The sequence below is a fragment of the Trematomus bernacchii genome, unplaced genomic scaffold, assembly GCF_902827165.1.
Source record: "Trematomus bernacchii unplaced genomic scaffold, fTreBer1.1, whole genome shotgun sequence".
NCBI lineage: Eukaryota > Metazoa > Chordata > Actinopteri > Perciformes > Nototheniidae > Trematomus > Trematomus bernacchii.
Genome location: NW_022987686.1, coordinates 1588800 through 1732978, shown reverse-complemented (window position 1 = coordinate 1732978; position 144179 = coordinate 1588800). Strand labels below are relative to the sequence as shown.

The window sequence follows — 144179 nt, the reverse complement described above, 5'->3', positions numbered from 1 at the left end:
AAGCACGGTCATAAGCATCTTGGGGCTGGTTGATGGCTTCTGACAACAGAAGGTAGGGATCGCTTTTCCTACGATTAGTTCAATTTACGTTGCTTTTCTTCGCGTGGTAAATTGTTGGCGGGGATTGTGGACAGAAAGACGCCCGGTTGGCGGAAGCTAATTTTCCACTTGAGGAAACAGTCTGCAAAAAATAATAATCTACGGTTTGTTATGTGAAAATGATGATCCCCCTCAACCCTGCAGGGAACTGGGTAATGGCACAGCGCTGGGGAGGACTTCACGCCATAACTGCACTTTTCCACAACTGGCTTGTTAGCTGGTGAGCCAAAGCCTGTCAACATGCAGCAGGAAGAGACTGCAGCATCTGCCACGGGCTGGCAGGGGGAAGGTTTTAAGGGTGGCACTGCATGCAGAGCAACATATTTTATCAGTGGGAAAATGACGTGGTTTGTTTGTGTTTTCATTTGAGCTTGCACAACAATGAGTGGGACATCTTATATCTGATGTTATACTACTCCATCTGTTGACTGTAAATGAGTGCATTTACATTCATTTGGGAATACTTTTGCATCATACATGTCATTTTAGTGCTTGTTTTATCCTCCTACTCCTACTCTACATGTGGGAACAATACTGTCACTGTACTACACTTTGACAGCTAGTTACCTTAAAACATCCGAATGCAGCAAAAACGACTAAGCTCGCATTATTAACCAAAGTGAAACGTAATTGGTTTATCTGCCTGGTAATTCGGTTTGTTATGGGTTCTTCCTTGGCCTATGCTACACCATTTCACGTTCAAGTAATCTTGCTGATAACTTGGCAGATGTCATTAACTTGGCCAAATACAACAGTATAATGGTAGTTAAGCATAATGCATTGGTAATAATAACCAAATGACATATAGTAAAACACTCAAATGGGACCATTTCTCTGCATTTATTTTAAATAATTTGATAATGTTTTGAAAATAATACTCACTGTTCTTCGACAGTATGCATCTTTACATGTATGTAAACAGCATTTCCTTAAAATGTTTTTTCTATTTATCCTGAGGTAAATTCACTGTGTGTGACATGTTTGAGGAGTTTCTTTTGATCCCACCATCAATGTACAATATTTTTTATTTGACTACAATAAAAGGAGAATATATATATATTTAACGTGTCAAAACTAGACAGAATCATGGTTTACTATAAATAACTGTGAGCCATGAAACTTATTACACTCTTCAGTCTTTGGCTGGGACTCTGTGTCGTACCAGTAAGAACTAAAAGGTCATTCTCCACTGAAGAGTTATGCAAGTGGCCTTTAGAGGAGCTTCATTTGGTATGGGGTGTGTGTTCCTGTAGGGGAGGTCTCGTAAAAGCAACACACAGGCTGCCCGGCGTAACCAGGGCTTCTTGTATTCAAGCTCAAGTGTGGCGAGGGGCAACAATCGACTAATCCTCTTTCTTCCCCCTGAAGTTTGTCTGTTGATTTAAATCCGCTGGGCTGAACTTTAAGAGATAAGATGTGGAGATACCACGGTGTGAGATTCAAAGTCAAGGAAACAAGTTACAAGATTCTTTATATCGTTGTATATTTCAACTTTTATCCTTTGGTATAAAGGGTGTTTACCATTGAATCAATGTCGAGTTACGATCTAGTCATATTAAAACCTAACTGTCAATGCATCTCCCTTGATGCCTGTCTCCTGCTTTATATTCTCTCATGACTTCCGATTATAGTCAATAAAGCCACCAGCGTGCAGCACAGTGTGTTACAGGCACACAGATACCCAACCTTGAGACACAAGTCATGAAAAGGAGGAATGAATTACCACGCCATAAATTGTTTGATATGAGATATTTGTTTTCATCTTGACTGAGTTTATTCTTCCCCGGAAAAATACACCTTATTAGCCGGGTCATCTAGCTATTCATAAGGCGGCGTATTATCCGTCATATCATTTCTCCTCATTTGGTATTGAGTTCATGAGTGCCTCCTTTCTGCTGGAAATTAATTACTTGAGCTGACTTAATGTGGAGCATTTGAATAAGACAAAGAGCAGAGGTTTTCCCCCTCACTCCATTTTTGACACTTGATACGAGTCTATAAGCGAATTACAAGAAAAACAGAGAGGAGAAAAGAAACAGAAAACATTGTAATTAATGTGATTATTCAATTGAGGATTTAATTACATCATATCGGCGTAATTTGGGTTTTTCACAGTATTGATGACCCACTTAAGAATCCCATTGATTTCGCTCTGTGTTTGGCTTTTACCAGCTTGGTCTGTTTAGCTATTTAAAGGCAGGTTAAAGGGTTGTGGCTTTTAAACCTGCAGGCTATTATGGTTTTACCCCTATAAATACCCACATGCACTCTTGCACTCCCGCACACATAAACTCCAATTGCCCTACCTGTTTTTTTTACAGGAGCCGGGCCAACTTTATCATTTCCCTGTTCAATAATCCATCAACATTTGCATTCCATTAATCATCCCGCTGTCTGAGTTGGAGTAACGCTCCAGGAAGGGCCCCCTGGGCGGTGCACGGGCCCTCCCTCATTAGCCATAACACACACACACACGCCAATACACACAGGCAGTCACGTGACTTACAGCTCAGGAACATATTGACTTCACCAACCTGATCAATAGGCAAAAATGCACCAAATGACATGCAAACGTGTTTTTGTCAGCAACTGTGCCAACAAGCACATGTGCACCATTCAAGGTTTAAGCACAAAGTCACTGATTCATATACCACAGAAGAAGAGAGAGGTGGTGCTTACAGGCTTGGGTTGAAGGCTGTTTACATAGGACAAGCAGCTCAGCAACACACACCAAAGGGTGTCAGGTCGCACACACACACGTCTGAATAGCTGTGAAATCGGGATGTCACCAGGCTGCAGAGGTGTAGCAGTAGGGGGTGCTAGTGAGCTGGTGAGGCATAATACAACCCCTACTGGGCTCTGTGTGAGCTTTTACTAACACACACACGCACACAAAATAGACTGCATGCAGCAAACACACTCCCTTGTGTACTTTAAATTCCCTCCCCGTCCCTCTCCCCTCTCACACACATCACTGTTGCTAATCTCCTCTGTACAGTATTAGTCCTAAAATTTCTGAGAGATTAATTCCCTGCTGCCGATTATGCCAAACATAACTTGATGTTCAGAAAGTGCCGTACGTGACAGAAATGCATGTTCAGTAAAATAGATGACTGATCATAAATGCATGACTTTTGTTGTCACAACACACTCCCCTGTGAGGACTGAGTCGTTTCATGCAAAATATTCAGTAGCATAAGAAATAAATCAACTTGCGGATATCTGTTGTTCTCGGCATCTACATTCTGTTTCTTTGTGAATCTCCTGTTGACATGTTTGTATTGAAATGGGGAATTATATACAGGTCACTTACAATCAAAGCAATATAGTTACTGCTTTTTATTTTTGCTTGTGTTTTTTTATCCTGAATTTACTTTCAAAACAAGATATCTTTTAAAAACACATATTATTATAATATTTTCATCTCTTCAGCGAACCCAAAGCAACACTGAACTACTGGTTAGTGTAAGGAAATGACCTTGCGAAAGGGACACATTAAATAAATAATGTTTAAGTCAGTGTAAGACCACATAATGGGAAATGGCTATGTAAAGTAAAATAAAATGTGCGATGGTATTATGGAAGCAGAAAATCATGTTTTTTTCCCTCCATTCAGCTCACGTACTGTGTCCTTTAGATTCAGATTAAACGTATGCATATAATACATATTAAAAGGACCAGCACTTTCTTTAAGTGTCCAGAAGCCCTTTATAAGTGGGCAATCACTTTTAGTTAACGCATGCCCGCAAGTCATAGGCTAAAGTTTCTACCAATAATCAGTGAATGAAAGTTTCAGCAGGGTCACACTGGCTACAATGCCTGCAGAGAAATTCAGTAAAGCAGTCTATATATCAAATGTCCTGTCTACCAGATGACTAATGACAGACCTCTCAGTTGGCATATCTACACTTTGCACATTAAGGTAAAATATGCTAATGTCTGCATGAGAATATCACATTGTGGAGATTAAAGTCGTTATGGATTAATGGTCACTCTGCCTTGGAAAACTCTTCATATGTAGTTAAAACTTTGTTGAGGGGCAGTGATTCTCAAATATAGGATGGAAAGAAATTGAACTACAGATAAAGATGTGTTGTAATGTTGTAATTATTTAAGGGCTTCAATGTAATGATGTTAAAATGATGCGTAAAAGAGAGTTAATGTGTAAAGAAAGGTAAACAATTAGCAAAAATAAGTGAAAAACTGTTTTTAAAATAAATGTAATATAAAGTGTTGCCTAAACAATTCAACTACAATTGTCAAATGTTGATGTAATAAAGGGAAAATATCTCAAATATATATATATATATATGTTGACATAGTGTTGAATTAGCAAAAAGTAAATAAATGGGTAAAACATTGACATAAAGCTAAAATAAATGAAATAAATTGTTGAGATATTTAGCTCAAAGATAGCCATACATTGTTGAAAGACTTGGTTATTGCATTGGATACATAGAAAAAGGCAAATTGTTATATTTTAAATGGTTAGCTTAAAAAATGTATTCAAAGTTGAATTAGTAAGCTCAATATAATAGGATCAATGGTTAATGGTTAGCTAAAGTAATACATTATTGAAAGGGCAAATCATTAGAAAATTGGAAAAAGTGAAAAACGTATTGTACAGTAGCACTTATGTGATAAATAGTGTTAATTTCCACCCAGTGTGAAATAAGTTCAAACACTTTGAACATGATGGGTGGTATGATTAAAACGGTTCTCGAGTTCACCTCTCAGGGCTGTGTGATGTAAAATTGGACAAAAATGGTTGGGAACCACTGTATGACACAGGGGTCCTTCTTAATTAAAATCCAGCATGTTGCAGTTATTTTCATAGAACTGTTTTATATACATAGAATACTAGAATACTGGCTGTTATGTGACTCTTAACAGAGTCTACAGTAGTTGTGAATTGCATTATCATGTAAGCGTACATACAGTTTGACTGGTGAAAATAAGTAATTAAGCATCTAGTATGGTATTGGTTTGTGTGTTGGCTTTTATCACCGACTTTCACCATCATCAACAACGGAAGCCATATAGGCAAACATCACAGGACAACATCCTAATCACAGCAGACCGAGATGAACTATCAGAGGTGCAAACTCTCAGATGTACAGTATGCATGAGAGCATTTTGAACATGGTTTTATATCTCTGTCAGGTCAAATGCAAACTATACAATTTCCTGCCCTACTTGCCTCTGCAATTATCAAGGCATGGCATGAAATAGCTGCTTAAAATAGGATAGTCGCTGGTAGAAGATATAAAGACTGAAGGGAATATCAAAATGAGATAAACTTACTGGCAATCAGTATAGACCGCGACTCATAAATGGGTTTTCAGCCACCAGTTGTCTGCAATATGCGCTCTAATATTATATGTCACCAAATATTCAATAATAATCTGAGGCATTCGGCAATTGGCAAATCCAAAACCTTTGGACATGAGTGTATATATTAAATAATACACAAGTGGAAGAGACACAGGCTTTAAACATTGTTTGACACATCTGGGATATCCCTTTCCATATTTTATATATGTTATTATGTTTGATTAATACAGGAATTGCTTCCAAAATGCGTCATTCCCAGTATATCAGCAGAATAGTTCCTACATTTGCATTAAACAGAGAATACCTACCAAACCTGCAGACGTTTGCAACAATAGCCTTGGCAACGGGTCCCCAGACCTAATTAAATTATTTCCGTATTTGCACGCCACAATAGGGAAGAGTAATTAATTTTTTGCTCAAGTGCAATTCATTACCAAAGGCAATATCAAGTTCATTAAATGTGTCACAAATTAGTTTGATTAATTATATTTGCTGGAAGTTGGGAAATTGAAACTTCATTCACTTACAATTATACCTAATGGAGATATTTTCATAGAGAGAAAAAAAAAAAGGAGTAATAAAGGGTTGGTCATTTACATGAATTGAATTACTTTGCAAGCTAGAAACTGGACATCAAAAAAGGAAAGGAAAGCTCAGAAGGAGAGGGTAATAAGGCAAACGTGGACACCGTGAGATACAAGACTGACAGCATGAATTACGCACTTTTTACAATTGTTTTTTACTTCGTTTATACCCTGCCCTCACACCAGCTTAAAACCCATTCATTTACAGTAACAACACCTTTTCTATTCTCATCAATTCATCTCATGGATGTTATCCCCGCTTGTGATCCCCTACAGAGCACTGGCTTGTATTGCTTCTAACTTGCTCAATATAAAAGGCAGTGCCTAAAATGCTGCCTTTGCGATCTATGATAACTCGATATAATTAGTTATGACAATATACACAACAGTTGTAAGGTTTAAATGTCCCATAATTGGTCACAGTAGCATTAAAAGCAACAACTCACGGCCAAAACAAAGTCTCACCAAGGAAAATGACACTATAAGTGAAAGTGGCAAAGTATATTCACAAAATTGCAACATTGATCAACATTGACTGTCCTGTCAGTTTAAAATGAGAACCAGACAGGCCAAAGTGGGGAGCTTTGACACCATCACATTTTTAACCTCCTCTACTGTTGTAAAAACAGCTCAACAAAAGAGACAAGTATGAAACAGCTGTCAACAATACCTGTGATTGTTTTAATAAACTATGTGAACTTTCTTTCTAAAGCAGCCTAGCTAATTGACAGCTAATTCACTCTTGTTAGCTAGCTCCTGTATTGCTAACTGACAGCTAATTGACAGCTAATGAGCTCTTGTTAGCTAGCTCCTGTATTGCTAGCTGACAACTACCAAGAAGGTTTCAACCTTTTTCATATTCAACAAAACTCTTAAAGGTGGGGTAGGTAATTTTGGAGAAACCAGCTTGAGTGCGCTAGAATTTGAAAATACTGCCACTTCCTTACAGAGCCCCTCCTCCCACACACACGACCGCGCACATGACCAATGAAGGCACGAGATAAGTTTGTGCCATCCAATCATTTTAGCCGGGCCGGCTCAAATGATTGGTCGTGCTTTTTACAGTACTACGGCTTCCACAGATGACATTTTTCCACCTTTAAGACTAAAGCCATTAGCCGCTAAAATGCAACATAATTGATGTGCCTCACTTTTTTGTGTTTATGTTCCTTTGTTCCCCCACCTTTAACTGGTGTATCAAAAACCAATCTTGATGACAAAATGGGAGTCAAGGGTACAGTACCGAGAATATAGAAAAAAGTGAGTGAGCTATGAATGCATAAGCATGTTTTCCGACATGTCAGAGATTAGCTAGCCAGCTGGTTCTCCAGCTAGTCCTGCTAGCCACTATTTCACAAACCAACTATGGCAAAATATTTCACAACAATTAATTCTGCTCTGCTTCATTCTTGTGAGACCGGGCCTTAGTAATAAGTGATAGCTCATGGACATATTGTGAAATAAACAAGACAAACGTTTATAGTGTATTCTTGTTTTACCACGTTGGAATTGACAGCTTGAGTAGGGTAATGCATTACGTTGGCCTGCATTTCAGAATCAGCGTATCATTAATATAATCTAAACATTGTCTGCATTGACATCATCACCACATTATCAGGCATGGAAGCGAGCCATTATCGAATCACTTTCTTCCTTTCGCTTAAAAGGTGACTCAAAGAAGTGAGGATGAAGGGGGAAAAAAGCCTGTGTATCCATCTTCCCTATCTCCTATCTCTCAGAAGCTTTTTACTCTCTCCGGTAATCACGCAGCACACCTCTCATTTCAATACAGGGCTGAGTGCGCTGAGTGAACGCCGCAATCTGGTCCTTGTAATGAAAACGTATATTCCCGCTCCCCTTCCTGAAAGGAGGCCCCATTAGAGGACTCAGTCTCATTGATTGAAATGCTTTTAAACTTGCACATGTCCATTAATGCAGGAGGGGAGGCTTTTGAAAGGCACAAAACAATACCATACGTAAGCCATTCAATATGAAAGTAGAAGCAGCTCCCTAGTTGTTGTTTTTTTTTCAAGCCACACAGCCAATGAATATATTCAAGCTCCGAGTGAATTAACTCGACATTCTGATACTCAAAGGCCTGCTGATACCAATCAGTAATGTAAACATTTTACTTTCTAATGGAGGGATGTTTAATTAGAAAACCTGACTGCTCACACACCTTGAAACAAACTCCATTTGATAAACATCGAGTTACTCACTGATGCGTCCTGAAACAAGGACACCAGAGGAACAGCACTGACTTGAATTGGTAATGGGAGTTAGAAAGCTCACCAAAATCCAATTCAGTGGGTTTATAGAGAGCACAGGCTTATGAAGAGAATTCCACCCACCAGATGATCCGGAATGATATATATCCTGGTGACCCCCTGAACCTGTCTGCCATAATGGTCACTAAGTGAACGGTGAGGTCACATCCTGGACTTTAAAGAGATAAGATGAGTACGTAGGAATGTCTGGTAATAGGCTCAGTCGGCCTCTGCTTTAATGAAGGGAGAGAAATTGATTTGACACGCTTCGCCCCGGCAACACCATTAAGAATCCTGCTCCCCTCATCTAGCAGGGTTTTTTTCCTCCATTATGCATACTATCTATTGCATCTAACATAATCTTCTCCCCTTGAAAGCTAAATACAACCCAAACACGTACAGTAAATGGCCCCCACTCCAAACCTGCTAGATTTAATCTTTCCTGCTCCCGCCGGAGTTCGCCTCCGCATTCCACTCGCTGCTTTCTCAGGAGGTTACGGGAGCTGTCGAGGGGAAGAGCCAAGCGTTTGATCTGACCCCTCAAATTCAATTATGGACCAATCAGATCCCCGAGAGATTGACCCCCCCGGAGCCAGTCAAAGTGGTCTTGTCTCATTTGGAAAAAAGAGGCACAGATCCAGTTATGCGTTCAGAAAGAGAAGTCTAGGAGGTCTTGAAGGGGCTGTTCGAGATGATTATCTAATCTAAGGGTAAGGAGCGGAGATAAGCGGTAGAAAAGGCAGCGAAGGAGGCAGACAGACTGCGAGAAAGTGGAGAACCTCGAAAGACAACAATGACAATTCTCTTGATTCTATAAACTAAGACACATCCACTCTAGCTGCCATGTTGTTATTTTAAATACATTCCGTTTCATTCCTGATTCATGAACTGCTTATGTAGCCAGCAGGTTGCCTTAGATCAGAGCACTTTTGAAGATATTTTCTGAGATGTGTGGGAGCAGGTTGCTACAGTAGCACAGCCTCCTTTGGTTTAATTTCCCTGAGTGAACAAAAAAAGAATACAGTGTGCATTTACTCTGAAAGTGCTGCAGGATGCAGACGGATCAATTTTGTTATTGGTGTGGAGAATGCTGTCTGAGAAAAAAAGGGCTTCCTTATACTGTGCCCTGACATGATAGAAAGGATAGCCTTGAAATTGATTTTTCTGATGTTAGTTGGTTACCTTAAAAGTCCATAAAAAATAAAACATCTAAATTCCTGGTTTTTCAAATGTTTGTTTTGCTGGAGGAATTTAACATTTTGACAGTAAGCTGGTATGTGGACTCTCCACTTGACTGTCACCAGTCAGCCATGAATTATTCATAAAAACATTCAAAATATCACGCAATATCATTCTAGCAAACAGAGGAGAGATATTCATATTTCTCATTTGACTCCTGACCTTTTCACTGGCCTGTTTCTCATTCATTCCCTTTGCATCTGTATAAACCAATAAAATCTGACGGACAAAGCCCTGATCAAATAGCAGCACCGGGGAGAGGCAGTAGGAAAGGGAAAACTGGAGATGAGACTGTCTCGCAGTGGCAAGCACTTGGCAAGTAAAAATAGCTGTAATAGCCTCAGGTAAGTTAACTGCCTGAAACTCCCCAAACTGAATTTAGGTACAGCAGCAAGTGGGGGTGTGAAAATGGCCCCGAGAGTCGTTAAGCTGCTTTAAGAGAGGCAGCTGTGAGGATGCAGGGGGAAAAATATGAAACAGCATGATATCTTAACCAAACATTCTCACCTATTAGCGCAGTTTGTTTGATAATTAGGCTTTTATTGTTGCATCCAACAAGATTAAAACTTAGCTCTAATGGACTCTTATGTTGAATACAATAAGGGTGAATGGTACTTAAACTTAAAGTCATGATTGCATGAATTATAGATGAAGCTGTGAGGTGCTACAAAACATTTGAGAGTACAGTTTTTTATTATTATGTATTTCAAACATGTTTTCATGCCATAATGTGTAATAGCCAATGCCTCTTGAGTGCAGGATGGAATAGATGACACCTTTCTACTAATTAAGTGGTCCTGTTGTGCTAAACATCTTCAACCCCTCGTTGCAAGTATTTGTTTTGCAAAATAGAAATGATATTCAATAACAAAAAGCAACACTTCATATGCTAATGGCTTATTCCCCTTGTAAAGCAAATGCTATTATCAGGGTCTGTCATGCCGCAGAAAAGAAATACTTCCTCACATACATGACATTTTATACTTCAGTTTATTTTATTAAAAGCTTTTCTGCAATAGTGCAGTGCCTCCTAGATTTGCTGCTGTACCTGGGGAGAGGCAGAGTTTCAGACTGTGACGGTCCTCACGCAGTTTTGTCTGGCTGGAGGCGTGGGACACTGCCAGGCCTGAACTCCTCACGGGCGGTCAGGATGTTTGAGGGCTTGCATGATGAGATCAGCAGGGACTCAACATTTTTTCTCAACCTATCATAATCCTTTCACAATGCGACACAGCGTGGATTTGTGTGTGGGTGGGTGGGTGACTGGGTGAAAAGCTGTGTTGAGATGTTACCAAGTCAACCATAAAACACATTTTCTATCGCCCCCATAACCCAACATTAATCCCGAATGCCCCTGTTGGAAATGTGAGATTGCTGCAAAGTATTCATCAAATACTGTAGGATTGAGCCGGGCTATTAAGGCGTTTCCCATTTCCCATGATAAAAAACAAGAATAATTCTTATGAACAAGGACATAAATACTCACATTTAGACCTTATTGTTCCGTTTTTATTGCTCCCCCACCCCTTTAGGAGAGCCAGGGGATGCAGGATGAAAATAATTAGTCTGAAAATGATTTGGGGAACTTAAATGCAGTTAGGTGAAGAAAATACATGAAATGCCTCTGCTAAATCTCTTCTTACTTGAGCACTACTCTACCTGAATATGACTTCAGATTATCTATTAGAAAAATGTATAATACAAATTGATAGAAGATCATAAGTAAGACAGCTTATGATAAGAATGAGGGGCATTACTTTTACTTACATATGATATATTTTTACCGAAAATGCTTTTTTTATCCACTGGTCTTATGAACCCTGGCAGTGTTACGGCCACATTCTACCAGCTGTGATAAACATCAGTCTTACAGTCCAGACATGTCGATCCCACTGCGAAACACGTCACTAATAGCAGGCTGGGACTACTGTACTCTATTAGAGAGTCCAGACAGCTCCTGGTTTATGTATTATGGCAGCAGTGATTTTAAGTTTCACATTGGGCTAATATGCATGTACAAAAACATGCATTACTTTTCTTCAGGGAAGATGTTTAAGACATCCTTCATTGTAAATTTGGCATGAGTTTGATCTATAATTTAAATCTGTTAAAAAAGCTAATTCTCATTAAAAAAAAGATTTCGTGAAACAAGATGATATGAAAACTAAAACAGTTTCACCAATAAGAGCACAGCGTTTAAACCCGACCTTCCAAATGAAAAGGTTAAAGCAACAGATTGACATTTTTCGATATATACTTATTTGCTGTCTTGCCGAGGGTTATATGAGAAGATCAATATCTTACCACTCTGAATGTAATATAATCCACTAGTTGCCCGGCAACTTCAGTGGCAACAAGACTTGAGGAAGTCAACTGCGTTCAGCCAAGACATAAGACCATAACCACACATATAATAAGCACATATTGCTATATTTTAGGTTTTACTTATTGAGCTCTAGAGGAAACCAGATTGTTTTACGATTGGACAAGGTAAGTTCCAAGTCTTTATGCTTAGTTAAGCTTAACAGCTGCTGGCTTTCGTCACATATTTACAGCATGGATATGAGAATGGTATGCATATTTTCATACAGCTCTCGGCAATTGAAATGTCAAACTATTGCTGACTTCATCCAAAATCTGCCTAAATGTTGAGCCAATCAACCGAACTCTGTCATTAGACCCCTATCTGTTTGTAATTGAGCCACATGTGACATTATGACACAGCAGTGTTGTCTGATAACATTAGAACTGTGTTAAAAGATCTCATCTGTGAAATGTAACTGTGAGTCATACTACTTACAGGTAAAATTTCCCACTGCTTCCCCTATCTCGTAACAATATTCATTACTAACCTCGGGCCATTCCAGAATCAGCGGGTCAGCGCGGAGCTGCTTTATACCCTTCAGAGAAAAGGCCTCTATCTCGTAAAAGCTTTATGCGGTAGTACTGGCAGACATTTGGCATTTACATTTATCGTCGAGTTGGGTTAATTAAACTCAACCCATCCACCATCTTGATTAAACAATGGTAAATAAAGACAATATTTCTCTGTAGAAGAGAGGGTTGTCAGGGTGGAAGGCATGATAAAGACCACAGTCTGAACTATGAGCATGCAAATACGTTTCAGGGAAATTTCCAGCTAAGCAAACAGACGATAGAGACATCTACAACAGACATGCATACTAAAGAGGACAAACTATGAGCAAAGTCAATCATTTTGCAATTAGATGGATATAATTAAAATTAGATAAATGTTTGTCTCACTGGACTTTCTTTTCCTGTGCATGAAACAGCTTTCTTTTTTTTAATCTTTATTTGTTAGTCAATCGTCTTAACAGCCCATAAGCCAGTGAAGTGCAGGTAAACAACCCCCCCCCCTAACCCCTTATTCCTCACCCCACCTCTGTGCAAGTGCTCAGCCTTTAAAATTGATCCTAATGACTCATGGCTTGTGCTGGGGCTGTTTGTATGAATGTGGGAGTTACAGTAATTGCAGGGCCATTATAATGCTTTACATAGTTTGCTTTGATTTTCCTGTTTGCTAATTCAAGGGCTCTCAATGTCAGTGCAGCTTGGAATGAGCACATCATCTTAGTTTGATTTTAGTGGTTTGTGGTCAATTCTTACCTGTTGCCTTGCGTCCTTAAGGAAGTGTTAAGTCAATATATACAAGCTACACCAAAACAACAGTAGGAGCTGTAAAATCAACATTGATTGATAGCGATTGAGGAAATATTCCAATTTAAGAGTAATTATTTCAGTGGACCAACAGCATCATTCTTGTCTTGCCATTTTTTCTTATGCTATTTTTTAAAGGAGGTACTTGTGAGCTAGCAAGTTATGTAGCTAGTTCAATGTTGATATATCCAATTACATCTTGAAAGCTTTGATTGGACAGTGTCTCTCCAACTGGTTGATCATCTTCAAAAATCTGAGGACCATACAGCAGATTGATGGGAGATCATTAGTTGAAAGAGAAACAAAAGAAGACCCGGGAATGACCCTTGGGGAACACCTATCCGTGCAGTAACTGCTTTAGATTGTTATCATTAAATACACATTTAAATATACTGTAGGCCTTTATAAGCAATATGAGAGCATCACATGTGTAATCATCTTGTATAAATGACCAGGGAATGTCCAGATATTATTGAAATGATAGACACACTGTCCAATTACATTCGAAAATAGGACAAGTAGTGAAATCTCCACCATGACGGGCAAACAGTATATGCCATGGCGCGTGACATAACAACCTCTCAAGACTAGGCTCACCAACGAAGTAAAATCAACTCAGTGTTATTTGTGTTGCCTGCCACTTGTTGTTCTTTCACTCTCATTTACTCGCCCCCGCTGTTTTTTTTCCTGACAACAAGCGCAAAACAATGTCACTGGACCATCACTGGCGCGCTTCAAATGACTTCTGAAATTGCTTTGTTTCCTCTTCCTTGCACACTCATGTCACAGATGTTGTTTGGCTGAGTATGGCTGAATGCCAAAATCAAGCGTGACTTGTCATTAGCAATTGAGCTGACTGTGCGAGGTTTAGTCTTTCTTCCATTATTCATTTTTGTCTGAGGGGGCAAAGTAATGCAGACAGAGAAGTAAGTGTTTTGTTGACGCAGGGTGCATTTACCCTGTTATGAACCTGGACAGAGAGTGATCTAATACAAGGATGAGTCATCTTTAGCCTATACGTGTTGGTTTCAATGCAAACTAAAAGAACCCTATATGTCTAAAATAGATTCGTGTTATGGACTTTTTGTATAATACTATTAATATTAGTATTGCTATTATCATTTGAATAACCAATCTAAAGTGTCACATTGATTTGGCCCTTAAAATAATTTAGGTGAATGAGATGACATATCCATTTTCAGAAATAAATGTCTCTCTGTATTGTTTGCAGGAGGTTTGGCGAATTCAAGAGTCTCTCCTTCCTCAAGTTGCTCTGAGGTCAACTTCAGATTAACTAACGTGATGTATCCCCACTGTCATGATGCATTACCGGTCACATTGTTCTCAGGGTAGACTCACAAGGCTGGCATTGCTTTCAATTACACCCTCAACTTTTCTTTTTAATTAAATGTACAGGCAGATTAATTACAGGACAACTTAAATGATGACAAAATTAGTGGTGTCCTGAAACATTGTGTTTGGTGTGAATCTGCTGGCCCCCCTTCTGCCCCTTCTAGCTCTTAAGCTGTCACGCCCGCTGTTCAATAAGCAATCTGGTAGGGAGGTGTACAAACAAGGGGAGTCGTGCAGGGCAGTTTGTTTCTGTTTGCGAGACAGGTTCGATTCTGTGAGAGACACGGACCACAAAACCAGACACCTAGGGCTGGAGGCTGGGTAAAAACTCATTATCGTGGTGTTAAAAGGCGAGCTCAATGAGGCACGGAAAAGATTCTCAGCACCTCTTGACTTAAGCTCTGCAGGCCAACTGTGGGAGTTGGTTCGACTAAACAATGCTGTTTATGCCGTGGTTTGAGGCACCTTATGCCAAAAGGAAAACTGCGGCATTGTGTCTCTAATGAAAGAGTCATGTAATTTAAGAAAAGTAAAATAGGATTTTGGAATGAGGGCTGTCTCTATTGAGATCGCTTTAAACCCAAAATAAAAGCATCTCCTCCGGAGGGCCAAACCAGGAAAGTTAACAACTCCGGCTGTATTTTCGCTCAAATTAACCATTAGACTGATGCAACGAAATGTTAAAGTCCTGTGTCATCGCCTCATGTTTACCCCCTTCCTTACGACTGAATCAATCGGGTGGTAATACTTACCGTAGACGGATGCATAACTGAATTGTTTCTTCGTTCCTTTGAGCTAAACCCATAAAATGCTAAAACCCAACGTGAACAATTCGCGTTATCGCGTTGTGTTTCTGCTCCTTAAAGGTGGGGTAGGTCATTTTGGAGAAACCAGCTCGAGTGCGCTAGAATTTGAAAATACTAAACCGGAGAAAATCTGCCACTTCCTTACAGAGCCCCTCCTCCAACACACACGAACGCGCACATGACCAATGAGGGCACGAGATACGTTTGTGCACAGATGGAAGGCTGACAGGCAGGTAGGCCATCCAGTTATTTTAGCCGGGCCGGCTAAAATGATTGGTCGTGCTTTTTACAGTACTACGGATTCCACAGATGACATTTTGTATGGATTTTTTATCAAAGCACTTAAGATATTCATTGCTATCAGGATGTTAAGAGCATTCCATGGAATATAACAAAAAGTGTATCTCGAGCCGGTTTCTCAAACTTACCTACCCCACCTTTAATGCTAAAGCCATTAGCCGCTAAAATGCAACATAATTGATGTGCCTCACTTTTTTGTGTTTACGTTCCTTTGGGCTGAATCCATTGCCACAAAATGAAACATAAAACATGTGTGTCACTGCGTCATGTTTACATTCCTTATGGCTGAACCGATAGGATGGTGAAGTGCTATGTAATGCTTAAAGCTAGGCTTATTTATGTGTTTCAATACGAATAGTTTTGTTTTTTTAAATAAGAAGTCACACAGTGAGAAAAAATAAATCACATATGGAAATAAAACGTTTTAAATTGCATCACTGAGTCGGAATCGAATCAAATTGCATTGTGCCTTGAGATTCCCACCGCTACATGCTTCTTATAATCCATTTCAATTGATATTCATTCACAATAAAGATGAATGACAGTGCAGAAACATGGATCTTTTCATTTCAGACTCTCAAATGTCTGTGTGAGCCCAAAGCAGACAGATATCCATCACACCGTGCAGATGATCATTGTGATAGAGCTGGTCTATATCTGGAAGACACCAGAGGGCCTTTAAAAAGCGAGAACATTGGATATGTGGGTATCAAATGAAGGCATTGGAGAGAGAGACTGAGTGACACAAACATGTTATGAGAGATGAGCAACATCTGGTGCAATGGATCTGATCCTCTGGTCGCAGGTCATTACTTTGAGTTCTGACGCAGACTCACTATTTGCTCTTCTTGCTGTACTAATCTAGGCCCTAATTCCCACACATCCCATGGCTTAATGGGCTCTTTAGAGTATTAACATTTTTACTTCCCCTACTTGTTTCTAGTGCACTTTAATGTTAGACTTTCTCCTTTTCACATTTCAGAGCTGGAGCTTTCCAATTGTTTTCTTTGTTTAAGTAGCATTACAGGGGATTTCCAAGAACATCTTGTTGTGAATTGAGGTATTAATTCGCAATCATCAAGTTGAGAAAAACAAAGGAATTAAGTGGGATTCTGGCACCATTGCAACAGTTTTACTCCCATGCAAATAATGAATGTGTTGCTGCTGAGGACTGCTTGGTATTCTGCAGGATATCTCCAGGGATTTATATAGTGCATTATTTTGCTCCCCTTTCAAAACTGCTGGAATGGGAGGAAGAAAGGCAGAGAGCAATACAAGGGGTTAGAGAGGTGGTTGAGACTCCCTCTGACAAAATGAGCATGGCCCCTGAACTAAACCCAGGGGATTGAAAGTGGATTGAATGCATCACACCATATATAGACAACCAGTGGCGCAGCGGGGACAGCGATGGGGAGAGAGGGGACTTGGAGTGAGTCAACGAGTGGGACGAGGATGAAGAAAAGGAGCACCGGGGAGTGAGAAAAAGAGCAGTGGTGTGTTACCAGCTGACCATTGGAGCTTTACAAACCCCCCTCCTCTCCCATTATACCATTACTGAGACTGAGGGTCCTGCTTTCGCTCAGCCATGCGGCATTCTGGTACAGCGCCAAGCCTGCCGAGTGTCCCACCGCCTTGCCGCCCCATCAACACCAGGAAATGGACACAATTGGAAGAGCCAGACTGATTCCTGGATGGCAAGAGCAAGAGGGCATCGGGCTCCGACGGGGTTAAAATGCCTTAATCTTTTTATCCTGTGCGAGAGAGGACTATTCACAGATTTGATACACTCACTCTAAATCCCTAAGTGGCATGGGAGGGCAAGACCGAGGGGAATTCCACACAAACAGGAATCCTGGCAGCCGGCCGCCGACGGTGGAGCCATAAAACCTCACATTTAGGATTATCATGTACATCCTAACGATATCCACGTGCCAAAAATATTTTCTGGGATTTGAATCGTGGTGATGAAAGTACTGTCAGCTAAACAGATTCATCTGCTGTAATGAGTTTTTACATAGAGTCCTCTCCCCTGCATCTATATTCTCTTCTCTGCACTTTTCTTGGTACTCACATCCTCAGCATCCCCTGTTCCCTAATGAGGCGTGATCACTGTGTTAAACTGCTAATTAAAATCAGATATTAAAGCCCACTACCCATAATCCCTCTTGGCTTGCGCTACAAACACTAGGCTGGCTGTCGCTCGGTATTATGCTCCGACGGATCCCAGGCAGCGGGGCAACAAGTCACTCGCCTCACCTTCACATAGAGCATCAATCAGCGGCTAATCTTACTCTGTAATATGGGCCATCACGAGGCAACTTTGATTTCCCCTTCTTCTCTTGGTGTGACCCTTTTAAGGTCGCCTTTTAAGCCGTGAATGAGGATGTGTGCAAAAGCAAACGGATTACAGAAAACATGTTTAAGACATATGGTGTATGTCATCATTGTACATATTTGAACAGAGAAACTCTAATTTGAGCAAAATGAGGGCGACATGTCAGCCAATACACTGATTCTGTCTATGAGGGATCTGGCTTTCACGGAACAGCTGGCGGGCCATTATGGAGCATACACTAATGATCAGCTATGCAAAATTGATGAGTCATCGATCTCCGACATATATTGGATTTTAGTGTATGAAATCTGCTCTTAATACACAATATGTTAAGAAAGATTATGTTATAATACCCGACTTTGGTTGGAATACAAAAAGTCTTATGGTTTGGTGGTTTTATATGTTTGCGATGTGATTTCAGAGCATTTCCATCCCATGACACACCTCATTTTACCTCTCAAATCCTTCTCAGCTCAGAAAAAAAACACAATTTGTTTTCACCCCCACCAATTTCCAATGAATATTCTCTGCTGTAGTATGGTCAAGACCTTAGTGATCTTCTGTCTCCTCTGCTCAGGGCGATACGGAGCTGAGGGCACGGCTCCAAACAAACTCAGGTCTCCACGGTGGAGAATACGGGCGAACTCTGAACCTTTCTCTGCTACCTCATTACCCTGCACACACACCGGCATCTGTTCTATCATGAACCCTATCTGACCGCATTAATCTGGAAAATAAACTGCTCTCATTGGGCCGCGCGGGATTAGATCAGCGATGACCGGAGTTCAGCCACTGCAAGGCGCCATTCAGATTTCATTTGGTTGGAAAACACATGCTTATTCATGGCAGAGAATAACCTTTTTCATTGGTTGTAGTATAAAAGAGAGGAAAAGCGAGCGGCCAATAAAGCGGGACAGGAAATCGACCGTCAGAATGAGAGGGGTCATTGAGCACAACAGGGACGCGGGCCCCTGCTCAGCTGGAGGGACTCTGGCGAGGACGAAGCCACCGATCTTACGGTGACAAGCGGCAAATGGGGGGCCATTACCGCGCGGAATGCTAATGCCAAACTTTGGGCCCCGGGGACTGGCCACGTTGCCCAAACACAAGGAGAGGAGACCTGCCAGGGTGCATGCATGACAGCTTCCATTCACGCCCACAAGTGCGAGAGATAATAACCAAATAAATCACAAGGGACTCTTCTTCCTCACTCCTTCGCTACTCTCAATCTGTGTCTTGACTGCTTCTAACACTCGCTGTTCCTAATTGTCCCCTCGTCTATTTTTCCCTCCTTCCCCACCCACTCTCATTCTTTATTGTCTCTTAACAAATCCCTCCTCACTCACACACGCGCCGCGATTTCCTTTTCGACGTGCTCTCTTTCATTGTCATATTCCTTGAAATAAAGGGACAAGGACAGCTGGTGAAAACCATTCATATTGATTAGACAATCTATTCTCATCATATCCAAAAATAGTGCTGTTAACGTAGATTGAAATGCACATTATACATGTATGCATCCCGATCTTTTGTCGTAATCATCAGCAAAACATAATTGTTTAAACTGCATTTATTGGAGAAAATATATATGAATAAAAAGCCTATTTCTGGAATCCTTTTGATCAATACACTCCTTCTTTTGTATGTTTCTCGTGGCATGAAAGGAATAACATTTTTAGAATGACTGTGGATTCTTTCCTGTTGTATTCGCAAAAAGGGAAGTCAAGGGGAAAGAAGAAGAGGAGAGACTGCAGAAAGGCAGACTTGTCTCTATGTTCCCTCAGGCCTGTGGTGTGGGCACTGACTCTATTTGACATCAAGTTGCAGCGCTGAGAAAGACAGAGTGAGGCAGAGACAGAAACACAGAGAGGGAGACATCAGAGCTCTCATGCCTTCAGGGGTTGTGTAAATGTGAGTCATGCCATGATGGGGCGACTCGTTCAGGGTAACATCACCCTTATAACTTTCATTTCGTTCTGGGAGTTCAGACAGTTTCGACTACCTTGCTCCAACTCTTTTCTGAAGAACTGAGATAAAAATACAAAAGTGGTAAACCGAGTTTAGATATTAAAGGGGAACAAGGTGATGTCTCGCTGTGTCTGACCGTAAAGTTCATGTGCTTTGCAAAAACATAATATAACTGAGCTGAGGGAAGACACTGTGCAGTTCACTATATACTGTAAGGACACTGCAAATAGCACATAGCAGAAGAGTCGAAATGCTCACTTATTCATAAAGAAATAAATCAACACAATAATAGTAATCAAGTATTTATTTTGGCTATATATAACTAAGATATAGTATAAAATAATTAGAATATTTGGGTTTTGGAGTATTGTTTAGACAAAACAAGGTTATCCAAATCTTAATAAATCATAACTAAATCAAACAGCTATAATCGATTTTCTCTATTACCAATGGATCACAAGACTACTAGGTTTTTTAGTAATGTTAAGTTCATATTTTAGTTTAAAGGCCTGCAAAATTAGGATTTCGATTTGTTTTAAGTGAGAGTTTGCTGGCTAGCAATCTTCTCTTTTCCGACCTTTAATAGCAAGTTTATATATGTTTTGCCTGCTGCCACTAACTTAGGTCAGACACACCGTTTGATGAGATTTTGCTTCAGGCACGTCCATCTGAAAAGATTGTGGTTGTTACATATGACAAAAAACTACAGTTGAGAAGATAAATAGAGAAAGTAAAACTTAGATCAGCATGGTCCCTTTTTTATTTCCCATATGTGGCCCTTTTTGAGAACCATTGGTAATAGGCATAGCAAGTTAACATTGCTCACACATTTGACAGGGCTCTTTTGAATTTGACCTCTTCATGTGTATATAGTCATTTCAAAACAAAATAGGATTATTGTATTGGGCTCTTCTTCCACAATATCTTTCTTTGTGTGCATTTGTTTGATTCCACGACAAAGAGAAATGTATCTGTGCAAAGAAACTTCATATATAATTGTAGACTAATGTGACTGCTACCATGCAAGAAAATAGTACCCAACAGTTGCCCAGAGGGTATGAAATCCATCTAAAAGCATAGTTTGCTTTGACAAATTGTTTGCAAAATCGTAGCATGGATAATTAGTAGTTAATGGGCTAGGACATGCAAAAGCTTCAATATGCTTTTTTAATTAGTTTTTGGCCACATAATTTATTTCTGTTTAGTGCTATTAATCATTTGACAATACGAGGGAGAGGACTAAAGCACGACTTTTCTCCCGTAGTGTTTTGAAACACACGCTTTCAACATAAAGCCTTCTCTTATCCCCTAACACCATAAATGACTACAGCATTGAGACCAATATGAGACTAGCCAACAAACCACTAGGGAGAGATGGGAGTAAAACCTTTGGGTAATGCACTCCACACAATGACCCTATTCACTGAGGCACCTGAAAGAGGGCTGCACAACCACACTGTGTAGGAGGACTGTGTAGGATTTGGGGCCAATCACACGGTATCCTTCATGGGGCTGACAATAACACGCAGGAGGGAAAGTGGAAAGCGGCAATTCTACGGCATTTAGGTTTGTAGGGAATCTGTTTATATACTGTATATATATAGATAAAAGGTTGTGTGAGAATATACTAAACGTGTATTTGTGTATACCTACTGCATTTTCACATAGTGGTTATACAAACCAGACTAAATGTGCACAACAAATGTGGCCTGTTTGCTTCTCTATCTTGACATTTAAAATAAGAATATTAATGTGCAAATGTCATACATTTCCCTAAATGTGTAAATATCCCCTTTTCGCAACCGCACTATATTTTCACAATTCGGAAAACAAAAATACAGTGACATGAAACAGAAAGTTGAAGTGCATTTCAAAGCGAGCGGCCTTGCCCTCTGCATGTGTCCGTTTATTTGTCTGCATGCCTTTATACCTGCTTTTAGTTTGTTGTACCGTGGTCCATTTGGTCCCACACAGTAAGAAATGGAGTGGTTGGCGTTAGAAAATCCCGTCTGAATTCCTCAGTGAAAGGGATTGAGTGCCCACCTTCTGATTGTGCATTCCAAAAAGCAGCGGGGTGCCCTCTTTGATATCTGCCCGAAGAACAAAACACAGCTCCATTGCCTATACGGTGGCATTTTCTATCAAAGCAAAAGGCCATAATCCAGACTTATACTCTAAATCCTATGTACACTGACATAATGCCCCCTAAGCTGCCTAATTCTTTCTAGAGCCCTCAATGTTTTCTCCTCCGTCTCCTTTTCTGTCTGTCTTGCTGTTTTTCTCTCTTTCCTCGCACAGTGTATCTTTCCTTCATGTCTCTTTTCAATCCCCGTTCACATGCCTGTCAGTTCCCCCACTTCACAGTAATGTTTTTATTTAATTTATTTCCCTCTCTGGCCTTCTCTTTGTCTCCCAGAACTTATTTATACACTCTCGCTTATTCCAGTTTTTTTTTGTTCCATGTAGGCTCTCATCACAATAACAACAACAATGTTTCTGTACATGTACATCTGTACCAAACAAAACATCTTGAGAGCTGCCGGTTGCTAGGATACCCCGCAGCCATTGTCATTGCTTCTCATTATAGCTGGGATTTGCCGTTTAATCCAGGCAATGTAATTGGCCTGCTCTCCAGTGTTCAGGCAGGCTTAACTCCTCCGACGAGCACGCATTTAGCGATGATGCAGTGCTATCATCTATCAACAAATACAGTGAGCTAATAGAGAATACTCAATTTCAGCACTCTTGTTGCGCCGACGAAACAATGCATGCTTTGTTTTGCCCGCCAGCTCGACAACAGCCCTTGTCAGAACATGTCACATGACACGGAAAAGTCAAGTTATGGGTGACACGCGGTTGAAATTGTGCTCATGTGTCACTTTCAGCGTGTGGGTGTCATGAGTGGTCAGACACAACACACACACACACACACACACACACACACACACACACACACACACACACACACACACACACACACACACACACACACACACACACACACACACACACACACACACACACACACACACACACACACACACACACACACACACACACAGGTGACTTAGAGGCGGCGTTGACACATCGGAACGTGCTGCTGATTCCTGATGGAAGATGTGTCACATGTACAGTACGTTCACATGAGCAGGGGTGTCACATGTGAGATGACTGTCAGTGAGTGGCGATGAGACATTAAAATGCCACAGAATGAGGCTTTAAAGGAAGATTGTGACCAACTTGACAGAGATCAATCTGTTTTTTGGTATTTATAACTGACGCTTAGCATGAGTTCAGGTTATGCTTTCACACGGTTTCATGTGAAATGCCATGAAAGTTGAATAACACATGAATAATTTAAGGGTTAATTCAATCAAATCTCAAATGATTTTCCATCTTTTGTTGAATGTCTGCACCCTTGAGGTGAATGGAATGTCTTTTGAGCTCCTTAAATAATTAAAATGGCATTTGACAAACCTGGCAAGTAACTTCAATTGTTTGTAACTCAAAATAGTCCACATATATAGCAACGAACAGTTTTTTTTTAATGGACAGTTGGTGGACAGAGTGAAGTGCGTTGATAACAAGGAGAAATACAAAAATACAAATATGAAAGAAATAGGAAATTAAAAATCGAATCCAGTGTCACTGCAATGGAAATGCATGTTTCTTGCTACATGCTAAAAAAGTTTCAGAATGAAGGAAGTTTGGATGGTAACATGAATATATCCAAGCTGTATTCCCCAATGTTCGCCCAATTTATGAGCAATCCAACCAAATCACTATTGAACTGCCATTTACCTCCATTGTATTAGGGCTAAGGCTGCTAGATGACAGAGTTACATTTCAAAACCTTGAGATAGGGTAAAACAAAACCATACGTGGTCAGGTAGCATGTATCAGGACAAATATATAATTTTGTAATATGGGAGAAGTGCCCCTATAAAGTATCTGTTATAGTTTCTTATATAATGGTGTGTGGTTTTATACTATTGAAAATGTTTCACTGCTTTGGTCAGTGATCACACTTTCCCATACACTCAAACTTTAACTGCCATTGTTAATGGGCTACCAGTTTATTAGTGCACTTGAAGCCCATCCTCGTGTGTGTGTGTGTGTGTGTGTGTGTGTGTGTGAATTTAGCAGACTGTTTATGTTCTAATGGAGTTATTTCTCCCATATGGCAGCCATCGTGGTGTCGGCTATATCCCAGATACACACTCACACAAATATGGCAACCAACACATGCACACACACCCAAATACACACGCACACTGGCAGCTGCTGGCTATGACACACTCAAGTTCAAGAACCGCAATGGGCCCAGTTTGAAATGCAGGTGCATCCCAGGGACTTTTATTTCCAAATAATTAGTTGTAAATTATTGATTTAATAATACACTTGCTCAATCTTAGAAATCAAGAAGCAAACATATCAACTAACTGAAGATATTAGGGTCAATACTATGAATCAGACTTCAAAATTATATAAAGTTCAGGATTTTGCAAAAAAAGACCACAACGTTTTTGCACAGGCTTTGCCCACATCAATATTTAACCTTTTGAAGTCAAGTCAAATTCATAGAGATTATATTGCGAAAGGTCCAGCATGCATCTGAATATAAAACAGAGAAATATGAATGCATTTGTACATATAGTATATGGTTGTCATAATTCTGTGAGTTATATAAATTATAAAATAACAACACAAAATGCTAAATAAAGCCAAACAAGTATGATCTTTTTGGTACTTTGAATTCACCCTTATGCGAAGCGAACTGTTTTTCAGTAAACAAAAACCCAACCCGAGAAACAATAAATGTTGGAATGCATAAATATCTTTGTATGTACCCATTGTTATTCTGTTTGCATATCCAGTTGTGCATGTGAAAATGCATGTTTTGTATGCTAATGATGAGTACACAACACAGTATGTGTGCAAGTCCCGGCTTGTGTGTGATAAATGCTCCCCGAACAACCTTGATTAATAGCTCTGAGAGTGTGTGTGATGATGGTGGTGATGATGGTTCCTAAATAAGGATTAGCCCATGGCCGTATTATACCTGCTAGTCAGGCGGAGGAGCACTGGGTCATGGAGTTGTCTGTGCCTGCCATTTATCTTCATTCGGCTGCTTTCACTCCATCATTTCTGAAGGTCAAGCTGAGAGATACATGTGAATGAAACGCTCCTCTTTTTGCAGTCAATTATATGTTCATGTGTCAAGGACATGATGGAGTAGATGTGCGAAAGTTGGATTGTTGAGGGCTATGGTATTTTTCAATTTAAGGTGGGAGCATCACATTACTTGATATGTAGGTTTATCATGTGAGGTGTGCCAATGGGGAGATAGGAAAATGTATAGGCCCATAAAATGGCCTTATCTGTTTTCACGGTTTTTGCGAACAAGATAGTGAGATATAAGAGGAAACCGTTCTGTGTGTGTGAGAGTGTGAACACACCATTCTCCAAATTACTATGGTGTTTGGGAATCAAGCCGAGTTCACCTAATCATGATGGTTAATAAATAATGTCTCAAAGGGTCAGTTCAACAAAATTACATATGATTATATTCATTAATTTACCATTTAGTGGTATTTATTCATGCAAATAGTGGAAGTGGAAGGATTTTCATTTGTTTTGATGGAACCATTAAAACATTACACTTGAGACAACATGAAATAAAATCACAGCTATGCTAGATAATCCACAGGACACTCCATTAATATTAATACGGACTATTTCTCCACAATTAAGACCGTTTTTGGAAAAAGCTAATTACAGTGAGTTAGTCTGTGGCTTGTTTGTTATGGAAGAAAGAGCGCCACAAACCATATTCCATTCACCTCTCAAAGTGTCTCATCCACTGTGTAGAAGACGTCCCAGATGCATCCAATTTCAAACCACAGTTTGAAAACACTTTCAGTAAAGCATAGATCTTCTCCACGCATTGAACAAGACAGTGGTTACGCTAACTAGTTAGCTTGATAAGCAAGGTGCAACCACAATGCCATGGTAGCGGCTTGTCAATCACAAGCTAACCAAGCCCAAAAGCAAAGGTCTATTTTCAACCTGAAAATGTGTTCTGGTTTTCTTCTATGCAATTTGACTTGTTTTTGCAACAGGTGGAGTTACTCACTGGTGGCCATTGACTGTAAGACTGCACATTTAAAGCACTTCATCAATTACTGTCCAATCTCTAATGAAAAAGGCATAAAACTGCTCAAAAAAATTAAGTGAAGGAGTTCTCAACACCTGTGGAAGCAAACCCCAACCGATCTATATTACTATTTTACATATTTATTTTCATGGATGGTTCATTTAACAGTGATACTGCACATAAACAAAAGGCCAGTTTTAGCTAGAATGCTTTCCTTTTCTATTTGCAACATGGAAAAACTGGAAACATATATATTTTTTGTAATTTAGGTGAACTGACCCGTTACATATACTTGGGTGGTATATGGTAGAGGACATTGAATAAAGTTTTTCTGTTACTTTATCCAATTTTATGCAAGGCTCTTTAACAACAGCCTTTCCTCATGGGTACACTTACATTTCCGCACGTCATTTTCTGCAGCTCCCTGATTCTAACTCGTATTGCTAGGCGAGTGTAAAGCACAAGTTGGAGAAACAATTATAATTCACGTTCCCCGCTAACCTCCCCAGAAAATGTAAAGGTTACATCAACCAGTGCTGCTGTCCATCCAACTCCCAACCGCAGTCTCTTCTCACCACACAGTCTTTTTCATGTTTCTGACTTGTGCTGTTGTTGTTTTCTCTTGTGGGCTGAGTTTTACACAGTCTGTCAATCTCCTGAGCGTCACACATTAGAAGGACCAGTGGAGTGAGACACAGAGAGTGATCCCTCTGGGGAACAACTCTTCTTCCACCCCCACCCTCTCTGTTTGTCTCTCTTTATCTCCCTCTCCTTTTTCTCTCTCTCATTCCTCGTCCTCGTCTCTTCTTCCGATTCTTCCGATTCCATGAACAACTCCCCAGACTCCTGGCCAAGTTTGAGCGAGTCAGATCCCCTCTGTTTGGCGAGGCTACGCTACATCTGTTGGCGCGCTCAATGCTCGAGTGGTCGGCCAAGCCCAGCCAACATCCCCCAGCATGCATCACAGCGAGCGTGCAACTAATGAACACGACTGAAGGAATGTGCCAGTGCCCGTCCCAAGCCTATTTGTTTGATAAGTTTCACTCTCAATAGGGGCACTGTTTACAATGACTCAGTGCGGAACAAGGAGCGGAAACATCAAGTCAGATGACCGTGAAATGTTTGTGGAAACCTCTGAAGTGAAACGGGGAAAACACTTCTAACTTTTGAGGGAGAAAGTCAGTGAATCACATGAAGATCGTGAGTGAAGGAAGCAAGAGTTTGTAAAAGTTTGAAGCGGTGAGAGCATCCTGACCCTGTAACGGAAGAATGACTGCAGCCCAGACATCTGAAAAGTCAAATGAGAAACTCGATTTTCTTTGCTCTTACAAGTGACTTTGTTTGAAGGATTGTGTCTTTGAATATGGATATGGGGAAATGTGGGTAGGAGGGGGTCTGAATGTAGAAGAAATATAAAAATGCATGGCTTTTAACTCAAGCTTCCATGTGAATAGCCTCACATTCTTCTGGATTTAATGAAAGCTTCCAAAGTGAGTGAAAGCCTGAAATAGCATTAGCTGGCACACAATGGCAGCCTTAACTGTAGGTATTAAACCTTAACAGCCAAGACCTAATTGGCTGACCAGTGAATAGGCCAATGGGTGGCTAACTCTTAGGCTGCAATGTCAAAATGCCTCACCGTCTAATAGCTTGCCCTTGTCTCCTTCTTCCTCTCGCAAATGAGAGAAAGCTTGGACGTCCCTCTTGATTAAACATCCCTATCGACCCTCACATCTCCCCTCATGCCTGTTCTTTTGTTTGGGTTCTTTTTACCGAATCGCCTGTTAAATTCTTTATTTCCCGTGGAGGTTTTTCGCCCCTAGACATTAGCTCTATTCCGCCTCTCGGTTGCACATTGCTGCCTGCATTTAACTTGCCTCCATGTGACAAAACCAACACAAAAACACTCAGTCAAGTGTAGAAAGCATCAGACTCTTGGATCTGTTACCACATATGGTGGAAGAGGAGGGGGTCCGGGGTGCATCCAATCACTGACTCCAATGAAGTGAAGTACTCCCCGGCCAATAGAGGAACAAGACAGTGGAATGGCGGAGAACAATCATGCGGTGAAGCCCCCCGTTATCCAGCCAAGTGTGCTAATCAAAACCTTGTGTGCCTGATCAATACCAGTGGACAGCAGATTGCACTCCTGGGGAACGGGTGGAGGCTACAGGGGTGTAGCAAAGGCCAGGGGGAGAGGGGACGGATAAGAGAGCGTGTGAGGGCTAGGGGGGGAATGTGGTAACCAGGGGAGAGTTGAGTGATTTTAGTGGGTATAAAGTGAGACACTGCCTGGCCCAAGGATGGAAAAAGAAAACACGTCGCAGAGTCATTTAAGAGGGCATTGCCTGGTGCTCCCCAGCAGTAAATCCTTTATGTGCAAACAGTTTGACAAACGCCTCGTCCTCTGCACCATTTTAGCCTATTTCTGACCACTATATAAACACCATATATGGGTTAGGATAAAACAATTACAAACATGGCTGATGTACTTCAAGAATGTATTGCCCACATCTCTACAGGTGATCACACAATACATGTTGTGTCTGACATATGTATATCTATCATCATTTCCTATTCTGATAAACTTTTACATATTTAACAGTAAAAGAAGAATCAAAAAGCACCTTGCTGAGTATCACAATTCATGCTGTATTTTTTGTACATTGCTAAATTTAATCATGCAATGTTTTGATAAAAAAATATTTGAGAGATTCTTGCAAATGCACCATTATTAACTTTAAGTGTTAGTAAAATCAATATACTCATGTTTGTGCTTTTGCCTATCTAACTAGAACAGGAATCCACTGTAATACTGAAAGACACAATAAGAGATCAGATCGAAATTAAAAAACAAGCTTTACTCTAAAAAACAAGGGAAGAAAATGAACTACATACTACTCAATAACACATAAAGCATTAAAGTAACATGATTCCTTTGTTTTATTTACACATTTAGTCAGTCACTAGCAGCTTATGCACTGCAGCTGTGGGGAATGACTGATGCTAAGCTAGGTGCTAAACGGTGAGGGCTCTGCTTGATAAAACTCAGTTTGTTTTTGTTCTACATGGGTTAAATACAAGTGTGGGTATGGAGAATTGGAGTTGTTAAAGAAACTTATAGACTAACTATTTTGGGGTTGGCCAATTGGCATTTAACTCAAGGGAAAACAAGTTTCTTTAGATTCTGTAAATATGGCGCTATACTGTAGCGTAGGTGGCAAAGTTTTAGAGATTGATGTTTTGAAACAGAAAAGTCTCGACATGCTTGAGATGTGGCCAACATTCCCCACACTCCTCCACGAATAATAATGTTTACATCAAAGAATTGGCAAGGGAGATGTTTAAGTAAAATACCAAATTATTCGCAAGAGTAACAAACTTTTATACAAAATAATGACTCCTTACATAAGATGTTTTCCCAACTTACACTTTCAATTAATTGATTAAAATCCAGCTCATTGAATCAAACTGCAGTCCCCAGCTTCAAGCAACAATGACATAGATGCCAATTTCCATAAGTGCACACAGATCAGATTTTTAAATTCTGTCTGCCTAACAGTGAAGAGAGCAGCTTTGTCTGCAGAATACATTCTCTTCTGAATCTATTAATACTAAACGGTATAATAGTAGGCCTGTCTGTAATTGATGCACACAGATCTACAAAAATTAACAACGTCCTTTAATCCGTCTGTCATCTCTGCATGCTTTGAAACAAAAGAGATCATGGAGGGGATTTAAAGCATTATACTTTTCATTCTAATCACATCAGTAAAGCCGGAGCCTTTTATCCCTTAAAACATTCCTGTTGCTATTTTTCAAAGATGGCAACAGTGGGAGTCTCTTTCAGATGTGAACCAAGTGCTGTTTTCTGCTTGTTGGTAAACAGGAGGTGTGAAGGGTTGAGATTAATATAAAGTCGGAAAAGTTGATAATATTGCGATTGAAATGGGGGATTGAAGAAGCAGCTTTGGAATGAAACATTAATCTAAGATTATTTATTGATCAATCCTGATGATCACATTAATCCTGGCAAATCACTGTCATTGATACAGCTCCATAATGGATTACTACCCTCAGAGCTGAATATATGCCAATGTGAGCCTTACTGTAAGGCACAGGGGTTTAAAAGGAGGGTATAATGGTGCAGACACATCTTTACCATACCTGTGATCTATAGAAATCCAATTATATATATGAGTGGGAATATAGGGAGATAAATCATTACACTAAAATGAGCTGACTTCAAAAGCACATGTTGCCATTCTTCCTGTTTGAGCCAGCACAAACAGGGTGTTAACTAAGCAGACACTCAGAATATAAATGCCAAATAAATATTCAACCTTTCCAGAATTTAATTTCTCGCCCAGATCTCCCCACTTTGTTGTTGACAGCTGTGTCTCCGGCGAAAAAACACTAACAATAACAACAGCGAATATGAACACTGCAGCAATATATTATCTGAGCCTCTTGAACGCAACAAGGACTTATCTGCTAATTAGCTGTAACGACAATAAGCACTTAGGGTGTTTACTCGTATGCTCTATCACGCCCGGAGTGGAAGCACGGCATGTACTTCTTTGAGGTGGAGAGGGCATAGTATTTTTTTACTCCACCTGCAATCTTAGGCTGCATGCTGGTTTGCGGTGTTATTCATTGAAAATCAATATTTTCCATTTCTGAGGATGCAGAATGAATTATGACTGAGATGGGCATTGTGGGGAGATTGAAGGCTTAGTCTGAGGCATCACTCATCTGAAGACTTTCACAAGGACATTTACTCTGTCCCCCTCGGAGTTAACTCTGCGAACATGGATCTCACCACTGTCAGGGCACATATCACCCTCCATCCTGAAGACTATATCTCACAGCCGCAGATCCATATACGCAGATATCCAAATAAATACCGCTCGAATCGGTCAGGTTTTTCTGCATTAATATTCTCTCTGTGTTTCGTCCCAGAGGGTTAGGATTATCAGATTTTCCGAAAGTTCCCATGTGAGGGTGGTAGGGGCGAAAACTGCCATTTTTAATGAATGTGTCCAAAGAATGCCAACCGTGTAATTCGACAATGACCTCAAATCCTTTTCGGAAATGGTGAGCTAAGCACAGACACACTCTAATTAACGAGCCACTCACAATAGAGATGAACAAATTATGGAGCCGATTTGAAATGTCAAGATAACCAATTATCAAATAAAAATGGCCATTAGGTGGTTCCTTCTGGCCACAGGTGATGAAGCCAGCTGAAATAATGGGAAAAGTACAAGCAGAATGGGCTTTTTAGACATGGTCAAAGGGGAAGTATTAGATTAACCGTTAATGTAAGATGCCTTGGGGACCAAATTTCAGCAGATAGATTTCTCAAGTGTCCATACCATCAAAACGAATGATGATTGGCTTCTTAAGTGACAAATGTGCAACACGTATAATGACATTTTTAATGGTATTGTAGTGAAACGTTATTCTGTTCATGTTTTTCATGACACTACACTGATCACACGCATTCTTAAATCCCCTGGTTAACCCTTGGAAGGCAAATAATTGTTGATAATATTGTACATTGGTATGAAGTGTTGATAGTATGACGTAATGTATATTTCCATCCATCCAGCCATCCATCCAATGAATGAAGGTATACAACCAACATACAATCACAAGACAATCAGACGACTCATCGGAACCAATCGTGACAATAGTGGCCTATACCTAATATAGAATATGGCTAACATTAAGGCTGCACTTTTCTCAACGGCATAATTGAATTAAACGGTACACAGATATACACTACTGTATGTGGGAGATTTATTGCCAGAGATTTGACAGGATTCACTTGTTTTACTGTTCATTTCTTTGTAGTTCTTCCTTTGTCAGGACTCGTAACACTGTGTGTGCTCTGTCTTTATACGCCTGCCAATTGAAGGTTCATAAGATGCAACTTCTGAACCTTCATGAAGCTATTTTAGAAAACTGGTTGATCATTGGTTGATCTAATGTTTCAAACATTCACACAACTCCAGATTCGCCGGAGAGAAATCCATCAGTTCAAATATATAACAAATAAAAGTGCATAAGTTATGCTTGTATTCGTAGATATTTAAGGGGAAGGACTATTCAATAGGGAATAAGTATAATACATTTAATACAAAATGACACATAGCATATATTTCTACATTATCATTTGTAAGAATGTGTCAAAGTATTTGGAATTTGTCCAAAAGAACGTGAAATTGCTTTCTCTGAGCTGAGAAATGTACAAAAGCAGATAAGAAAAACAAATCTGTAACGATAACAGTTATGCTGATCATGGTATTGTTTATCCAAAAATGTTCACCATAAAGTCAAGTATATATTTTTTTTAAATCTGGTCAATCTTAAACATTCAAATCTCCCCGTTAATGGACCACAACTGATTTATTTGATTCACTTGAGTTTTATTTGCGATTCTGTCGTATCCGCAGATCATAATCGCCTCTGACAAAGACCTGCATTGTTCTACAGAGAGCACCCAGGAGATAGACATCATGTTTTAGTGAAGAATGGAGTTCTGACTGACTGGCAGATACCTCACCGAGACAGAGAGGAAGAGAGGGAGGAAGAGAGTCTTTTTTCTCAGAGCAAAGAGAGCTTCACTGAAAAGTATGAGATGCCCTTTTCTGTGTGCGATGAAGGATGGACAGAAGGGGTTAGGGGGAAAAAAAATGAGTGAACGAGAGAGAAAAAGAGAACGGGAGAAAAGGGAGGAAACTTTTCAGTTGGTATTTTCCATCCAAATACATTTTGACAGGGCAGAGCCCACTCTATGGTGGGGAGTGAAGCCATTTTGAAGTCTCCTACCGGCAGCTTGAGGGAAGCTGGGAGCCAGAATAGATATATCTCGGGGCTGCCTGTTTTTTTTCTTCTTCCTACAACCTCACTTTCTTCCTGTTTTTGACAGCCAGCTCCGAATCACCTGAGCAGGTGTCTTCTTATTCTCCTGCCGAAACAGTGGGACAGTGCCCATAAACAGATAAACACACCAGCAGACAGGGACACTCGCACATGCATATTATCATAGCAGTCAACAAGTAACTATGCATGGGAAATGACTGCCCTTCACTCGTAATGTTTTCCACGCGTCTGCTGAAGTTGAGAGAGAGGGACACATTGTGACTATCACAAAATGAGTGTCACAAAACAGAGCCGCTATTTGCGCTGTAATGTACTCATATAACTGGCAGCCATTGACACCGGGGCAAGATTTAGTATGCTCTGCGATTTTTAGGTCACAGGGAAGGGAGGGGTAATTCATCCTTATTATTCCCTCAACAGATCCTCATAATGTGGCCAGTGTTGCATGCTCAGGCTGGGTTCTTTTTTTGGGGGGGGTAGGGGGTGAGGAATTAGCAGGGTTATTGTGCCAAACTTCCCTTTTAAGTGTCAGATTTTCAAGGCTCTCTCAAGAGCCCGGCTCATTGAGGATCGGAGTGTTGACACTAGAATTATCACAATACAAGTCGCCTCAGACCACATTTGCTCCAAAATAATCCATTCATGGCAGACACAGCAACCCTCGTCGTGTTGAAAAAAGGGGCCTCTGAATGGATGCTTTGAGAGGGTCCCTTTTGATGTTGGAGGGGCTTTTGAAAAGCTGTGTGTCTCTTGTGTCACTGGAGTCAGTGATTAAGTTGTGACAGACTAGCTGGGTGGGGGGTGACTAATGCCTACAATGTATATGCCCCTTGTACTGATGGGAGGGATACGAGTCAGTATTTGTAAGTGCTCGGTTCTTTTGAAACCTCTCCATTAGAACAATGAAACAAAGTTAAATATAAGGTTGTTTTTTTTAAGACTTTAAAGAAATAAGCAGTACTATTAGGAATAAAACTACAACATTGATTAGATGAATGTAATTTTATAAAGTGTTTAATAATGCAAAACAAATCCAAACTGGCTCTCAACTGTTTTAGAAATACTAAATAGTAAGTCTATACGTACCAGAACAGGTCTCTACAGGAGTGTTTCTCTATCTTATTGTCTTATTCCCCCTTTGGAGTTTTCCCTGTAAAACCAAAAGTCTGTATTTTGACTGATACACGACTAATGTGACTAATGTCACGCAATGTCACATCCATAGAGCTTATGTAACACATGTACTTACAACCCTAATTGTGGTCTTTTTTCTGGCCCTGACCTCGTTGTTTTTGTTCATAAATATGACTTTTTTACACTTTAAACACATGTTACACCGTTAAGCGCAACTGTTTCCAACCATGTGATACAAAGTTAACTACAGTGCTTCTAGCTACTATTCAAACAGGTGTCACTTTAGGGATGCCGGGTAACAATAGGACATGTATACTGTTTGGTTGATGTCAAGTTGTTGTTTATATGGTATATTATATATGTATTTGAATACCCAATAAGAGAGTTGATTGTTCCATCACTACTTGGCCACATGTCAATGTGTCCTTAAGACATTAAACCTACCAATTAATATGCAAGGGCCTCACGTTCCACAAGAATAATGCTGACTGTACAGGTAAAGCAGAGGGAGAAACTAGACCAACTAAAAGTCTTCTTCTAGAAAATACCATTCTTTATATTTGGAGTTCTTCAGGTAGGGAATTCCACAGCTGCAGGGCCCAGTTTTCTTTTGTAATAAGACAGTCTTCAGTGCTAAGCGACTATCCGTATCACTCATGGCGTAAAATCAAGGTCAATATGACTCATGAACTCAGCAATAATCCCACTGGATTTCACTTTTCTCAACTGAACGAGAACAAGACACACTACTTCCTTTTCAAATTCAAAGCATGGCAGTATCCATTTTACCCCCTGTGACTACCTGAATGATCTGGGCGGTATTGAAACTTTGTGAACCAATTCTATTGTGTATTGTGATCTCTTCAACAGTACTTGCAAAGCCCAAGGGGGGGGGGAGAGAAGGCAGAACAAGGCGTCGGGAGTCCCAAAATAGCAATTCGCCAGAGGGAGTTGGAGAGAAAAAAGGCTTGCCGAGCTACTCCACAGCACTGGACGCTTCTTCTCTGCGCTGTTGAGTCACTTCTTGTTGATGTTTTCTCTCTTGCCGTTCAAAGTGGAGGAATGCCGTGACATATTACAGCGAGGGCAGCACTACAAAGAGTCGCCTGAGAGTGGCCTTGGCTGGCCGCCATTGGCTGACTTTTTACACATTGTTGACGGATGGTTGTATATCTCTCCTGAGGGCTTGCAGTCAGAGAATACACAGTGATGGGCTACACACAAGCTCAACTAGGGACAGTGACTGTCACATACACACAGAAAGACCTACACATATGCATCGGAAGTGTGAATCAATGACTGCACCCACACATGCAAAGATGCGTACGGAGGAAGGAAGATAAAGACATACACGTACATCGGTGCTATGTTAAGGGTTAGGCTGATTCCTCCTGCATCGGGAGTTGTTGGCAGAATGTTGATAAGAGTGTGTGTGGTTGCTTTACATTCACAGCTGTGATAAAGGAGACTGTAGTTCACCAAGAGGATTTGTCCAAAGCGTTTAGAAACACATCTGTCCGCCTCCAGTCCGTGCTCATGAACACAGGAATAGCTTCACCTGCAAATAGCTGCGAGGGTGAAGTGTTAATTATAGTCCAATTAGAAAATACTTGCAGATGAACTCGACAAAGCCCTGAATTGGTGTTAATGGGAATTAACAATATATTGTTATGTTCTATAAAGACACAAGTGTTACTTTTTCTTGATCTTCCATTTCTTTTTAAATCAAGCCTTACTAGTGGTACAGAGTGCAATGTTATATTGAATTGACTGAATACGCCCCTAGTTTCACATACCTTAGCAACAGTGAAAAAACCCACACCAATATATCCGTTTAGCAAAATCTACTTTGTTATCACCCTGCTTCAAACGCCTCCATTGGACTCCTTTGTTTACTTCCATAACATACTGACATCACTTTGTAACACGTGTGCATCTATTGGTTAGCGTTCCAACACATTGTATCTGATAGGCAAAGGGGTGGGACATATCTAAGCGTTTGACAATTCACAACAGAGCCGGCCAGCTAACCAATCAGAGCACACTGGGCCCTGGTTTCAGACAGAGGGTGAAAAGAGGTAGTGGATCACAGATAGTGTGAGAAAAATATCGGTTTTTATGGACATTTAAGCATGTAAACATGTCACAGTAAAGGCACAAAATACAAATATGAACCTGAAAATGATCTTAATTGGGCTCCTTTAAGGGATTAAATGACAGAATTATCCAGCATTAGACGACAATTCACGCACGTACAAAAGTTTCTTTCCAAACTGTTGTGCTGCAAATAAAAACTAAATTAAGGATGGAGAAAAAAAAATTGATTGAGATTGACGGCTTCCCACGGATGTGATATTACAGTTATACTTTTCGCACATTTCCAAAAACTAACTTTCACACTTTCAAAGCTGTAAACACATCAAACAAGACGGATTCTCGTTTTGCTTCATTGGAAAGTCTTCGCTGCATTTCCTTTCAGATGAGATTTCTATGGAAATCAACCCCATCTTGTGTTATATCAGCTGCTCCATGGCGTTAAACCATTGGCAGCCTCTTGACTCTGACACCTCCACCAATGCACGTGTATAGGTCGTATTTGTGCATGTGTGCATGTGTGTATTTCAGGCCTATCTGTATAATATAATGTACATGAACATTTAAATTTCCCCTCGGGATTTATGAAGTAGATAATAAAGGATGGGTATCATGTTCAGCTTTTATGAATCGATAATTTCTTGTTTGCTTCTAGACAATATGCAAAACATCTATTTTTATTGTGGAACTTCTTGAACGCGGTATTTCACTGTCAAACTCAATGTTCGTCGTCTGATCTGAAACCCCCTCAGAAAAAGAGATAAAAAAATACCTGAAGGAAAATTCCAACATTGCGGTACCGCCATCAAAGCTGAATGCCAATTAGCGGGATTTTCCTGTCTCAAAGAAACCCTTTGCAATCACACAGTTGGAATGTGATTTTTTTCAAAGCGACAGAAGACATGTAAGAGAGCTCAATGGTGGCCACATCACCTGCATTCACATTTCAAGAACAGCATCCTACAAAGAAGAAGAACAAAGCTATTTATCCTCTTGTCTCTTAACCATTAATTCTAAAGAGGCAACTACGTCCTGATTGGAACAAACCAATCAAGTTACGCTAATATTACTATCACTAATCACCATCCATATTAATCCACTTGGCTACACCTGCAGTTCAAAGCTCCTGATGTCACCATCCAACCACCACTCCTTCATCAGTGCCAGCATCGAGATGCCATGCAGAGTCGTAATGATGGTGGCCAAGCTATAGGAGGTAGATTGCTCACCACAGAGTTACACCTAGAATTACGCATTACAAGGCACTGTATTCAGAAATGGGTCTCTTTTGTAAATGTGACTAAGATGGTGGTTGCTTCGAAGAAAATATAAAGTGTTTTGCCTTTTTCAACAAAGTTCATCGACTGAATTCAGTCTTATTGACAGGTGAGTAAGGTGTATGCACTTTATTAAAGGTATCCTGGAGTGTTTAACCTCTAGCAGCGCTATACAGCAATGTTTTTATGAATGGGCCCACGTTTTGTTTTTGTGTCAGATTTCACGCTACTCTTGGATAGTAAACACCTTTATTTTGTTCACAAGAAAACTCCCCAGGCCACATTTAACTGCCATTACTCATTGTTTTGAAGCTTTTAGGAAAACAACTGTATTCTCCTTGTATGCGTGAATAACACATATGATGTTGTCAAAGTCTCCTTCTTCGGTGTGAAGAATGTTCTCTGCCAGGTAAACATGGTACACACTTCATAATCCATCTTTTTCTTAACGTCTCGTTCACACTTACGTTACATCTATATCCACAGGAGAGTCTTTGCTATGCTTTGAAATGTGCAACATGTATTTAATGTCGTTGTACAAATACAATGAGATTAAGTTTACAACTTACTAATCGATGCTATAATAATTAAGGTGAATATTAAAGAGTTAAAATAGTAATAGGATCACATCATAAACAGTATCCGACATAATTAAAATAGTGTAAAAACACGTGCATAATTAATATCAAATCAGTCTATTAGTCTATGAATACTGTTTTTGTATGAGAAAATGCACTTACTAAAAACATTGAATTGCAACAGTTTTCACCGTTGGAGAGTGTGTGATAATTGTAGACAATGTGTGATGCATTGCTGAAAGACTGGAGAACCGGAAATATTAACTATATAAGGATTGATAGACTGTCTATAAGAAAATATACAAAAATTACATTTTGGGGCAATACAAAAAGTGAATAATGCATCATCTCTTGTCAGGATTGTTTTAATTCCATGCTATCGGTCATTGCGTGGGTGTATGAGTCAGTGTTTTTGAACATCTCGTTCTCCAAAAACCTATTTTTTTTGCAGATGAGGTTATTTGGTAACAATGTCGAGTGCTTTCCCTAGCATCATTTTAGTGCACTCATCCACTCAAGAGCAAGATCAATGCCACACACAGCTATGATAATCATTTCCAGTGATGATTTTGTGCCCTTCATCTTCGTGGTTCTGATAGTAAACACCTTTTCAGAATACCCTAAGCTCAGCTCCACACTGTATGTGGCTATTCCAAAGGCCTTGGGACACAGAGTTTGTATTTCCTGTGATTCTTATTTGAATAAACACTGGCTGCTGCATTCCAGGCTGTCAAGAAAAGAATCATGTGTTGAATGTGAGTCTTTGGATGTTTTGAAGTGCCTTGAGGGTCGATTTAAATTCTCCAAAGAGGAAGACCATAAATGTCACTGTGTTAAATACATTTGTTGACAGCATGGACAATTACAGAGTCATAGTTGAGCACATTTCTGTTGATAATGGGTTTAAACATATATATACAAAAATGCTTTCAAGTATGTTATAGTGGGAAAGTGTTATATTGTACCAGCTCTTTACACTTGCTGTTTTTTATGGATTATTTCCATGTTATTGCTCATGAATCATAGTCCATTATAAGGTTGGTTGAATCAAATAACATGCATCACACATAATACTCATATTTATAATTCTGAGGGATGTTAGACAACTATATATAGACCACTATGTATATGTGTGTATATATATTCTATTCTACATTTCTCACAAAAACTGCCTCGCTACACTCACATACTTTGAGAAAAAAAGGATCCCTTTCATATGCAACCTTGGTTCTACTAACCCATAATTGTGTTGGCTATGTTTCTTTACTTTTCTTTATACTACAAAGAGCAAAACGAATCAACTAAAAGACGCAAACAACACTTCCACAATACAAGTACAGCACAAATGATTTTACAGGATTTCTTTTATAGCCTTTTGAGGGGTTTTGTTATAATGTGACGATAGAGGGCGCTAGTAAGCAAGGATAAAGCCACTGCTGGAATTCAGACAGCCGTCTGAGAGAGCTGCAGCTGCTGAGACCGGCCCCCTCCCCTTTCTCCCACTCTGCCCCTCACTCACTCATCCACTGTATAACATCACACAGCGACGCACTGCCTCTGTAATAAAAGAGGAGAGCATCCCCAAATCCAAGTTATAGGAGACCCTCACAGACGCGGATTAAAGCACAAGTTCCTTCCTTTTTTAAGCAGCAAATGCGTATACGTGCTGTGGATACATAAACAAATTCATCCCGAAATGTGTCCAGAGTGACCGGCAGCGTCACATGAGTGTTCGCTCAACACTGTACCCAAGACAAGTATTAAAATGCAGCTGAAGTAGGACACACACCGCGCACACTAATCTTACACATGGAGTTGCGCAGTGGCCGAGAAAGATCGTCTATAGTGCTAACGCGGGAGGGGATTTACTGACTTTATTCCTCTTTACGCAAATTAATTAATATCCACTGTCTCACTTTCCTGGAGTGGACTGAGCAGCATGAGGGTGAGAGACACGGAGCACGCTGAGCCGGGGAGCACAGCCACTGGCGACCACACGCATTCATATTACTAAACCACAGGGAAACCACAGCAGTGCACACACACACACACACTGCCCCGTCCCGTCTCGCATGTCCCGCAGCGTCTGTGTGTCCTCTGCGGGGCAGGGATTTGGAACTGAATCGTATAAAATCATGAAAATAAAAACTTGTTCTAACATACCAGTGCGTAAAAGTTGCATTTCTTGTCACGCAATAAATCTCTCTTGGCAGAAGCACACACTTCCCCACTACTCATGGTCGTTAAACATGCGATACATTCTTATAACTTTTATGTTTTGGTGGGATATCTTCCCATATTGCCCACATATACAGCGAAACTGTGCTCACAAAGTGCCGTGCCACGTTCCGAGGAAATACCGTAAAACGACCATTTATTATTATTATTTAGGCATTTCCTCTCTATGTCCAATTCCTGTCAAATATTGTCTGCCGGTGTCTGGACCCGGCGATCAAGACCAAGTCCGACCCTGTTTACGTGCGCACTTCTGGGGGGAGAAGCAACCGGAGGGAGGTGGAGAGTGAAAGAGAGAGAGATAGGTTGAGGGAGAGGGAGAGAGAGACTGCAATATCATTTGTGAATCCCTCTCACAGTGCTGCAGATAGGGGCTGCCAACACATGCGGCGCGTCTGCAGGTGAGGGAACAGGCTGGAACACACTGATGAATTCATCCTTTAAAAGACAAACAGCGACGGATATACACTGTTTTAATCCTTTAGATTTTTCTTCTGAGTGCAATCTTTGCATTGTGGAGTTCCAAAAAAAGAGAGAGAACTGTACTGCCTGCTGTCTGGCTGGAAGTGACTTGGAGGAAGAGAGCAGCAATCGGAGAAGTAATTTCATATTCACAATCCTCCAGATCGGAGAGTTGACAGGTCTCCAACACTCGCCGTGAGACGAGTTTGGAAACTGCGCGGGCATTTAAATGATCCTCTGACATATGTGGACATATCGGAATATTGCAGCCTCACCCAAAAAAAAAGCAGATTGAACGACAGACTGTGAGTAAAACGGCGGCGTATGGACTTTCTGGTGAAATGATGATCGGACTATAACATTTTTGCTTTTACGCGCAAGCAATTCAGATATCTGTGGGAGCACACGGAGGCTCTCTGTTGAGTTTTGCCTGTCTTTTTTTTTACTAAAATAAGGACAGAGCAACTAACATTCAGTGCTGGAGGAGGAAAAAGCAGACGTGCACTTGCTGCTTTGCACTGCAGCAGGAGCGATGTAAGAAGTCGTCCGGAGGATGAAGTCTCACGCATCCCGCAGCAGAGGGTTTTGCTCTTTATGAAAACGATTTTTTTTTCTTCAATATTCGGACTCTCCGCTCGTGATTAATTTTCCTGGACATTTATTTTTTCTCATCTAAGTGGACACTATTTCAAGGGGGAACAATGAGGACTACTGGTGCAGTGGACTATGTGTACTATTGCATGCTCATCCTGCAGTTTGTGCATCAGCCGGCTGCCAAGCAAGTGCTCCGGTACCGTTTGGCTGAGGAGGGACCTGCCGATGTCAGAGTAGGGAACGTGGCAGGCGACCTGGGCATTGTTGCCGGGTCCGGTGAGGTGACATTTACGCTAGAATCAGGCTCCGATTTTTTCAAAATAGACAACATTACAGGTGAGCTCACCACCAACGAGAGGCGCATAGACCGTGACAAATTACAGCAGTGCCAAATGATATTTGACGAAAATGAGTGTTTTATAGACTTCGAAGTGTCAGTGATTGGGCCAGCCCAGAGCTGGGTTGACCTCTTTGAGGGAAAAGTCATCATATTAGATATAAATGATAACACCCCCTCTTTCCCTTCCCCTGTCCTGACACTGTCTGTGGAGGAAAACAGACCCATTGGAACCCTTTATCTGCTGCCCACAGCTACAGACAGAGATTTTGGGAGAAATGGAATAGAGCGATATGAGCTTATACAGGACAATGGGGAAAACTCAAGGCGTTTGGGCTCTTCTGGGGATTCATTCAACGGGAAGAGGAGATTTGAAGAAGCCGCAAGCAGGAGCAGCGTCTTTGAACTGCAAGTTGCTGATACTAGTGATGGAGAGAAGCAGCCTCAACTTATCATTAAAGGGGCCCTTGATAGGGAACAGAGAGACTCCTATGAGCTTACGCTGCGAGTTAGGGATGGAGGAGACCCCCCTCGCTCCTCCCAAGCCATTCTTAGGGTGATGATCACTGATGTGAATGACAACAGCCCTCGCTTTGAGAAGAGTGTGTATGAAGCTGACTTACCAGAAAACAGCTCCCCTGGCGCCCCCATACTGCAGCTCAAAGCGGCTGATGCAGACGTGGGGGTTAATGGTCAAATAGAGTATGTGTTTGGGGCAGCCACAGAGTCAGTGAGGAGGCTGCTGAGGTTGGATGAGAGCACAGGGTGGCTGAGTGTGTTGCACCGCATTGACCGTGAAGAAGTGAGCCAACTGAGGTTCACAGTAATGGCCCGTGACCGAGGTCAGCCACCGAAAATGGACAAGGCCACTGTGGTGTTGAACATCAAGGATGAGAATGACAACGTTCCTGCTATAGAGATAAGGAAAATTGGACGCATATTCTTAAAAGATGGCATTGCTAACGTGGCGGAGGATGTGGTGGTGGACACACCCATTGCCTTAGTTCAGGTGTCAGACCGCGACCAGGGAGAAAATGGCATTGTCACCTGCACAGTGGTGGGGGATGTTCCCTTTCAGCTCAAACCAGCCAGCGAGATGGAGGGAGATCAGAATAAAAAGAAATATTTCCTCCACACTTCTGCAACGCTGGACTATGAGGCCACACAGGAATACAATGTGGTCATAGTGGCTGTGGACTCCGGAAGCCCCAGTCTTGCAAGTAATAACTCTGTTATCGTCAAAGTTGGCGACACTAACGACAACCCTCCTATCTTCAGCCAGAACGTAGTAGAGGTGTCCTTTCTGGAAAACAATGCCCCCGGAGAGAGGGTGACAACAGTGAAAGCCATTGACGCAGATAGTGGGAAGAATGCTGAAATAGCCTATTCCCTAGACTCATCTGTAAATGGGATTTTCTCCATCGATGCAGACAGTGGAGACATCCGAGTAAACACCATTCTGGATAGAGAGCAAACAGAGCGCTACGAATTCAAAGTGATAGCCAAAGATAAGGGCATAAACACTCTACAGGGCTCTGCAACAGTGGTCGTCCTTGTGGCAGACAAGAATGACAATGAGCCAAAGTTCATGCAGGATGTGTTCACCTTCTACGTCAAAGAAAACCTTGAGCCAAACAGCCCAGTTGGCATGGTCACAGTCATCGACGCAGATAAAGGCCAAAATGCAGAGATGCGTCTTTTCATTGAGGAAGAGGAGGAAAACTTTTCTATTGAAAATGACACTGGGACTATTTTCTCTACCTTGTCCTTTGACAGAGAGCAGAAAACTACATACACATTCCGAGTCAAAGCTGTAGATGGTGGAGACCCTCCCAGATCTGCCACCGCCACAGTTTCACTCTCTATCATGGATGAAAATGACAATGCACCAACAGTGACTTTCCCATTAAACAGCTCCTACACCCTTCTTCCTCCCTCCAGTAACATCAGAACAGTAGTCAGAACAGTCATAGCCACTGACACAGACACCGCCGTTAACGCAGACTTGAGCTACAGCATCATTGGGGGAAACCCCTTCAGGCTGTTTGAGATTGATGGGGGCACTGGTGTCATTTCACTGGTGGGGAAGTTGGAGCAGAAGCACTATGGCCTCCACAGACTTGTTGTCCAGGTGAACGACAAGGGCCAGCCTTCACAGAGCACCACCACGCTGGTCCATGTGTTTGTCAATGAGACTCTTTCGAATTCCACAGTTGTGGAGGCCCAGGTGGCTAGGAGCCTAAGCACATCTCTGAACACCAACATTGCCGGTGACCCCAACTATGATCTGAGCAAACAGCGGCTGAGCATTGTAATCGGAGTAGTTTCGGGCATCATGACGGTAATCCTCATTATTCTAGTCGTCGTCATGGCCCGTTACTGCCGCCCTAAGAATAAGAATGGCTACGAGGCTGGAAAAAAGGATCATGAAGACTTCTTTACGCCACAGCAGCACGATAAGGCTAAGAAGCCCAAGAAAGATAAGAAAAAACTGAAGTCCAAACAGCCACTTTACAGCAGTATTGTCACCGTAGAGGCCTCCAAACCCAACGGGCAGCGCTACGATGGCGTCAACGAGAAGCTGTCGGACAGCCCTGGCATGGGCCGCTACCGATCGGTCAACGGAGGGCCGGGGAGCCCAGATCTGGCCCGGCACTACAAGTCAAGTTCACCCCTCCCTACTGTCCAGCTTCACCCGCAGTCACCGACAGCTGGAAAAAAGCACCAGGCAGTTCAGGACCTGCCCCCTGCCAACACCTTTGTTGGCACTGGAGATAACATTTCCCTTGGATCTGACCACTGCTCTGAATACAGCAGTCAAACTATCAACAAGTACAACAAACAGGTAAGAAGACACATCTCCATGTTCTTTCCTCTCCTCCCCCCCCCCCCCCCCCCCCACCCACCCTCCAACACTCTTAAATGTCTTCTGTTTCTTCCTCTTAGTGTTCTTTCTACCATAATGCTTTCTGACAGGGCTAGTCTCAGTAGTCTTGTTGCCTTTATGGTGCTAATGTGTGTCAAGTTAGCGGTATTGATCTGTTTTGGTTTGGAGTGCCATTCACTTGTAATATTGAAAGGGAAGAGAAAGGTTTAGATTAGCTGATGTAGGGGGTATTGTTACCACTAGACCAGACATGTCCAACTTTTTCCCTTTCATCATGGCATTTGTTGAGGCAACCTCTTCCGCCCGCAGTGTCACATCTACTAACCTTAGCAACAATGTGCCGGAGTGTTGTAGACAGCTCACATAAGGGTTTGGTTTGCAGTTATTTTATCCCAGAGGGGATCATGCCAGGGGCCGACTGCACCCCCCCTTAGCCATGTCAAGCCCTGCCCTGCCCCTCTGTCTGTGACAAGGGGGCCTTGTCTTCTCAAGGAAGAGAGAACAAAAACTAAATAGGATAAGAGAGAACGGTAGATGAAGGGTGAATGCAGCACAAACATGGCTTTGTGAGGTTTTTTTTGTGAGTTTTATAGGCTCGGCTTGAGTAGGAACATCTGGCCAGGAGCTAATATGAACATTCCTCTGCATCAATTCATTGACCTAAGTGTGAAATTGGACGTTTTTATATCACCTCCCATATTTTGCCTCAGCTTTTTTCACTCCCTTTATCCTCATATATAAATGTCCATTATCTTATACCTGCCTGTCTTCCACTATCCTCCAGCTAGTGTTATCTCACTGCTGTTTTTGCTTTCCTTTCTCCCAGTAACTATTTTCTTACATTTGCATTGCTGGAAAAAAAAAGAAGGTGTAGGTGGGATGATGGGATATTCAAATGTGGGCTTTTTAAAATAGTTTTATTCTTTATTTATTTGGGGTCACATTATATTAAGAGTACATTTTGCAAATCATATATTTTTAGAGACCCGAATGTGGGCTTTTATCAATTGAATCTTTATAGAATTTGGCAGTTTTACCAACAGTAGAACATGAAGTTAATATGCAATGAAGTCAGCTGATTTGCATTTTCAGGAAAAAATAACCCTTTTGTTTAATGTATTGTCTATGGCAGTCTAATTATTGATAATTATTTTAATAATGTCAGCAATACTCCTTCTTGAGGGCTGTATTCTCTCAGAACACAGCTGGATTGTTACCTTTTTTACTCCATTTTCAGTTTTCCCCCTTTTTTTTATTTTTGATAAATCTCTTTGTTCATTTTTTTATAGTATATGCCATCTATCGCACCTCCAACTCTCCTCTGGCCTTGTGTAGTACATCCTTGCATGCCTTGCCTCCTCCCGTGCTTCCACGCTTCTCCCACTGTATTCCTTGTTTTCTCACTTTTTTCAGCCACCCTTTACATTAGTGCTCTCTGCCTTGCCTTTTTTCTTGCAGTGGTTTCTTTTTCAATCTCCACTCTCATCTCTCTATATCCCTCTCCCCTCTTCTAAAACCATTTCACTGCCCTTTTACTTCTCTCCCTTCTCTCCCCCTGCTCTGTCTCTAACAGCTTCTAATATGGTGTATTCACTGAGCTGTTTCCCAGAGTGTGAGGAGTGCTGTTGCTTTCCGATGTCTCCTGCATAATTAAAAGGGCACTCTATTTGCTGCTGCGGCAGCAGCATGTATTGTGTGTCACTATGCTCCACTTTTATAATTATTTATTTACTCCCTACATTAATGCTGCGGTAACTTTTATGGACTGTGCGTTTGTTAGAAGACAGCGTCAGGGGAAAACCAAAATGCACAAAGAGATTTTTCTTGTGATTTTAGTCCGTTCCGTTTGGATATTCAAATTGTAATACTGAAGAAAGTGTTTACTGGTCTACTGGGCAATATCCACGTTTATTGTGTTTTAGCCTGTTTGGTATTTAATTTACAATAGCTAGCAGGTAATCAAAAAGCCTTTTTATATCCCATGGGCTCAGTAAATACTCACTGTTGATACATTATGTTGGGGTGAATAGGGTGTAATTTAATGGCTGCACAAGAGAGCTAATTGAGGAGAAGGTGCGTATTGTGCGCTCCAATTATGGCATTAAACAGCCACCTCTGTATTAGATTAAGTAGCGGAGCGGTCATGCTCTCGATTTTAGGGACGCAGCCTCGAGAAATGTTCCGTTGTCATGAAAGTGGCACTACAGTTTAAAGATATAATAAAACACTTAAGGGCACTGGTGTTTCTCAGTTAATGGAACAATTTGGGCAATATCTGGATTTGTGGTAAAAACTTGTGGAAGGAAACAAGATAATATTTTGTATTTTTTCTTAGAAGAAAAAGGTTTGACTTAGCTGGAATGTATTCAAATCACAGAGGCTATATTTTAAATTTGACTCTTTTATCACATTTAGCCAAAAACAAGTTGAACTTGTGCATGGTTAAGATTAATGACAGGGGACGTTTTCCATTGTGTGTGTGCACATACACTCCCTCGCCCACAAACCCTTATCCTTTACCACTCCCTCTCTTTTTGTCTGCCTGTGGGAAGAGATAGAGACAGGCACAAGAAAGACGGCCCTGTTAGCGGTATAGAGAATGGCCCCTACTGTTTCACAGGGGACTCGGGGGGTCGGGTGGAAAGAGAGAGATGGGGAGGGCGAGGGAGGGAGAATAGTGGTGACCATTGACTGTAATCTCTGAGGTATCAGGTTCCGTCTTTCTCTCTCCTTGCCTACCTAATCTTACAATAACTGCAAAGGCAACCTGCTCGGGCAGGTAACCAGGCAACTGAGGGAGTTAATCGGTGAGGCGAGCCTTTCCTGTTAGCCCATCATACATTTAAAACAGTCATTAAGCTGATCTAACTGTGAGGAGAAGCCAGTGTGTCACCCAGCATCTGTTGAGGCTTGAACAGGACGAGCAACAGCCTTGACATTTATTTGTAACTGCATCGATTGGGACTTTTCATATTTCCTGGTTGTAGCTGGCTACATTACACTTGGTGTATCTGCTCCTTACACACCTGTGTCAGATTCTTACATCCAAAGGCGGATGAGTTGTGCACGCACTTTACAGAACACTTAACTGTATTACTTTTGGCAGTAGCCTCCGTTCCATCCAGTGCCAGAAAATAATGCCGTCCAACTGTAATGCAGTGAGGAATGAAATAATTTAGCCTTCGAATTAGCACGAGCCATCAGCTTTTGTTTTATCTCCCCAGTTCAAAGCGTTCACTCGTGCCCAGGTGGATCACTTTTAATCAGTGGTGAGCCACAGCAGCTTGTATTCTGTGCTCTCGCAGCGTAGCCCCTCAGGGCAGGAAACACTCTGGCCCCATACTTATACCAGGTTATCCTGCCTCGGGCTGATGCAGCAAGCAAAACTGGACATTGTCCTTAACCCAGCCCCCAGTGTTGGCCCCCCGCGCTCTGGCCAGCTGTTCCCCCTGTGCCTTTTGTAGCTGCAACCTCTGAAACACAAGCCGAGTACAGTGGATTTGCATAGAGCAAATCTTCACCCCGTCGAACAATGTCACTATGCAAATGGAGGTCACTTAGACGGTGTTTGTGGCCAAAACATAGGATATGATTGCCCTACAGGCTCCAGGCAGATCAGGAAACCAATATGGAAATGCAGTACTTTGCCTCAGGCCTCATTTGTGTTAACCTACAAAATGTTGCGCCTACCTACAGAAAGCCACACCTGAAAAAAGAAACTATAAGCCCAAGTTACTCAGCATATCAGGTTTCTTTATTTGAACACCTGTGCAGAAGATTCAAGTAATGCTTTACCTACAACATCACATTTGGTATATCAATTACTCATCCAGTGTTAACTCAAATTCTTAAAGAAAGCTTACCAAAACTGAGAAAAGTCATGTAAAGTAAATCGGACCTGCATTTAACAACAGCAGAACTAAATCAAAAACATATTGAGCAGTATAATCCAAGTCTCATGTCATCATCCAGGCATATGGTCAATTCATACCAAAGCCATGCATTTTTGTAGAAAACACTTGAAAAAGCTTAGAATAGCACAATTGAGTAAATACTAAGATTTAAGTTAAAACATGTGTTTGGAAAGCAGCCACACAAAGCATTTGTTTCCAGAGTATAAGGCAATGGATGAGTAATTACCCAAAAAAATCTATTTAGCAGGAAAAGTATTCCTTTAAGCAATCTTTTTCTTTACACCATTGTCCAAACCTCTGTGTATTCTTCCTTGGCAGTCATCACCACTTAACTCCCCTGATGGCATGATATAATCTGTAGAGCTGTTGTGGCAGTCAGTCCCTCATTGAGCTCAATAAGGTAATTACTTGATAAGAGGTTCCACAGGAGCTTTAACAATGTTTGTACATGCCCCCCCCCCCCCCCCCCCCCCCCCCCCACCCCCCCCCCCCCCCCCCCCCCCCCCCCCCCCCCCCCCCCCCCCCCCCCCCCCCCCCCCTCCATAGCTGCTGATACAGGTCAGCTTGTTTTCTCGAGTAAACTGAGAAAGTAGTAACTCTTTTTTAATTGTCATTGGATCTGACTTCCCTGTATGTTGCAAAGTCACTTAAGCAATCTGCTGATTATCCCGTAGAAGAGCAACATATGAAAACAGTTTTATAGCAACTTCACTGAATTCCCGGATAAGGCGGCAGAGGTGAACAAAACACAATCTGGAAGCCTTGCCTTCAGTAAGAAATGAGATTATGTGGAATGAGCTGGTTTGTTTATTGCCCCATTACTATTAACCTGCCCTTTTGTGTGGTGCTGCGTACCGCCGACTGTGGCTAATTTTATCAAAATTGTTTTTGGATCTATTACGGCTTAATTCAATAGATGGCTGCTCGGTCTTTTGTTGTTTACGTTCTGAAAGGAAAGGAAGGAGTAAGAGTGCACGGTAATACTCATGAAATTGCAGCGGGCAGCATTATGTGGTATAATTTGGTTTGGTGATTTGAATGCATTCGCTCTCAGGCAATTACTAATCTAAGGATTAGACTTACCTGATACGCCGGCAGAAATGGTGGGGACTGAGAGAGGAAGTCGGGGAGAGATTTCTATAGCTGGTTTCTGCTATATTACTCTGCATAATATGTAAATACTGAGGTTTTTGCTTCCTTTAACATGAAAATTGTTCTTCTTCCTAGTCTTCCCCTGTCTTTCTTGACATACAATAGATGAACCAATGAGCTCAGTTATCTTCATATTGCAATAAATGCTCGTTATTGGCCAACATTTGTCATTATTAGATGCCAAAATACAGAGAAACAGACTAGAAATGTAAGCCGCATGCCACCTTGATTGCTCTCCACGCCGCTGATTGTAAGTGGCAGTGTCAGGGATGCCACCTTCTTCTCGCCGCTTCTTTCAATTTGATGTCATCGAAAATGGAATTTCATTTCATACTCGGCAGCGATCGCATTAGATAGGGCTCACCAGGATAAAGCTGATTCATTTTTGCAGATTTGCCTTTCCTCTTGCACTATCAATCAGGGCATGCTCACCATATTGCAGACTTGTTTTCCACGCGGATTGTTAGGAGGAGTTTGTACAGTAAATTGACTTTTACGAGGCTCCCAAGGTCTATGATATGCAATGCTAGCCTTGTTGTGTCTCTACAGCTGTCCTTTGGTATCGACTGCACACGCTGGAACCCACTAAATGAGAACATCGCTCGGCTCTTCTGCGATACAGCCCAGGGGAATAGTCCTCTGTCGACAGAGCTGGATCACAACACGGATCAGATGTGAGGCTTGTTGTTTGCAAGACAAATAGGCAAAACAATAGTGTTTTGTTTACTGTGACACTGTACCTCATCAACATTGCAAAAACGTCTGTCAGAGTTAGCTCCGTAATGATGTTTTGTGTTCTTGTTGTTTTGCAAGAAAGGTCTCTGGCCGTTTGTTGTCTTGATGTTGATTCATATAGGTAGAAGAGGGGTCTTTGAATGAGTTTTTCTTCCAGATTTTCTGTCCACATCTTCTCTCTCCATCCCCCCTTCACTAGATGAAATATGACGATACATCAGATGAATCACTCCCTGTCAGTCTTGCTCACATGGGTCCAGGGTGTCAAGGGAACTGCCAGCGGGGTCCGTGGCCCACCCGTCAGGGGGCGGCGATTTAAACCCCATCCAGCATCCAGCCACGTTGTGACACGCGGCCTTCGTGAAAATGAGAATATGAGCCATGAAAGCCAGACACTGATTTTTGATTTACCATCAAGTGGCACCTTTTGCTCCAGCAGCCAACTGTAAAACTGCGCAAAAATAAACTTGTTTATTAAAGGGGAACTACGCCCTTTTTTAAATACAGGTTAAACCAATGAATTAAGACATGAAAAAGGAAAAATACTTTTCTCTAAATCCTAAAAATGGAGTGCTAAAATTGACATGTTTGATGTGAACAAGTAATAAGTGGTTTACCCTTTGTTTTTTTGACTTTGAGACAGAGTGTCTCATGCGCACACATATATATGTAACTCTCTTTAAGCCTTAGAAACAACATATTAAAATTCTTAATTCAAGTGGCGTTCCCCTTTAAAGTGCCCAAACAAACACTTGAATTACCATGTTGTCTTCCAAAGGAAAGGCTTAGTAAGAGGACGTGTTGACAGGCGAAAAGTTAACAAGTTCAACTGTGTAATCGAAGTGTACTTAATAGGTACAACCTTCACCCAAGGTTCAGGTTCACATTGATTTTTTTTTCCAAAGCTCTGACAGACATGCACCTGTTCTCCCTCTATTCCCCCATACTCCCCCCCCCCCCCCCCTCTTCACTCTGACCTTCCTCTTTTGTATTGCAAAAGTGCTGAAATATTAAGATACGCTGAGATCTCCTGGCTGCGTAAGACACATTAAGAATCGTCCGGGTTAAATAATACATGCAAAAGCTTTTTTATTCTACAAAGAGATATAGCCTTTTATCAACAGGCTGCAGTCAAACATATTTGCTAAGCAGCGGCGTATAATGGATATGACTTGACTTGGGGAAGGCGGAGGAAGAGGACAGCTTGACTGCTTCTATTAGCCCTGTTTTGGTGCGGCTCCCACCATGTGGCCCCCAAATGAGATTATGTGTGTATGAAACAGGAGGTAGAGCACTCACCGACCATCCATCAAAGCCTGGGGGGGACCTGTGTGAAAGTTTGTGCATGTGTACTCAGCAGGTACACTCGCTACGTGCGTGCATGTGTGAGGGTGTGATAAAGCGTGTGGGTGTACAGTAGGAAAGTGTGTGTTTGTGTATTCTGTGAGCAAACGGGGCCTCCACAGTTCAGCCTCTCCATCATCCTGCACACCAGGCACACGCGCCGCGACATGCCTGAGAGGGTTTCAATATCCTGTGTGTGTGTTTGTGTGCCGCTGTGTTTACCCAAGGAATGCAGTTCATTATATTTGTATGTGTGTCTGGTTATTACATATACTCTCTACACACAGATGGAGCCTGAAGGCTGGAGCAATGTGTTATCTCCAACTATTAAAAAACCCCACGACAAGCTTCAGAAGTGGATGACTCGAGCAAGGCACAGGGAGATACTTTGCCCCCCCCGGTTGAGCTATTTATTGGACACTGCTGGGACTAATAATGTGGATTTCAACCACCTGATTTAAACTCTGTAGGTGTGTGCAAAAGGGCTGAAATATTCATTAGCAAAGGCGCTCACAGGGGCAGGAGAAGCCCCTGTATCGATGAGGTCTTACCTGGCAGAGAGCAGGCTATTAGTCGGGCCCAATAACTCTTGTCTGCCTGCCTGCTGAAGAATGAAGGTCACGGGGCAGCTGGAGTTACGAGCGGCCTCGCTAGGTAGCTACTATCAAATCAAATGAAATATGAAGTCTAGCTAGTTTTTTTTTTAAAATGCTAATTCTTCCTTGTTGTTTACTTTTTCCAGCATGCTCTTTTAGCATGCAGCAATATGGGAATTGCATTGAAAATAAGTTTACAGCCTTGGTAGAGTTTGCATATCCTGCAGACAGTTTACAGACTTTGGACATGACATTGATATATTGAATTTCCACGAAACATCTTCAGTGTTTTTGTCAAGCTTACATCTGCTACTCAATAATGATTTAATGTTATATAAAAAGGGAGGACAGAGAATCCTCTAGACATCCTTAAAAGGACAATAAGGTGGTCCTGCCAGTAAAACGAGACAAATAAACCTTTTGTTTTCTGCTTGTGTGACTTTTTCTTGCTTATATTTGGACCTCAGGGATCACTCAATCAGTTTGAATGACTGGAAATGTATCATTGAGCCATTCACCAAGCAAAAATGGCAAACATTTGCTGCTTCCAGCTCCTTAGATGTGAACATTTGATGCTTATGCCGTCATGTTTGATGGTAAACTGAATATGTTTGGTTCTTTAGATTTAAAGGTTTGTTTCTTATAGCAGAGCTCTACATTGTTCTCCCATAAGAAACTGTATATAGATAAGATCAGTCCCTCATATGCTGTACATCCCCATTGGCCAGGCTTGAATGAAAATGAAAAATAAAGTGGAGATGACTGTAATGCTGGCTTTAGTCCGACAAATTCTACTGTGGATTGAGGAGCTCTAGACATTCAATATGGTTTCAGGTATTGATTTGCGGCCCCTTGCCCTATAGCCTGTTTATTATCTCGCTTTGCTTTCACCTTTTGAAGATTGAAGATTGAAGATTCAACTTATTGTCATTACGTATTACAGGTACGATGTAACGAAACTGTTTCTCTGCATTTGACCCATCCTAGTGTTAGGAGCAGTGGGCTGCCATTATGTACCGCGCCCGGGGAGCAGTGTAGGGAACGGTGCCTTGCTCAGGGACACCTCGGTAGCACTTGGTCTTTCCGGGACTTGAACTGGTGACCTTCCAGTTACCAAGCCAAGTCCCTATGGACTTCGCCACCACCGCCACTTTACTTCTTATCTTTGCAGAATCTCAGGAAATTGAGTTCTTATTTCTCCCTTTCTCCTCCCCAGCAACAATGTTCTTAGTAACAACTACAAATAGTCACTCAAACCGGCCACATGACAGAAGGCCGCCATTTTGGTTTGTGAATGAGTGGGTGAACTCAGGTGCTTTAATAATAGCTGTTGCTCAGTTGGCTGCAATCATAGAGGCAGAGAAACAGCAAGGTGTAATCAAGACTGAATGGCTGGTCTTTGACATGCTTCATTTACTCTGAGTTGGTCCAATGCAACACTTGGGACACAATAGCCAATTGTAAATTACAGAGTGGATCCAGTGGCGAGAAGTGCCTTGAGGGGGAGCTGGTCCACAGAGGCGGGGGGGGGAAACGGGGAATGTTGTTACATTTGTTGTTGTTTTTTTGAACAGCAACTGATGAGGTCTGGGATTGAGGGGAAAGGCAAGGACATCAATCAAATTGACATGTCCGGGGGCGGTAAAATGATTACAATAATAGTAAACAAAGCCGCTAAAACCCGAGCAGCTTTTTTCACATTTTACCTCAACTTTATTTCCAACCCAGCCTTTAGTTAATAAGCTTCACTTACTGTCAGATTCATCACGTCTAATCCGTCCATGATGATATATTAATAACAGACTTCGGCGCAAGGAGGCAAACTACTTGGAACGTAAGTGCATAAAGGAAGCCTATCACATAGTGAAGAGTTCTTATGAACCGGTGACGTGAGGGGAGCTCATAGCGACTTTGACAAGCAGCTAAGTGCCTACATGGGTAACATTTACCAGTGTGTCTTGGAGATCCCCCAGTCGGACTTATAAAGGGGAATACTTTCTATGTAACCACCATCAAAATTCTGCAGGCGCTGCATCAAATGTTTGAGCAGGGCAGATTATTTCCCCCAGTGAAGCCAATTGCGTTACTATCGTTTGATGTAAACGTAAATGTGCTTAACATGCAAACCGCTCTCCCCTTCCCTTCCCTTGCCTTCCTCTACACATTTGAAGATTTACGTCAGGGCGTGTACATGTGTGTCTGCTCTTTGATTCTTTTTGAATAAGCCTTTCTTTGCCAAGGCAGCCTCTTCTCACAGTGAATTGGGGACATGACATGACAATCGGAGACCTTGTAATTTATTATTAAAATGCCAGCGTTATCTGTGCCAGCATGATTTTGTTTGAACAACGAGGCACACTGGCGGAGGGTCCTCAGTCGCTGTTTAAACCATATGTTTGCTCAGGAATCCTTCGTGGGCTATCCATTGTTACTATGGCAATATACCTCCGCCGCGTTCGCCCCCACCTACTAGCAACTTCTCCCATGGCCATATGCCTGGAGTTTTATTTAAAAGGTTTGCACTGCTCTCTCATCGTGCTTGTACCCCGTAATTCAGACGAATCAATGCCAAAAGCGGAGCTCAGGGGCAACGTCCTCCTTGTATTCTAACAGCGTTGGCACAGAGTTGGATGAGGCGTGGGAACTTCATGTCCCACTAAACTCTTTGGATAAAACCACCTGGGCAAGCGGGGAGCTTTTCAAAGATGAAGGTCCTCGAACACTAAACTGGCATTAGTTGCTTCGTTACAATGGGCTCATCTCTTCCCTGTGTCACAGCTCCTTAGGGACTCGTAATTTACTGCCCTCCCCACTTGGGGTTCTTGATTCATGGGATCAAATTAGACATTGAGGGGTTGAACAATACTTTGCTCTTTAAAGAAGACATATCATGAAACACTTAGTGTTTGTGCACATACATTAGGTTGTCCAGAGTACCGACTAACTGTGAAATAAGACAACCCAGCAAATGTGGAATTCAACAAGTCAATCAGATTTAGCTAGCCTTCCTATGTCGCATTCATGCTACCAATAATAAAACCCATCGCTAAGATTTCCCCAAATAGTTTCAAAACGACCTTCTCTACGGTGCACCATCATTTTAAGTCAATCATAGCATTCATTTCTTTTTTTAAAGAGACAGGCGCCCAAACGGAGCGTTTAAGACAGAAGGTGTAATCAGGCATATTCAGACAGCCAGTATTAAAACAATGATGTGTTATTTTAACATTAAAGCATGTAAACATGGTCTAGAAGAAACCCCAAATACAAGTATGGAAATTTAAATGAGCATGATATGTCCCCTTTAACTCTTTTCCCTCAGCACCGCACGTCTTGTAGCTGGTTAACCATTCCCCACATGTTCCTGCCTGATTAAAGTGCTGAACATTGTGAATTGCAAATACAAGATGGCCAACTTATTATTTATTTTTTTTAGGCAGGAGACACGAATGAGCTTGATTTGGTTAAACAAAAGCATTTAAAGAGATCTGAGCCCCACATCCAACCCTTTTGAGGAATGACATGCCTTGCAAGGTCAAGTGTATTATTAATGTCATGCGCTACATAGGGAATCGAGTGTTTTCCAATGCTACGGAATATCAAATAAGCCATGAATCTTAAAGACAGATGAAACAAGTCTTCTATTTCATCCCATATCGGAGGAGCATGACAGCTGAATAGCAATGAATTCATTCAGACAGATTAAAGGAACTGGTGTCACAGATCAAAAAGGAGCAACGTTGTATAAATACTGTATGTATTCATAATAAGGAACAAACCAAATGACCAAGTGTATGTAGATTGGAAGGCGGTGCTTTAATTCAAAGGTATGCTGGCGACTGATCAGCCCGCAGCTTTACACAGAAGCTAGAAAGACAGGAATGAGCTCAGGGAAGTGTGTGAATCTAGCTGGAGTGTGTATCTCCGCTGTAATGACTCTTGGCACGCATGTGTCCTAATGAAGTGGGACTTCGCCTCAGTTGTGACAGGAACGTGTGGGATAGTAAGTCACCACAAAATCACCCCGGGGCTGCCTGCGGTGTTTTAACACGTCTTCCTCTGAGTATTTACACAGCTTACAGATAAACGCTTTTTAACCCTTTTATTTCACAATTTCAGGCACTAGCTCACGCCTTCATCCAGTATGAACAGGTATGATTTTTGGTCACACTTTCTCAACATATGCACATTTTAATCAAACATGGAATATTAACTTCAGGTATATGAACTTCTTAAGGCCTCAGTAGGAGATTTAAATATAGTACTCTCCCACCTTAAAGCAGGGTTGCCAGGAACATTGTGGCTCCATTTTGATTATAGCCTCAGCGTCTCTGTAGAGTTTCTGTCAAAGCTCATAATGAACACTGTGGGCAGTGACGGTGTGCACCTATGTGTGTGAAGGAGAACAAAGGTGTCATGTGTGCCCTTGCATGTGGGAGACATGTTCCTCAGGCGTGAAGCGCACCAGTTGCCTGGTCTGGTTTCTCACTGCTTTTTGTGAAAGACAGCGTCTGGGGCTCAGCTGTTTTTATTAACAGCCAGGAGGTGTAAAAAAGGTTGAGACTGAGGAAGAGTAAGGTACTAAAAAAGAAAACACTTCAAACTGCCACTGATGAACTGACACTATGTAATCCCATCATCCTCTCATTTCTCAAGCCATCGCCGATTATTTACACCATTCGTATTTCCAGTGTGATTTTTCAACACCTACTAAAATATGCTGCTCGGATATTGTGTGCTGTCAAAATGCAAGTGCAAGGAAATAAAAAACATGTCCCTCCCACAGTAGTGTTACGGTGTCATCTGAGAGTGATTGTGTAGGGGTGGAATGGACAACGCTGCCTCACGTGTTTACCTCGAATCGGCACAATGACAACAACAGTACTAGTCTTTGTGCGGATGATACACCGAGAGGGAGTGACAGGTTTGAAAAATTGGCAAACAGTGTTTGCTGGAAGGCATCCTTGGGGCTTGGGTACCTTTGGAATCATGTGTGAATGCAGAGGAGTGTGAATGAAAAATAGCTGTGTGATCCTGCCATGTTGCTTCTGTCAGGAACGCGTGATTTTTCTCTCTCTCTCTCCCTCCCCTCCCACTACTTGCTGTCACCCTCATCATCTGCCCCTTTAAAGCTGGCTTCTTCTCTCTCATCATCTCTGTTTTTAACACTCCATTCTCTCACCAACATAGCCTCCTCCGTGTGTTTTTCTCTCTCTCTCATTCTCACACTGCCATCCTCCCCCTCTTCTATTCCTTACAGCTTAGCGGACGTGCTTATTTGAGGCTTAGAATCCATAAAACCCGCCTTAGGTGTGTTTGCTTTTGTTACTTTCCCAAAATGGTGCTGAGACTGCCACATTGTTACCTGTTGATCCTCGATCAGCCACTGTCCGTCAGAGGCCAGTTTCATGTGGTTTAGTGGCTGCTTAATCCTAGGTGGAGCCCTGCGATCCCATCAGCAGGTTTTAAGTGGTGCAGCTGCCACTTAGTGGGGAAGTTGGGAAGACATTCTCAAGATACCTGTCCCCCCCCAAGGAAAACTGTTGAGGCCTCACCCTGAAGGGATGTGGACATAAGCTCTTAACAGCACGAGCAAGAGACATTTCCTAACATTGTTCTCTATGCAATAAGCGTTGGAATTTTTTATTTTGGCTTTTGTGTTCTGTCCATTCTGTTTGCATGGGTGCAGCTGTCCAACATATTCATCAGAAGCTCCTTAATACAACAAGACCATGCTTGCAACTATGTGTGCGTGTGTACAAGCTTCTGTAAAACAATTACCTTTTTCTTGTTGGGTAAGTACTCCGATCCTTTTCTTCAGTAAAAGTAGAAGTAGTATGACCTTAACATACTCAATTACAATTAAAGAGTCCTGAATTTGTTGATTTTACTTAAGTGTTTCCATGTAACATTTTGAAATCAGTACTTTTAATGGCAATTAAGTTTATTCAAATCAGAGTATTTTTACTTATACTTAAGTAACAGATCTGAATACTTCTCAATCCACTGTATATAAGCATGCCATGTGTTGGATGGGTAAAAAGTTACTAGTAACTAGTGCTAAATAAATGTAGGAGAGTCAAGTATACGATATTTGCCTCTGAAATGTAGTGGAATAGAAGTATAAAGTAGCATAACATGGATATTCAAGTAAAGTATGTCAAATGTGTATTCTACTTGAGTAAATGTACTTTAGTTACTATCCACCACTTATTTTTGTCTTTCTGGAGCAGCGAGAATGTTTTTCTACCGCTGCGACACAAACCAAAAAACAGTCACAGTGTGATCCTTCCTGCACAACATCTGTCCCAGATTGCTCTCCCCTTCCTAATTAAACCCTGTTTACCTCAACATTCTTAAAGCAGTCTACTGACTAATTATAAGGCGTAAGCTCCTCAAAGCCCTGTTTAAATCTCGCACGCTGATGAGGTTGCCAGTGTCGTACATGTAGCTGGTGAGCTACGAGAAATAGTGTTCCCCCTCAAGCACCCCCCCCTCTCTGTGTCCGTGGCTGGCCCTGATGATGCCAAGACTCCACCAGAACATATTGGGCTTCCACCGGAAAAAAAATCTTTAATTAATACCGGGGAAGGCTCTGAACAGTGCTTAAATAATGTTTTCGCATATTCAACGGAAGATGGTATAAAAGGGAAGAAAATAATCTAGAACTTGCGGCAATTTCCAATCATACATTTTTAATGTTTATTTCGCTGTTTCTTAATTAAATCCATGCATCTGAATATAGTAAAAAGCCTAGTATCAGGATCCGGGTTGGGGAGCAGACACATTTATAATGCATACATTCCCAGGGAATGTCCATGAGGGATTTGAATAGATATGTTCTGAAAGAGATTCTCATGACTTTGTAGTGGAGTTATATTTTTGCCCTCTGGGTCTCGGTAGAAATGGGCGTACAGCCTGGTGTGTTGCTAGTGCACACACACACACATGATATCCCCATTCCATTCACGTCGAAATATATTGGACGGTTATCTGAAGCGAGGGTCAGACACATTTTAACGATTTTATACGCGGTTAAACGGACTCCTTGCAAACACACACACACACACACACACACACACACACACACACACACACACACACACACACACACACACACACCACACACACACACACACACACACACACACACACACACACACACACACACACACACACACACACACACACACACACACACACACACACACACACACACACACACACACACACACACACACACACACACACACACACAATCCTGGGCAGCAGCCTGATTCAATTAATAGGAGGTGAGGAGCAGAGAGATGAGGGTCACACTTGCCATTCCAGTCCAAATGGAGATGCGTCCTGGGAGACCCGGCTCTTCTCTAAATGTGGAAGCTCCCGGGTCATTGTTTGATCACGGCTCCCAGTACTCGCATTGACTCTATAAGTCTACCTATCTTGATATCTTTAATGTACATTTAAATTTTAAACTCCTGGTCCCTTGGTGATGTTGTTTTGCTCCGCAGCGCTGCAGTCACAAGCCCCCCTGCAGCTACTGAAAAACGTTGGTTTCTTAGTTATAGGCTTGCATCTTACATCATAGATTTAGTTTGCATCCCAACATTCTGACTAAAGGAGGTGTTTTTAAAAGATGCAGAAGGAAAATAACATTAACAAAGTCTATACAATCCTTTATCCTCTCCTACCCCTGATGGAATAATGACCACTCTGCGGCTGTGTTATCGAAGTTTTGGAATGAGCATTCATAATAAGAAAGGTATTAGGTATAGATTTCCTGTAATGGTAGTTCGTGACAACCGCCGGTCCTCCCATCGAGGTGTAATGGACAGCAGGGATCAATGGTGGATAAACACCAGGCCTCTCGCATTTGAGGGTTATTCAAACACGCGCCAGTTCCAATCTCTAATGGTCGTGTTTATAAAGAGCACCTGGCACTGAAAGCCCCCGCCTCTCCGGCTCTGTCTAGACGGCCTTGCCTGTAGCTCGTGGTTTAGAAACCATAGGACAGAAAGAAAAACTTCAAATGTACATGTTTCAAGTGTCCACTCTATCTAAGATGCAGCTAGAGGTACAATGAATAGTCGAAATATCCATTAGGCAATTGGCAAAAAAAATAATCTGATAATCCATGGTTCATGTTCTGTATATTTCGACTATTCATTGATACACAACAGAAAAAAAGCTAAATATTTTCTGTCTGAGAAAAAATTACAAAAATTGCAGACAATGCTGATTTTAGCCTCTCAGACAGAACATATTTAGCTTTTTTTCTGTTTTGTATCATATGAAGCACAATGTATTTGGGTTTTAATAATGAATAGTTATTTGGTAAAGCCCTATCCACAGTTTTTCTTCCAACAAGGCCCCTTGCTGTTTCTGTCCAGAGGATGTTACTGCTGCTTTAGGCCTCTCCTCTTCTTGGTTTATCACTTCTTTGCCTTATTTGGTTGGAAGCCAAACATTCTTGACCTTTCCGAGTACAAGCAGTCCAAAGCTTTTCCGTAGCACTGTTGTCTTTATGTCTTCGAAGAGGACCATGATTTAATAAACAACAACTCAGGCCAGAAACTGGTCCTGGAGGGGCGAGCTGTCAGAGGAGCAGTCGTTGAGCTTAACTTTTACAAGAGCGGGCTAAAAACAGCAAAGACACACAGAAAGAAAGACCATAACCAGATGGCTGAACATATTCAAACCAGCTAAGGTAAATAACATTTTGGGGAATATTTCACCTGTTGTTTCATTAAATATTGAGTAACTAATAAAATGAAAAGATACAGCTCTATGCCCTGAAGCTTTTGATCGTGTCTATTCTGTAGAGTTATATGTATCAAAGCACAGAGACAAAGGTCTTTTTGAAGCCGCCCTTTAATGTGTGCAGATACATTTTTTTAAAAGGAAGACATCAATGTCAACTGCAGGGTTACGTTTCTCCTCCTTACCACGGACGCGTCTTCTCTTATTAACAGGTTGTAAATACACGGGGCGCGACTCTCCAAGAGTTAACATTGTCTGAAGTCAAGTGAGTTTGGATTCGGCTCTCGGCTCTGAATCAAATTACGTGTGAGGTGTCTTCCCCTCGGGGGGAGAAAGGGAAGACGGAGAGAAGCGGGAGCTCAACAAAAACAAGTTCGTCTTGTTTTTTGTATTCCTCTCAGTGATCACTAATTACATACTGACAATGCGCTTCTATAAAAAAAGAAAATACAAAAGGAAAAAAATAACCATGAAAAAACATTAAATACCCAGTGTAATTACATTTATTGTGATAAGTTGGAACAAACACACGCCTCTCATCCTCCGGGGGATTTGTGTGTGTGTGAAAATGAATCTCTTTTATTTGATTAAACAAACACTGATATGTGAGAAATACGCTTTGAAGTAATGAATTATGTCAAAGTTAAGAGTGTTGCTGGGAGTTTGCAAACCCCGCTTGAAGACGCATTAGCATGCAATTTGGGGAAACGTGAAGGGAATAAACAAGGATGCTTTCATGTTGACGGAAGGTGCCCTAACTAGGCCATCTCACTGCCAGGTTGGAGCGTGGCACTCCACCTTCCTCCACCACAAATACTAACCCATTCACAAGCTTCACTCCCAATACACACGCATCAGCATAGCTACCGGAAAGGAAGCACAATGTCTTAAAGGCTTTGTCTGCGTTTCCTCTTTGGCTAAACAGAGATTATCTACATTGTGGTATAGTGCAATCTGAATTTTGATCCATTGGATTTTGCTGTGAAAGGGTTGGAAATGGTTGGATGTCAAGGTAAACATGCAACGTCTTTTTCATAAGATCAATTGTTAAGAAGATAAAGAGAAAAGCTGGAAAGACAGCATTCACTGCTGATGTTATTTTTGTATTTGAAAGGGTGCGTCCATCCTTCTGTGTGTGACAGCACTGATAGAGATGTGGTGTCAACATGGAATTTAAAAGCTTTCATGTGGTTTGAAGGTATGTACCTGTAGTTATTCATCCTCCCATGAAGTGGAAGACTCATTCAGATCATTTACTAAAATAATATGAACATTCAAGTAAAAGTCCTGCAGTCAAATCTAAACTGAACAAGATCTACCACATTACATACTGCTGGGTGGCTTAATCAATATCATTTATTAAGTTGATTGCACTTCAATACGGTACTTCATTAAATGTACTTTGTTACATTCCACCATTGTTCAAGGACTACAACTAGGTGCGTATCTCTTGGCATGCTCCCTGTAAATACAGTACAACCAAGTCCAAGCATTATGCCAAGTTATTCAAATTCATAGCAACAGTAGAGTAACTAGCATCAGTGAGTAGTTGAAAGACATATTTCCCATTAATTCCTTAGATACTACTTTATTATATTCTTTATTCAAATGGCTACATTCAGAGTATTGGTGGCCTTGTATTTGCTGCTAGCGTGCCACATGAAGGCTTTCCCTGAATAATGGCCGTTCATATTGACTCCAGAGAAACTGGAAATGGTTTCAATGAACTCATGCTCGGCAGTCTTCTTTTTCATCTCATATCCTCACATCTGTGAGGCCACCGAGACTCCTTGCTACCTGTTTTTCTTTTTTCCCCTGCCTGGATTTATGCGATGCTACAAGGAGATTTTGGCTTCTGTACACAGTAATAATTCAGTTCATGTCTGAGGCTCAGAGGAGCCCCGTCTGCTGCTCACGTTTCTCGACCCCTGGATCATTAAAATGCCTCTGGCAATGCACTCCTCATGTAAGCTGTTTCTTGTCTTACACTTAGCTCCAACATCTCATTTTGGCAGAGCACGCTCGGATCAGCTCAGAAAAGTCCAAATAAGGTGTTTTCTACACAAACACCTTTTTCCCCTCTCTCCTCTCTTGCTCATGCCGACGCTCATTTCTCCAAATCAGCATGCTCTATTAAAACACAGCCAAACAAGGAGCTGTAAGCATGGAAACAAACTGAGGAAATTCATTAGTCAGGGCGTTCTTATCACAAATTAAACTTTTTTCTTTCTGTTTTCTTCCCCACGACACGGTTGCCCGGGTGTTGTTTGCAGCGGTTTCATTCGCCTGGTATAATGAAAAAGTTCTGCATATCAATATTAGCCGAAGAAATCTCATATCCTTACTGGGATGAGGTTGGTTAATTTGAAATGATACAGTTTCCAGTCTCCCAATGGTTGACACACTTTTCATGGCGTGTTGCTCTTCGTCTGCCCATGTAAATAAATGATAGTTAGCTTGTTCGTTAGGGAAAAAGGGAGTTGTTGTGTACCCAGGCAGGATGTGCTAAACCAGGCTTAAAAAAAGGATAGGGGCTCGGTCTTTGTCTCTGTCGTGAGGTGGGTCTCAGAGGAAGCACTGCCACTGCTTTAAAAGTAGTCTCAGGTCAGCCAGAATTGGGGCCACCAATCCAGAAACAGGTAGCTATAATTCTGCCTGTTCTACTCAACTCCACTTTTTTGTGTTTCAGCTGGAGTGGTACTGTGGGTAACATCCAAGGGTGATGTAGAGGACATGTAGATGTCATTTTAAAACGTATTAGGTGACTAGAAGAACCCAGAGCCTGCACCCCAGCCAAAGATCAAAAATAAGTAAGCGAACAACATTCAATAAACAGAAATATGCATTAATTTCTGCTTGTTCGTGTTTTTTTTTATATATGAGCCAATTATAGAACTCAAATATGGCCACCTTTAATTATTAATGGAACATTTTTGCTGGCTGCTATGCATCACACCTTTGGAAAACCTACAGCATTGACAAATAAAACAACTTATTAATGATTATTTTCCTTGAGGCATTAATAAAGATTCTGCTTTGGGGTGTATTTGAATGTCATGGGATGAACAGCAATGAATGCTTCATTCAAAGAGTACTGACATGCATGATTATCAGGAGAAAACGTAATGCAAATACACGTAACACTGAATGATTCAGCGATGCCCTAAAACCACGTAGCCTCAGGCCGGAGCGTGCCACCTGCACTCGTCTCTAGCAAACACATAAACTGGAGCCCATCGGTCAACCCTCAAAATCCACTCCATTGCTGGAGGTAACCGAATACATTAGCTTACCTCGGCATGCAGAAAATGTGTTCGCCTCAGCATTTTAATCCATAGAAGGCCCCTTTAATGAGGGGGATTTTATACTACACTGCATTATTCAATTACAAAGAAGGAGCAGAGGAAGGGCTGCTGTTAAAGTCCCCATCGCGGGACACTCGCCAGGTGGCTGCGGGAACACAGAAGAAGAAAGAAAGGGTTGAATCGGAAAGGGAGGACGGTGTCATGGAGGAAGGCAAGGCGAGAGAGAAAGGGAATGAGCAACGCAATGAACGATGCAGATTGCGTGAATGCATTGAGTCCAGGCCAGCTTAATAATGTGCACCCACCTACACACACATTCACACAGACAGCTATAGCCTTGCCAGTGGCAGCAGCACCATCCGCATACGAAAGCAGAATGATAATTAAATATTTTGGCTGGATTGACATAGCAGGCATTACCACTGATGACAGTCGGTGAATTGCAAATGTCTTTGACGGCGTGTTCTTGCTTCGGTGGATTATTAACCCAGTTATTTAGCATTTTACTCCAAAAAACAAGATAACAGGTTTCTGTGTTCTCATCAGAAAGCTCAAGACCATTTTTTTGCTTAGTTAAACTGAGATCTGGAAGAATGTTGCCTAACGGGTGCCTAGTTGTGTTTGGTCTTGGCGCTGGTGGTAAACATGAAAAAGCAGGCAGGTGCATTAAAACATAGTCTCCCTGCACAGAACAACATGTGTCGATTTCCCAATCTGTCGCTATGTGAAGACTATGAGCTCAGTTTCTCGGGGTCCCTGAACAAATGAGCACTGATTGAGCCTGATGTTTTCAAAATGCTTCAGCGCTTTCTCTTTTTCTCTCTCTGTAGGCACACAAAGACATTCATACACACAAACAGGCTGCCGCAGTTCTGTAAAATTACCACATTGACCCCCCCGACCTCACGCAGTTTGAAACAGAGTGAGAATAAAATATTTTGATTTGCCTCAAAATAGGAACTGCCGGTCGGTGTCTGCACGGCAAGATTCGGTGCGATTTCTCTTCCAAACAATAGCCTGGAATCAGAGAGGCAAAAAGCTGGGACACAATCTCGCTTGGCGGCCAAAGCGGGATAAGAATACAAATGGCCGTTTTGTATGTGGGAGAGAAAAAGCGAGGCAGGCTAGGATTGCACACAAAGTCCTTTAAATCCTCTGAGGCGCTAGGGGCCGTCATGTGCCGAGCGGTAAATTGATCATGACATAGCGCCAAGGAAAAAAAGAACCCAGAACGTACAAGCGTGTCAAAGGCACAAAAGATGAGGCAGTGGATGCAGGGCCTGAGAGAAAGGGAACACACACAGACCGCATCATTTTAACATCTTTGCTGAAAAGCGGCAGTGGAGCTTATGTGTTGGTTGTCTTTGTATTGACACACACACACACACACACACACACACACACACACACACACACACACACACACACACACACACACACACACACACACACACACACACACACACACACACACACACACACACACACACACACACACACACACACACACACACACACACACACACACACACACACACACTGTATGTAGATGCTATACCCTACATAGGAAGCAAAGTAAACCCTTGCAGTTACTTGATGGCTGTTCTGTCGTGTGCTTACCTTTCCTTCTCTTGCAGTTGAATTTGGGTTCATAGCCAAACCCTAGGCTGTGCACAGAGAATCCTATACACACACTTTGAAACCATTTTACTGAATTGCTATATTTTCTAGGTTAAACACACCCTTCCTTTGAAGAGAATTTTCGGTCCCAGAGCATGCAAGTATTATGCTCACAACCTTGAAATATTAAAGGCAGAGTGCTGCAAAGATATATGTGTGTATCCTCTCCTTCCTTTTTATTGCATATTTAGACTGTCAAATACTGGATGGCGACCATCTGGATAAACCTTGTAGGATTTAGTAGCATATCCAAATGACCAAAGAAAGTAAATCTACCAATGAAGTATTAGGTGGGAGGTCAGACGTACAACTGGCTTAACCCAAACAATCTGGCGTTGGGAGAAGACACTGGAGCAATGGGGCTTTCAAACTGCCTGAAATGAATGCTGAAATATTAATCATAAAATGTTTCATTTGACAGGCTGCTTTGTTTTGTTTGAGCGAGAGCTGAGGCCTTGGCTAGACGACAAAAGGCATTTATGTCAACACTCTTTTTTACAAGTAGCTTTTAATAGTTAATCAGGGGCCTTGTCGCTGATCTTTGTTTGGACGGAAATGTCAAAGTGATGCCGATGATGACTAAATGCTCAGATTGTTCACTCAAATTGGAGCCCAGCTTGTCATTTTTTGGAGAATTGTGTCCTTGCGTGATTTAATATATTTCATTGTGGATATGAAACGCTACAATTTGGATTATGGTCTACTGTAAATTAAAAGTCATGAATCAGAATTTCTTCCTTTTTAAGTGGTAGGTTTTAGTCAACCTTATCAGCATTATACCTTCCTAGAATGAGCCTAGATAAGTGTCCTCTTTGCTACTCCTTTCTCCAACACACTTCCATACAACTGGGCTGCTCCTTTGAAGTGATGCTTACCCTTACCCCTAGATTCCACCGGGTCCGTCTGCGCCGCAGTTTTGGTCCGACCTCCTCCAGTGTCATACCCAACCGGGCGCGTTTCAGAAGCGGAGCGTCTTGCGTGCCGGCTCGCAGTTTTTGTTGATTTGGGCATATTTCCTGGACAGGCTACTTTGTACAGACAAAGTTAATAATAATTGTAATGGCGCTATTCAACGCCTCGCGTAAATAGACCGGGCGCAGCCGTAACGCGGCCGTAACGCGGCCGTAACGCGGCCGTAACGCGGCCGTAACGCGGTGCAGACGGACCCGGTGGAATCTAGGGGTAAGTGTGTCCTTTGATCGGCTCGCCTTGGTCCTCCATTGAACTCTCAACTCAAAGCATTCCTACATCGCGCTCTACACGTAACATGGGAATTAAAGAAGAGGCTGAATGAGCAGGGGATAAATAGAGGCCATCACCCTATCATTGTTACTCCAAGTGGCGATGAAGAATTCTTCAAGATGGAAGAGGTCCGGAGTGGTCTTTTGTACTCAAATGTCTGTCTTGCACAAGGGCCCAGAACATGGATTCCCCTAAAAGTGTCGTCCTTGCAAATAGGACCCATTGTGTCGTGAAGAGTAAGTGCTTCTTTCTCCTGGCAGATTTAGGCTTTTAAGAACGGCAAATTGCGTTGGAATATTTCCGTCCCTATTCACAAGACACCATCCCCCTTTCCCAGCAGGTGATTTGGTTAACCATACCTTATGATCGTAGTGGGGGGTACCACTTTGTCTTTTATACAAGCAACAAAAGGAAGTGCTGTTGAGTTTCATTCCCCTTTTGACATAAATAGCGTTTCAGAACTATGCCGAGAAGCAGCTCTTATGGCCTCTCTGCCGGGGCTACAGGGGATGCGTACCTCGACAGCGTTTCACGGCTGAAGAACCTCCGCTCCCGTCCCCTTGTTGTCTCCAGTCCCTTCCTCCCCCTACTCGCCCGGCCAATTACCAATTCCCTTTTGAGATACAATGACATTGAGTTTCAACAGCTGAGGGTGTATTTGTTGTCATTGAACTTTTCTCTCCCCTCCTCTTTCCCGTTCACCCCTTTTTCTCTTTCTCTCTGTCTATTTTTGAAGGTCTTTAATCTGGGCTCAAAGACAGGTGGGGTGGTTGAGCAGCGCGCTAAATGAAAGCATGTGGAATTGTAGTTGCCTCTTTGACCTCAGGTTCTCCTTCCTCGACAGCAGGCCTCGTTACTGGCAGCGGGATGTCACCTCACCGTGAGCCAGATCAAAAGCTGTGTGAAGTGCGTGCACCCGCGCACACATCTATGTGTATCAGCCCGTTAGAACACCTGATAATGTCAAAAACTGACAAGACAAGAGATAAAAACCCTCTACACGGACACATTTTAACAAACTTTTCGGGGTTCAAACTTCTCTGACAGGCTCAACGTTTTTATCCGGGAGATCAAATCCCCCTCGGTTGTCATTCTATTTCTGCTTGGCTCCCGATAACCATCTGCGATACACAACATAAAAGGTCAAAGTCTGCATGAGTAAGACTGAAGCTAATCCATCCACTGAGGATAACTCCTTTTTGATGACACTTTGTGATGAATATGGCCACATCCTGGGTTTGGAGGAGATCTAATATTTGCAACATGCTGTGTTATTGAAAATGAGATTTTCCATCGAGGATAGAAAAAGCCTCGGCAGACAATAAAACAAAACTATTTATAATATTCTTCCCCTGTAGTTGTCTGGTTCTTTTGATGCCTGAAGCTGCATTATTCTTGCCTTCCCTTATTCCTTTTTCTTCCGCCTGTTTATTTCGTTTTCTCTCCCGTCCCCTCATTCAATCTTGTCTCAATCTGCTGTTTCTGTCTACTGGTGCGGGAACAGGTCAAGGGCAGGAAAATGATACCATTCGCTCATTCTCTGGTCAAATTAGGAGAGCCGCAACCTGCACACACACAAACACACGGCAATGATAAATGAAAGGTCTTCACCAAGGGTGTAAACATGATTCATGGCTCCTTTGTGGGTATTAGTCCTACACACATACACATGAATGTTCATACACGATCTCAACTGTACTTGTATTCCAGAAATTCACTCTTTTGTCAACACATTTCTTCATAATGCCAGATGGATTCCACCTCTGGCACTTCACTAGCAACAAAACCTACTACACTGTTTGAATGTCAACAAGAAGAAAGAGGCAAAACACATTCAACACACTGCCTCCAGTCAGTCACGGCAGGTGGAAGTAGGTTCAAGGAGGTGCGTTACACCCAGACACACACACACAGACACACACAGACACACACAAACTCACGCTGAGACGCAGATGTTTAATGTCTCTGATAGTATTAGCTTTGTTTATGCGCGCCGTCACACTCACTTCAAGTGAATTGTCGAGGAAATTCTTTGTTGATTAATGTTCCTTTTGCGCCTCATAAACAGGCATACATCAGTCTTCACAGAGTCGCACAACTGGGTGGGAGGAGGAGAGAGAGAAGCAGGCAAACAGGGGGACAGAAGGATAGTAAGAAGGGATGAAATAAAGAAGAGGAAGGGTAGCAAAGAAATAAGAACTACGTAAAGAGACAAAAGACAGGGAGATGCATTTGGGGCAAATATCCTGACATGTTTTATATGTTTCCCCCTTACTGCCCTCGGCAAAAATGTATTCAAGACAGATTGGAGGCAATCGGTTAGAACTACAAAATTGGGAAACGAGAACAAAATACAGTTTAATACAGTATATATACACAGCCATGCTAGCAGCTCCTTGACGCTCAGACACAGAAATGCTAGCTTTAGCATGCTAACGGTGACACAGCTGACATTGCTGTTGAGCAAGTATAATGTTTACCAGTTATACCATCTTGGTTTAGATTACTAGCATACTAACACTTGCTTTACCCCAAAGACAAATTAAAGCCAACTGATAGGCATGTTTGACAGGTATTTTTTTAAGTAACCTGAGTATTTAACAACTTCACATTTTGAACCTCATGGTGGCCTTTTGAAAAGTTAGGGGATGACCAAACTCACTTAAAATCAAACACGGCAGCATCATAGTGGCGCTAGAGAGACCATGAAGGTCCATTATATACATGTTTTAAGTTAATTTTTAGTGCAACATCTTTTTAAGTTCATTTTTAGTGCAACATGTTCCTTCCTCTACGCAATCTCTTATTTCTGAGTCTTTTCATGGAGTTTCTTCTTCTCTGTATAACTTTTTTAAGTCACCCTGCCTTCTCCTCCCTAACTACCCACATCACATACACATGAGTCTCTTTTTCTTGTACTTATGCTTCTGTGTGGTTTTGTTGTTGACACAGTACAGAAGACGTCTGTTTTGTCTCTGTACCGGATGCTCGAATATGACCTATTTTTTCGGAAATACTTTTTTAGTCTGGTCTAGCAAAACAAATTGTAAAGAAAATCTATTGTGAATCCCTTGTAAGAATTATTTTACATCCCTAACCAAGGGAACCTTATATGGTTAACCGTCAAAGTGAAAAACACAGCTATTCTGTGACTTCAAATGAAATATACGTTGCAGACATCTATCTCTCAGTCATTCAGTCATTAAACCCTACACTGTTTCGCCATTTGTTGCAACAGACTTCGCATTTCCTACATTTTGCTCCTGCTAATTCTCTCAAGCTTCTTTCTCCCAATTACTGTGGTCTGTAACCATGGGAAGGCTCATGGCTCACCCATTGGGTGCTGTCCAACGGATTTGATCCCCTGCTCTGGCCACGGCCATCTGTGTCTGTTGGCGTTGTAATGAGGGAAAAAAAAACGCCCGCTGGTCTCTCCTCCAATCCCCAGCCTTGAGTCTTTCTGCATGAGCTCTGGACAACAGTAATTTGGTATCAGCCTTTCCTGCGTTCCAACCTCATGGCCCTGTCTCTGCTCATGCTTGCATAACCTTGCGGATGATGAAAACCAGATAAAAGGATAAATATATATTTCAGAATTGGAAAATGAGCCAGGCACAAACAAGTACTATTTTGCTGTCTCTCTGCTCAGTTAGGCTGAAGCGATATGGGAAACATCCAGCTTATCCTCTGAGCTAATCCCTTTAGACAAACGTCCAATCCCTCAGAGCATGGTGCTCATTGCAACACTAGCCAATGAAGCGCATTGTCAAATCATGACTGTCTACAGTCCTATATTATACATATTTGATTTGTATTTATTTATTGACTCTTTAGCTTGCCACAGGGTTTCTGCTTTGTACTTTATTTTAAGAAATACAAAATATCAGTTATGTTTTATTGGTAATAAAGCCTGTACAGGTTTGAAACATTTAGGGCGCTTCAATCCAATCCACTGTGAATACTGAAAACCTCCAAACAGTCTATCTATCTTCACAAACTGAGCACAACAAGTGTTTAAATATATTTAACAGTAGTTATTTTAGCCAATCAATAATATAATATATAATATTCAATGATATACAGTAACTTTATTTTTATTTTTTAGAAATACTTTCGGGAGAATTTTGGGAAATACACTTATTGTCTGTACAGCTGCTTGCTGTAGGCTTGTTCTAGCATGGCAGGTACATCCTTTTTCATTGAACTCTCTGCATGTAGAGGAATAAAGGTATTTCCCAATTCTTTTATTTAGATTAGAACATTAATTTAAAATAGTCATGTCAGAAAAAAAACCCCAACAGAATAGGTTGACTAGCCACTGATGAATAGCTAGGTGAGGTGTAACATATGAACACGTCTTCAAATTGACTTGTGCATATGAGTCTGTGTGTGTGTGTGTGTGTGTGTGTGTGTGTGTGTGTGTGTGTGTGTGTGGTTCCAAATCCCATAGTGGGTGCCTCCCCATAATAATGATGCTATTAAAACCTGCGCTTAAGCTGACTTTGCTTTCCTTTTTCCCTCCTTCTTTACACCCAACCCCCCCCCCCTCCCCCTCAACACATACACACTTTGTGAACACTCAGTTGACTCTCCACCACCCTCACCACCACCAACCTCTCCACCCCACATGCCCAATCCCTCCGTTTCTTCCCCCGCTGCATTATTAGTGCGTATAGCTCTCTCCTGGCTCTGCAGAGGCCATTAGCTGAGATTAGCAGCGGAGGAGCCAGGCTACTCTCTCTCTCTCTTTCTCTCACTCACTCACTTGATTTCTTTTTTTTTCTCAGGCTAGCCGTAGCTGCCACGCTCGCTGAATGATTACCATCCATTATAGGGCCTCATTGTGCTGACAGAGGCAACTTCTGGCCCTGGCCCCGGTCGTAAAGAAAAAAAAAAAAATAAGAAAAAGAGAGAGACTCATAATCATAGACACACTCCCTGTGAGTGTAATGTGTGTGTCAGGGAGGGAGAGAGAGAGAGATGATGTGAGTGTGGGGAAAGGAGGGAGGCTGAAAGGATGAGGAGGAGAAGATAAGGCGAAAGAGAACTGGGATGTTAGCATAAGGGATTTAGAAGCAGGAAGTGCAGCCATGAATGCGTAACAAGGGAGACATTTGGCAGCGATCGGAGCTGTTATTACTTATTTGTTGAGGTTTAATGGATGCCACAGCAATGCACCATGGGAAGTGATGTTAACCTTTATAGCGAGGTATGGGGCATGCGCTTCCCCGCTATGAGCCCTCAGTCAAAAGCATGCACGCTCGCACAGGTTGCCCCTTTTTTAGCTGCAGGAGTCACACACAAGCATATACTCCTAGCACACACACAGGGAAAGCACCGCAGTGAGGGTGACTGTCACTTTTTATTTAGATTATATATATATATAAAAAAAAAAAAAGAAATAAAAAAACTTCCAACAAAACAGGCTCATTTCCTGGCTGCTGGCTCAGGTTGTTAGAGAGACAGAGAGAGATAGAAAAACACTGTGAGGGGAATTTTGTCACTTGACTGGAACAAGACGAGGACGGAATATCAATCATTTCTCTCATTTTCCAGCCTCTTCTCGCATAGAGTGAGTATAAAAGCAGAGAATGCTCCCTGTCGACTGCTGTTTCGGCCCACCAGGCCTGAAGTGAATAATGCACAGCTCAAACCCCTATCATAAAACATTTTGCAATGTGTTCGGGAGAGGAAGCCCGCTTTAAAAGGTTGCATCGGTGGTAGGAGGGGGGTTAAAGAGTACAAATCTGTGTGATTGTATACAACGCGCAGAGGGATTTCTTTCAAGCATTAACAACTCTCAGCACCCTCCCTTTCTCAGCTCCCTCTTCTTCGGTGGCTCGCCGAGCTGCATTTCAATGACACTGTCCCAAAATGCCCTGTCAATATTCTTGACAGCTCTTCAAAGCGCGATACTGTAAAAGCGCAGAGGAAATGACAAGCGGCGGAGATTCACCTGAGTTTAAATCTGTATCATGATTTGTAGTTTTTGGAAGCAAAAAAAGAAAGTGAAGAGTCTGTAGACATTTTTCTTCCACCATCCATCAGCTCACGGTCATGACCATGTCTGGCCGTCCAACCCTGGCCCTCTCTGCAAGGTCTGGATTAGCATACTGTCAAAATGTACTCCACCCCTCTCACTTCAATGGCCATCACAGACAACTTGGAGTGTGTGTCTATGTGTGTTCATATATAGAAGTTGCCACCTCCGCCATTGGTAAACATGAGCTCCGTATATAAGTACTCATACATTAGCTCCTTCTATGATTGCATCCCATTCATCTCCACCCTCCCTCCCTCTCCAGTCACATCACTCTCAATCACATCCATCTCTTTGGAGCCATCCCATCTTCTTGAGCCCCCTTCTTTATTTGTAATCTATTTTCTCTCCTTTTTTTTTGCCAACACCCTGCTATCTCTTCTCCCTCCTTTAACACGTTCAATCTCTCCCCCGCTCAGCCGTGCTATTCTCTTTTTGTTTTCCATCTCGTCTCGCTTACTCTCCCCCCTCTCTGTCTCTCTTTCTCTGCCCGTGTTTCTCACCAGTCAATAATGAAAATTGCTTGCTACCTTGAATGGATTATGGGTGTGCGCGGGGGCCCTAGGTAGTTTGTTTGAAGGCGCAGCGGTGTCAAATGAAAAGGCCCGGGCCATTTTCTACCTGCCACAGGCCCTCTGCCTCCATCACACCGTGCACACAAACAAACACACAGGTGCAGAGACACACCAATAGGCCGCATGATGGAGGCAAACATAAATAAACACACTCCTGCACACACATTTGATCAATGACAGCGGATCAAGCATTACCACTCCTGCTCGTGCACTCAAATGCTCTCCCCGCTACCTTTCTCCTCTCTCTTTTTCCCTGCTCCCCCTCCCTTCATCCCTCCGGTCATGTATTATGAATGTTGCCTAATTACGCAGCCCAGAATTCTTCATTCGGGCTGGCACATTTATTTGTTTGCTTTGTATCTCTTTGCCTTTCTCTTGTATGCAAAACCCTTCTGTGATAGAGTTGTTTATTCTTTGGCTCTGCCTTGCTTAGATCAAACAATGAGCAGATTGAACAGGGACGGTGTGCGATTGATGGTCAATCCTCGGGTTGATACACACCGAGAGGCGGGGAAAAGTGGTAAAACATGCTAGCGGGGATACGCGCCTCTCTGCTTCTGGTGGAATCCAATCCAAAGCACATATGCTTGGGCTGCGAGACAAATCTAAAAATACGGTTTGTTTTTCAGCCTGCCATCTTGATTATGCTGCCCTGTTTTCTGCAAGTACCTAATCTGTGTGTATAGATTTGAGAAGCCTCAGTTTGATCTAATATATATTTAATGCTTCCGTCTTTTCTTCCTTCATTTGTGGTTTTCTCTATTATCGCAGTAATTGCTTGTAGCGGTGACTCATGACAACTATTGAGCAGACCCGGGGAGTGTGTGGGTGTTTTGAAATTCGGTCAAGCTCTGACTGACAGCTGCTGTGCATCGTTATTGAAAAACAGAATCCCATAAAGCGCTGCATATTGCATCTTCCCCGAGCAAGTGTAAAGTAGCTACATCTGTTTGACAAATATGTTAAGACATCGTTATTTCAACATTGATGCACAGAGTGTGATTCTGAACCAGCCGCAATCCGAACCATGCTGCCTGTTTTAGTGTCACATCCATTTAAGCGCTACGTCCATCGGCTGCGAGCGGGCACATGTGAGCCGGATTTGCATTGTTGTGTATGTGGGAGGGGGCGTGCGTGGTTGTATGCTTTTATTAATGTATGAATGTTAGAACATGTGTGGGCTCTTTTCTTAAAAAACTGCTCGTGTGTGCTCGTTTCTAAGCTGTCCAAGCATTTCTTTTAGAATAACGAAGGATCACATTTACATGGTGTTACCACCTTGCGGGGGTTGAACAATTTCCATTCACTGATTTTTTTATTTAAATGTACAGCAAATGTTCTCAGTCGATAGCCAAAGTCTACCTAACCAATCGGCATTCCTCCAGTACACTTCAGTTCATTTCCGTGGGATAAAGGAAAGCCTCCTAATCTCTAAGAGCATACTACATTAAACAATTTCCTTTTCTTATGCTTACAGTAACAGTGGGGGCTATAGTGGGATATATCCGTGTGCTAACAACATCAGGGTCTGGACATAAAAATCTCTGCCTAGTCCTTCCCCAGCTTTCACTCCTGTATCATTTTGAGCAAAAAAAAAAAAAAAAATCCTCTTAAAGAAAAGGAATGGTGCTTTCTGACTGAAGCCTGTGAATGCAAAGAGAAGCTTTGGGGCTCAAATTTCACAGTCACTAATAAGCATTCAGCCTCATCTCCTCCTCTGCCTTGTGGTGACTTGGCTGCTAATGTGTGACTGACAAGCCTCGGCTTCTCTGTTGATTGGGGCAGATTTTTTTCAGGTTGGCTAAACACATGGCTGATGGACAGATCTGGGCTGCGTGTGGGATGGGTGTGTCTGGATCTGGCATACAAACATATCATATCAAAGTTGCATATCCCAACAAAAAAAAGGTGCAAGGCTTGTTCTATCATTTCAATACGAGCGCTCACTGGCTTGCATTGCAATGTTTTCGCTTAGACCAACCGAGAAAGATTCAGTAGATCTGAGCCATTTTTCATGCGTGATGGCCTTGGTTGGCTGGCTGCAGCGGGGAGCATTGGTTTTTATTTTTGCCAGATTGCTGGGCTGCCTCTCTTGTTTGCCTGCTTAAATTAGCCCAGCAGGGACCTTTAGTTGCCAATGTGATTTTTTTGGTCGAATTTTTACATTTATTCTGTCCATATATCTTTCTCACTCCCTCCACGCACTCCCTTCCCCAACAACAGATCAATACGTATTAGCTTTAAGCTGGCTGCCAACAACAAGGTCACAAGGTCACGTATTAGAGTGCATTGTGGGTCATTGCTAATAATGTTCCTACATCAGCAACACAGACAGCCTCCTGACCAACCCCTGTCATAAGAATTAAACAGGGCTTAACTAAGAAGATTGTTTTTAGTTAGTGCTCTATAACCCATGGTGAGCTTTTTCTCCGTGTTTATGTAAACTCTACACATTATCTTAAGCAGATACAGGCTCAGTTATCTTCTTAAATCCATCCCAGAGCCACTGTGTTGATTTCCTAGTGGAAACAACGGCAAATGGCTCATTGATCAAATCTCTTATCACGTCCTACATTGTTATTTCGCTACAATGCCGAATGTCGGAGTGCCCTGAGGTTGTCTTGTTGCGTTTCTATTGTAAATGGGAACATGCTAAGACTGGGCATGCTTTTGTTAAGCCTCTAATGCTGGGAGGTATAGGCGGGGTTAATCAAAGATCTTGCAATGAATGAGGCATTGTTAATCCAGTTCGGATAGCGTATCTAGGGTAAACCCGAGGATTCCAGCATGCACTTAAGACCCACACCACACACCGTTAATGCGCATACACAGATGTCCTTCAGTGAGCGCACATGTAATTACACAAACAAAAAGAAGAGGGCACACACTTGCACATTCGTTACACAAATGAACACAAATACATTAACACTCAAACTGGGGTGGCTGTAATTAGCCGTGGGTTCTAGTTCATTGTGTGAAGCAAACCGTGGTGATATCACATCTTTAGTTTCTTAATGGAGGGATATGTCCAAAGAGAATCTGTTTCAAGTAAATGACTGCGGTCGTCTCTCATTTAGCTGAGCAACACTTTAAAACCAGAAATGCTATTTTATTCATGTGGAATCGGGTGGTCTCTCCGCTATATCTCTGACTCAATCTTTCACATCACCCCCCATCTTCTCACCCCTCCGCCTGCTCTCGGCCACTCGCAGCGATTGCGCTCATAAGGACTTCAGCGAGTGGCTCAAATTAATTTCAACTTGTTAATTCCCTTTGAAAAAAATGTGTGAAGAAGAAGGATAAGAAGGAGAATGAAAGAAGCAAGCCAGGTTGCTGTTTGAGTTTCTAATTGCCAAGGCCCAGAATGTGACCTACAGATGTGAATTTCCCCACTTGATGAAATATTAACTAGATTGCGAGGGCTCGACGGAGATCAGCTGCACTGTATAGAGGGAGAAGGAGAGAGACACACTGATGAAGCAGAGAGATGGTGGCGTTGCAACTCAACACGGCTGAGGTTGATAGGGTCGTGTAATGGAATGTGGGAATGAAATGGAACTCATTAGTGGAGACTGGGAAGGATGACAGGGACCTTTATTCATGTGTGTGAGTGTGAGGAAAGTTCCCTCCATGGTATAACGCGGGCTAAAGCGGTAATGTGAAACACGCCGCTCACCTTATCTGCGGATTTACGACCCAACAAGCCATTCGTCTTTCTCTACCTTGTTAGTATTACGCCTCAGCGCCAAAGAACGGAGATAAGCCGAGCGAGAGACGTGAGAATTAGGGAGTGGATGGGTGGGTGATGGATGACTTAGTGGGTAATATTCCTGACAGATGGATGAGAAATGAAAAGTTATCGGTGCTGAAAAAACAAACAAAGTAATGGAGATGATCACATCTGGATGGGGCTGGTCCCTGGCACATGTCAGATACAATTCAATAAGTAACTCAGCAACCATCAGCACTGTCATGTAGGATCATGTACTAAAGCAAGAAAGGTCATTTACTGTAAAAAGAGTTGCTTCAGATGAAACACTCAATTATAAAACCACATGGGGAAAAAATAAACACCTTGAACTTTATCAAACCCACTCCTTCAGAATCCATGTCAGAGGTTGGAAGTATATATAGGCAGATTTTTACCACCTGGAATAATATTATAAAGACAAGTTTGCTGTTTCTACCAGATGGCGATGTGTTGCAACACAAATGGCCTCAATTTGTTTTTTTGGTTTATAATAATTAGCTTATTGAGTTATTATTTATTGAGTAATTTAAGCCTGACCTGCTTTTTATCCTGGCCGAAGAGGAGGGCCAGAGGCACAGCGATGGGGCGGAGGGATGTTTGGGGTAGAGAGCAGGGGAGGCAAAGTAAATACATGGGGGATAACAGAAACTGCTAAATAACTTCTCTTCCAATGCCCCAAATTCATAATAATCAAGTCTACACTGCAAATAAATAAAACACATCCAAACTTCTCGCTAGTGTAGAAATATGGGCCAAGCGGCTGTTTTTCTTTTTTTAGAGATGTGATTATTGTTTTAGCTAGAGCAACCCCCCCCCCCCATGACCTCTAACTCTTAATTTACACAGGGGGTTAAATTAGCCAGCCTGATGAGGGCCATCATTAGTGTGGCGCGGTGCTGTGCTACGCTGCTAGCATTTCTTTCTTTTTTGCTTTTATGAAGCGGTGAATGGGGAAGAAAACCTGCTCAGCAGAAACTAGGTATATATGTTTGGAGGCGGCCCAATCTGAGGCGCATCCTGGGCATTGTTCTTAGATCAAAGAGAGAGAACAATGGCAATGTAATACGAGCTCAAATTAAATGGATGTTTTGTCTTTTTATGTGACAGCCTCAATTCTGGCCTTGAGTTTTGATGTTGTTATTTTTCTTCCATAGCAGCTCTGTTGTGGCTGGGTGACAAAGAAAGCAAGATGGAGAGAGTGAAAGAGAGGGGAAAAAAGAGGGTTGGAGACAGAAAAGCATTTTTTCCTGTTCTGGCTGAAAATGCACAAGGCTGCAGAAAAGCCCCAAAAAAAGAAAACACATATCGCCAACCCCGCTTCCATGCCGCCATATTGATCCAGCATCATAGATCCTTGATGATGCCGCATGTGATGCACTATCCGCCTTTCCACTCGTCACCATTATCTGTCACGCCAATGTCACTTTAATCAATAACCATCTTTGAGTCACTCACTAGCTACCCTAGAAACAGCAGCTCCTTCAAGAAGTCTGCGTGTCTGTGTGTGTGTGTGTGTGTGAGTTCGGGCTATCTATCTCCGCTAGCTTAGGTTTCTTCAATAGCATCCATTATTTTCCCTGTTCCCCCTCAAAGCTCCCTGTCCTCTCATTTCTGTCCTATTCCTGATTAGAAGTAGGAGGAGGATGGGGGGGGGGGGGGGTCATGAATACAGTTAGGTGCTTTCACCTGCACCATGGAGAAAGTAGGCAGGGAGGTGGGAGGTGGTGGGGGGGTTATTTCAACGAGACACAGGATCCGTTCCATCTGCTAACCCAGCACACCGCCGCCACAATCCCACCCACTGTTCCCCTTCATCTTCTGCCTCCGCTGCCGTCTCTGGCGGTTCTTTTATTCCTAGGATACCAGCTGCCGGTAAGGTGATAGGTGAAACTCACACACACACACACACACACACACACACACACACACACACACACACACACACACACACAGACTCACTTTTTGACGGCAGAGAGGCATTGGTACACTGTTTCAGAGCTCACCGGAACGCAGGCACAGGTGTCCAGTAATAATGCCTCTTTGACCTCTCTGTAACTTTTCATTAAGGTTGAAAGAAAGCTAATATTTTCTGCAATTTGCCTGTTCCCTTAATGTCTTAACAAAGAGCTTCTTTGTTGGCTTCTCCCATGTAACCTGACCACATTTGTTCCCCTCTTTCTTATTCAATAATTGGAGAGCAGCTTGCGGCTTAGCGAGGACAAAAACAGGGCCAAATTGAACTACGCATTTCTCTTGTACTCCTCCTCCAAATGTTTTTCTGCATTATTTTGACTTATTGGGCAGAAATACCAGAGGGAACAAACAAGCTGCACTGTTAATTGTGTTTTTCCGACACTCCTGAGCCCCCTTAACAAAGTGCCACTGCCAGCAGAGTGCTGGAGAACTTGTGACAGTGGGGACCAAAACAACCGGACGCCATTATCAAATTTCCCATTAGCTGCCCCAAAATGGCTGCCCAGTCAACAACTGAGTAATGAGATCTAATAGGGCTGGAGCTGAAAATGAGACCTTAAGAGCACATTGTGTATCCGCTCTGCCTTTCATTTGTTTCGTAAGCTGGGAATAGTGTAAAAGAGAAAGCAAGAATGCGGAAAGAATTGGAGAGAGAGATAGACGTTGGTAGCTAAAAGCACTCAAAGGAGTGCCTTGGAGGAGAGGACTATTTTACATGCGGATTAGTGTTCATATCGCCGTCATCAGACAGTGATACTGGGGCTTGATAGACTGTATGTCTTTGATGCCTTCTGAGGCACGGGGCCTTATCGCTTTTGCCTATCTTCTACAACATGCTCCTCCATCATGCATGCACTGATACACCCTTTAGAACGGCTGAGATGGGGAAGATTGTTGAGATGTATATCATACACCTTTTAAAGTCAATATCTGAACAGGCAAACATGCTACCTGTAAACATCCTATGTGATTTCTACAGATGTAATCTTTGAACGTCACACACAAAGCCCTACAGGTGTGCATGGTTGATGCTCCCAACACAATCTCTTGCTGCTCTCTGCTCCTGAATGGCTGCATTGTGCACTAGTTCATTTTTGCATTCCTGCATCTGACAAAATGAACACTGTCGGATGAACAGTTTTTCCACTACCCTATCCCTCAAACACTATTAACATTTTTGTTATGTTTTCCACTTTGGCCCCCCTGGTGAAAATAGCACATGGGGATTGTCTGGGCCTGAGCCAAACACACATAAATTTCAATATTAATTTGGTCGGCACCTCAGCAGCCTCACCGGCTTCCTAATCTCCCGCCGCATATCTTCATTATCTGAAAGTATGCTTTCATCTTAATTCCATTTTCATCCATCAAACGTCAGGGAGGTTTGACCTTGCATGATCTCAGCAAAGATAGCAAGGAGGGGAAAGAGCGGGGCGAGTGACAGAGACTAGGGGAGAGAGGGAAGTTGGGAGATAAGGGGGACGAGTTGAGATGATGAACGGGGATGGAGGGAGGGGGGACATGACAGGAAGAAATGTGGGGGGAGAAACATCTGCAATGCCAAGTCTCAGTCTGTTAAATATGCAACTCAGTGTGTGTAGCCAGTCCATTTATCATAACCATTATGTTGCACCAGAATTTAGCACGTTAGCACGTTAGCAGTGCTGTTGAATAATTCTTACCCTCGCTTTTTTTCTACCCCCCATTCTCCCCCTTCTCAATGTCAGCTTATTCATCCTGAAATTAGGGTCTAATTGCTCATTTGTAGTAATTCTTTTCATTATTGTATGGATGGTAATTGTCTTATGCTGATGTTGTCGGGAACAGGTGGTGGATGGGACCTGTAAGGAAAGTATATGTAAGTGATATGATCAGGACAAACAGTTGGCATTCATTACATCAAGACGCGCCACCTGGTGGTGCTATTCTTATTGAATGAGGGGGGAATTAAACACACATAGACAAAAAGGGACGGACATGTGCGACACACTAGGACACACACTACTTATCCCACTTGAATGAAACATGCCTGCATGATCATACACAAATAGAACGCCTCATTAGCGGATAAGCTGGATATGCTCTCTAACCTCCCCCAATCTATCTCGCTCTTCTATTTTGCCTGTTTGGATGGCAGCCCTGATCCCTTAAACGCGGGTTATCTGTCATCAGTGACTCATGATGGTAAATAAAGAATCATTTCTCTTTCTCCCTCTCTTATCTCAGCCTTTTTCTTTCTGTATCCTTTCCTTCAGATATTATCACTTTCTTTTTGGCGTTGACATTAACTTGTTTAGATATAGCATTTGAAGGCTTCTAAATCTCTTCTAAATCTGTGCTCGCATGGGACAGGTAGCAAAACAAGTGCGCTTCTGTTTCTCATAACTGTGGCAGCGAGTGCTCAACTCTGGCATTTGGCCGCTTTGGCTCCGTTGATGCCATGTCACGCGTTCTGCTGACATCCAGACCTGTGTCACAACAAGCTAGCGTTAGCGCCAGCCCCAGGCTCATCAAAAAACTGACAGTAGTGGGCCGGTGGTCAGATGCATCGCAGTCACTTCTGTGATGGATCCCCAAACACGACACCTAGATACCCAACCAACCTCTACGCCACAACTGGGAACATAAACTGACGGCTGGGTGACATGTGAAATGACATGACAATGCCAAAGACATGACACATACACTTTCGCTCAGATAAGTAACAGTGCTCGCATGCCAGGGAGCAATTTCACCTGCTCACAGGCACAAGCACGGAAAATGGAATGCCATTCAGATGTAGGAGTTCAAACAAGGGCGTAATTCAAAAAAAGGTTCGAAAGATGATCTCAAGATTTTGCCGGCAGACTCTATGTAAGCAACACCAGGGTCAGGGTTTGGTTGACAATCCTTCCAAGCGTCTGCTAGCGCTTGTGTCAGCAGCAGTGGCTCAAACAAAGCGACACAGGATAGGCCCCATTCATTCATAATGAGAGGATGTAACATAATTCGCGGCTGACAGACGCGGATGTTGCTGTGGAAATCCGCAAAAAATCTACCACAGAATGAACGCAAATACATTAGTGATTTGGTCGACAATGACAAGCCTCCCTTTATGAATTATGAAGCCTTCATGTATCGTTTTGTCACGTCCCTTTTAGCCTCATGCTACATGACACCAGGCTTGCTGTGATGGTGTTCCTGCAGCCCAGCAGAAAAGCAGCAGAATCCCACAAAGGGTGTTATTTGTCAGCTTGAAGCTAATCCACTGCCACTCAACCACCTCCCCCCCACACCCCACACACCAAAACACTCTTCTTTTTGCCATTCACAGCAGGTCAGGGGTTGGGCTAAGCTTCTGAAGATGTTCAAACGCATCCCCCCTGAATAGTATCTCTGTTACACCAATGGCCTAATCCGCCACTTGAAGAGCAATTAAAAGTTTAGACCAGACTTTAAGAAAGTAACCACATGTGATCTTCTTTTTCTCTCCATTTATTTTTCCTTTCTGCGGGTCTGACTCTCGGCAGTGCACATGGGGTGCATGCTAATAAGAAAGCGCTAACTGTGGCACTCCTCCAAAGGCATTCCCAACACACTGGGTAAAGGAAAGACAAAACGGGGGTGTGGATGAAGACAGAAAACGAAGCTTGGGATGGAAGGATCCCCACTTTCTAATTTCTTATCATCCATGTCCCTTTATTTGTTCTGTTCTTAGGCTCTCTCCAACTTTTGCATATCCAATTCCCACGTCTCTTTTCTCAATCAAAAATGGTTCCCAAGGCACGAGTTCTGCGACTAAGAATGCGTCCCTCAAGAGTTCTTTCAGAAGAGTTTCTGTGCCTAGCAATAACTTTTTATGCCATAACCCAACCATACAATCATCGGAAGCATACGGGAGTTCATGGTTTGGGTGTCCTGCTGTCTTTTTGAAATGATTGAATAGTCTTTTCTTACTGCAGCACATATTATATTTATACAGCTTTCTCTACTGCCAAAGAGTGCAATAAAGGGTCAGTAAAGACTCAAGAGAAAGCCAGTGAACACGCGCTGAAGGACATCCTATTGATCGGTGCGCAGTCAGATCATAAAACGACCACATGGTAAAAGGGAAGGGTACAAAAATACTCATAGTTTAAAGATCGACAAGAGAGTGCTAATAGCATCATCAACTCTTAACGAGGCTGTGTGATGTGTTGCCCGTAATGTCTGCACCTCCTGTAATAAAAGTATTTTTAAAGGTGTTTAAAAAATGTTATTATCAAGCTTTGGACCCATGCGGATCGTATCTACCTGACTCGCTTTTAAATGAACGATCAGCATTCCAATCTGTCCATCTTATCTCTTATTATATTCCAATCCATTATTAAAAGGCACAGTTAAGGTGAGGAACAGGCAGCTGGGTACCCTTGTGAGAGCGGCTGTATAAAGGATGTGAAAAAAAACGACTTATTTTCAAACTCAGCAGACTAGAACAAGAAAAAGAAAACACTTTTTGCATCTTTGTTGACTCAGAAAACAATGTTGGAAATATCAGACACTGAACTCGCAAGGGCCTCTTTTATCTCGGCTATGCTTTATTCTCTTTTTTCTTCTGCGAGTCTTGGGTGTTCGTTGGAAATGTTACCCTGGATTTTCCTCTTCATCCCGAATGACCTGGGAGGAATGTGTGAGGAGGAGAGAAGCTTGAAGAAGACGGGGGGAATGTGAGGAAGTGAAGAGGAGCACTGGAGCTTGACAGGGCCAAAACTATCAGTCAGGCTAGAACATGATACCTGAGCCTCTGCAGGCGGTTGCACTAACAAAGCTGCATCCACATCTCCCCCAGAATTCCCACAACTTACTCGGCCCTGACAGAAAGCCTTTTTGAAATCCACCTTGTCAACTTACCTGAGAGCCCATCCAAATTACACCTTCCTTGTTTGTGACTACCAATGCCAGACAGCAAACTAGCTTAGCTAAGCATTGCATCGTAATGAAGCACCCAAACAAAACTTGAATCCAGCCTGATCAGATTCCAATTGATTTCCAGTCAGACATTCACCTTGAGGGCATGTGTCTCATTTATAGCATCAGTGTATCTCATGATCTTCTTAATTCATCAGCACTGGAATTACAGCTTCGCCTGCATTTAAACTTAACAAAGCAGAGCGTCCGCAATTAGGCTAATGCAATTTAAGATCCTGGCAGGTATGTTGTTTGGTGTAGCGTGGCTATTTGGCACTTTCTGGGCGTCTCAGGTGGCGTATCGCAGGTCGCTGTCTAGTTGCCCATTAAAAATGAAACATGGCTTCTTAATTACAGACTGGCACTTTTGGCAATCATGGCCATACTCATGTGTCAGGCCCTTCTCTCACTTCCCCCCCCATTCAAATGGCCTCTTTATCCGTCTCCGCATCTCACTTACTCATACTCCACTCCCTGTATCCCTCCATCTCTCTTGGTTGACTGCAATAAGACACTAGGCCTGCAGTTTACGTTTGCTCCCCTAGCCCCAAGTCCTGCCCAGCCACAATTACTTCCTGTGGTTCACGGTAGTGGGTCACTGCCATCCGCCAAAGGTATTTACAGCTGAAATGACAAACACTGTGTTTTCTGAGTAGACCTACCTACATCATTCCATTATCCTTCAAACCACCCGGAGGCTCTGGTGAAGGTGGGCTTAATTATAAAACCAGACAACCAGAGAGAACGAGTTCAAAAGGCTTCCTCAGTGGACGAGTTGTTGCAGTAGAACATAAACACAGTCAACATTGTGTGTTCTATACATAGAATGTATCACGAGTGGCATTAAGCATGCCAAATGGGAAGATGATATGGAGAACTTTTAGAAAATACTTGACATGAAAGCTACTGCATAGCCTTAAGTAATGTGCCTTGACTAGTGCCATTGATATGTATAACTCTGAGGTTTCATGTAAAGGCATAAACTCTCTGTTACCCATTCATGATTTGCTGGGAGAAAACACAAGGTTCAAACAGAGCGATGCTGACAGTGGCTCAACGTTTCAAAAGGGGGAGGGGGAAGGAAATGAAAATCAAATCCGAAAGGTCACACATTATTGACAAGAGTGGCAAGGTCCTGTTTTTATTGGCTCCAGCTCCGCTCGAGTCAGTCCCATGTGTTTCCCCTTTAGCGTCCAGAAAAAGGCCCGGCCAAGCTTCGGCCAGAGCTCCCAGTAAACCTGTGGCTTGTTTGCATTGTTCATTTTTTGGGATGACGGATTTGCTCAATCACCCGTGGCTGTCACAGCTGGCTTTCAATCACAGGCGCACCCCAAAGAGGCCCCTCCTAAATGGATCCCGACATCTGGTACATATAAAGCAAACTGGTGCTAACTTGTAATGAAAGCCATACACTGAATGCTTGGCCACTCTCTGGCAGGACACAGCGTTAGCTAAAGTGATTTGATGAGGTTTTGTTACTTTTTGTATGATCTCTAAATCCAAGTGTTTAAAATGACCCCTCACATAGAAGACAGTTAAACAAACTGTATTGGGTCGTAAGTCATCTTTTTTCCTCAGAAATAGGATCTGTCCTTTCAAATTAAATGGGACTGGGGTCAGGACATTTAAGTGTGTGTGAATGCTCGCTGCTAGATTGATTGACAGCTGAGCGTACCATGAGGGCAGGCAGGTCAGGGTGGGAAGTAGAGGGATAGCAATCAAAGGGCATGTACTCAGCCAGGCTTTACAAAAACACCGGGTCTGAAAATGACCAGTATCTGGGGAGAGGGGGACAGTTCTGTGCCATATGACAGCATGAACAGACAGCGAGGGGAACGCTTTCACTGCAACACCCACAGCTTGCTTTTATGTCTCACATGTAAAATCTCCCTGGCAATTGCTCATGCATTAAAGTATCTCCGGGGCAGCAAAACCCAAGCCTTCAACCCAGATAGCTTGTGTGTGTGTGTGTGGCAGATCATGTTGTTAATTTTCCCTGTGGTTTGGCCATGTGACAAACCCTTCAATTATTCCCAATTGAATACTTGAAAGAGAGAGGAAAAAAGCATATGTAATGTCACATGGCATTTGGGCAATTCATTTGTGTTCCCTGGCTACTTCTTAGACACACCGAGAGTTGCACGCACACGCAAATATAAGAGAAAAATTGACAAAGAAAGGATCGCTTTTTATTGTATTCATTTATTGAAAAGACACAGAATGAAAGGTCGCTGTGCAGACGGTGGTTGCTGCAGATTCTAATCCAAAGCCTCTGGCGATCTCGGCATGAACTCCATTTCTGGTCTGCAAACAAATTAGCTTTTTTTTTCTCCATCTGACTCTTCCATCTTGCTCTCCCTCCAGTGAAAATAAGGGGAAATTCAGGTGAATAAAATCTATTTGTTCATTTCACTTTTTTCTTTTCTTCCCGTCAGCTTATTTTCTCTCTCCCAAACTCAATTTTCCCCCGGTGCGCGCCTGCTCGAGTGTTTCTTTTCTTTGTGACGGTCTCGCCAGCAATTCATTAGGCAACAGTGGTTTAATTTGTATCATTAGAAAACCGTGTTTCCCAAGGAGTGTGGCACTCCACTGAATCTGATCCAGACAAAGTACTTTCTTTTCTGTCCACACGCAAGCTGTGGGATTTGTTAACACACACCTCACACCAAACAAGTGTTTCAGAGTAAAAACAAACAAACAGAAAAAAAAACAGAAAATTAAAAAAAACATGGTTTAATATCTCAGCATCTCTTCAAGTGTTATTGCACTTATTGAGAGCAGTTTTCCTTCTGGGCCCCGATTTTAATTATGCAACAAATGTTTGACTATCCGAGTGAAATTCACATGAATATTTATACCAATTCATTTGTTGAGTGTTGATTGTAATTACATGGAAACATGATTTATTGCCAAGATTGCTGTGCTAGCCAGCCAGAGAAATAGAAACTGGGCAGAAATAAATAAATGCAAATTTCCATACAAGCAGCAAAAGGAAGCCCATTTTCTTTTTTTTTCCCCCAGTGGCTTGTGGGAATTTCCATTATCAAAAAGTTATTTTTTCATGGCATGTGCCTGGCAGAGAGTCAGATATGCTTACAGTAAGTATGAAAGGATGACAAAATAACAAAGAAGTTCACCTTCCTATGGTGACATGCTGAGATTGTGCCTGTATCTGTGTGTATGTGTGTGCTTACACTTCATCTGTCACTCTATTTCTGAAGATGTAGATGTACACATGATAAGAGCTTGACAGGATGTTTTGGTATCAGCCTCTCCGATCGAATGACAGCAGTAGATGGGGAATGGATAGATGTAGAAATGAAAGACGCAGTTACCGATCACAGTGGCTGATAGCAGATTTCACCTCATCAGGTGAGACAATCTGGGAAACTAATAGGAGATGGAGAGAGAAAGACAACATGTTTGAGTAATGGGCTTTTGTCTTATTTAATATTGTTATGATTGAACAAGAGGAAGGAGGTGGTGGGGGGGGAAGCAAAAAGCAGAAGAACAAGTGATGAGGTCCAGCAATGGGTTGGAGAAGCAACATTGGCATGCTCACACTGGGTTTGTATCTAATTAATGAATGGCATTAGCCATTTGTAATGCCATTTATTCTGGTAATGACCAAACCTGATCTTCCATTCCTCGCCTCATGCTCATTCGCCCTCTCTCCCCCCCCCCTCCCAACTGCCATCACCTTTGTACAATGCTCAGACAGGGATTGAGAGATGTTGAGGGGAGGAAGGCAAACAGACTGTAAGCAATAGGCCTCCGATTTAATGACATGCCCTGTTACTGCTTAACTGCGGACACTGTTCCATAATGTGTTTGAGCCGGCTACACTTATTTCGATTGTTAACCCACAACTCGTCTAGCAAAAAGCTTTTGCGTGTGCGCATGTGCTCACGCAATCCCTATTTGTACGCACTGGTCTTTGTGCTTTCGCTCTGCGGAGTGGAATCAGACTTCGAGTCGGACGCTTGTTCACTTTGTCGTCTTTTTAATGGGCAAATAAACAAGTAAATGAGGCCGGAGCATTTTTCCCTCCTTTTCTTTATCTAACAAACACGTTTAGTCAGTTGTGGTCTTGGTCCCCTGAGCTTCACGCAAGCTTGTGAAAGCTTCCTTTTTGTACAGTCTCACGCCCTGTCCCCTATTACAATGTATTGCTATTGATAGATTTCAGGGTGAGAGGAAAGCATGACCTGGTTTGAGGGGATAAAAGGTCTTTGTTGGCTGTTGTGATAGAACAGATTGTAGGTGTCTTTGTTTTGGGGTCAGGGAGGTGACATCACAGCTAGCTTGGAGATGTATGTAAGCTCTAATGGTTGTGCCCTTAAAATCTAGCTAGCACATTTATACGACTCCTAATGATTCCTCCACTAGTCTCCTTACCCCTGCCTCCTTTTTTCTAACCTATTTCTCCACCACCCTGACCCGAAATCTCTTTCCAAAATCCAGAAGATCGAAACCTGTCGTCAAACAATAAAAGTACAACAGTCCCTTTTATAGTGACCCCCGGCCGTTTGGTTTCTCTTGTAGCCGTTTCGCCGTGTGACCTTCTCGGTGGTGAGCCAGCCCCAGGACCCTCACCAGCAGGGATCGCTGCAGAGCTGCTACGACAGCGGCCTGGACGAGTCAGAGACGCCCAGCAGCAAGAGTTCGTCGGGCCCCCGGCTGGGCGCCCTTCCCCTGCCCGAGGACAGCTACGAGAGGACAACGCCGGATGGCAGTGTCGGTGAGGCAGAGCACTTGGAAAATGGTAGGGGCAAACACTAAAGAAGATTAAGAAAGCGATAAGATACAGGAAACACACACGTAGATACTTCCTAGAGCATTCAATCACAGTAGCAAGCCCAACGGTAGATAGTGTCAGAAACATACAAAAACATGTGAGGTTCTGTCCTTTTTAACATTTGGGACAGAGTAGACCTTTCTTTAGGTGTTTTTGGCTTGGACATTTGAGTTTTTTGTAGTTCTGTAGTGTTTTGAGGTTGTGATGCAGAGGATACTTTTGTGAAAGCTGAAGCCCTTTCACAAATGTACATCATGTGAAGACAGGGTGTGGGATTTATTATAAAACCTACGGTTCTGTTTCCAGAAACAGGCAGCTTATTTGATCAAAGGCGCTACACAGGGGATTATATGAAACAGATATATTCTTTAAGATCAACACCTTTCAGGCCGTCTTTCTCCTTTTAGTTTGCAGCTATGTTCCTTACAATTCCTATTGGGTTTCGTTCATGTGGGTTTCAACTTGACTCAGTGTAGATTTTCTAAGGAGGAGTAACAATAGGGGGTAAATACCCTACTTGAATTGTTTTATAGTATAGTAGCTTTACTGATTTTCAATGCGTGCTGGCTTGAGGCCGTTATAAAATACTTTATTTTTCTTCATGTGGGAGATAATGGGCTGATTTTCTGTAGGTTGCAATGTAAAAAGAGTGTAGTCTAGAGTGAGTGGGAGCTGTGGAAAAGAGCCTATTGTACACTCCTGGTTATACTGCTGCATCTCCACTTGCAGCATCTTCTCACAGCTCAACTAAGCCAGTTTCCTACCAAGACCAAAATATGAGCAAGTGTGTGTATCTGGGTGTGCAGTGAGAGATGGGGCTAATGGTCCCATTCATAGTCTCGGAGTCTGAGGCGATGCTTAACAAGGACGAGCTGTCTCGAGAGCGCTAAGCCTAAGTGCAGAGGCTTCCCCACTGCAGCTTAGGATAAGGATATTCAAATGGCTTAAAGATTCACATCCTCTCTTTTAAGATGGAGCTATTTCAGAGATGATGTCTTAACTTATCTCAGATCAGAAGGGTCAACATAATTGTTCCGCTGTGTCCACATCCTTTCGGGAGATTGTCTAATTGTAGGTTCGCAATGACCCCACACACAAGGTAGAAAGTCAAGCAAAGCAGACCGATGTGCTCTTCAAACAGGCAGTTACACAGGTGCCCACAGTGAGCTTTCTGGACTTTTGGCCTTAACAGAATAAAAGACATTTTAACCACTTTATTATGAGCCGATAGGGCTACCTGGAGGGTACTTATAATGTCCTATTTTCAGACGATGTGCACTCATTTATTGGCCAAATTAGACCCAATTAAAAGACTCATTTCAATTTAGTCTCCACTTAAAGTCACAGGACAGGGACCACCAATAGTGGAAAACCCAGTTAGATGCAAAGTGTGATCAGCCTGTCAATCAAATACCACTTGAGAACGAAAAATAGCATATATAGTGAATCAAAGTGGAATATAGACCAATAAAGAAGCCCATGTATCATAACATATTGTCCAATGTGAAATGTTTTACAATGACCTCAAATAAAATGGTAATATAATCCCCATTCGTTTGGGCTTCAGCTCAGTGCACATATGTTGTTAATTCTCATTTTTCCACGGTTTCTGCGGGTAGTGTTACAAAGTACACTGCAGCTTTAGAGGAGATTTGTTGGAGGAACAGAGTCAAGGTCAATATATGAATCAGTCTCCATCCAAGAGAAACAACATGCTCGGCTGCTGCTCGCTATCTTTAGTGGGATCAGCTCAAATGGTGTGTATATGTGTGCAGACGGCATGCTGTATAAAGTGAGTGCATGTGAACGTTGACCTGTTTTGTTAAACACATTTTTTTTTTAAACTCAAAGCAACCTCGGAAATCTCTCGCAGCATATTTATACAATGCTTAAAGTTTCTTCTCTGAGGCTATGATGAGATATAATCTACAGATGAAGCACCTGGGTGGCCTTGTGGTCCGACATGTCATTGAATGCTTAAAAGAAATTAGCTACATGTTTGCTGTTAAAGTGTCCTTGAGGAAGAAGCTGAGCCTCCACTTGCTCACTTTAGGTCACCGTGGAGAAGGGCATCAGCTAAATACCTAAGTGTAAAGTAAATGCAATCATCTAAGGTCAAGGCAAATAGTGGCAAAGTGCTGCAGCCTCTTGAGGGATGCTAACTACAGTCATTAGCGTTCCCCCTTGTGTTGTAGCCAGCTCGCACACACACACCATCGGCACGGCTTTATATCAAACCCGAGCCCTTTTGAGAAAATGAGGGAGTTATGAGGAAAGAGGGAGAACAAAAGTTAGCAGATGGCTTGCTGCGGTGCTCAGTGTTAGCATGGGCATCATTAGCGGTGTGTAATTGCAGGTTTTTACGTGCAAACTATTCGTGGTAAGGTGATTTTTTTCTGTTTTTAGATTAAAGCGATTGGAGTTAAATCAAGATTATAAGAACCTCGACCTTGGGGCCAGTTTGCAAAAATGTATTTGAGGATTTGATTTCCCATTCACAGTGTTCCTGATTCATCCTGTTTGACTGTCTTTGCTTTGTGTCGGGGTGAAACGCGGACAAAAGGCTTGTGTCCCTTTTTGATGCCGTGCCTTTCCTGGCTCTAACTTGCTTGTTCTGGATCGATGCTTGCACAATGTGCAGGAACAATCGTCCTCCACTGCAGCTGCTCGTCTGTCTCACACACATGAATGCACGGACACCTACACACACATATGCAGGCATCCGTACTAACACAGACCCAGACAAACAAATGTGAAGACAACAACACACACACAATCTGTTTTTCACTCTCTGCCTCCTCGCTCTTCATCCTTCCTTTATATCTACCATGCACAGATGTGCCAAGGGACCGTGTTTTCTTTTTCTCATCTCCTTCATCAAGGTCAGGTTTCAAACTTTATTATCTTCTATTTGCTGACTTTTTTTCCATTGGGAGTGTCAAATAGGAAAATAAAATAGAAAAAAAAACAACCTCTCCATCCGAGACAGATTCTTCTTTCTCAAACCAGGGAGTGCTGGGGGTCAACATGGGAATATGAACATATTCTTGACCCAATCCACAGTGCCCAAACTTATCTCACAAGACTCCTCTGTAGTTTCTTCTTGACGTTGTTTCAGAAGAGTGAGAGACAGTCCATAGCTGCGGGTCAGGAACCTTTGAGAATTTGGTTTGCAGTTGTCAGAATTCCTTTAGTTGCAAGATTTAAATGTGTACTCTTACGAGGAAGATAAAGCATACATTTTATTATAAATCTTAAGCAGCACATCGCTTTGGCATTTGGTACACTTCACGACGTCTTGATCTTTTTGATGCACAGCTGGGGCCCTCACTTATTCATAAGCTTACCCCGGTGCTCATCAGATATTCATAAACGCTGAGTGTTTGGAGTCAAACACTCGATTAGGCCGTTATGGATGTCAAAGAATCCTTGTGCAGATGTACGGTGTTATCTGTGGGTCAAAGCCTTTTGCTCCATTATTGATCTCCACATTGCGGGGGGTGGGGGGGGGGATTTTTCAATTTGAACCGTGTTAGTTCAAGTACAACTCAAAATAACATGCTTCCACATTGCCCTTTCATCATGAGTGAGGTGTGGAAGGTGTTTTCATATAAAACCTCGGTGCGAATGTGAACAGCTCCGGGCACTGAAGATGTAATATCATTGTTCAGTACATCAGGCTTTGCTGTGGTTGATGCAGTAGGTCACGCTGCTGAGGATTTACGCTATTTGATCCATAGTGTGAATCGTTACAGTACATATGGTATTGTTGGTACCACTTTACAATAAGACTACTGTAGGAACCAAAATGCTTGTTTTGCCATTACTTATTACTTCTATTATTATTTTAATTTCTGTTTGCATCACGTTTCATTCTTATTGTTTATCACTTCCGGCAATGGTCACGTGGGTGTGGTTTATTGGTATTTAGGTCACCTGTTGCCGGTTTGGAGGATATGATGTAGGAAGAGGGTGAATGGCGCTCTGATACTTTCTGTTGACCGTCAGGTCGGGAGTTGTATATTGTTTGTTTTCGTTTTATTAAACACTATGGACTATAAATGACTTGGGACTCTTAAATGGAACGCGTCACAGCAAAGAGCACATTTTAGCCTCTCAGCGGCTAACTCATAGGGAGTTTGTGCCGCTACAACTACCCTTATAAAGGGTTTACGAATAGTTTGTAATTCATTTATTAACTAGGTTGTGAACACTTTATAAATCATAATAAGCTTTTACAAGACATGAGATAAACAGGGCGACTGTGACCGGTTGCTTGCCAAATAGTGAGCCCACATTTATCTGTACTGCTAAGCCTTATATTGGCTACCTAGCTTACTTCGTGTTCTTCATCAGCCAGCATCCTTGGTATCTGTTGCTCACCGAGTTGATTCTCGCTAAGTAGCCAATATAAGGCTTAGTCATCTTGCCAAATAGTGCGCCTGTGTTGATGTATGAAAACTATGTTAGAACTGTTTTATAAATGGTTGTGTTTACAACCTAATTCATAACCTAATTATAAACCCTTTATGAATCCTTTATAAGGGTAGTCTTATTGTAAAGTGGTACCGTATTTTTAATAGACAAAATGCTAATGTGTAGTTTTAACCTTTTTACTTTGACTTCACCTCCTTGTATTCACTAGTTAGTGAACATCGGTATGTGCTGTGCTGCCCAGCGGCTAATTCTTAGCAAAGGTAAGCCAAGTTAGTGTGAGTCGACATGTAAGACGTGTAAGAATCTAGAAAAGAGAGAAGGAGTTTTAAAAGGTTACTAAGGTTCAGTAATAAAGGACACTACAGAGGGAAGTGGCTAAATGGGCAATCCACTAAGAGTATCCAACACCATATGGAAAGGACATTTTGTATTTATTTACTCTCTTGCCATTGTGAGTGCGACTTGAATAAAAGACCATGAGAAAAAAAAAAAAAGTTGTAAGCGTTTAAAAGAAAAGTTGAATTTTTCTGTAGGGCCTGTCCATGATCTAATCAGACACGAATAGTGGACATACATATACGTTGTGGAAAGGCCCTGTGTGATTACATTAAAGCCCATTTAGTGGTTGCCATCACATTATCCCAATTAGTCACAAAAAAATGGATAATACAAATCACCAGGGTTATTAGTATGATGAAATATATTAGAAACTCAAACTATTTTATCCGCATTATATCACTGGGTGCATCTCGCAGAGGCTGATGCCTAATTGTATTTTGCCAGATGCTAAGACAGATGAATAGGGCACATTTATTGTAGCCTCTGAGGGATTAAAAGCACATCCTACTGGCCACTAACGTTAGCATGCCTCCCACGTTTCTGTGCTTCTGCTGCTAGACAACCACCCCCTAACACACACACACACACACACACACACACACACACACACACACACACACACACACACGGCTTCTATCTCTGGGCTGTCTCTCCTGCTGAGAAATCTTGGGGTACCACCCTTGGATTACAAACATCATCATTTAGTGTTGGCTAGCTTGCGCCGACGGAGCAGGACAGACAGGAAGTGGCACATCACAGCAGTTGTCAGCGAGTACAGACTATCTGAGCCACTGCTTACACATGATGGACAGACTGTAAATACACATTTTACACAGAGAAATGAACACACATGCTCATTCACGTACAAACAGAAAGCCACGCACATACTCCACATTCCACACAATGAGGCACTGCATCATTTCCCAGCTCTGAAGCACCTCACTAGATCACTTCATAGTTGCTATGTTTCTGTTTTCCAAAAGCTTTGCCCGTTGGAAGGATGCTTAGGCTGTTTAATAATGTGCGTGTGTGTGTGTTTGTGTGAAACTCTGTTCATTAAGCAAGCCGAATTGTAGGGCCAGATGGCAAAGCGAGTTTGTTTAATTAAAACCATTCATATTTCAAGAGCGGAGCGGCAGCAGCACTGGTCCTAGGTCTGATTTCCCCCAACATGGTGGAGGGATGGGAGTGTGTGTTTTTTTTGCGGTGGAAGGCTGTTTAGTGAAAAATCACCCAGCGGAAGGCATTCACGCTATCAATCAGCATGTTACACACGCTCCCCCCCCCACCCATCGCCATCCCCAAGGTCACAGTCCATGTGTGCACTAGTTAAAAACACTACAACATTAATTGGGGTGATTAAAATTGAGATAGAAATGAAAGAAATAATAATGAGTAAAAAAGTGTCTCAAAGATTACAGAATTAAGTGTGTGCCTGCAGTCCTCTACAGTGTGTTTCTCTTTCATTTCCATCTGTCGCTTACCCCACGCCCCTTGTTTTTCCCCCGTGATATCCTCAGGCAAGATGACAGCAAGGGAGATAGAAAGAGCAAGAGGACCTGGTGAGATGATGTGAGAGAAGGCACTGAGGGAAAGCATGGCAGGGCAGAGTAAATGAGTAACACATTGCACAGGAGCCCAGAGACAGATCGAAGGATGGGATTTTGGAAAGCGACCAGGAGATGGAGAGAAAATTAATATTAAGAGGAAGAATATGAGAAACAGAAGGTGGGGGAGAAGTGAGGGATGGGGTTACATGCGTGGAGAAGTTGCCAGCAGGGAGTGGCGCTTGACGGAGAGATGATTGATCACTGCTCAGCCAGAGACGGCAGGTATTCAAATCATACCCCAGTGTCACATCCAGAGTCCTGTCTTCCTCTCCACATGGGCACACACGGACTGTAAAGCCCACCCAGCGCAGTCTTAACTCCTGTAACAAGGACACAATTAAGCTTGAGGAAATACCCTTTCTTAAGAGAGAGAGAGCAGAGGAATCTGTGCTGAAAGTTTGTTTACTGTCAAATGCAAATAGCTAAATATATTTTGTTTTCATTTAACTCTATTGGAATCTAGCCACGCATAGTGTTATTTGCCGAGGTTCAGAGAGCCACTTAAAAATATACATTTATTCAAATTCAAGATGTATTGGCAGAAAATATGTCCAGGTTAATGTGTAATACACAGACCTCACTGTGGGCAGTTCGTATTATACCAAATAAATAGTCCCTATAAACAAACAGTTTGTTCTTTGGATAATCTAAAGCCAAAAACAACAGATTATTGGAACTCAACATAGTTTCTTTTGAGATTTCCTTCTCTGGAATTATTATTGTTGACTCTAAAACCAAACAACAATTGAGAAGTGATAATATATCTTGTTTGTTGAATTATTTACAACACACCTTTTTACATGATCAAAAGCCAAAGAGGGTTTGGAACCACCTAATTTGTATATGTTAAAAAGTATTCTCCTCAATTGGACTTGGCAAGTTAATCAGGGACACATTTCTGTATATTCGGATGAACTGACCCTTTACATCATCTCAAGAAGGAGGACAGGAGACTGAAGATGATTTTTGTACGGAATTGTTCAAAATGGATGTTGTGCCTCTGATAGTACACCTACTGCAATGTAGGATACAGAGGAAATGGCCAATAATACAGAAGAATGGATGAATGTGCGGTGCAGACACACCAACACACACACACAGATATTGTGGAGGTCCCAGTGTGGATAATGGAATCGTTGCTGTGGTGTTTTGTGTAGCTAGAGGCGGCTGACACCCACTCCTGACAGAGATTAAAAAAGCCATTCAGCTGGCTATCAAACGCTGATACACAGCCCGTGATGGCCATTTGGTCCGAGAGAGAAAAAGTGCACACAGCCACTCTATATCCACTGTGTATGTACAGAATATGACCCACAAAAAGGCTGTTTTTAAAAGCTGCTATTGTCGAGTGCCGGCGATGAAAGTCAGGGAAATATGTGTGTCGATTTCACTTCAAACATGGTTGTATTTTGGCATTGTCTTCTACAATGTGGAGTTGATAAAGGCAGCACTTGCAGGGGACAGAGAAGCAGAATGTTTTCTCATGGCACCGCAGCGACATGACTGGTTTTTCAATGAGCGCCTACAGTCATACGTGCCGACATGTGCATTTTGTGCCTTTTTAGGTGCAACGGAGCGGTTACTAGCCATTTGGCTTGTCTCCAAATGGCACGGGTATTTGTTATGTTCGGAATAAAATCACTTTCTCCGACAGCTGTTAATTTGGAATACACCTTGCTCCTTTTTTTTTACTTTTCCCCCCCCACGATATCATCACTTTTAAACTAGGGTATGTGTGTCAGGTGTAGTGTTTGGCGGGGCGGTCTTCAATGAAGACAATTAAACACCTCCAAGGCACTCAGCCAAAGCCTCCCACCCCTCCTTCCCTCTTCCCCCCTTTCCTCCCAGGCACTCTGTCTTCTGCTTGTTTTCCCTCCTTCCCCCTGGATCTTCCCCTCCCCCTCCTCCTGTTCTTGCTTCTCGCTCTAACTTTCCTCCCCTTTGTCAAAATAACTGGTTTGGATTCTGAGCATGATTGTGGAGAAGATGAGGTGAACAGGTTGTGCAGAAGGAACATCAGGTGTGCCGTACCGGGGCACAGTTGGGCGCCATGTTTTTCCTAGTGTGAGGTCTATAACATGGGAGGGGGCTAGCTGCAAGTATTCCAATAATCTCCCTCACTGCCTACAAGTGTTTATTTATTTATTACTATTTTTTCTGATCCTCGAACATGGACCAAGCTTCCAAACAAGACCGCTGTTAGGGACAATGATACATATGTATGCGCATATGTTGCAGCATGCCAACTTCACACCATGAGAGAAACACTAAGAAAGAATGAAGGCATTCTTTTTTTTTCTCACTTCGGGGAAAATGTTGAAAAAGAACACGAACAAACAGAAAAACACATTCAGGTGTTCACACATTCTGTACACCAAGCTGGCCGCTCATGCATTCATTCATGCATTTGCCAAACATACTATACTTTACGTGCAAACACCATCTCTCACTAAAGCACATACTGAAATCCATGCATAATAACTCTGCTGGAACTCTTTTCGCATGCTCAACACATTCTGAGAAACCCTCAATTTAATTTCGCACACAAAGAATGCAGCGCTGATTATGAAACACATACGATTCATGATTATATCACTTTCTGAGAAAGCACTAAAGGTGAACATGTTTCGCCAAAGCCAACAGGAACCAGATGTAACGTGCTCACAGCCAATAAACATAAATGACTAGCTAAGCTTGGCCAACATTACAGATACCCTTGTGTTTCTCAGTGTGTTTGTGACTTCTCCAGTTTGAATATAAGCAGTGACTCTCCACTTGACCTTTAAGGTAGGAATTGCAAATTGTGTAAATTGTTCTGGCTGTGTTTGTGCATAAGCTGACGTTTGCATGTTTTAGGCCATCTCTGTTTATCTTACACATTATTTATGTGGCATATGGCCCGCCAGCCGCTTAACCTTCTGACAGTTCCAATACTTCACATTATGCTTTTTCACCGCCGCCCACAACTTTGTCCTCCAAAACGTTTAAAAAACAACACAAACTTTTGTTTTCCTAGCTTTCTTTTGCCACCCTGTCTAGGTTCACCCACGTGTGCCTATTTGCAGAACAGCTTGCTGCGCCACATCTCCAGCAGGCATGGCTGTAAACTGGCATTCCTTCTGGGTAAGGGATTTTGTCAGGAAACTCCTCACTGTGCCAGCAGCGTCGGCTGCTAACACTAATGATACCAATTAGGTTGTATTATTTAGGAATTTGACATCGTGTTCGTCTTAAATCGGGGTGGTTTGATGACTCAGAGACGCAGCTAAATGCAGTAAAACTGTCAAAACAACAGCAAACAAATGCTCCACTGCTGCAGGCATTATGTGCAAAACTAATGATAATCAGCGTGTGTGTTACAGTGTGAGGGAGATGTTCTTAGTGTTTTACTCGGGCTGTGGGCTATGTGGGGGGTATGGTAGCGTAAGATGTGATAATTGTCACTTTATTTGAACTTCAAATAAAAAATGAATATAAACACGTAATACATTTTTTAAAACAAAATATGGTCACTGTTATGTTTTAAACGGATACAAAGATATCTTATAAGTGTGTATGTATAAGTCAACATTTATGACCAGACCTATAAGTGGTTCATTAACAATGTATCATAATACAATTTACATTTATATTGATCTAAACATGCTTTTGTTAGCGCAACATCAGCTCTAGATGCTTTATATAGAACAGTTATTGCAAAAATTCATTAAGCAACACTTACTTTTGTTAAAATCCTTAATAATAATAATAACTTTAAACAAATCTATGGAGGGTTTAAGGTGAAGTACAATCTTGTTTTTTACAGAAAGTGGTGTGTATTAATGTTTAGCGCTGAAGAAAATAACAGAATGTAATCAAGCATGTGTGTGCAGTATAGCCTTCTACATGTGTATGGATCCGAGTGTAGATGCTTCACGCTCTCGACGGTGCACCGAGACCACCGCGGCCCACCAGAACTTATTTTTATTCCCCTCCATCCGCTCCCTCTCTCCTGCCCCTCCGCGCCTTTAAAAATAGATGAAAGCGTGTAACAATGGGAGACGGGGGTTATCCTCCCGCTCTCTTCTCGCCTCCTCTCTTTATAAGGACACACTTAATGCGTCTTATATGGAGGAAGGGTGTGGGGAGGGGGGATTGAAATGAACACGGTTTATAGAAGTTGGCCTCCCCTGGTAGATATGTATTAGAGGGCACGCGCTACGACCTTTGACACCTGTGATGGGTTTCATAACGTCCCCCTCCGAAGACACATGCAGTACAGAAGGCTTTGTCGCACACTACTTATACAGCATGCGTTCACACATGTGCACAATATCCACCTAGAGGGACAATATCCTCCTGAGTTCCTCTAGCTGAGGAATTTCATTATTCTGTCTCTTCTTATTTCCTTTGGCAGGGTTTTGTCTCGAGGCACTGCGCTCATGGACAGTTACCCGGGGTCATATATGCATCAGAGGAACAAAAACGTCCCCTCCCGAAGTAGATGTTTTTCTATTTGAGGGTGACTAAAAAGTCTACGCATTATTTTTCTAACCCTGGCCAATCCTTGTGCTTCCCTCAGAAGTGGAAAGAGAACACAAGGTAAGGTTTTGTCTGAGCCATCACAGAGCATTGTGAGTGACTTAAGGCTTGTCCATTTAGTCCATCGAACCTGTTTCCCTGGAAACCGCGAGGCAAAGCGTTCACATAATGGTCAACATTAGCACCATACATGTTTTATGAAGGCCGAGAGCTCACCCTACTTAAGACAAACATTCGCCGAAGCATTCGCACAGCCGTGAAATTGGTGTAGTGTGTGTGTGAGAGGAGGAAATATGTTGTGTGTGTGTGTGCTGTTAATATTTGCGCTCTCCCTTCTTCTCTCCTGTGAGTGTGAAGCTGCTTTCTTATGCGTTGTTGACCCATTTAAGGGCTTAACATTTTCACTATTGTGCTGTCTCTAGTAGCTCCCAATGTGAAATGATTATTCTGATACATTCAAAGGAAGATTTGTATGTATTTAATGATTTTCCACTTCTTTTGTCTGTTTCTTCCTATTCCTAAATACATTTTTTCGTCAGCTGCTTCGCCAGTGTTTGTCGTCGAGTAGAACAACCTGCTGACAGCTCAGGAATTATTTTGGGCCACCGCGCACCATTTCCCCCTCACGCTGGGATGAATATTCATTGGCACCCAGTAATTGAAGTGCCGCGTCAACTTGAGCCCGTGACTTGACAAATTTCACCCGCGTCTCCTTCCATCATCTGCACTGCGCACCCCTTTTTCGTGTTGTTTGTCATTTCCGTGCACCTGGTCACAAAGGCGAGGAAGCATGCATCCAAAACGTACACAACCCGCCTTTCCCCTAGGTGTAGACTTTTTACTTTTTCACCTCAAGGTCACAAAACAAGAAATTAATTATCCCCCTCTTTGTTCGTCATCCACCGTGGCAGCTGCCATTTCAAGCCTATGACACACAGCGATCACCTAACAAAGCTCGGGCTCAACTCCTCAGATGGTGCGGCCTTAAGCATAACTTCCTGTGCGGGATGGGAGTGTCGGAGTGGCCGTCAAAAGCTTCCATTTAAACCACAATAGAAAATCACCTTAAAGCCAAAACACGTCAGCAGCAAAATGGAAGCCATGTAACGCAACACCGACACCAAACAATGGAGGTAAATGCGGTGGGGATTTTATGAAGGAAAGCCAGGTGAGTTGTTTTTCTTTCCCCAGGGGGTTTACAAAAAGATTAACCCTTTGAACAAACACTAAGGGGGCACACCTGCTTATGTGCAATTGTGGCAAAGAGTGTGACTCTTTGTCTGTTTCCTGTCCCTTTGTTTGAAGTCCCCGCCCGCAGACTAATGGCTACCTCGAAGGCTAAAACAATAGTATTTATCTTGTCTGCGGCTCACAGTAAGCCTCAGGCATCCACTTTAGAAAAGGTTGTGGGACGAGTCACAGGAGTGTGTCCACAGGGCACACAAGATTAGATATAAGTGGGTGGAAAAACCAACTAATGAACAATGGTCAAAAGAGAATCGAAACATTGTTTGAAGTAAAGTTGTACTTCACAAGTCATACACTTTTTGATCATATCCTTAATTCTTTGTACACATTGTCTCAGCATGAAGCAACCCTTAAACTTTTATCGGGCATGAGAAGAGAGAGAAAGAGAAAGAGACTGACACGATGACAAAAGTCGCCCCTGCATGCACCCCCGCCACCGATGTCCTGACAAAACAGAGCATCCTAATCCAGATGATGTGCCCGCTCACAATGCACACACACACCCTTGCACACACATACATACATACATATGTGCGGGGCCAGATTTAAACATGCACAAATCACTCTCTATCTCTTAAGTGAATGCCCTGAAATCAGCTTTTGGCAGCTTCTGCAAACATTGTTTCGCCTGCAACTCACTGCGAGTGAATGGATTTGTGTAATTGTTTGAGGGATGCTACTGGGAAGAGGCTTACCTCTGACAAATCAAGAGCTTGTATACATAGACAAGAAGGGGATCCTTTGTGCTGTAGGTGTAAGTGAAAGCTTATGTGACATTTTAAAAAGCATTATGTCTGGACTGCTTTCAAATGAACACTGGAGTGTTTTTTGGGTTGCAGCTGGCTATTGTACTCTTTCGCTGCGTGTACACTGCGGCTGCAGAGAAGCGCTGTTTATTCTCCCTCCCACACACAATGAACGGCTTGGATTTGAAAATCTTCTGGAAGTGACAGATTGGGTTCACACACTGCACAGGGAAACAAGTTACAGTCATTATCCAGTTATAGCGGTCATGATGTACTCGTTTTTGGGTAGTTGTCTCATATCAGGACTGACACACACACACACACACACACACACACACACACACACACACACACACACACACACACACACACACACACACACCACACACACACACACACACACACACACACACACACACACACACACACACACACACACACACACACACACACACACACACACACACACTATGGTGTTGGCCATTTCATTGCTTCCCCTCACTTAATACAGTGCTGCCTTCAGCCAATCAATATGGAACTCCACTCATTTTAAAAGCAGCTATTAGCGGCTACTAGTATAGGTTTGCTATCGCACCAAATCAGGTTATTTGGCGATAAACTCAAGGTTGCGCAGCTATGGGGGATTGACACTTATTTTCCACTCACTTATTATTGGTTGACCTATTTAATTTGATCGGCCAATTGATCGGGAGTTAGGTTATTGGAAAACGCAACATGTTCTTTTTCCCAGCATCCCCTGCGGTCCCATCCCAGCCGGAACGCACTCCCCACATTTGAAAAGATACGACGACTAGTAATTTGGTTGCAATAACTGGTTACATGTGAATGGATTCTAACATAGCCAAATAGTCTGAGCTTGAGTTGCATTGTGGGTAATGGAGGCACCAGGTTTTGACAGGAAAATAGCATATATATATATATATATATAAAAAAGAAAGGCTGGGCTTCTGCACCACTCTTTTCCAACTGTCCAACAGTGTTCTTGGAGTGCTGTGTTAAATACGAGTGCTCTTTTGTGACACTAACAAACCCACAGTTAGATAAATACCAGACGTGGTAAGAATTTGAATATAAATCTAAACTTTTAGACAGCCTTGGGGGAATTGAGTCTACGAGTGTAATTTTTACCGACACTGAAGAAGAAAAAGAGAGAAGGAGAGACAGAGAGAGAGAGAGAGAGAGAGAGAGATGAATGATGGTTCCATCACCCCACACGTTGTGAATCTGAAGTCACGCCAGGGCAGCATAAATCATCTTAATCCCTGAGCGATTGCAGAAAGAGCAAGGACACACACATTCCCACAAACACACTTATAAGCATATACACGCTTCTAAACACACACACCCCTCACCTTGTTCCAGAACTCCCTAAATCACCATTCAAATCACTCCTTTTTATTAAAAAAATACAGCCTGCACTTCTTTAATGGCTCACAGGGCTTGAGTGGGGTTTAATCTTAATCAAAAGCAATCGCAGATTATAGACAAGGAACAGATGGTTTTGGAGTGAAAATTGCATTTTCCAGACATTTTTGATTGTTTGCTCTTTTCTCCCTCCCTCCTTGGTGTCATTATGATTATTACTACCCCAGCTTTGGGTGATTTCATGTTGGTCTTAAAGGCATTATCTGGGCTTAAGACTCGCTCACCAAATCCAAAAATCTCCTGTCAGGACCTTTCATTAGCGCCAAAGTCTTAATCCACCTCAATACATACATACATGCAGTAATCTCCCACTCCTCTTATAAAGACCATAGCTGTCAACACTTGTGTTCTTCAGCTGAACTCTGCGCCAGGACAAAGCAATTTGTTTCAAAGCATCAAAGGAGGCGCAATGGGGGGTGTTTGAGGAGAGCTGGCTGCAGAGAGGTTATAGTATGCACAGTGCATAAACAGATTTTTTGCAGAAGACTGAAAGAATGAAGACAGTGAGATCCTTTTTGTGGTTTGAGGCTTTGATGGAAAGCCTGCAAGCCAAAGAGTTTATCCTCTGGCAAAGGTGATGATGGCAGGGAGGAAAGAACGAGACATGGAGAAAGGAAGTGTGGGAGTGTGTAGACGCAATTGTATTCTTTTCAAGGTGTTATGAAACCCGGGCAGACTCTTTCCTTTTCTCGTGATTAATTGTGTGTGTGTGTGTGTGTGTGTGTGTGTGTGTGTGTGTGTGTGTGTCCTCACACTCAGGCTGGAGATTGTGTCAGTTTAATCTAAAATGCTGATGATGTGAAGAGGGCAAAAAATAATAATGAGAAACAAAGAATGCACAGTTAAGATCCACAGAGCACTTTCCCTAATGAAATGCAGTGTCTGACACACACACACACACACACACACACACACACACACACACACACACACACACACACACACACACACACACACACACACACACACACACACACACACACACACACACACACACACACACACACACACACACACACACACACACACACACACACACTCTACATGAAGCCTTATTCTCTTGAGCTGCAAGGGATAACAAGTTAAAGAAATGAATTGCTAAAATGTGTGTAAGTCATTCAGAAAGCAGGGCCAGAAAATAACAATTGTATCAACATATTCAAAGGATTAGTGTGATTACTGGGAACAGGAAGTTAACCGTGCTACGTCTGGAGCCGAAATATAGGCCAAAAAGTACGAACTTTCCCACTATCACTAGCATGAAGTCACTTGTTTATGTTTCAGAGGGAAATGAGGCCACTGAGGCGAATGTGTTCCCCTGAAAAATATCTGGCAGCGGTAAGAATACAAGAATGCTTCAAATCAGGCAAAAGGCAAATGTTCACAACCCACTCAGTGACACCAGGGTTTGGATTTTCAAGCGTGATGTGTGTGTGTTAATGTGTGTGTAGACTGTAAAAGGTCCACTGGACAGGACTCACCCAGACAGGCAGAGGGCTGTAAAAAAGAATTGCACCATATTTCCTCTCAAATCTCTTCAGATACTGAAAAGCAATGTTTTCACAGCTGCCTCATTTTCTCTGTTTTGCAGTTTCCCACTGTGTGTGTATATATGTGTTTGAGTGTGTCTGAGTGTGTGTGCATGCTACTTTTCCTTTTTTGTGAGCAGAAATAAAAAAATGAAACATAGGTGCCAAATGTTTGAGGCGCAGAGAGACGGAGCAGAGAGGGTCCTTCTTTGTTCCACAAACTTCTCCCCTCTCCTTGTTGTCTCAACTTCCCCCCTCTCCCTCTCCCCCTCCCCATTTCTCCTCCACAGATGTCTCGCTGTAATCATCTGTTTATGCAAAAGCCTCAATATGATTCACAGAGTAATCAGCTTGCCACCTTCCGAGAAATGTTATTTCTTACATTTTGGGGTTTATTTAATTGAAAGTATGATTCTCTCCACTCGGTAGCCGATCGCAGTGCGTGGGACATGGATGCGGCCCCCCCTCTGAATACAATTAGGATCCAGTCATCTATAATGACAGCGCTGTGTAGGCAGGGAGGGGGGGGGGGGGAGACAGGGGGACGCAACCGCTACTGTAGCTAATAATAGACTAATAACTCTGACGATGTCTGGTGACAGTGTTGCGTTGCTCTGAAATGAGCAAGTTTCCACTTATTTCTCCATGGGCATGGTTGAATATTACATGTGTTTGTTTCTGAATGGAACCACATGAATGATGTATGTGAGTCACTGGTTTGTAATGAAATGATTTATACACCAACTTATAGACCGCTTTTAGCGCCGACGTCATGATTACATCAGGGTGTTAGCTAGAGGCGACACAGAGAAAGACTGGAGGCAAACATGATTCACCTCAGAGTAGCAGGCTTAAGTTGCAAATGTCATCCTTTTTTTGGGGTGTCAGGAACAGAGTAGTATGGTTCCCACTTGACATTTTTACTGCATACAAATGAGAACTGTTATTCGAGGGTTCAGCTAACTCGATATGGCTAATTGTTCACGCCACTCACGCAGAAGGCTTAACTACAAGAAATACAAATATATACTTAACTAGAAGAAAGATGGGAAGAAAATGTTGCTAACATACAAAATGTTTGGAGAGATAATGCTTACAGTAGCTGTAGCCTTGAGCCTTTGACCTCAGTAAGCAGAAACTCAATTATTAGCAACATGTTCTCTCCATCTCTAAAACTTGGTCGATAAAGAAGTCCATTGCCAATGCCTTAGAGGCACCTTTTTTTCTGCAGGGCATTTACAGTTATCCAAAAATGTAGTTTCTCGTTATGCACCATCATATGTTATTGTTAACTTTCTTAAGAAACACTCATAGACAGTGAGTAGATATTGTCTTTAGCCATTGTTAAAAAAAAAAACAAGCCACAACAAAGTGCGTGCTAACGTGTTTAAAGCATTCAAATGTGCATTTACATTCTTTTAGAAGCCTGTCTTGGTTTATCCTCTCTGTTATAATCACTAATTGGCTCACTATTATTCTGTTTAAAGATTGTACTGGTCATGAACTTCTTATCATTATTTCATTGCTCTAGGGAAATCCAAACAAGCTGCAACTTATTTCAAATGTTCTTACTTCCAGATTTGAGAATTCCGACATTGTATGTACCAAAAACCCCCAAGACTCCTATCCTTCTTTTTTGGAAAACAGAAGCCAGAAAGTGTTGTGTTTCACTGCTGATGTTGCACAGCAGCCATTGTATTCTTACAGCAGCTACTACGAGGAGAAATATTGATCGAGAGGACGCAGACAACCTTGGCTTTCTGAGGGCAGACATTTGTGCTACAGTATACATTGCTTGACCTGAACTTTTCTCAGTCTAGCTGAATAGACAAAGCAACATCAAAATGTAACTAATGATGTATTTTATTTTAAAACACAAATGTTCCTTATGGTTGACACATTGCGAGTGTTAGGGAGAAAGGGGGTGGTCAATTGTACAGGCAAGGCACCTGCTCCAGTAGCCAACGTAAATGAAAATCAAAATGGGTTACTTTAGTACTATTCTCAATGCAGGACTTTTATTTCGAATGGAGTACATTTATAATTAGTATTTTCACTAGAGTAAAGTATCTGTATTTCTCTCTGTGTCGCATCTAAACCCCTTTACACGCACACACCTACTGTACATCACATTGGACATAAAGCCACTGAATGAATGTTGCGAGTCTAAAGGCTTAGGAGGCTCTGTGTGTAAATGTCAGCCTTTCTCAAACAAGTCTCTAACCTTGGCTGCCAAACTGTGCCCTTAGTTCCCTCTCATAGGGCCGGTGGATTAAGATTATACTGCCAGAGCTCTGGGAAAATACTGACCGCTATGGTAATTCATATCTTGGAATCTTACATATATCATATACGATTAATTTATTAATTTCATCAACAGAAACAATTCCAGTTGGTCACACCCCATATGTATGACATCACTAGAAAGCCCAGGATGTGATTTTAAGGACTCAAATAGACTGCATGAATGGTGTTTAACATACAGATCTCAGAGTGATGTCCCTCACAGATGGGAAATATGTGCTGCGGGGTCTCAGCAAGTGCGTATGAGTCTTGTAATGACATTTGATTGGAAGGTAGAAGCTTAAACCACTAGTAGCTGTAGTGATCTCATCGAGGCCAGCAGTGTGTGCTTTGCTGCTGACAGGGAGATGATATACTGGCTGTGGCAAGTGCTGCCTGACAGTAAATGCCTTCCCCCCCCCCCTCCTTCATGTTTACAGTAGTAAATGGATTATGGTCCATGGGCAGCTCCACATTAACCTGCACACATGTCTGCTCCTGGGTTCACATGCACCTCTCTGTGATGGGAAAGAGAGCGCGATACTAGCACCTTCACACACACACCAGTGTAGCCTCTGGTTGAACGTTAGTGTGTCGCTAATCACGTTAGCATCGATCATGTGAGTGCCCCGGCTTTGACCTCATTGCATCACGTTGGCTCTGAACTTAGATTGAGGCACCCGAGCTGCACAGAGCAGTTCAATGCACAAGGCTAACAGTGTGAGTGCATTAAAGAAGAGCTAATATGTGGAGCTATCACTCAGCACACTGTTGGCAAATTTGACTGTGGTTGTGACAGAGAGCTTACATGTTTTATCCCACGTGTCAGTGAGATGTGTGGGCTGCTGCCGCGGTACCCCCCTTGTAATGCGCTAATATGCATTAGAATTAAGCTCATGCCTCTGAAATGAAAACACTGGAATTAGCCGTCAAAATAAGAGCCACATGGAAAGAATGGAGTGAAAGGGGGTTAGTAATATTGTGAATGTAATTTCTCTTTTCATGAAGTCGGAGATGAGGTCGCCACAAATTATTCCCCTCGACATAAGTCCGGGAAATGAAGCTTGCTCTTTTCAATGCGGATAATTAGCTGAGCTGACAGTCGATCCCCATTTGTGACTCTGTTTTTTTCTGTCTTCCCCCACTCTAGTTTGGGACTATAATCCCTCCTTTGAGGATGTGCAAGTGACAGAAGTATTTTTGTGTCCTTCTAGAATATTCCAGCAATTAGAGGAAGTACAATAATACCCATCAACCCAGAGTAATTAGCGAGCATTTGAGACGATGCCACAGAAACTGAGAGCTCCTTTGACCTCGACAGGGGCTGAGCACTGATACGTTTTGGTGTCTTAGTGCGTGTTTGTGTGTCTCCGGGTCTCGGTGTACACAGGGGAGTCAAGTTAGGATGAGTAAGCAGCCGGCACAGTACAAAGTGTACCTGCGCCACCCTTCATCTGAACTGCCGATTCAGCATTTATGCGAGCGCACGCACATTCAAAGAGCGGTGTGTGCGGTGGAAACTAAAACCCCAGGCCTTTGCGTATAATATGCCTTTGAAAAGTTATCTTTCACGTCTGTTGTTTGTTTTCTGCAGCCAACTTGTTGTTGACTGTCTGAGTCCAGCGATGGTTATCACAGCTGATGGTGCCCTTCCCTGTCAGGCCGTGACCCCTTACTCCCACTGAATTATCATCTGTCAGAGTCGCGGAGTGGGAGGGGAAGGAAGGGTACATAAAGCAAGGGGACAGAGGGAAGATTTGGCTGAGTGCCTCGGAGGTGTTTAATCGTCTTCATTGATGACCGCCCCACCTGCTCACATGACACACATTTCCTAGCCAAAGCATGTCACGCATAAACAAATAACTCATGCACCAGGGGGAGATTTATAGGGACAGACCCAACCCCACAGAATAGGGTTTTGGCAAGCATTGGTCAAGCCAGCCCCCAAAAATGTGAGGCAGATCCATTATATTAAAACTTTCTTTCCGCTCCTCTGTCCTGCTGCTCCATCTCTCATTTCAGACTCCTTAGAAAGAATGAATTAACAAGCTAACGCTCAGGGTCATTCAATTATGCAACATGAACTATGACATATCAGACCTTCGACCTTGGCCCTATCCCGCTCTAGTTTCGCCAAAGCTAAGTCACTTCAAACGATTTAGACGAGCGTCATTACATTTAATTGTGCAGTGTGGGGGTAAAATAAAAAAAGATAACGTGAGCTCCAAATAACACCCGTCTCTCCCGCTCCTGCACTTGCGGCAACCTAGATTTGAACATAAACACAACAATTGGGAGTGTGTTGGGGTGGTTGTGGTGGTGGTGGAGAGTCTACTGAAAAAGAACAAATGAAAACCTTTTCATTTCCCTTCCCTAAAGTTAGCTCAACTCCGAAACAGAGTTGAAAAGTTTCAATTAGAAGGAGGTGCGCCCCATCTTTCCCTCCTCTCCATCTCTCTTCGCTGCAGACAGTAGTTTGTAAAGGTCAGCGCTGTCTGTCGGCTTTATTTGAGGGTGTCTGAAGACCCATTTAAGACTGACTTTAACTTAAAATATGCTGACCTAGACAGCGCTGATTTGTTTGAGCCATGGCATGCTGTGATTTTTCCCTGGCTGGCTCTCCCTTCATCCATCTTCTTGCATTAGTCTCTTCCCCCGCATTATTCATTTAGATCACTTCCTGAAAGGCTAGCCCTCTTAAATAGCTTAAGCAAGCAAAATGTCACGTATGAATTGTAAATAGGTCTTCAGTTGATATGTTGTTTATGGTACAAACACAAAGTGTTACATTCTAACAGCTTTACATACGTAAAACATGAATTTGATGGATTACTTGGATCCTGGTTTCACAACTAGTCTGTCAACCAAAATTGTTACACGTTTAAAGGTAGGGTAGGTAAGTTTGAGAAACCGGCTCGAGATCGCTAGAATTTGAAAATACACAACCGGAGAAAATCTGCCACTTCCTTATAGAGCCCCTCCTCCAACACACACGAACGCGCACATGACCAATGAGGGCACGAGATAAGTTTGTGCACAGATGGAAGGCTGACAGGCAGGTAGGTCATACTTTTTACAGTACTACGGCTTCCACAGATGACATTTTTTTTATGGATTTTTTGTTAAAGCACTTAAGATATTCATTGCTATCGGGATGTTAAGAGCATTCCATGGAATATAACAAAAGGTGTATTTCGAGCCGGTTTCTCAAACTTACCTACCCCACCTTTAAGAACATGAACATGTTTTAGCAATCTTGATGCTTTTAAACGAAGCAATACACTGCTGGGCAACTAGATATAGAAAGTCTCTGCAAATGATGATTTGCAAGCGCTCGACACAGAAACACATCAGAAAAGATGAGCCTAAAGTAACTAGGTATACGATAAACTGTTGTGAACCTGCCACATCTTGTTAATCATTTGATGTTTTTAGGCAACCGATATTTTATACCTTCAAAGCCATCTTCCTAAGTGTGATTAGAGTGTTTTTCTATGAACGCTATTGTAGGGCACTGAACAATAAAGTAAGCTCATAGCCAGGTATGACACTAATCGTTTCAGACCAGGATGGAAGCACCAAGGGATGAAAAAGAGACATGGGGGGGGTTGCGGTGTGGGTGTAATGGAAGGAAAAGAGTCAAAGAGTGAGAGTCATAAAACAGCCAGGGGCGATGCTGTTGGCCAAAGTGGGCCATTTGTGTGTGTCTGTGTCTGTTTGCATGGCTACGGTAAATACATGTCATGCCCTATCATCCTTGCCAGCCTAACGAGCCATGGCACTCTCACTAGGTGAGGCCATGGGGGCACGCAGGTTAGTAGCTGTTACAGTGGCACACACACACACACACACACACACACACACACACACACACACACACACACACACACACACACACACACACACACACACACACACACACACACACACACACACACACACACACACACACACACACACACACACACACACACACACACACACACACACACACACTGCAGCCTGTCTCACGCATGCAGCCGGCAGAAAAAAACTCTTTGCCCCCATGCTGACATACTTTTAATATCATGAACATGGCTCAAAAGGCTTAAAAGCTGGCAAAACAAACCTGTTCTACCGAGAGCTTGTGTAAATTAACCCATTCTGGGAACATTTAAACATGAATGCAGAACAAATGCTGAATGGTGCAATGTAGACCTAAGTAGGACATGACTTATGTATCATCCCAATGATTGAGTTCTGCTCCAAAATGCTATGGGTTCTTCCTTGGCCTATGCTTCACCCAACACCCCAGGTGGAGGTAAATATTACATTCACAAACTGTATAATTTAATTTATTTTTGACCTATTTTAATCTCAAAGTAAGTTTCTAGATAAATAAATGTTAAACTTGAGTGAGGCGTACCGGAATTCTGGTTAAAAAACTCACATTTGTTACTGTTTTGGCTCATAACCTCAGGTCCACTGGGTATGATTAAGCAGAGGTTAGAACAAATTCGGTCAGTTCCCCTCTCAACGCAAAGAGCCCTTAGAGAAACGAAACTAGAGCTGCATATGCTGCTCGTGCACATTCGGTATGAACTCTTTGTGTGGAGGACACTGAAAAAGTCCTGCCCCACTTTTCTCCTCATATCTTAGTGAGAGTAGCAAACGAGACTCTGCCGTCCGTCCCTTTCTTTAAATAGCCATTCCCTTGGGGGCACCATTGGACGCATGCAAAGGCAACCCGACCACATTCTCCAGCACATTTACCCTTCACGAGGGAGACACTTTTGTATCAGCGGTGTTAAACAATTCCAGATTGAGGCCTCAGACTGGTCAAATGAATGCTAAATCAGACACTGCTCTCAGTTTCCAAGAACCGTCTTTTTACCATATGTCTCTCCCCCACGTATCTTCTCACTTGTCTCCCAACCCGTCCAGCTTGTCCATCAAATCCTACCGCCACTCGCTCATTCACTAAACTCCCCCACACTCTCCCATTGTTGCTCTCTCCCCTCACTTCTCTCTACTAGCACATCCAATTAGCAGGGAGTGAGTTAAAGAGGGACGATATGAATCTTATCTCACAGCTACTTTAATTATTCCATCTTCAAGGTGCGTTCCGTTTTGAGGGGGCTAGGGTTATTAAATAGTGTCCGTTTTAATCAAGGCATACTATAGCCCCCAAATTGGGCAAGTAATTAAGGAGCAAAAATGAAATTGAATTGGAGTGACTTCGACACTGGCTCTTTTTCTGCTCGCCAATCAGTCCTCACAGAGAGGCGGTAAGTCCCATGAGACTGTACTGGATTAGTTTCTGAAGGGTCTCTTTCTCATACATGCGTCTTATGCACCTTCACTTCCTCAAACTCTGTACCTTCCCGTTCCATCGCTTCAAGACAAATGGGCCAGTAATGATACCTCCTCATCGCCTATTTTCCTCCAAGCATGTTCTATTCTGCTTGGTGTCCTCAGTCTTTCCTCCACTTTGTAATGAAGCATTACTGTCTCTGTCTTCCAGGCAGACGGGGATAATTACCAGCAAAGTGAAGTAGTCTGCGGTGCGGCAGCTTCATATACCACAAAGAGACCTTTTATGGGATTAGGGTGTCCTTTTTAGTGTGTACCTCTCATGTAGAAGTGTGTATGTGTTTGAGTTTCCTTAGCAACGGGACAAATCGACTCAAAAAACAGATTTTGCTGTTTGTCAATCAATGTCTTGGTCGATATGTGCAGCTTTGAGTAGAAATACAAGCTTTTAAATGGAGCCACATGGTTGATGCTTGCCAGAGAGGTGCATGTTCTTTTGCCAACACTAGCCTGTTATTCTCACACAGCAAGGCAAGAATGAAACATGAAATCAAGTCAAATTAATCTCACTTCTTTATAAACTCAACATACAGTATTTTGCCATGCCATGATATGATATATATATGTGTTGTACATTTGTCACATTTGCATCAATGCTGTGTAGTACAATGGTATTTCAATGGTTGGATACGCCAAACATAGGCAACTATATGTAGTTATGTCATCCATTAAAATGTGTTTGATAGATTTTCATAAAAATGTAAAACACGGCAATTTATATCAATATCTCAATATAGGGTTTAACACATCACGATAGATGATACACCATTCCACCTGCCAGTACATTGATAACAGTTGTATTTTTCTTGCAGAACAACACACAAGGTCACCTTAAATGTGAGGACAAGGTTTTTGTTGTATAGCTCCAGGGCAGGACATGGCAAAAACTAAGCATCAATGGTTTTATCTGCACTAGTTTCACCCAAACTTCGGTAAAAAGTCACAACCTAGTGTAAACAAACACCCCTTCGCCCTGTGCCTTCCTCCCCCCAAGCGTTCACACCTACCGGAGCATCACTACCAGTATTTCCTCTTCCCCGTCACCTCATATGCCTCTTTCTGCCTCCCCGTCTTTGTGCCCCAAGGTACCCATGTGCCCTATCAACTGCACTCCAAACAAACAGCCGCTGGATCAGTCAGGCTCCCAGGGATATGCCTCGGGGATGAGGGAAATAGGGAAAGCGATGAGGAGAGGAGTGAGACGCACAAGGAGGAATTGCAAAAAATGACGAAAGGAGTTGGAGAAGGGGAACCAACATAGACGGGGAAGAGAGCTTGAATGTGAGAGTGTGTACTGTTTGTGTGTGTGTGTGGGATATGCCTAGGGAATTGGGCTGCAGAGAGCTCATTAGTCCTTAGTGTACTGTATAGTTCATGTCTATTCTAGGTAAATACACTTAACGCTAGGGCACCTCACACCTTGGAGTGATGAGTAATATCCGTGCACATGCAAGTCTATGAGTGTTGCTTCCGAATTGACTGTATCTATTTGCATATTCAGATTTGTAGCCGCATGCATATGAAGTTGTTTGTCAGCAACAACGTTGGTGTGTGTATTTGTCTGAAGCAAACAGTGAGGGTTGGGGGTCTGGTTGTGTGTATAAGGCCGTCAGACCCAAGCCCCAAGAACCAGCTCTATTTCTGTTGGTGTCGTGGCAGGCCTTATGCAGAGCCTCTGTAAGCAGGTAATTAATGGGAGTGAACACTGCAGCTATGGATGGAGAGCAGAAGCAGGAGGGGCTGGTTTGGAGGAGAAAAAAAATCTGAGCAGCGGAGAGACTTTCACTCTATGGAGGAGGAAACAACGGCAGCCTCAACTTGGGGATGTGAAATCAAAATGGCTGCCGTGGAAAAGGCTTTTATCCTCAGTGAATGTGCTGTTTGCTGAGTCACAGCTTAGCTCTTTAGCAACGCTTTACTACTCATTTCACACATTGGAGTTTTCCATTAGTCAAAGGAAGCAAAGAAAATAACCAGGTCCAGAAGGGGTGGTGGGGGGATTTGGGGGGGGGGGGTGGAAGAGAAACAGGCGACATTGATTGACATCCGACGTTGATGAGCAATTCCTCGCTGAGCATTGGCAACCCCTCTGTGTTAATGCATGTGGCTGCTCAATCGACCCGGAGCACAAACACAGTAGCAAGGAAAATCAGCTTGAGCCAAAAGGACAAGTCATTTAAGCTTAATGATGCGACAGCGCGCGCCCACCTGCATCGAGTCCAAGTTGCACACCCAGAGCTCACTTCTGTCTACACACTGGCATCATTATCCGGCTTGTGTCCACTTCCCGAGTCAAGGGTCACAATGACAATTCGCCAGTACCGTATTTAGGAACATTACCACCATCACTCACAGCAGTAATGAGGGAGCAGCAGATGGATGCCATTCTAGAAACTGCTTTTAATGACCGAACAGGGGATTGAGCTCCCATCTCCAATTGGACCCCGCAGACTCTCACTCTTAAAGGGCAACTGCCAGATATCAGAGCCAAAATGGAGGCAGGAGGGCTCATTTCTACCCTTTTCCCTCTTAGCTCAGTCTTGCTCTGGCGATTATGCTCTCCCTTGTGCTTGTGGTGCGTGGAAACAGTAGACGAGAGGGAGAGAATTACCCTCGATTTTCTATTTTCTGTCTGCGCAGGCTCAGTGGCGCTGGCTTTGGTTTTATCCAATGTCGGCCATTTGGGAACTTCTTGTGCTGCCTTGTCCCCCCCCTCTCAATCCCCTATTCCCACACAATCCTCTGTTTTGTAAACGGATGCTGACGATGGCCAATCAATACTGGCAGATTAAGAATGGGATTTAGCATTACAAAGGTGGTCCCACAACATTGTAATCCCACACCCCCATTCCTCCACCGCTTTTGTTAGGAAACAGAATATACAGTATATAAATAGCTTTCATCAACATAGACGAGCTTAAGAGCTATTTTCTGTCCCTTTTGTTGCTTTTGCTTCTCCACTGCCTCCATTGATCATTAATGCAGCCATTTTGCACAGTAATATTTCAGGTTTTTAATTGCCGCACAGAGAGGGCTAAGAGCTGGGGAGAATAACAACATGCCTATATTCTTCAAACTTGTGCAACAGCCAAACTGAAAAATAGCTGTTTAGAAATTTGTTGCAGACCGCGACCCTCTGGGGAGGAAGAGGGCGAGGAGTGGGAGCAGGGAGGGAGTCAGGGTGCATCTCCAAGCCCCAAGAGGGGTCCTTGCTGTTACCTCATCTCCCCTGTTTGTAATTAGCGGTGTGTATTAGCAGTTAGCCCGTGCCGATGAGAGCCATTCAGGACAGCCAGGAGACCACCGGGGGACACTGCAACAGGATATCAGGGCCTCTGTCTCCGGTCCCAGAGGCGAGCCAGGAAAAACAGCCCAGGTAGTGTCCTCATTAGCGCCATCATCGCTATTAACAGTATTAGTGCCAATGTTTTGATTGCCGTCATTATCATTACCAGCTTTAGCGATGCAGCTACCTAAGAAGAGGTTGACAGTGGGGTATGACAGGTGTTTTAACTCAACCAGAATCCTATGGGTTGTTGTGTCGAAGCAAACAAGCCAATGCAGAACATTGTCTCCCAAAAGGGACAATAATTGTTAGAATGAACAGATAATCGTTCTTTTTACAAGCACTTTAACCTGTGCTCGAACTTCATAAAAGTAACCAACATACGTGTTTTCTGTAATAGGCAGATGACAAAGAGACAAGTCATAAAAAACGTTAAACTGTGGGTAAGGGTAGCAAGAGGTGAGACATTTTTTCGCAACAGAGCGGCATTAAGTGAAATCTCCAGGCAGCGTGTACTGGTCTCTTAACTGCTCTCGCCTTGTCCATATTGACTTGATTCATGAGGCCATTGAGCCTTGCCGCAGCAAATTGCTTTTTCTCCCACAATGCCCCGCTGGTAACTGCGTGGCATTGTGGTCAGCGGAATCTCATGGAACCCTGATGTTCAAATATATCTAATGAGATTCAGCCTGCACATGTCACTGACTCTCCCCTGTGTCTCAGTTTTAAATCTTAACTAAAACGGCAATGTTTCTTCTAAACAATTATCTGCCGGCAACCACTGGGTACGTAAAGAAACAAGTACCCTCTTGTGAAAGAGGGATTATACTTTGTTGGAATAGCTAAATAAACAAGGAAGGTGTCTGTTGGAGGTAACAAGAAGAGAGGGCCAATAGTGGGGGAGGGAGGGAGGAGGAGATAGTGGGGCCTACAGCTGCACGGAGGATTTGTTTTATTTCCGGCTTGTTGCTGTACTGAAGCACACATTTCCCAGGCCATCATCATTGACAGCCCCGGTATCAGCGAGGGAATGTGTGCATCGGGGAACGGTCGTGCTTGCACACATGTGCAAGTGTGCATTCCCCTGTTAATGTCGTCCGTTTTGCTACTGACCCCGATGTGCAGTGTACACGGTTGGCCGGAGACAGCCACCTGGGAGAGGAGAGGAAGTAGGAAAGAGTGAGAGAATAGAAAGAAAGAGAAAAGAGTGTTAGAAAAGGAAAACATCCAAGTCTGTTACATGTTCCACCCTTCAGCCAGTGTACACCGAGGGACTATAGGCAGAGGTTTGAAAAAAAGAGAGAATAGAAAATAAGTCAGAGAGGTAACCAAGTGCAGAGCATTGCCGACGTAAAAGCAGACTGAGGGATGTGTTAGAGAGAAGAAACTGAAATGACTGTTTTCTTCTGCTCTTCATTATGACACAAAGCTACTTTTTGAATGATCACGCAATATATATGAGAAATACAAGGAACGGAAACAAGAGGGATAAAAAAAGAATGCTTCAAAGATGGCAGCCATTCTTCCAGCTCATTTCAAATATTCCTTTTGTGCACGTTGTGGCATCCTCCACTCCGGGCCTATGATCAGGTGGTGGCACTAACAAGCATTCGACAGGGAGAGATTAAACACGCGACTGTCAGACGCCACACCCGACGCATTCAATTACAGCTGCTTACATGTGACATTAAGAAATGTGCCAGTATTAGACACAGAGACAAAGGAGATCCATAGAGTGAAAGAGAGGGGAGGGACATCGGCGCTGGATGTAATGTCAGAAGAAATTACAGCCTTTCAACTTCTTACAATTATTCTAGACTCATTGGGAAGTGGGATAAAATGCTGCAGTGACTTCATAGAAAGTCACTTTGAACAAGTGTGCCTGCATTTGGCAACATGGAAAAAAGGACGTTATATTTACACGTAAGAATACCTGTCAAATGTAGCACTAGACAACTCAACAATATCACACGAATGCTAACCCAAGTCCAATTGTATCCACCATTTATACAGAGCAGGTGTTGACATTTGTACACTGCACACTGGGGGAGTCGGCCTGAAAGTAACTATCGGCATCAACCCAGGAAACCAACATCTTTACAATGTAATCCTTCATTGAGGCCATTGTCAAAGCCATGGGGGTCATATTGATTGTAATCTGAAAAGAGAAATCTATGGTTTTTACACACTTAGTGGCTGTCTCCCTGGTGCCTAACATTGGAGATGAATCGCACCCCCCCTTAAGGCCCATTATTCAGCCATTATTGGCAAGTACTTGTGCTCACTTAATTGGACAACTTGTCTACAACTGCCAACCCCCTGGGCTGGCCAAGACAGAGCCTAAGCCAATCAGCTTAATTGATCCCAGAAAATGGTAGCAGTCACCCTTCTTGGTGGCTGATAGTGGAAGAAATTCTGGAGAGCTTATGTTGATTCAATTTCTACTAGCTATAAAGAGAATTTGAATGTTGGCAAATTCTAAAATTACGTTTAAGTTCTACCAGAAAGCGATGTATTTACTTGTGAATTTGGCAACTTCTTCCCAAGGGAATTATTGCCGGTTTTTCAGCTCACTGAGAAATCCCCCATTTAATCTGTAAAACATTAGATAAACTCCAGCTTCATAACAGATAGACGTCGTATTTTATCAGCAAATGAAAACACGACACTTATAAACAAACAATTGTTGGCCTTAATCCCAAAGGGCTATGTAGGGCCACCCAAGCAGAAGTGTCCTCTAACAAAAGGACTCCTCCTAAGTGATTTAGTGTGGTATCTGTCAGCAAACATCTTTCCATGTCAGTAGCTTCCAAAGCTAATACGCCTCGATTGTTTGGAGAACTACGATGTTCAGATGCCTTGCCAAAGACAGAGCTGTTACTTCCAACTCGATCCATTTCTGTGGTGCAAGAAAAAAAAAAGTCAGGGGTACATGGGAAGAGGGCGGAGGGAGGCAAGGAAAGAGACTTGCCCCGGAGTCAAACGTAGACATCCAAGGCTCTTTGTGTGTCTCCTTTTTTCGCTCTCAGCAAAGAACGATGCACTATTCATGGGTCCTAAAGGAGAAGAAAGGCTGTGGCCCAAATAGAAATAAATAGCACGAGGAACGAAATGCATTAAGAACAGAGTATTCAGATCAAATGAGCTCATCTTCTTTGTAAGATGTAAGAGAGGTACAAGCCCACTGTTGTGCGATAAGGTTTTATCGAATGGCCGCGTGGATGGAGGCAGCAAATGTGTTCAATCAGCTGAACCAGAGTCCTAATGTTGTGTCCTCTGCATATACATCAGCAACAAAGCCAGAGGAAGTAGAGTGGTGGAAGATCGAGGGGTACTCATCAGCAGGCATTTTAAACACTTTGGCGCTAAGCAGACACATACTGATTCTAGTCCCATCACTCCAGCTGGAGCCAGAGACACATTTACATTTAGTTGCTGATTAGAAACAAGAAGAATGTTCTGTGGAGTTTGAGATTTCTAATCACACACTCTGCTTTTTTCTTCGTGCCAGAGTACCTCTTCAAGTTTGTGATATAGTGGAAGAGTACATTTGATGTGCTTTTGATCCAATCTGGTAAGTCCCAAAGATGTGGAAGAGGGGCTGAAACAGACACATAAATAAATAAATAAAGAGTAGAAGCAGAGTCGGGCATGTGTGCGGACGCCTGCTGTCAGGTCCTTCTGTCAGTGTGAAATATTGCTGATCCCACCACACCTCCAGTGGGGAGGTGCTTGTAATGATTCAGTCCTTGCGGGGGTTCAAAATGTCATCTGTCTCACCCACCTCTGAGTGTACCAGCGTCCTCTAAGTGTAGACTTCTATGACATAGTTCTTTAAAGGGTATAGATGTATTATCTTTGGAGAAAGTGCTATACGCTGATGCTATTTTTAGTACTGGTAATGAGCTAACACGGTATTCCTTGCTAAAAAAGCTTTGTTTTCCAATAAATGCTGACTGGCACCAGAACAGGAAGTGTGACCACCTACCTAACAATTCAACTGTGCTAGACTGACACCTTCCACAGGACACTCTATTCTATAAGTGCTCATGGATGTCATTGACTTATACAAGCAAAAATGTTGACAGCCCTTTTCCATCCGAGGAGGAATTGACTCCATTTTACACGTTAATTACCAGATTATGGCGGTGCTTTGCCTTTGAACGCACCGCATTCCAACTTTTTTCCGCTTCCAACGCTTGACCTCTCACACACCCCTGCTGCTCCTCCTCAAGCAATCGATAACCTGCCCTGATGAGTGGATACTCCTTGTCACCAGCTGCTCAGCCAGTAGAAATCAATAAAAAACAATACCCATCTACATCCATGAGCTCAGAGACTATTTGTTTTTCCTGTTTACCAGTGGCTACTCTGTCAAAATGCCTCTAAACAAAAAAGGGAGGCAAAGTATAAGGGTAAAGCAAAGGATAAATGCCATTATTCCAGCATCTGTTTGGAGTGCACAGATGGCAACGCTTTCATCTCTTGGTATTAAAACTCCAACATTACCATGAATTCAGCTCGTCAAGAAAGGCATTAACCAAACAAGTGTGTCTAAATGTATCATTAAATCAACCTTTCTTCCTAGAATTGACCAAAAGAATCACGGCTAAATCCAGTAACTGAGCAGCCTTATGCAACAGTATTGTTCATTTTCTGAAAACAAATGTCTCAGTCACAATTTCTAAACCTCCATATAGTCTGATTTAACATTCATATGCTGGCAGAGAGCAATGTGCAGCTCGGTAATATGCTCCCATAGCTTATTTGTGTCAGTAAATATGCGCTCACTTTCAAGGAAGATGGCCTAATCCATACTCAGCTGTTAGCGGCTGATATGTTTGTTGTGTATTAAATATTTGGTGGGTTTTCTTGCCTTTGCTATGATTTCCACAGCTCCAATCGATTGCTGGAGATTTAGTAACCGGAATGCTTCTGTGTTTGAATTACAACATCTGTGCGTGTGTGTGTTGGAAGATTGGTTGGCGCATTTGTATTTCGTTGCACTCCTACACATGGTAACACACAAACAGGAAAAAAAAGAGCTTTGTTCCTGGCAATTTTAAGGATGACACAATATGCTCTTTATAATGCACAGAAGAAAAAAAGAGATAAATGGGCCAGTACTGTACGTACTGTCCTCTGTTGATCACCATGAGCACCGAGGCCTTTCATATGACCAAAAGCACACTGTAGCATATTATTTCATGCTTTGCAGCAACACAGTAACTCTAAAACCAGTTTAAAAATAGATAGCGTTACATAGCCTAAACTCATCCCTTTGATTCTGGCAGAGGCTTCCTCACTACAAAATCCAATGAAAATGTGATTTATTCTCCCCTTCCCTTTTCTAAGACAACATGTCTCAGAGCTGTAAGCAAGGGAATGAAAATCAAGTTGCATGGAATATCTGGTGATGAGAGGGGATACATAGTTTTAATGGTACACCTCCCCAGCTCTGAAATGGCCAGGCTGACCCGCAGGAACAAACCAAGCAAGTCATTATCTCTGGAGACCAGAGTCGGCTTTTCCCCCCCTTTAGACTGTGGCGGACTCACATCAATTGAATATGCCACCGCCGGCATTCACACAGCATTCCTGTTTCTTCTGGACAGATTTGAAGACTAATCTCATACTTTAGGCCTAATACAATTAAATGGTATTGAACCAATGCGTGGCTCCATTCATCAGTTCTCATCCAGTGAGTGATGGTGCTCACTGTTCTCCGCAGGCCTCAGAGAGACATATGAGCCGGGGTGAAAAGGTTATGATTGTGGCTTGGGGCAGGGCCAAAAAATGAATCTTGCGGCGCTCCAATGAAAGAAAGCCAAGACCATTATAGAGCATGTATATATTACATTCATCTGCTGGTAGCAATCGTATATTTCCTTGTCTACTCTTGTAATTTGAACAGGACAGATAGAACAGATTCATCCGGTGGACGCATATAAAACAACGGTCTCATAAAGCAAAAATAAATGAGTTGCATGCTTGGAGAACTAATAGTGTTTTGTCTTGTGTAGCGGCGTGAGAGACATATTATGTTTATGGACTTTTAGACCTCAGCTAAGCATTGCCAATGTTAAAGCAACATAACTAGTGAGGTAAGCAGTGTGAAATAAGTGCCAAAGAAAGGTTTCCTGAGGTATTGTAGAGAAAATAAATCAGATTTTCTGTCCATTTGTCACTGTCAATGTCAAGACAATTCAAAGAAAATGAAACCTGAGAAAAGAAAGAAGCCTTTTTGCACTGATTTATGTCTTTACTCAATGGAAGAAGAACATATTTGCGAAGCTCGTATGTTGCAGGTACCTCAGACTGCTGTTTCTTTGTCCTTCCTGCACCTGAAAGGCCTTGTTTTAAAAGCCCCGTGCCACAGCCACTATTCATAGATGCACCTTTGCAGTTGTTTGAACAATTTCAAATATGACTTCAAAAGTGGTCCAACTCTCTTTTCAAGGATTGGCCCCAGCTCCAGCAGGTGATTTTCAGCTGTTGGCAACGTCTTTCACAGACCCTCCATCAATTAGTGCCTGCTGTCAGTGAGGGGCTGCACACTGTGCCCTGACAAGACAGAGAACATTCATAAAAAGTTCCTGCAACGTCTCAGCAACCTTGACAGAATGTGCTGTGTGTGTGTGCCCCCCCCCCCCCCCAAACGTATCTCCAGAGGCAGAAGTTGAGCGAACCTCCGCTGTTCACAAGTAGCCTAAGAGCACCTGCCACATTCACAGTGCAAAGACGTCAATAAATCTTGCCGCTAATGTACCGCAGAATCCTTTTCTCTCACTCTCCCTCTTCCTCTGCATCTAATATTAATGAATGTCAGCCGAATGCTGCCATTGGCAAAGATAGAACCGTTCTCTCCACTATGCTAACATGTACAAGGTTATTGCTTCCTTTTTCTGAGTGGGATTGGAAAAAACACGCATTTGGCAAGCAAAGGTTTACTGCCGAGCCATGGGTGAGCATTTGCCAAGTGATAGGCAGGATTTAATATCTTTATCCATTCCGAATGGTTATTATTGAAAGCTGAGCCAATGAACTTCCCAGCACCAGGCAAGTAATTCTCAGCTAAATGATTACAAGATGTAATGAAGAGAAATAGTCTCCATGGCGGTTGAATAACAATGAGCAGAATCAGTCTAAGAATATGCTTTTCCAATTCCTCCACCCAGTGTGAAAGCACAGAAATGGGTTTACGGCACATGAAACCTTGAGGCTATTTTTAGAGGCCGCTTTTGCTTGCAACTCAGCAGTTGTAGCAATGAAAGAAACTCTCTTTTCTGTATTCTTCTCCCAAAAGAAATTGTGATAATGAGGCTTCACCAACGACCATGCGCACATTAATATTTCATGCATCCGAACACACACGCTCACACCCAGCCTTTTTAAATACTATACACAACATATACAATTGAGAGAATCTCAAAACTGGCACGTGTAAGATGTCACATATTGTGTCGCCTTAACTCATGGCTTGATTTCCCGCCACTCTGGCTCTCTTTAAGAAGGAACGTCAAATCATGAGGGAGTAGCCGCCTTGATATACTTGGCCTATATCCTGTTGTGATAGTCACATGGCTTCTCTGAGACAGCAGTCATTTGTTACTGTCCTTTTAATCATGCTAATGCTATCTCTCCCTCTTGCTCGCAAAGTCGTCGGGAACTCACACGCATACAGACTTTAAAGAAAGAAAAGCGAGAACGAATGGAGTGCCCAAATCCCCCTAAGGCATATGAATATCTTAAGTGGAGAGTTCTATAACTCTGTGTCTTTGCATGCCTGTGGGCACACTTTACACACATTCTCACATAGATTCCCGCACACAATTGGTGCACACAAACACGAGGCGAGGAGAAAATGGAGATACCACAGTATTGAATCAAATTAAGTGGTGATTTTTGTAGCACCAATGTCTTTTCCCCACTGCTTTTTCTCGAGTGCTGCACTTTATTAGTATTCCGCTCAGACAGGCTACTCCGCTTTCTTCTCCTTCTCTCCCATAGTCTCTCTCTCCCTTCTCCCGGGAGTTGAGCCCAGTGCATGTTAAGTGATAGGGCTTCAGAGTCTTACCGGCAGGGGTGTGGGTGCCACATAGCGCACTGTGTAGGAGCCGTGTATCGGGGAAGAGAGGAGAGGGGCCCTTTTAGTAAATCCACCCACCCGTGTAAAAATGATCAATCTCATGAATTTGCCAATAGGGAGTCGTTGGCCGATCAGCAGAGACAGAGGCAGATAATGAGAGAAATGGGGGGCGGGTGGTGTGGGGGGGGTGGGGGAGGAGAGAGAGGGAGGCGAGGGAGAGAACTACATGGAGGAAATATTCAAAGGTATTGGAGGGAAAAAAATAAATCGTGAAACATTGAGCGACCGTGAGGGAAGGGATTAGTGAAGACAAAAGAGCAGGTGAGCTTTGATAGACAGAGGTGCGATGAAAGAGAGAATGTGAACATCAATGTCTCCTCAGATAGGATGCAGGAGAAAGGAAGGAGGAAGCGAGAGAAATGTGCCATGTTTTCCTCCCTTTCACGCTTTGTGTCCCCTGTCTGAAAGCCAGCAGCCCGTTTTGGCGGCAGTGGAGCAAGGTACATGTTTGGGGTTCGTTTTGTCAAGCGTGAGCAGGTCCTGGTGAGGTAGTGACAAGAGAGGGGGGTCAGGACAGAAAAGAAGGGCCCCATCTGAAATTCAAGGCCTGGTACAGCCTTAGGGTGATTCCTACACTACCAGGCAGCGTGGTTTGTAAATGTCATAGGACTCAACAGAGCGAGAGGCTGTCTTTCTCCGTTTGTTTGAGAGGATTTGACGGGTCATGGGGGTACATTCCTCCGTTGTGTTGGTGTCAACATGAACACATGGGGTTGGACATACCTGAGTAGGGTTGCTACTTTGGAAAAACTTGAGAAAAGATGTGGAATTCACACATGTTGTAAAAGAACAACAGTGGGCACACTTGTCGGTTGAAAATGTCCTCGCTCAATGTTTTGATGTTGGTTGTTGGGCCAAAAAAGGAAACAGTTAACAGTAAATACACCCGATTCCTGATGAATTCCACCAACTACCAGCCGGCCAAAAAGAAAGGATACTTGTTGTAGTTTGATTATTAATAATACTACTTCAATACTCTTCTTTGGGCAGTCACAATATCAGCTTAATTACACGAATATTGTGATCAAAATAATTCCTTTATCGAGAAAGAAATACACAATGATATCAGTAAAATCAACGTTGACCATGTTTATACTGCATTTTGTCTCGTTTTCTGACAAAAGCTTGCAAAAAGAAAACGTATAGATAGTGACATATTACAGTAGCTGGATTATTTAGACAATGCTATCATGCTAACGCTTTTATAGTTTATGCGTGTATTATTCAGGTATCTACTTACTTTTGCCATATAGTATATTTTATAGCAGTACAGTTTTTATTATGAAGTGTTTGCTCTTTTATCAATTGAATAATCCATAGAGGAAAAGCTGTGGTGCCATGACAATTGTTTCTGTACATTCAACATGGCCATATAGGCTTGAATGCTAACACACACACACAAATCCAAAGAGGAACTCTTCTCATAAGATGCGCCCATGTCCACTAACAATTCTGTGTATAAAGCTGACTTTATTCAGCTGGAGTCTGAATATGTGTGCAGCGTGTGTGACCTTAAAGAGGGGTAGTTTTTCGAGAATTGCAGCATGAGGAGAAGAAAGCGAATAATTCTTTAAAGTGTGACCCGAGGCACATTAGCATGTGCGCTAGCAATGGCGGCAGCGCGTGGTTGTTCTTTGTTTTTTTCTGAGTTTTTTTTTCCATGCCGCTTCTAGCACACCCCGTTTGTCAGAGGGAAGCATCAACCTTTATCAGAACATTTCATGTTTCCCAGAGGACTCTGTGAAGCGGGTGATATTATTGAGGAGCGCTGAGCCTTATTAAATTCCCAAGCATATTACCAGTCTCTCTCTCTCTCTCTCTCTCTCTCTCTCTCTCTCTCTCTCTCTCTCTCTCTCTACCACTCACTGATTATAATTCTCTCCCTCTCTCTTAATTTGGTTGCACACTCCACGGTAGCCCAACAAGCCCCCTCCCATTCGTCTCTCCAAACAAAGGAAGAAAATAAGTGTTATTACTTTTTTGATGCATCAGGTATTAACACAGCATGCCCTTCCTTAGCAGCAGCCCCTCATATCACTCACTCACTGTATATAGTGTTCCTTTCTTAGTGAATTATTTTTATCAAAGGATATAGATAATGCTAATCTTTCAACTGGATAGAAAGCAAATACTCTGTCAGCTTTGCTTGGATTAAGTTGGGAATCATCAAAAGGAATTTTAGTTTTCATTTTTTCTTGCGTTAGCTCTTTGCATAGAAAGTGATAAATCCAGCACTATTAGTTGAATATCATTTTTACAACTACGGCTTTCTTCGCGATAAGGGTTTTATTGGGGCCCAAAAATGAGCTGTTCCTGGTCTTAACACGGGAGAACAGAACATAATAGCATGTAGGGTGATAATGAGGAAGAAGTGACCATGTGTTAAGCGAACATCTTCATCGCCCCTGAAACTTCCCGAGCTCTCCTTTTCAAAGACTATTTGCTTAGGTCGAGGGAAAACGTGTGACTGTGCACCAGGCGGCGTATTTATCAAACGTGGCTTTTGCCATTTTTTATAATGCTGACACGGATGGCGATGCCTCCGTCTCCCTTTGCTGCAAGGGAAACCAATTTGAATATGACCTTGCACGCAGCAATTGGTGGAACCAGTTTTATTTTGCGAGAATGATGTGCTTTTATCTTGGATGTGACAGCAGAATATGCATATGAAAATATGAAAAGAGCAGTTGAGTCACATTGGGTCGTGATATTCATGAGGATTAGACATAATGTGTTTACTAGTTTGGCTGCCAACCGTACTGTATATTGTGTCAATGGACTGTAAGGTACTGCCTGTGTGGGCTGCCAGCCATTTAAATGAGAAAATGTATTGCTTATTTTACATGTAGCGCACATATTGTTGTCTAGGTATAAATGGGAAGCCGTAGATACGGGGGCAGATTGGAGATTCATTTTCTGTCAATAGTGTGAAAATGATGCAATGTTTTTGATGGTGAAGCAAAGGAGATATTTGAGGAAAAGGCAATTAGTATAGAAAGAATAAAACATACTGTTCTTACGTATTCATAGAAAAAAACAAGTTTAAAAACCTTTATTGATAGGTAAATAACAAATGCGTAATACACGTTTTTTTCACTTTACAGTGCTTCTGAGAATCAGCAATTCATACGGTGGAGAAGTAATCCAGAAAGTCTTTGTTTTTATATGCTAATTTGCCCAAACATGATAATTTAGCCTCACTGGAATGCAATTCATGTTTATATGCAGTTTTGTGTACGTACTGTACAGACAGCAGAGCTAGTCAACAGTGATGTCGGTGTGCGTCCATGCATGTGAGTCAGTGCATCTGGGGGGATGGCACGCATACAGTAGCGAAGGCCCTGGAGGAATACCACTGTCTCTGAACCATGAACCCTGTCTGCATTCCTCATACATAAGCCATGCTGCATCCATTCAGAGAGACATGGGGATGGGCTTCAAGAACTTCATCATTGTTACGTGTGAGCGTTTGTCAGACGGGGCTGTCGAGACTGCTTGATGATATGAACATTTGATGTGGAAAATATCCTGTCTGCACTGCAATTTTAATAAAGAGCAGGCAGATGCAGGAATTACCATCTGACCGCTCCCTAAAGACCTCAGTACCTCCGATGTTGTCTGGATCGGCAACACGTATTTCAATCAGTCTCGGAAAAATGTGTCGCTTAAAACATTGTCTTTTAGCAGAGGACAGGGATAACACAAATTATCCACGGGTCAAGACTAGTGCTCTATGGTGTATAATTAGTCTTTTATCTATTTTCTGGTGGGAAAATGAGCCTGGCCTTTGGGGTTTTCTTGCCCTCATCTGCAGTCTGGCCCTTACTCCTCCCACTGGTGATTGATATTTGGAGACTTCGGTGGGGCAAAAACAGTTTGACTTCTGACGCTCATGAAAGACCCATCAGCTCCATCATCGATCAATGTGAATAAATATTTCCCACAACCCAGAAGGATTAGAATCAAGGATGGGGGAAAAAAAGAGGCAGACAGAGGAAAAATCAATTGGTGGAGAGCTTTGCTAAACGGGGGTGGTAGAGGGGGGAAAGATAGGCCTGTCAAGCCGGTTGAATAATGAAGCATGTTTTCAGTGCTTCAAAGGGAAAGAGGCATGGTGGAGTTATGTTACAAACTCTATGTCATCTAATGTCAAATTAAGTTGAGTATCACATGAGCCAGAAATAATATACAGAATGATGGAGTGAACATGGGGCTCCTGAACTCTTTGTGGATTCATTAACCTTCTCCAAGTGTCTTCTTAAGAAGCAATCAGTGGCCTAATATTTGCAGCCAATATCAGCAGGGATCTCTATTATTGCTGATAAATGCCAGGTTATAGATGTTTCACAACTTCTGGCTGTTCGGAATTAAATCTTCTATTATTGGCTGTGTAAGTGCTGGAGCTACTATCCACATGTTAGGGGGGCAAAGGACATACTTTACAAAATGTCCAATGGTTAGACCCAAAAAAAAGGGCAAAATGCTTAATGACAGGGCCTCGATGATCACCTATTTAATTTGGTTCTCATAGAAACCGCTGAGGAACTAAACCACACTGACTTCTTACAGACAGGGGCTGACTATAGTCCATTTTGCTGCAAACTGACTTCAACTCTAATATAGTGATGGCATTTATGTCCTACATCAAACCATTTTCAGTCAAAATAAGAGAGGCTGAGAGTCCATATTCCCCAGTTCCTGCCCACCTGTCCAAACCTCATCCACCCACAATATGAATCTCTTGCTCTCGGCCTGTCTCCCTCACTCACTAGTTATTTTGATAGGGGATCCATTTGGTTTAAATTGACTCATTTTGTCAGTGGGAATCGGAGCAGGGAAACTGAAGAGAGAGAAACGGGCAAGGCTGCTGCGGCTTTGATCCCTCCGACAGGCAGCGTTAAAAGTGCATTTCAGAAAGGATGTTGGCCTGTGATGAGCCCGCCAGAGTGACAAATTGGGCCCCTGGTGCTTTAAATAATACACTGTGTATGGCTCCAGCCATGGCTATGTAACTCTATGTTGCTAAACTGGCCTTTTAAGAAGGGTTTTTTGGGGGTTGAAAAAGGGGCATGTTTAGTGACTCAAATCTAGGGCTAGTTTCCCTCCCAATCCTCTACCGTTCTTGTTCGTCTGAGTGATACATGCAAATGTTAATGTGAAACTTGCTTTCAAGTGTCCACTCGCATTCCAATCTAGAGGTGGAGCTTCGGAGATAGGAACCGACTTTTGAGTGATGACTGCAAATAGCCTTGTTGTCTCCCTGTGGCGCTTGTTTGCTGGAAACAGAATCATGCACTGATGAATGTTTAAGATGTGGTGTGCCACTGTCGCTGAAACCCCCTTAGCTGGTGAAGCAAAGCAAGGAGGAGAGGATGGTGGAAATGTTCAGATGGGCTTCTTGTTTCTTCACGCTGCATAATTTGACCCGGCATGCAAAACCTCTTAGGGATGGGGAGAGGAAGTGGGTAATGCACACACAGCTTGCATGTCCTTGTTGTTATGTATGCATAGAAAGGCACAGAAATATATGTACATGCATTACTGTGTGAGAAGTACTTGGAATATTTATATTTTATTTAAATTACTATACGCCTCGAAACTAGGGTGGCACAGATCAGATGTTGTTATCGGTAATCGGACGATACAGACTCAAACAGCTGGACTGGGTATCAATGGTAGTCGGGCCCATCTATTCATGTCATTTCTATATGTATGTCTGATTACACATGCACGTATTGTGTCATGCTAGTAGACTGCATAGCAATGAGAGCTAACAACAAACATATCAGCTGTTTGAAGATTGCTACACCAACACATTATTTATTATATTTAGTCTAACATTAGACTAAAAGTTACAAAGTTAGGAAGGCCTGTTGTTGCCTACATAAAGGATCCCAGTTACTTTCAAACAATGAGCTTTACTACTAAGCACTGGTATGTAGCAACCTCACTCAAAAAAGGTGCCTATCCAGTAGCTACTCAATGACCTCCCCAACAAACCAATGTCCATGTCCTTCTCTCTATTGTGGATGCATCTCATAATGGAGGAATCACCAGAGAAAATCTGAAGGTGGTGTGACCCACAGTTGAGTCTCCAGTCAAAGATAGAGCGTGCATAAGGAAGGTGACAGCACAGTGGCTCTCAGCAGCAGCAAATCCAATATAGTGCTCTGGGAGGGAACAAACTGTGGCCTATCTCTGAGATAGTCTATAATCCAGGACACCTTGGCGTTATCGGGCTGTATCGCTCTGAGCTTCTGCCTGAGCACGAGTGGCTGGATAGTGTTTAAGGCACTCGAGAAATCAAAGATCCTGTTTCTCACAGAGCTCCTGAACCTCCTACTAGTGGGAGCAAGACCAATATTTGATGACATCTTGGCATTATGCGGTAGACATGTTTTAGTCATATGACTCCTATGCAAATGTTGGTGATCAAGACTCCCGCACCAGATGTCTGCTGTGTAGGATAAGTCCTTCATGCTGTCATGGATGTCTTTGATTCCATTTTTGAACACTCATTTACCATGGGAGGTTTTGTACACAACAGAGACCCCCTGGTCAGATTGAAGGATTTATTAAAAAGGAGCTGGAGGATCTGTTTGTTGACTGGCACATCCTTTCAGCACTTATATTGGTGGCTGCACTGCACAGAGCCATTTGATGCAGTTTGTGTTTAACCTTACCAGTAGGTGGTCTGAAAGGAGAATTCTCTAAAAACCTGTCTGAACGCTTGTTGGGTTTTCCTGGTCATTAAACTGTTAAGCTGTTTTTAGAGTTTTGTCACATCCCAATATCCTCACAGTGACGACCAAGACTAGCAACACAAAGATTAAAGGCAGCTGCTATCCTAACACTAAACTATTGTTAATTGTTTCTGGTGTATATTGTAAAGTAGACTTTGAAGTTATCATTATTTTAGGTGTGACCCGAAAAACACACAAGTATGTTCCGACTGTCAATCTCACAGTCGAATTGTAATGTCTAATTTAAAATAGAACTTCTCCCAACTAATTACCATATACTGTAGACAGGTTATTTTTTGTAAAACATGTCAGCCTTCTATAAATATTGTTAATGAGTTGTTTTGAATCAGCTCACATGCTTTCAAGAAATCTCAACCCATTTTACCAATAGCTTAAGAAAGGCTAAATAACAAAAGAATAAGGCTGCGCTTTCAAAATCAAATAATCCACGTATGAATCAGAGCACTCACAAAATAATGTAGCACTATAACAGTTATAATATATTGTAAGCTCAACAAAAACAAGATTGGACGATTATTTGTTGGCAAGTCTTGACAAAATATATACATTTTTTAATTATAACCCCTACCTTATTGTGACGTTCTCTCAATAAATCAAACCGAATGAAAAGGAATGTGTGAAGTAATAGTAGGCTGAATCAACAACACTTCAGCAGCTCGGTTTCTCCGCAGAGCTTTGAGGTAGAACACAAGAGTCCATCATGTTTTGTGAACATGCTGAAACACAGAAAACAAATCCCTGTGGAACACACAAGGCCCGGGATAATTAGCCTTTTTTCTGCCCTGGAGTGGATCTCCCTGTTACTGAGCCGACACGGCGAGAGCATGTCCCTCGAGGTCAGCATAATTAACCCCACCACATTTCAACCACGAGCTTTCCATTAGGTCGTGACTCACCGTGCCCAGCTTGCTATGGCCGAGAATGTGCTAGCAGCTGAGAGCTAATTGCTACACTCAGGAAGCATGGTAGAAAGTGGTTGTTATTTGGCTGACACTCAAGCTAACTAGCTAGCCATCATAGCTAAGTACTTATCACAAGTGGAACATTTGTTTTAGACATCAGGTGCTGAGAGAGTACATTCTGTATTGGGAGGAAAGGCTTTTATCTTGTTTTTTAGCGCGTTTCGTTGCAAATTATGCAACATGGGGAGCTGGTTGGATTCAACATTTTGAAATGAAACGCGTGATTACAACATTATGTGTGTTAGGTAGGTTATGCTCAATTTAAAGCACGTAATGAAATTCTGATGCAAATTAGGTAATACTGTTAGTGTCTTCACCAAGTGGTGTTATACATCTGATTTAATGTACTTTATACTGTAGGGCTAAGCATCACATATGTGTTGGACAGTCACCATTCAGTTACCATATAAGATAAACAATCCACCAAGACCCCTGTTGCTATGATATATGTTTGTTGAACTACCCGTATACCGTATATAAGCATGATTTAGACGTGTTTTCTTATTATTACCATTGGTTAAAAAAAGCCAAACCACAGACTTCTTTATTTTAGGGGAGTATTAAATCAAAATTGTATTTTGACAAATAACCATTTAATGGTGTAAAACAGGCCATTGTATGAGTGTGCCTGCTGGTGTGTGATAAGAGTAACAGTGAAGAAGGAGCAATGACAGTTTTTGCAAAAACTAGAAAGAGATGGGAGAGGGTGGGAATGTTTTTGAGAAAAGGAATTCAGAGAAATAATAAACAATACAAACACACATTCTTTTAACTGATTTAACCATTTGCTTACATACACAGTAGCTCAGTAAGCCCTACCATTTTCTACACCCCCCTCCATCCCCTATGCTGTGTTTGTCTTATCAAATAATACTGTGTGCTCAACTTCTTGTCTATGCCTGTGAATGCTGAGCATCGACACACCAGCTTCACGTGCGCTGCATGGTTAATGTAAGGTTTGCTACTTCCCGCACGGAGTCTGTGTGGTGTGGAAATGAGCTGAGAATGCCATATTGTTTTATCGGTTGCTAGCAGTGTTGCATGTGTTCACCATAGCAGAGCGGCTAATGCTAATCCTTACAGGTCTTCCAGAGCGGTGTGAGCTCAGAGCAGTGAAGAAAAACTGCACATACAGTAGAAAGTGGTGTTATTTTGTACTGTAATTTGCTTTTGTTTGTTGTTGTAGCGTGTTGGGCTGATTTAGCATTTAGGCTAATATGAAGGCCTCATGAGAAATTCCCTTTGTTTTAAGATGTGACGATTTTACAGTTTTTTTTTTTTTTTAAGCGTTTCAGTAATTTCTTTGTGTGTGTGGCAGGAAGCCAGCGCCATCACTCTTATTAGCAGAGTGGATGAGTCACTGTGCTTCTCTCCTCTCCACATCATCCGGTTGGTGTCCCACTTAAAGATGAGGTTATGGGTCAGAAGCGATCTAAGGACGTGGCCTGCATTTGTGCGTGTGCGTCCACCAGAGAGAGAGAGAGACAATATGCCTCCGGTGAAAACGTCGACATCCACCTGCTGTAGCTGTGTGCCCGCTTAATGCAAGCAAGATGAATGAGGGGAGCGTGACATGCGGGGACTCTTTATTTATGGGCTCTTGAGTGCTGACTGTTCAAACGGGAGGAGAGGGGTTGAGACCTGGAGAGCGGGGATGTGTGCAAAGGGGAGGGAAAGTGCAAGCCACATTTGATAATTGGCCGCAAGATCGTCACCAGAATGAAATGATGCTAGTTAATCTCTCCTCAATTAATTACCACAGGAGCAGGCGGCAGTACATTCATTATTCCAGAAAGAGTATTGACCCTGCTGGAAGAGAGAAGCAGCCATATCATAGCCACCTGCAGTGTTAGCCTGTTAGGGGATGGCTAAAAAAGATAGAATGTAAAGGAAGTGGTGTCATCACCTGCGTATAGCCTAGAAAAGTTCTCCTATAAGTACTGGATGTGGATTTTTGATGCTGAGTTTTTGTTCCATGCAGAGGTTGGGCATCTCGAAAAGCGAGGCAAAAGGAGGTGACAGCTCATTACGAAACTCCAGGGCTCTGTATCTTTCCCCCCCGCTCACTCACTCTTTCTCCTTTCTGTTTTTCTCTGCGCCCCGTCCTCCACCTCTCAAGGCATGGAAGGGGAGAAGGGGTGGTGGTAGCGTGTGTGTGTGTGTGTGTGTGTGTGTGTGTGTGTGGGGGGTCCAGATTATTCCCTTAGTTGCCCTTGCCAGGCAGTAAATACTTCAAGAAGCTCAGAAGGCAGAGAATAGATCACCTGCTGCTGCTTTCAACAGCATTCCTGCAGCTGGACTGCTGGGTTACATGGAAAGACATTGACAAATGACAAATGTGAGTCACATAGGCTTGTGTTATTGAAACTATTTATTCCATATAGAACAGTAATTAAACGAGTGTTATATTATGCTCCTTTCAATCAAATTGACATGCCGCTTTTAACCTCTTAACTGCAGGTTTGTATTTAAAATGCTGTGCCACTGAAGGAACCTCAAATGCTGACATTAATGCAATCAGTTAAAGCAGTGGCTAGCGGTGCGCGCCGTGACTTGCGATTTCAAAGGGCATTGCTCCCCAGGACTCCCTTTTTGTTCTCATCTCCCCCCGTACCGCTGCGTAACTCTCCCTCTCCAGCGCCTCCTTAATTGCCCGGCAAACATCTCGGCAAGAGAAAGACAAATATCGCTTTTTTCCTGTGGATATTGTTCCGTCTGAACTCGCCGTTAATAATTTAGCACCTATTATTTTTCTCCAGGCTCCTACATATTCCTTTCTCACCTTACCGTCTCCTCTAAGGTTTATGTTCTTTTTCCATTTCCTGCCATTTATTGCCCATGGCCACCTTTAGTTGTGTATGTATTCAGTGTCTTTTCTTTTTGATGCAGAGGATCTCTTAGCTGCAAGGCTATGCCATGGGGGCCCTTGCAAAGCGAGACAGCAAGACACATTGAGACTCGCTCTTACACCGTAATTAGTCGTCAAGTTTCTCCTAATTAAACGGGACCCTGTTAGGGTGTGAGAATGAGCCCAAAAGGAGAAACACTAAGGACAGAGTTCTCTTTGGAGTTGTTTTTGGATTGATATTCATTCCTATCCCTGTCTCATTCTTTTCTGTTTTGTCCTGAAGTATTTCAAACAGCTGGATTTTTCGGAATAAATATTTCATCTCCCCTCCCTCAGCCCGCACGGAGTAATCTGTATGACACCCGGCAATGTCCACTGTCATCTTCACGCTGATTGCTCCGCCGTGTGAAATAGATCTGTCCGTACAGGGAGTCCTTTGATGCGGGGCGCGAGGCAATCATAAGCCCATTTCAAAACTCTCTGTTCTCACACAGGCGCCCTCTTGTGCCTTTTCTGCCAAGCCTTCAAAACTTTTTTTACCTCCTTGTCTTTATCGAGAACCTTCAAATTGGAAGCATGTGGACCCTGACACTTTCTTTTAGCTTGTCGAAATGCAGGGAATGTTTATTAGATTAAGTTAATGGAGAAGTAAGCGGCGCCTGACATCTACCTGCACACAGAATTCCATTGTTAGGGAGATAATTAGAAACCTCAGAGGCTAAATAAAGGTCCCTGCATTGACGGGTTAATGTGTGAGGGTTTATTTAGAGCACAGAACGTCTTCTGTTATCAGAAGTTCCCTCTATCATCGCTCTGTCCTTTCCTCACGTCTCTGCTAATGTCCTCAATTTTTCCTCCTCTCCTCCTGTCTCCCCTACTCTCCTCTCCACTGCTCTCTTTGGCAGTGCGTTTGGCCTGTGACGGCCCAGAGGCAGCCATGCTGTCTTCTCCACTCAATCTGCTGTTTCCCTTTCTCCCAGGCCCTGACCCTGCTATCCTCAGCACACACACTCTCACTCCTTGTCTCTTCCTCCTGTATTCCTCTTCTATCCCTTGCTCTTTGCATCATCCCTCCTTCTCTGACCCCTATCTGCTGTCCAGATGACTGCAATGTATGTCAAAGACACAAAAACTACTTATTTTCCTTTCTCTGTCTTTTTTCTCTCCCACCGTCCTCTCCTCCCAAAGCCTCAGCTGTTTGGGTTGAATCTGCTGGCCGGAGAGGAGAGGAGAGGGCAAAAGGTCGAGGAGCTTCAGTCTGTTGCAGCAGTTCATAGCTTTATAGAAAGAGAGAAGAGAAGTGATGGTGCGGGGGACGAAATTGAAATATGGTGATGTAGATGAATGCGGACTAGCAAAGAGGACTTGCTGACATGATGTGGAAAACACATACTACAGTACTGTGACACAAACAAACGTACTAAACCCTAATTACCAAGAAATGCCCACGCAACAGACATTTCCGCGGATAGGGCCAGAAGCGAAGACAGTCTAACACTCCATTTTTCCCACTGCAACATCTTAGCGAGTGCTAAAGACGCCGTATCAAATTGCTACTGTACCCCGACAGTGGAGCTTCTTTTGAAATATCCCAGAGTGTAAGCCAGTCAGCTGATAGTGGCTGACTAAAGCCCGGCTAAGAAAAGCTGCGGCTCAACCACTGCAGCCACTGGCCCACTTTCTGCCTGCTTTCTTAAAAGAAAAGTCACACAGTATGAGGCGCAAATATCTCGTACAGTAGAGTCTCTGGGTAATCATTAATTCGACAGCGCACGACTTTTGTCCATATGGAATTACATCTCAGGAAAATGTCCTTTATCTCCATTCTGCCCCTCTTACTCATCCGCCAATCACTCCCTGATCCACCACCGCTACCTTTCCCTCGCTCCTCTGGAAGCTTCTTTTGAGAAAATGCCAAAAAAAAGGGCTAATGGCTTGCGTTGCAGGCCATTGTGAACATTGGCTGAAAGGCCCTTCTCTTCCAGCGATGGAGAAGGCGGGCACCGAGAGTGTGCTCTTGTTCCCCCGAACAACAAGGCCCGAGCCCCGGGGACGTAACCTGGTATGGAGGGCCTCCTTGTTGGGCGCTCTGTGTAGCAGGGAGGCTTTTTAACACAGTGACCCACTTGTATTGTGTTATGTTATGGTAGATAGTGTGGGCTCGCGGGATGTTTGTGAATATGTAACAAAAGCCTGCTACAGTGCTGCGTGTGCTGTAAGGGCTTTTCTTTGAAGATATTTTCTACGTCCTGATTTCTGAATTGGGTCTTGAAAGGGCCTTTGGATATGTTCGGAAGCACTGAGCGTGTCTTCTCCATAGAAAAACTTGATTACAATGTATTTTTTTATCAGCCATTTTGTAATGCATCTGCTTTTATTCTGCCAAATTAGATTCTAAGATTGAAAGTTAAGTTTGAATCATTTGAACCATTGAGGGTTCATACGGAATATAGTTAAACAAGAATATGATACAGTGGAGATACATTTACCTCCAATAGGTCAAGGTTGGAAGAAAAGTCTCTATTTTTCCAGCGTTTAAGGACATGTGGGTTTGAGTGCTTTTAAAGCATTGATGGCCTTACCTCAGAGGGAGGTGACACTTTTAAAGACATAAGAAGAGACAAAAACACAGCATTTTTGCTTTGATAGAGCTCAGTGGGAAATGTCTTCATTTTTAGCAAGCCTGCTGAGTCAATGGACCATGGCTAGGAAATAATCAGCCTCCTTTCAGCGCACATAACACAGAGTGCCGCCTAACTACCTCAGCAGCTGAGCGCACAAGCCGGTAAGGACGTGATTCCCATCGTTGGCCGCTTACCAAAGGGAGCTGGAGGAAGGAAGAGGTCCATCCTGCCCATTTCTTCACCACCAGTTTGTCTAAATGCGACTGGGGTGAGCAGGCAATTGGATGAGCATTCAGGAGAAGGGTGGCCTCGTGAGAGCCGCCGTGCTTTGTGGGTAGTCTGATGGCTCAATTGTAGGTGTAAATGAGAAAGACAATCAGGACCTGAGATCCCCTTGTCTCTTTGATGGCTGTGTTTATCAAGCTGTGACGGGAATAAGGAGGGAGAGGGAGACAAAGACTTCTTCTTCCCATGCCATGATCCATAGCAACCTTTGTCATTTCCACCACATCAGCTGGCATGTTTGCTATTTGTGATTACCAACGCAGTTTTGTTTTATTTTCCCGTCTGTCGTCTCATTTATTTGGCTTTTTACATTCCATTAAACAGAACTATTCAGTTGTTTGGGCTCACTAATGACAAAAAGTTATTTGATTTTTCGATCAAGTGGCAGCTCCCTGAGGCCTTGGCTATATATTGACTGGCAATCGTTAGCTGATGCTTTACAAAAGGTTATTTGTGACATGAAAATGGATTCTAATAGGTATTTAGTAGGAGTAGGATTTCTGGCAGCACAGGAATGGCACTCTCGAAATGATATTGAATGTTTTGCTGAAAGGCATTCATAGTGAACGTTAGTTGATTAAACACTACAGTCGGCAGGCATTCTGTTATTCCTATCTTCTCTTTCTTTGCTCTCCTCGTGTTGGCTGCATTCTGTCTGTTCTACATTGTTGTGGTGCTTGGCTACAGTTAAGTTCTGCTCAAACTTTCAAAAGAGTATATATATATAAAAAGATATCTTTATCCCATAAGTGCTCAACATAAAGAGTGATCTCTGTTCTATTTTTCTTTTACAGGAGAAAAAGAGCATTAAAAGTAAGCCATGGTCCAAACCCTTTTCATTTGTTTTTAAAATGGGCAAAGGCATGCTTGGCTTGGTTTGCACTCACCCTCGCTTTTGCTTGATTTTGCTTTTCCATACTTCGCATCAAAATCATAAATATATTACATCTAACATAGCATCTCTATAACTTCTTCTTGTATTCAAACATTGGTACAGAACCCTTCCTACCTTCCCTCTGTCTAGCTTTTCGTCTTATATTAATCTACTCAGCTTACTGTATTTAGGATATTTATTCCACACATTGCACTGAAACAAACCCTTGCATCGTCCCACAGAAGTCATTGACAGTTGGGTATCAACTTGTTGTCCTTGTGTAGCATCGTAAGCACATCATTTGCTTTCCACAATAATACAGTAGCCATAGTTAATCTGGGGCCAGCTCCGAGCTAGGTAATTGGTTAAGACCCTATTAGTGGATTTAAGAGGATATCAGGGCGCTTTAGCTAAACAAAGCTATTAAGCTGCTTAGATCAGGATGTGATTGCCGTCTGTCAATCACATGATAAGAAAATAGGGTTTTGTTGGTGCTCTCAACTCACAAACATGCTCACCCATACACATGACAAACACACACAGAGCAGGCCTGATTGTGCTTTTTAAATCTTGGATCAGGGCAGACTGAGAAATACAAACTGACCTCCTTCCCTTCTCTCTCCATTTCAACCCCCCTTCCCTTTCCTTCCCCTCTTAGCACAAACACGTTTTGAAGCATGACATTATTTCAACTCTGATTCACGCCACTGTTTTTTTAGTTTGAGGCTGTTGTCGTAGCCAGTGGAGTCTTCTTTTCATTGGTGTTTTACGTTACCGTTTCTGTCATGTGGTTTGGGTTCTGCATGAAATGCAATTTTATCCGTAGAAGCTTAAATCTCTCCACGAGTGATAAAATTCAGAACTTGCATTGGCTGTGACAATAGGTGCCTGGCAACCATCTTGAGCGGTTTTTGTTGTTTTTTGCCTTCTCCATTAACATTTAGATGCGCTGATGATGTAATTAAGCAGAAAAATACAAATTCACGCATCTAATGAAGTATTCATAATAGCCACATACCACACAAAACACCAAGTGCTAGGATTTGTATTAACTCATGTTAGTTTATATTAAAATATCCAACTTTAGTGAAAAACACAGTATCATTTACTTTTGTTTCTCCTTCTGCTTCCTCTAGACTCCCGGCCTTTGCCTGACGTAGCCATGACTGGCAAGTGCACCCGGGAATGTGACGAGTACGGCCACTCCGACTCCTGCTGGATGCCTGTGCGCACGTCGCCTGAGCGACGGCCATCCAAGTCAACCACTACCCCTCAACAACCAAAGCTTTCCACTTTCATGAGCGGCAACGGCAGCAGCAGCAGCAGCAGCAGCTCTGAGCAGCCCGACAGCCAAGAGACCCTCGCCATGGCCGCCATGGCCAATGGAGACCCCACCGCTGCTCACATGATGGGCGACCGCAATCGTAACCTGCTCAACAAGAAGATGGCTTCCTCCTCCTCCTCCTACGAGGCCTTCGGCTCGCCTTCCTACAGCTCGCCAGAAAATGGGGAGGAAGTGCTGCGCCACCCCACTGAGGAGATCCCTCTGGCACCTACCGGGGAGTACAAGCCCACTTCCTGTGGTACTCTGACGAGACGGGAGGTGTACCTGTGAGTTTGCTGTGCCACAACATATGGCAATGAACACTAAGAATAGTTGCTTACCCATCACCGTTACAGCTCTAGAAGTTTTTAGCCACCCTTGTTCTCCAAGGTAAGACTAAACTTTCTCCAAAGACTTTACGACAGCTCCTTAATTGAGTGGATATAAAAACACAATTTTTAAAGTGCTAATTCCGGCCATGACCTGGAAGAAAGGAGGAGGAGGAGGAACAACTGTTGAGGGGCATTGACTGGACTTGGGATGAGGCTATTCTACTGGCGAGTCGGGCTCCTGGGACATGACCTGCTGCTTGACAGTCAATCTGTACAATAATCAACTCATTTTACATATACAGTACATGCATGCATTACCTGCCCCATTTCCTGAAGATGACACTGTACAAAAGAGACAATTTCTTTTTTTGGTTTGTGTTTTTTCTAGAAACAAAGCTGTACATGTGGACTATTTTGACTTCAAAGTGTGTGGTTATGCCTTTTTTTTATTTCAGAACTCTGCTATGGCCGTGATGTTCAGTGGCTGCAACAATATATTGGACATTATGGTCTCTATCATACTGAGCTTGCTATGGATTCTGTCACCTTGACTGTTTGTGATAAATGTGGCTCTATAGCAGACCAAAACGTAACCGTGTTCCAATCTTATGAGGACGAGAAGCTTTAAATACTCTGCCCAGATTACAACACTTGTGTCAGTCCTTTATTGAGATTTTTGGACATACATTGGAGCCAATGGAATTTGCTGCAACAACACCATGTTACAGACTTCAACAACACTGGTATAATGGACATATGATGACTGATTCTAAGCTACCAGTGTGTACGCTCTTGAAAAGTCACTCATTGTACATAAACATTGGACCACAGCAACAACGCTAACTGCTCTCATTCCCTTTTGTCTTGCTACATTTCCTCAGTCTCTCGTTCTTTGTCCTTGATTGGCAAGGTTGAGACCAAAACCTTATTACGGGATGCAACATCTTACATCTATTGGCTGGAAAAGCATGTGTGTACATGGTCATGCCTACTGTTTATATCGAGTTGTAATACTTACCCTGTTTTTCCCAAACCACATATGCAGACACACCGAAGCGATTCATATAACAGGCCAGTGGCGCTGCCGGATTGATAATTCCTGGGTAAACACAGTGTGTCGCATGCCGAGATAAAAATTCTGGAGGTGCATTTGAAATTGTACGTGTGTATGGCCCCGATATGCAGTATATAGTGTGTGTGTGTAGGCTATATTTAGTGTATACTGTAGATGTACACCGATAATAGGCTTAGGAGGGCGTAGACATGGCCAAGCTGATCGTGAAACAGCTGCAAGGACAGCTTTTTACTGTTATTTCTTTCTTGTTGTGTGATAGACTGAGCAATAAATATCATAATGTACACGTGACCAACAAGCATCAACTTCTTTTTCACTTCTCCTCAAGCCTTCAAGGTGACACACACACACACGGCGATCCACGAGTCCTTTTTAAGCACTAGTAGATGTTGCTTTCCATAGTACATGGTGATGGCATCTTTGAGCACGAATGTAAGAATCAGCTCAACGGAGAACAATCAAACGTCTGTACGCGCAGTTGGCAAGGTTTTAAGATTGCAGAATGGTGTCAAAAATGTTGTCAAAGTCAAACCAAAGCTTCTCAAACAGGATGAAGCATTCCCCCCTCATTACACACACTTTTATTTTTAGGGAAAACTTTGCTTTAAGTAAACATTTCATGATAGACTTTTTCATGAAGAATGAGATAAGAATGTGATGTCTCAACTAAAAGTCCTCGGAGCTGACTCTTACGGACCACTCTCACACAGACACATGAAAATGTTGAGATGTTGTGCCTCCCTGTCTACGGTGATGTTTCCTTTTCGCAGCTACACTGGCGCAAAATCCCATGACTGTACTAAAGCAAAATAATATCAGATGCAATGGAACCTTTTTGTATGTTAGCAGAACCCCTTTGGTTTGACCGGAGCTGCTCTTTCTGCATTCCGGCAATCTATAGTCTGTAAGTACTACTCGTTGTTCGAAAGAAAGTGCTCCTATACTTATAAACTGTATACATAAATATTTACTTTTTACTGCACGTTTAATGGGAACTTACTTCACTTACTGAGAAGGAAGAAGAAAAAAAACTGTAAAACAAAATGTACAAAAAAATGTTTTCCCTGTAAACATGGAAATTCACCTTGTTGCTTGCTTTTGTTATACCTAAAGAAACATGTAGTACAACTTAGTACATCAGTGAAGACCGTACCATTTTATTTCATCGTCTCTTATACCACCACACAAACCTAAATCTTTCATATATTTCATTTAAATCAACTTTATACCATGAAATTGTCAATTTTTTATATTCCTCCTGGTTTTTTCATTTGTAATCCCATTTATGTGTCACCGTCAAAACCATGGAATTCTTCACAATCACGACAATGTACTATGTGTTTTCCTTTTTCTTTCTTTATCTTGTGCCACTTTGTATATTTTATGCTTCTGAAAAAAAGACAAGAAAACATACAAAAAAACACAAGAGTGAATGCAAATATGCAATTGTGCCTTTTTATACCAATTGGTATGATTTAATCTTGGTTTGGAATGGTGCATAAACAATGACATGCTTACAAAAGCGAATGGGGTGGCATTTAAGAGCGGACTGAAATACATTTGCATATCTTAGATGAGCTGATGTCAAAAGGTTCTTGGAGGACAACCAGTTAAATATCAGTGAGCCTGTAGGTCTAATACCCAAAACGGCTGTTGTTCACTGGGTTCAATTACCTTGTTGAAATATCCATTGCTAGCATAGTGCATTACCGAGTGAGTACATCCAAAAGTTGCTTGTTGGTAGTAATATTAATGATATAATGGATTTTTTTGTCGTGTTCCACTCACGTACATGTATGACATCAGAGGTAACCTTCTTTGTGCATGAAACCAGCTCTAGGACTGAATATAAAATCATAGAAAGATAGAGGCGGGGTAAAAAGAAAAAAAAGAAGGCTTGGAGACATTTGACTGCTCAGAGTTGAGTGAGCCTAGAGATACAAATGCTAATGCTACGGTTTACTAGGAGGAGTGGAAGAGGAGGGGGGGGGGGGGAAGCTTCAGGGGGCGAGTACCTGGCAGAACACACACCTCAGGATGTGCCGAGCAACACAACACTCATGCGTAGATTTACAGTATATGCATATCAGTAGGTGATGAAATCCTGTCCCACAAACGAGCGTGGTATGATGCTCGCTATGATACCGCAAGGTGATGCTTTGAATTTCTAGATCAGAACGAAACAGAGACTCTGTAGTGTGAACCTCAAGACATAAAGAGGAGACATGAAAGAAGAAATGCCATACATAGAGCGTACACTTGTTCATTTCTGAGCACTGTTTTTTACTTGAGTTAACAGCTACAGAAATCTGGACTTTTTTTCAGAGAAAATGACGTAGCTGCCATTAAAAGATGTTTGTCTCTTGCCGTCCGAGGTGTGTGTTCAGTCCGTGCTCTCCTCTATTCGTATAGCCTTCACGGTGTGTAATGAGATTTGTAATATTAACCATTACTATTTGTCCTGCGACTTGGATGTTGATATAGAAATTGAGGAACAAATGTATCATCATTTAATATGAGTCACTATGCACGCAGCTTAGCTGAACATGGCAAAAGTGTATTGAACGCAAGTCCACTTCTATTTATGAGATATTTTACATAATTTAATTTGCTTTTGTACAGGTTTGTGTAAATAAATTGCTTGTCATTTTTGTCTCTGCAGAAATTAAAATATAACATGGTAAAACAAGTCTACTTGGTTTCATTGTTTTTTTAATATCTGTTATTTTTATAGAAATACA

The 144179-nt window shown here is 42.5% G+C and overlaps 1 protein-coding gene across 5 annotated transcripts; it reads left to right on the top strand.

The window, feature by feature from the left end:
* Nucleotides 1-40712: 40712 nt before the first annotated feature.
* Nucleotides 40713-141724, top strand: pcdh7b (protocadherin 7b). 5 transcript variants are annotated; one of them, XM_034136932.1, is made up of 4 exons: nucleotides 40713-44567; nucleotides 89152-89371; nucleotides 138628-138646; nucleotides 139844-140011. In XM_034136932.1, exons 1-3 carry the CDS (start codon nucleotides 41493-41495, stop codon nucleotides 138642-138644), a joined length of 3312 nt encoding a protein of 1103 aa, XP_033992823.1. In that variant the 5' UTR covers nucleotides 40713-41492; the 3' UTR covers nucleotides 138645-138646; nucleotides 139844-140011. The 5 variants fall into 5 exon arrangements, with proteins under 5 accessions (XP_033992823.1, XP_033992822.1, XP_033992821.1 ...); XM_034136931.1 differs by lacking the exon at nucleotides 89152-89371 and having other exon boundaries at nucleotides 139844-141724; XM_034136930.1 differs by lacking the exon at nucleotides 138628-138646 and having other exon boundaries at nucleotides 89152-89347; nucleotides 139844-141724.
* The last annotated feature ends 2455 nt before the right edge of the window (nucleotides 141725-144179 follow it).

Excerpts from the sequence above, each read along its gene's own strand:
- pcdh7b (XM_034136929.1), top strand. The coding sequence starts at position 41,493 with ATGAGGACTACTGGTGCAGTGGACTATGTGTACTATTGCATGCTCATC. Across the intron at positions 44,568-89,151 it reads TCAACAAGTACAACAAACAG|CCGTTTCGCCGTGTGACCTT; the intron begins GTAAGAAGACAC and ends TTTCTCTTGTAG. Across the intron at positions 89,372-139,843 it reads GGCAGAGCACTTGGAAAATG|ACTCCCGGCCTTTGCCTGAC; the intron begins GTAGGGGCAAAC and ends TGCTTCCTCTAG.